At 45.7% G+C, this 135,806-nt stretch overlaps 8 protein-coding genes and 2 long non-coding RNA genes across 11 annotated transcripts; 6 read left to right on the plus strand and 4 right to left on the minus strand.

Moving 5' to 3' along the window:
* Nucleotides 1-2,360: 2,360 nt before the first annotated feature.
* LOC123873321 lies at nt 2,361-9,046 on the minus strand. The gene is made up of 3 exons (XR_006797661.1): nt 8,870-9,046; nt 6,027-6,144; nt 2,361-2,473 (listed from the first exon to the last, which is right to left on the minus strand). It is a non-coding gene; the product is annotated as an uncharacterized LOC123873321 (long non-coding RNA).
* Nucleotides 9,047-23,524: 14,478 nt separating this feature from the next.
* On the plus strand, nt 23,525-24,583 carry LOC123873320 (39S ribosomal protein L14, mitochondrial). The gene is made up of 2 exons (XM_045918125.1): nt 23,525-23,756; nt 24,253-24,583. The coding sequence occupies exons 1-2, from the start codon at nt 23,576-23,578 to the stop codon at nt 24,519-24,521; spliced, it is 450 nt and encodes a 149-aa protein (XP_045774081.1). The 5' UTR covers nt 23,525-23,575; the 3' UTR covers nt 24,522-24,583.
* A 3,556-nt stretch (nt 24,584-28,139) lies between these two features.
* Nucleotides 28,140-30,077, plus strand: LOC123873323. The gene is made up of 2 exons (XR_006797662.1): nt 28,140-29,180; nt 29,276-30,077. It is a non-coding gene; the product is annotated as an uncharacterized LOC123873323 (long non-coding RNA).
* Nucleotides 30,078-30,839: 762 nt separating this feature from the next.
* On the minus strand, nt 30,840-41,827 carry LOC123873319 (calcineurin subunit B type 2). 2 transcript variants are annotated; one of them, XM_045918123.1, is made up of 6 exons: nt 41,644-41,827; nt 41,059-41,098; nt 40,776-40,811; nt 33,490-33,653; nt 32,942-33,076; nt 30,840-32,247 (listed from the first exon to the last, which is right to left on the minus strand). In XM_045918123.1, the coding sequence occupies exons 1-6, from the start codon at nt 41,644-41,646 to the stop codon at nt 32,077-32,079; spliced, it is 549 nt and encodes a 182-aa protein (XP_045774079.1). In that variant the 5' UTR covers nt 41,647-41,827; the 3' UTR covers nt 30,840-32,076. The 2 variants fall into 2 exon arrangements, with proteins under 2 accessions (XP_045774079.1, XP_045774080.1); XM_045918124.1 differs by lacking the exon at nt 40,776-40,811 and having other exon boundaries at nt 41,644-41,825.
* A 1,319-nt stretch (nt 41,828-43,146) lies between these two features.
* LOC123873318 (elongation factor 1-gamma) lies at nt 43,147-49,948 on the plus strand. Its single transcript, XM_045918122.1, has 10 exons — nt 43,147-43,296; nt 43,412-43,561; nt 43,656-43,722; nt 44,432-44,574; nt 45,233-45,373; nt 46,349-46,516; nt 46,988-47,130; nt 47,514-47,683; nt 48,271-48,413; nt 48,671-49,948. Exons 1-10 carry the CDS (start codon nt 43,285-43,287, stop codon nt 48,806-48,808), a joined length of 1,275 nt encoding a protein of 424 aa, XP_045774078.1. The 5' UTR covers nt 43,147-43,284; the 3' UTR covers nt 48,809-49,948.
* An 889-nt stretch (nt 49,949-50,837) lies between these two features.
* LOC123873467 (zinc finger CCCH domain-containing protein 18) lies at nt 50,838-60,382 on the minus strand. Its single transcript, XM_045918312.1, has 5 exons — nt 60,268-60,382; nt 57,419-57,567; nt 54,238-56,296; nt 53,531-54,171; nt 50,838-53,119 (listed from the first exon to the last, which is right to left on the minus strand). Exons 2-5 carry the CDS (start codon nt 57,494-57,496, stop codon nt 53,096-53,098), a joined length of 2,802 nt encoding a protein of 933 aa, XP_045774268.1. The 5' UTR covers nt 57,497-57,567; nt 60,268-60,382; the 3' UTR covers nt 50,838-53,095.
* Nucleotides 60,383-64,339: 3,957 nt separating this feature from the next.
* LOC123872935 (protein stoned-B-like) lies at nt 64,340-83,144 on the minus strand. Its single transcript, XM_045917538.1, has 18 exons — nt 83,081-83,144; nt 80,115-82,433; nt 78,580-80,042; nt 78,325-78,493; nt 77,931-78,064; nt 76,918-77,107; nt 76,309-76,524; nt 75,963-76,107; nt 75,151-75,279; nt 74,073-74,178; nt 73,689-73,857; nt 72,552-72,666; nt 71,975-72,138; nt 71,290-71,444; nt 70,801-70,913; nt 70,202-70,296; nt 68,581-68,643; nt 64,340-67,965 (listed from the first exon to the last, which is right to left on the minus strand). The coding sequence occupies exons 2-18, from the start codon at nt 82,400-82,402 to the stop codon at nt 67,890-67,892; spliced, it is 5,790 nt and encodes a 1,929-aa protein (XP_045773494.1). The 5' UTR covers nt 82,403-82,433; nt 83,081-83,144; the 3' UTR covers nt 64,340-67,889.
* Nucleotides 83,145-86,896: 3,752 nt separating this feature from the next.
* On the plus strand, nt 86,897-92,341 carry LOC123872999 (RAC serine/threonine-protein kinase). The gene is made up of 3 exons (XM_045917641.1): nt 86,897-87,517; nt 88,559-88,721; nt 91,197-92,341. The coding sequence occupies exons 1-3, from the start codon at nt 87,213-87,215 to the stop codon at nt 92,211-92,213; spliced, it is 1,485 nt and encodes a 494-aa protein (XP_045773597.1). The 5' UTR covers nt 86,897-87,212; the 3' UTR covers nt 92,214-92,341.
* Nucleotides 92,342-105,197: 12,856 nt separating this feature from the next.
* On the plus strand, nt 105,198-117,893 carry LOC123873468. Its single transcript, XM_045918314.1, has 17 exons — nt 105,198-105,403; nt 105,936-106,010; nt 106,827-107,048; nt 107,279-107,482; nt 107,731-107,934; nt 108,183-108,418; nt 108,559-108,833; nt 109,716-110,108; nt 110,181-110,394; nt 110,734-110,878; nt 110,949-111,191; nt 111,264-111,378; nt 111,859-111,895; nt 111,976-112,001; nt 116,760-116,953; nt 117,206-117,360; nt 117,673-117,893. The coding sequence occupies exons 1-16, from the start codon at nt 105,353-105,355 to the stop codon at nt 117,314-117,316; spliced, it is 2,745 nt and encodes a 914-aa protein (XP_045774270.1). The 5' UTR covers nt 105,198-105,352; the 3' UTR covers nt 117,317-117,360; nt 117,673-117,893.
* Nucleotides 117,894-119,834: 1,941 nt separating this feature from the next.
* Nucleotides 119,835-135,781, plus strand: LOC123873028 (potassium voltage-gated channel protein eag). The gene is made up of 11 exons (XM_045917682.1): nt 119,835-120,073; nt 120,228-120,344; nt 120,654-120,754; nt 122,055-122,175; nt 128,801-128,913; nt 131,742-131,873; nt 131,951-132,060; nt 132,139-132,958; nt 134,205-134,404; nt 134,478-135,317; nt 135,400-135,781. Exons 3-11 carry the CDS (start codon nt 120,676-120,678, stop codon nt 135,745-135,747), a joined length of 2,763 nt encoding a protein of 920 aa, XP_045773638.1. The 5' UTR covers nt 119,835-120,073; nt 120,228-120,344; nt 120,654-120,675; the 3' UTR covers nt 135,748-135,781.
* Nucleotides 135,782-135,806: the final 25 nt, after the last annotated feature.

Consider the following 135,806-nt stretch of genomic DNA (forward strand, 5'->3'; position numbering starts at 1 on the left):
TGAAAGCCTCTGAAAAAGAAGTAGATACGTGTACAAGTGAGTTCGCTAATAATAATAATTATTATAAAGATGTTAGTCTGCTTATCGTTTACCTACTATCTTTTGTCCGCGGCTCCGCCTGCGTTATACCTATTTATGATGTTCAACAATAGTTCGTCCCCTAACAACTTCACGCCCTGCGACGGGCAGCCATACTTATTTTTGGGGTACCTACCTACCAACCTAACTACTGTGCGTATTTTGATATCAATTTATTGTAGGTACAACACTAAAGTTTTTGACTGACTTTAAAAAAAAAGAGAAGGTTCTCAATTCGACGGTATGTTTTTGATTACTCCGCCAAATATGAACCGATTTTGTTACTTTGGTAGGTGATACTTCCGAGGTCGTATAATTTGTCGAAATCTTTTTTTTTATGTATGTTCCCCGATTACTCAAAGACGCCTAGAGTCTAGACCGATTTGGATTTTTATCGTTTGAAAGGGTATACCTACTTCCCAGGGTCCCATGGTGAAGATCTGATGAATATCTTCGGAGATAGAGAGCAGTATTGCTCGCGATTGGTGTAATGGCTAAGTAAACAGTAGGTATAGCATATTTTAATGTGAATGGCCACTAAACATTGTAAAATAAAACAATAAAATAAAAACCGACTTGAATAACCACAAACACTAAAAAGTAAAAAATACTTTAATGTACCTATTACCGAATATATTATGAATGCAAGAGTTATGTACCTACTCGTAGTTCTTTTTTTTTTTTGACAAACAATAAGATCCTTAATTCTGAACATCTAAAATCTAAATTATTAAAACAATGAACCTAAAAATTTAAACTCGTAGTTTTCTATATAAACATTCTTCAACACTTCTCATTCTGAGAGAAGACGCGTGCTTAGTAGTGAGCCGACCTTCACATAGATAAGTACACATTTTGAGAATATTATATAGAGAACTTTTAGTGCATACAGATTCCCTCGCGATGTTTTCGTTATCTGTTAGAGTAGGTAGATAAGTGAACTTTAATTTGTTAAATGCAAACAACTCCAAAAAATTAATAGAGGTGCGTGCCCTGCAGGGTCAGGGAAAAATTAAGTTTGTGTTAATATAAAAAAAAAAACTATGATAGAGCTATGGCTCTATGACTATGATACTCGAAAGAACATTGATTTTATTTTTCTGTAAAATATAGTTTCCTACAGGTTTCTTGACAGACAGACACACAACGAAGTGATCCTATAAGGGTCCTTTTTCCTTTTGAGGTATGGAGCTCTAAGAATGTCTTAACATTGATAGAGCCTCAGAGCTTTACCGTAGAGCCCACACTACTACAAACACCTATAAAACGGGTCACCCTGTCAAACTATTTATAGGCTAATTTTGGAAAGTAAGTGGTGATAACCATGTGTTGAAGACGTTTGGCTTTCAGTCGATACTTAGGTCGAGGATTCGATTCCGGCGCATCTCTAACTTTTCAGAGTTATGTGCGTTTATTAAATAAGGCATCACTTGCTTTAACGATGAAACAAAGCGTCGTGAGCAAACCTGCACGCCGGAGAGTTCTTCATAATGTTCTCAAAGGTGTGTGCTTCATCAAAATGGGTTAAACTGTTGGGCCGTGAAAAGCTAGCAGACAGACAGACACACTTTGGCATTTATACCTAGTATTAAGTATGAATGGATATATTTTGTTATATAAGTATACCTACATATATATCTACCTATATACCTACCTATATATTTAAGATCCCGATATTTTTAACGGGCTTTTACCTTAGGTATCAATTTGAGAGAATCACTAACAAAATACACTACCTAAATTACAATTTCATTGCAAAAATGCTCAAAGTTTTGCTAAATATAGAGCTATAAAATAAAGCCATTTCTTTAAAATGCTTTGGTAGGTACCAACCATTTTACACTTTTTGACTGTTAATTATTTGAATATGTGGGATGATTATTATTTTAAAACTAAAGCTTTACATCGAGACACGTTTACGAAAGAGGAAGAAAGAAGAAGGACCATGAGGGTTCTAAACGCGTTTTGGCCTGAGAAGTAGTTTATATGTGTGTTGCAACAACAAGTTTATATGTTTGTATTGCTCTTAAATTATGGTTGCTAACAATATGTCAATGGCAAGACTTGTTATAGGTAGCGTTTAACTTTCGGGGTTAAATCACAAAGCTTTGTCAGTTTCAGGATTTTATTACTTCATCTGCAGCAAAAAAAGCGAAATAAAAAGAGAAAGATATTATGGATTCGAAGAAAATGAATATTCTTTTTTCAATCAATCGCAGGTGAAGTGAAGGCTTGGAGAGCTCGTCAATTAACGGTTTCCTGCGGCCGCCCGCCCCCGCCCCCGCCCGCCCCCGCCGCCCGCCGCCCTCGTCTCATCATCATATCAAGCTGCTCTGTGCTCCGCAGTGTAGGAGCGCCGCGTGTATTGCACTCTTCAGAAGCTCCAATTACTTTGCTGGAAAATAAACAAGTGCCGTTAATTATCATGAAAAATATTTTCATATAATTTCAGTTTCGAAATATTCGTATGAAAAATTAGGAAAATGAATGATTTTTATTTAGTTTCGAGCTAGGTAAGTATGAGTCTTTCAGTCGAATACTAAAACGTACCTATTAGCACTAAAGTCACTCAGTCCTTGTCCCTAGGTACCTACATGAAATAAATTTTTGATTTTATTTAATCCCACATTGGGAAAAATCATTTTTACTTAGTTTCGAACTACCTATAAGGCTGAGATCTATAGAGCGTACTTTGACTTTCCTCAGACATTGTTAAGAGGGCTCTCTCCGTCACTCGTTTCATACAATCGTAGTTCCAATTTCATTTGAATATTGAGCAACCAAAGTCCATGAAATTTTGCAGACATATTCTAGAAACTAATATCTATGTCTGTGGTTTTCTAGATTTCTGTTAAAATATTCGGTTTCAAAGTTACGCGGTCTTAAAAATTTTCATACAAATCTTTGAGCCCCTGTAATTTCAAAACTACATATTTTTAGAAAAATCTAAAACACCACAGACACAGATATTAGTTTCTAGAATATGTCTGCAAAATTTCATGGACTTTGGTTGCTTAATATTCAAATGAAATTGGAACTACGATTGTATGAAACGAATGACGGAGAGAGCCCTGTTAAAACTGCATATATGGCTGACATAGGTAAATCTGTCTCGTTTTAATTTAAACTTAAGTGTAAGCAAATTCAAAGTGCGCTCTATAGATTTCAACCTGAATGTTTCGGTCAAATATATACTACACTAGCCGATGCCCGCGACTTCGCCCGCGTGGATTTAGGTTTTTCGAAATCCCGTAGGAACTCTTTGATTTTCCGGGATAAAAAGTAGCCTATGTGCTAATCCAGGATATTATCTATCTCCATTCCAAATTTCAGCCAAATCCGCCCAGTAGTTTTTGCGTGAAGGAGTAACAAACATACACACACACACACACACACACATATACACACATACAAACTTTCGCCTTTATAATATTAGTGTGACTACTGAGCACGTGTCACTCATCACAATGAGAAGGCTGACAGCGTAGTGGTTAACACGTTGGCTTCCTGTATGGGGATCCGGACTTCGATCCCGGGCACGCACCTCTTACTTCCCGGATTCATATTGTGCGTTTTAAAAGCAGTAAACACTTGCTCTATCGGTGAAGGAAACATCTTGAGAAAACCTACATGCCTAAAAGTTCTCCATTATGTTCCAAAGGTATGTGAAGTCCGTCAATCCCCACTGGGCCGGGACGTGGTCTAAATCCTTCTCATTCTCAGAGGAGACTTGTCCTCAAGGGTCGAGATGAAGATGACTTAAAATTTTGATAGCAATCGTAAAATGCTTTATTCTTATTCTCCTACCTAGTTACTGTATTAGGCGAACCCTGAGGCTCAAGTTTTCACAACTAACACTTAGTTTTACCCACAATACCTAGCGATTTTTTACCCTTTAGTTATTCCAAGCCCCTCCCACTCGTTACTATTATATTCCTACACGCATTGTACTATGAGACAATGCATCTGGGAGCAAAACCCGCAGTTCACCCGGTCTCCGCAAATACACGCATCCTGAGTGACTTTTAATAGAAGATATTTCTAACAGTGGAAAAAACGCTTCTTTAGAGTCAGTTCAAGCGGTCTGGATGAAGAATGCTTGACTCTATCATGCGGGTGAGGTGTACTCCAGCCGCATAGGCACTGAGATTAGGCAGTAGATATTCCCGGCGGCTTTGAGCCTAGCAGTCGCAGATACACCGAGTTAAACCGGGCGCAGATACTCGTAAGTATCAAGTAGCTTACAACAATGGGATTTTCATCGACAAGACTGCTCCTGTATTCAAGCAGGCGTTTCTTTGCGATACACAAGGAAGAACATAATTATTATTAAGCTTATTTTTGCAATATGTAATAATAATATATATGTACATAATACATAAGTATCTACCCGATTTCTGAAACCATACCTATAAAATGTATTTTTGTGTTTGGTTGAGTCGAAATCGTAACTCTTAATCGTGTGTATGAGGAATGATCTGGGAGTGCTCCTCATTATTGTCTCCAGAAATCCATCATCATCATCATCATCACCGACTCACTACTAAGCACAAGTCTGCTCTCAGAATGAGAAGGGTTTGGTCATATTATGGTCCACCATGTCAGCCAAGCGCGGATTGACAGATCTCACACGTCTTTGAGAACATTATGCAGAACTCTCAGACGTTTTTCACAACGTTTTCCTTCACCGTTAAAACAAATGATATCCGATTTTACAATCGTCAAAAGAGGTTTTGATAGCTTTATATACTTAGGTAGGAAATTCAAGGTATCACTTAAAAGTTATTCGACGTTTGAAGAATCGGATTGGAAAAATAGAGGTGTGTGCTCGGGATCAGACTTCAGACCCCCGAGCCCTGGACTAGGAGGCCAACGTAACCACTAAGCTATCGCGTAATTAATGGAAGCGGCCACGACCCACAGCACAGAGGGCTACAACGAACGCAAAGAGAAGGATAGGACATAGATACCTATTATTGTGATTTAAAGTTATTTGGAAAAAAAATTGATTTGTCAAAAATAATATACCTAAACTTATTAATTTATCTAATGAAGCTAAGTAGTTTAAATTGGCGAAGTGCATTGTGCTGGGCTGGCACTACAAAAAGCCACCAATCAAGAGAAGAAGAAGGTACCTAAGTACTTAGTTTAACAAGTGTAAATTAAAAATTTATAACACCCCCGCCAAGTGAAGGTTACAGTAACTAGAAAAGACCGAAAATACCTGATAACTTTCAAACGGCTGAACTGATTTTCTTGGACTATTCCGCGCCTACGATCTAAAGTATCTGAGTTTTCCAAAACATCATTTTCAAATAAATAATTATGTATTTAGGCAACGTCCATCTCGACAGCTTGACATTTGTCAATTGACATAATATTATGAACCTAACGGTTATCTAACCTTCTTTTCTACAAGAAAACTAGAAAAGAGCTGATAACTCTTAAACGGCTGAACCAATTTTTTTGGATTATAGCTAAGAACACTCTCGATCAAGCCACCTTTCAAACAAAAAAAACTAAATTAAAATCGGTTCATTCGTTTAGGCGCTACGATGCCACAGACAGATACACAGATACACAGATACACAGATACACAGATACACACGTCAAACTTATAACACCCCTCTTTTTGGGTCGGGGGTTAATAAAATCGATATATTTGGCTCATTCGATGTCATACGATCTGTAGCTAGGAGGCCAACAAGAGTGAATTAATTGCATAAATACAGGTGTTTCGAAGGGTTTTATTTTCAGTGTTAAAACATGAATGTTGTAATAGTAATCAGCTCTAATTAAATAATAGATTTTGCCATTAGTTTTTTTAGATTAAAACTCTCGGATAAGCTCTACGCGTTGGATCTGTGTTTTCGCGTAGATTTTGGGAGGACATTCTAATAATTATTTATAATAATTTAAATAATTCGTTAAAATTATTTAAATAATACCTGCTTTTTCTGAGCGACGCTTATAATATGATGATGATTAAAACATAGACTTGTGTTGTTTGTAGGCGGAGTAGCGCGACCGCGGCGCGCAGCGCTGCCTCGGGAAATAGTTGTCCAACTGAAACAAACAGTTATCATTATCACTATCTATCACTCATCATCAGATGAACCCACCCCCGCACATTACTGAGCACGGGTTTCCTCCTTTCCTCAAACGCCTTTGAGAACATTATGGTGAAAGACATGCAGGTTTCCTAGGAGGCTGCTGTCTGTCTGTCTGTCTGTTTATCTGTCTTTCTGTCTGTCGGTCCGTCCGTCCGTCCGTCCGTCCGTCCGTTCGAAAGTAGGTTCCAGAACGTAGATGCCAGCTAAGAAATGGTTTATGGTGGTCATTTTGATTTTTTTATTAGGTACCTGTTTGTTTTTATAGCGGCATTAGAAACATATTCTGTAACTGTCTACCTATTGACGGTTCACGAGATATAGCCCGCTGACAGACAAACGGACGATGTACGGACGGACGGACGTACAGCGGAGTCTTAGTAATAGGGTCCCGTTGGCACCTTTCGGGTACGGAACCCTAATAAGTACCTACTTGTAAATTAGAGGAGATGAATTTATTATGTTTTGAATGTTTTCTTAAAATTAATTTGTATTAATTTATTTTAATTAATAATTTATAATTAATTTGTAGGTATATTACATGCAAAACGCATGCAATGTCACCTAGTACTTACCTAATGGCAGTTTACATACCTACCTACTCGTTTCTACATTGTTGCATAATTGGCGCATGACGCCATAGCCTGTAATAGGTTGAGTATTTACCTATTATATTTTATTGAGATTTAACTGCATTGTAGATTGTAGCTAATTAATGCATCAACTGTTGGTTTTTCTGAACGGTAAATAAAGCAAATATAAAAGGGTGTAATTAGAAATCTAGCAAAAACGAAGGCAGGTGATAATACCGATGATTAGGTACTGATAAGATACAACAAAAAAACCGGCCAAGTGCGAGTCAGACTCGCGCACTGAGGGTTCCGGCCTCGGGTATTTTTTACAATATTTTGCACGGTAAATCAAAAACTGTTATGCATAAAAATAAATAAAAATCTGTTTTAGAATGTAAGGTAAAGCCCTTTCATATGATACCCCACTTGGCATAGTTATCTTAAGTACTTTGAAAATTGAAACACATTTTAATTTTTTTTAAATGATGTAACCACAAATTCGCGGTTTTCAGATTTATTCCTGCACTTGTGCTATAAGAACTACTTACCTGCCAAATTTCATGATTCTAGGTCAACGGGAAGTAGCCTATAGGTTTTCTTGACAGACACGACGGACGGACGGACGGACATATAGACAGACAGACAGACTACAATGTGATCCCATAAGGGTTCCGTTTTTCCTTTTGTGGTACCTACGGAACCCTAAAAATCCGAAAAAAATATATTAATCCTGTATTTTTTTAAGGTTCGCGATGTATTGCGAAGAAAATATCGGACTAGAGGGCAACGAACGTTGCGTAGATAGATGCTGCGAGATCGATGTCACGTCTTGGGCGGAGCATTGACCTTGAGTATTGCACACTATACCTACATTGCGGATACGAAAAATACTAAATGGCTAAAAGTACAAGTAAGTATTCCTAAGGCAAATATTGGTATTGGATTGTCTTTTGATATAGGTAAGTAATAGCGCGAGCGCTAAGTTTTTGCGTTCTAATTACACCCTCTATTAATTTACCTAACTATGATGATAGCATGAAATGAAAGCCTCGATAGTTCAACGGTTGAAGGAGCGGACTGAACTCTGAAAGGTATGAGATTCAAACCCCACCCGTTGCACTATTGTCATACCTGCTCCCAGCACAAGCTTTGCGCTTAGTTGGAGGGGAAAGGGGAATATTAGTAAGTAATGATGAACAATGTTCTTTAGAAAAATATACAGCGGAGTTTTCCTCATAAAATTATCTTCTAACATGTTTAGGGTTATCTAAAGGCTACCAGACCAGAGTGTTGTCTTGCTCTAATCCAGACATACGGACAGTGTGTCCAAGCCAAGTTCAATTTTAAGTTCCCGTTTAACAAACAAAATATAATAAAAAAAAAACAAAATGGCCGCCATGTTAATTTAAAATTTAAAAAGTAAGTAAGTACATAATCTTGTACGATGGTACGGAACGCTTCGTGTTGGAGTCCAACTCGTAGATAGCTACTTGGCCGATTTATTCAAAAAAAATCTTGTAAATTAAACAAGTGATAAAATATTCGTTGACGTATTCCGTCCCCTATCTCCGAAACCAATTCCAAATGGGACCAATAACAATGGTTCCAACTTAGTGGAAAATAAATAAGAAAATATATTTATTTAAGTATATTGTTTAGTTATTACTAACTAGCTGACGCCTGCGACTTCGTCCGCATGGATGAGTCAAATCCGTTCAGTAGTTTTACGTGAAAGAGTAACAAACATTCCTACACACATAGGTACATGTACTTACATAAACTTTTACCTTTATAAATTAAGTGTTATTATTATTTAAGATGTTTTACTGAAGTTGGTGGAAAAACAAGAATTTATGTAAATTAAATTAGATGATGATGATGATAATTTTAAAAATCCCCTACTTTTTGAATTTCCGGGATAAATAAACCAGATGTCCTGGGTTTTTATTCTGAGCAGATGTCACTCTCGAGGTCCTTGAATATTATATCCATGCCAAAACTCACGTCGACCGTTGCTCCGTTACAACGTGACAAACCAATAAATAAACCAACTAAGTATTACGCATTAAAATAGGTATGGTAGGTCCTGCTATCATTAACCGTTCTTACCTTGTTATTAAAGGCTAGAACCCAAGCCAGCCCAATCCGTAGTAACGTATAAACCACAACAGAGAATATTAAGACGTCGAACAAACAGTTTTTATCATAAAGCATAAACCCCGACGCCAGGATGTAAGCTAACACACAACTTTGCAGTCTGTCCATTGTGATCCGACTAACCGCTATCGTTATCAGTGTTGCCAGTGGCAGATAGTCAATTGTAACACGAGACATCTCAAAATGTAACATTTTCACGAGAAAAGTAACATTTCCTTATTTTTCGTGGAAAATAAAAGTAATAAGGTACACAGGTTAATATGGCACTTTATTATACAAAAATTTAAACAGTTTTCTTGTCCCATTAGTTAGTTAAGCTTAAAAAGAATCGTAATAATAATTGTTGATTGAATAAATTGACTGCTAATCCTGAAAAAGAAAAACAAATCAATATGTAAAATAATAATATACCAACGGATTTAGAAATGTCTTTGAATAGCTATAACTTATTTTGTTAATCAATTTATAATAGTTACAAGTGTAAATTAAAAATTTATATCACCCCAACAAGTGAAGGTTACATTAACTAGAAAAGAGCTGATAACTTTCAAACGGCTGAACCGATTTTCTTTGATTATAGCTAAGAACACTCTCCATCAAGCCACCTTTCAAACAAAAAAACTAAATTAATTCATTAGTTCATTAGTTCATTAGTTTGAGAGCTACGATGCCATACACAGATACACAGATACACACGTCAAACTTATAACACCCCTCTTTTTGGATCGGGGGTTAAAAAGATTAAAATCGTCTTATATCGGGCGATCTGGCAACACAGGACTGTTTGAGTTTGAGAGGCTACGCACTAGGTGGACTTTGTCTGTGTAGCGTTTGATGGCGCGCGTGTGGTGCCTTTTTGGAACGTTTTTTTTTTTGTTAAAAGTGGCTGGTTTTTGTGTTTCACTGGCGTTTTTGGTGCTAGAACCATGATGGAACTGACTGGGAAGCGCTCTAAAGGGGCGCCGTGTGTATGTCGGCGAGCGCCGGCACAGACGAAGTCCTTACTTATATAGTTTCCCTAACTTGAAAATATCTACAAACTTGACATAAGCTAATCTTTGTAAAGCCAGACGAGAGAATAAAAAAAAACGCACTAGGTAGGTACGCAGTGAAGAAAATTACGCGGGAATTTCAAATTCGTTTTGTTAACTGAACAATACTAGGCCGGTAGCTACCTAACTACTTACCTTGGTCTCAGCAAAGAGATCGATAGATTCGATAGCAAAACTCAAATTTTAGGTTACGCCGGCCGGTATCTACTCAGCTCGCTCTCATTCCTGTAAAGAAAACCGAAGTTACCTACAACAATAACTAAGTACTAAATAGCTACATGAACTTCTGGAAACTAATGTGACTTAATAATAAGATGACAGTCAATACAAAAACGAACTGCTTTCAGTTGCAAATACTATGACTTTGTTTTTGCATTACTGATTCCCTAATTAGTTAACTACTTACTTATTTACTTAAAACTACATTGTATACAACATTTACTTACCAAGCAAGTAGTGTTAGCAACACATATACACAGTCGATAAGGATAACGAACAAACCAATCACTTTCGAATTTTGACGAAATAAAGATACAATTTTTTTTGTACTTATATACCTACAATATCACTACCCCGCAAGGAATAACTTTCTTTTTTTTTTCTTTAAATCTGGCTTTACTCTGATTAGCCAATGTCAAGTTTGGGATATTTTCAAGTTATTGAATTTATACAAGTATGGACTCCGTCTGCGCCGGCGCCCGCCGACATACGCGCGGCGCCCCTTTGGAGCGCTTCCCAGTCAGTTCCACCACCAAAAAACACCAACTAACACAAAAACCAGCCACTCTTAACAAAAAAAAAAAAAAACACTCCAAACAAGCACAGCACGCGCGCCAGCAAACGCCATCACAGACAAAGTCCACGAATAACTTTATTATCCAAAACAAAGTTGAGTCACAGAGAAAAACAAACAAAACACTTTTTTAATCACAGAGCAATTACAAAACAAAGTGAACTTAGACCAATAACTTAGAGAAAGTGAAATAAACTAACTATGAAACTAACACATGGGCCAATTACGACAAACGAAAACTGTTTTGGATGCGTTCCGTTTCACGATTATTTTTGGTTTGCTGGGAAAAATTTGAATATTTTTATGAAGTCCTAAAAGTAACGTAAAGTAACATTTTGAGTCGTGTAACATGGAGGAAACATGAGGGGGTCAAAAGTAACGTAAAATGTTACAAAAGTAACATTCTGGCAACGCTGATCGTTATGTTTGTGATCCTAATGCTATATTTATACCTAAAGTTTTAAACTATGCTCGATCGGTGCATTCGAATCGAATGCAGTTGTAGAGAACAAACCTTTTGCTTTGTTTTCTGTGAGCGAGCGACGTGTTGTTTCATATACCTACTTGTACCTACTTTTATGAAGTTATGCATTTCACGTGAACAACTGACAAGTTCTTATTACCGATTCGTGGTCATACAGACGTACCTACCTACTCGTAGTAAGAGCTGTTATATCACGTTCATTTTTTGACTATGTTGGTATCGGTTTTGAATAGATAGGTAGGTAGGTACGTTATTATTTCGACCCAAGGTAGTTGATAGTTTAGTATCTAGGGCTTTATTTGTAAATATCTTTATTAAAAGTGCTTCGAAAGTAAATGTAGTGCCATTCGCCGCCCACAATTCATAAAAATGTCGGAAAACATAAAAGATTTCATAAAAAAGCGAGGCTCTATCAAGGGCCTATTGACACTACGAGTATATTATATCATCAACATTACCTATACAACGTAAATACGTTAGATCTTAGAAGTGTATCTTCGGTACAAGTTACCGCGCTCGAACTTCGCATAAATAAGGCCGAACAACTTTGAACTCCGAATGCGATAGGTCTGTATAGTTCAGCAGGTCGATTCCGGAAAACCTGCATTAATCATTATTACACACGCAATTGTTGTGATTGGCTTTTATGGTAGGTAATCTTGTTGCGACAATATACATTGTGAACGAGTGTGGACGAATCAGAGGTGATTGTGATCGTGATACTGTAGCGTAACCGAGCAGCCGAGCAACATCGAATACTTAGCTGACAAGTGACATTGATGATGAGTTCAATACTGAAAACCTGAGAATGATTTCAGTGAATAACAGGAATTTGAAGGTCAGACCTACTTACATACCTAGCTAAAGCGAAGCTTTACAAAACTAATTTGCATTAAACTGATAATAAATAATTAATCAGGATGATGATGATGACGAAGTTCCCTCGCGCACTTCAGGCAGTTCGCGATCACCCGATGTGCTGAAGCTGTGTTGTCAGCTTCAGCACACCAGCGTTCACAACGGAACCCTAAAAACTAGTGGTTTCGACCACTCTCTTTGTAGAAAAATATTGCGCTTAGGGGATAGTGATTATATTTTGTGGAAAATATAATTAAAAATCTGGCAGCCCCTATTAGATACAAGATCGTGCATAGACTAGAAAAAATTAATAATAAATGAAATAAATTGGGGAATCCCCTTGTAGTGTACAAAGTGCCTAGAACTCAGTAGGATTTGATAAGTTTTGCGTCTCAGATATCCAACTCTGGTGAGTAATCTATTTAGGTACCTACCTATTTTAGGTTAGGGCCATTAGGGCTTGGACTTTGATACAATTTTTTTGATAAGGCAGTTTACCTACTACGAAGTCGGCCAGACGCCAATATTATTTATTTGCACAGCTAGATATAATTCTATCTAAGTACCTACTTATACTAATTCTCTATTAAAAGTATGTCCGCGTAGTTTGACATACCTACTTATTATAATACTAGCTGACGCCCGCCACTTCGTCTGTCACGCTCTGCGTCTCGTTGTAGTGCCGGCACAGAATTCTGCGCGACGCGTGCACGTCGAGACGTATTTATTAACAATATTTTATAATTTTGTTGCAATGACAGAACATTTAATTGAATTAGTTCGTTGTGAACCTTGTTTGTATGATACAAATCATCCAGACAGTGGCGGCAGCATGCGGAGGGGGCATAATATGTCTGCCTCAACTGCCCTGCCCTGCGCGTGCTGTGTTGTGATGTGCTGCGTCGCCTGCTTCTCAGCATACGCCTAGTCTAACAGTGTACTAACAGGTATAATACTTAGATTCTACCTAACTGATTTTTAAGGTTCAATTTTTCTAAAGAAAAAAACCGGCCCAATGCGAGTCAGACTCACGCACCGAGAGTTCCGTACTTACTCGGGTATTTTTTCCGACAATTTGCACGAGAAATCAAAAATTAAAACACCTACATATAAATAAATATAATTCTGTTTTAGAATGAACAAGTAAAGCCCTTTCATATACCCCAAAGTAAGATACCCCATATGGTATCTTAATTTGAAAATTGAAAATACTGATTATTTGTTCATAAACACATTTTAATTCGACAAATTCACGATTTCCGGATTTATTCCTTTTTTTTTTGCCTCTCGGAATTCCTTGATTTCCAGGATAAAAATTAGCCTATATGTTTCTGTTTCCGGGATGCAAACTATACCTACCTATCACTGTTCTAAGTACTTACCTATAGATGATGCCCGCAACTTTCATTTAGGTTTTTATAAATCTCTGATTTTCCGGAACAAAACGTAGCCTATGTCCTCGGGCGGAATGCAAGATATCTCTCTACCTTTCGTCAAAATCGGTTAAACGGATGGGCGGTGAAAAGCTAGCACACAGACGGAGAAACAAACTCTCGCAGTAGCACGAATGTTTGGAAGAGCCTGTAATGATGGGCAATTGGCTCTCATAATATACTCGTACCTACCCACTTACTCTGTAATTGAACCTGGTAGGACACTCGTATTTGGACCAATTGTTTTTATTTTCCAAATTAATATTTTACTTACTTATAGGTAGGTAAGTACACATTAAAAATTACAATAACAGTAATGTAGGTATGAATCACGCAAAATCCACGGTTCCAGTTTAGAAGATCATAGTCTAGGTAGGTAGTGGGTACTAGGTAGGTACCTACCTACTTACCTGCTTATGCTAAGTTTGATGACAATTAGATAGGTAGAGGCTCAAAAGGGCTAGAACCTAGAGACGTAAAACCAGTAAAAATAAGATAGGTAAGTACTTAAACTTTTTATTTATTTATTCATGAAACATTTATACAAAATACATGCTTACATAGAAAATAAATCTGTAAAACAAGAATCTGAAATGTCGCTGAGGACTCTCCGTCATTCGCTCCATACAAACGTAGTTTTGGTTGCCATTTGAGTATTTGACCGATCAAACTCGATGTAATTTGGTAGACACGTACCAGAAACTACTATCCATGTCTGTGGTTTGCCAGATTTCCAGAAAAATACCAATTTTAAAGTTACACGCGTTCAAAGATTTGTATGTAAGTACATTGTCTTCAACCAGTGTGTCCTTCCCGTCCTCACCTATGGTGCTGAAACGTGGACACTGACACGTCGCATTCCTTGGGTGCACACACAACTTTACCATTTCAAAGCGATAGACTGGCCCATGCCCAAAAAATTTATGGGTCATAATATGAACCACCAGGTGACGTATATAGGACGATAGCATAAAATAATAAGATTCAGCACTATGCCGTCACTTGTAAGCTGTCCAACTGAGTGCTGGTGAGAATTCAAAAGTGCAGGTAGAGTGATTACATTTTGGTCATATATTTTTATACGGCATTTTTACCCTCGATAGATCCATGAAAAATAATAACAAAAACGCGCAGTGCCGTAAAAAAATGGTGCGCCACAAAGTCGATAAATTTTTTGATTTTCTGACAATTCCCAGGGTAAAGGTCATTTCATTATGTACGGCATTAGTTTCATACTGTTTCAATACAGCCTCTAATTAATCCATTATTCTGCAACGCCGTACAAAAATCATGCGACAAGGGGAAAAAAATCGAGGGTTGCAACACCCTCTTTCTTTTCGTGGTCTGGGGGGTGATTTGAAACAACATAAAATTAATTTATTTTGAAAGTGTTTTATGCATAGATAATATTTTTTTACATGCCGTACATTTTCGTTGGTCCAAAGGTTTGTAGGGGATGTGGATATTATATAAGTACACACCCGTTCAGTTCAGTTAGACGGCATAGTGATTTTATCATATTATCAATTATTTTCTTCAAAAATATGTTAATGCCGTACAGTATCAGATGGCCATAAAGTACTATAAACCCTTAAAATGGTAGCGTCATTTTCATCAGCCTAAAAGATATGGTCTGCATTAAAATGTACGGCATAATTTTTTGCTAATTTATTTATCTCAATACTATTTAAAACAAGGGAAAAGTGTAGAAAATTGCTATATTTTATTAATCTATGAATATTTAAACTTTTGCAATAATTTGAAAAATTTCAGTTTTTGTATTTCTCTATCTCTATAATTTTTTTTAGAACAGTTTCTTTTAAACGGCAATATTATATGACAATAGTATTTTACAACTACATTTTAGTGTACCATGAAATTAAGATAATTATTGGCAGGGATTAGTCGGGATGATGGCAAGAGACCTGATGGATTGACGCTGGTTCCCTGGGAACGGGGACGGGCGCTAATGTGGGACGCAACGTGCGTTGACACATTGGCCCCGTGTCATATCAGGGAGACAGTATCAAGACCGGGAGCCGCAGCAGAAATGGCTGAAAACGGCAAGCGGCGCAAGTATGCCTCTCTTATTGAGAGTTACATTTTTGTTCCGTTTGCCGTGGAGACCCTGGGGCCATGGAGTCTTAGTGCAAAGAAATTTTTACGAGACATTTCACCGCGTTTAATAGCCTCATCGGGTGACAGAAGGGCTGGCTCATTTTTTGCGCAACGGATCAGCCTGGCTGTCCAACGCGGAAATGCAGCCAGTATTCTTGGCACCATTCCACGCGGGCATGATTTGTACAGTAATTAGATAAGCCTAGCTTTAAGTTTTATTGTAATATTTTCATTATTGATATACATTCAAATGAACAATAATTTTTTGACAGTATTATTTTCAATAGTACTTTTGATAATACTTTTGGTAATTTAATAATGTTTTGGAACCAAAGCCGTACTTTTTCAAATCACCCCCCGGACCACGGAAAGAGAGGGGGTTGCAACCCTCGATTTTTTCCCCTTGTCGCATGATTTTTGTACGGCGTTGCGAAATTATGGATTAGAGGCTGTATTACTGTAACAGTATGAAACTAATGCCGTACAGAATGAAATGACCAAATTTACCCTGGAAATTGTTAGAAAATCAAAAAATTTGCCGACTTTGTGGCGCACCATTTTTTTACGGCACTGCGCGCTTTCTTATTATTTTTCATGGATCTATCGATGGTAAAAATGCCGTACAAAAATATATGACTAAAATGTACTCACTCTACCTGCACTTTTGAATTCTCACCAGCACTCTGTTGGACAGCTTACAAGTGACGGCATAGTGCTGAATCTTATTATTTTATGCTCTTATATCGTCCTACATACGTCACCTGGTTCATATGACCCATAATTTTTTTGGGCATGGGTCAGTAGTCTACGACTTATGATTCGCTTCACGCCGCGACGGCGCGGCCTCAGCGACGCGACGTTTAAATGAATTATGAATGATTGTTATTTGCGGCACAATGACCACGGTTATTTTCACATTTTGAGTTTGACCCGTTTGCTCCTTCAAACGGGTGAAGCAAGGGATTCGCAGTGTAAATAATTATACCATGAAGATACAATTTCCACGTCCGCCTGCTCTTCGGGAGGTCAGGGGTTCGATACTGAGCACGCACCTAACATCGATGCCTATAAAGCGGAATTTGCATTACGAAATTACTTTGACTTTCCATGAAATTAGACGTTTACACGTGAAATTGCTTATGAAATTAATATCATGAAACTAATTTCATGCCACTAAATTCGTAATGTAAACTCGGCTTGACTTTTCGCAGCTACCTATGTGCGTTGGTGTATCAATAAGGATGGTCTCCTGTTCCAAGAATGATGGCGTTGGCTTAGCCTTAAAAAGCAGTTCCCGCTTTGAGAGCAGCATCCATCCAAAATTATTAGATTCCCGGTAAGTAGGTAAGTAATCATTTTGAGTTTATCTCGATTTGATCGCATTTCGGCCGTCGATCGTGGCGCCTAATCTCAATTGAGACTCACCAAGTATGCAGGTACTGCATGCTCTAGGAATGGCAATCCGACACGACAAGAGAGAGATGAGGCACAGGAGCGAAGGCTCGCTCTGCTCTCCGAGACATATAGAGATACCAGCTCCGACTGCTGCTGCGGTTGCTTCGGAGAATTTCATGACAGAAAATCCGTAGCGAGTCCGTCGAAATTCGACCTTTCACTACCTAATTATTAATATTATCACGACCTGTTACATCGCAATTAATTACAGTTTAGTGTGAATAAAAATATGTTTGAATGCGCTTTAACCTCCAGTCATGACTTGTACAGAACCAAGCCTTAGCAAGGTCCTTTTTTTAACAGGAGAAAATCTTCTTAAAGCACATCTGCTATCCTGGAAAAGACATCGGATTGTATGATTGAGGATTTAGGATTTTTTCCTACTAAAACCCTCTTGTCACCCTCAGTGCATATATAAAGATGTTCCGCGATTTCTTAGTGAACAACATTGGTGCCGACTAATAAACAGGTAAGAGACCTAGGAAGTAAGACGAAACTAGGTGTAGTGTAAACACGCTCTTATACCAGTCTAACGACGTTAAGTAAGATGCTGCGGAAGTTAGAAATGAATTTGGAAATTTTCCACCTATCCTCTCAGAAGAGCGCACTTTCATCTTAAACTACAGGCTGTTTGTCCAGCGCTAGCTTGTCATCATATACAAACTAGTACAGCACGGTCCTGCTACGTCCCTGCCACTGCACGGTCCTTCATCAAGCCTGCCGAGCCTGCCGCTCCGTGCGTAGACTTGGGAACTAAATGGAGTTCATTACGCGCAAAAACAAAACGCCGCGCTCGGAGCGAGGCGCGCCGTCGCTGCGTACGAATTATGCAATTTCATTTCAATTTGCGGTCGCAAGGAGCCCCGGGACGCCGGGCCGGGGCCGCGGGGGGACGGGGGGAGGTGCCACCTATTAAGGCGGCTGCACACACGACGCAACCACACACTTTTTTCCCACCCTTCGATCCCAACACACGCGATTTTCGCCCCTAAAACGAGCCTTTACGAGTGACGGTGGCGAGAGAGCTGCCTGATTAAATTATTTCTCCATTATTTGATTCGCCACCTCTTTCAAAATGGCGACAAAAATTTAGCGTTCTTCGAATGCGCTAGTGTGGATGCTGCGGATGCTGCGTGCCGGAATGCAAATATCTCTGTTGTGGCTCGCTGATTGTAATGAATGCGATACTGTACCTACCTACCTGCCTACTGCCTGCTCTATCCATTCATTTTATTATTGGATGCATACAATTCCTTCTTGCAGTTTATTTCTTGAATTCAAATAATATTTTTTTCAGACAGACGTATCATTATTTAAGATATTTGTACCTAATTACCTACCTACCTACTTTAATACTGCCAATCCTTACTTAGTTTTAAATTTTATCTTCTTATGTACCTAAGCTTTACCTAGCTTTATAAATTTACAAAAATCAGGTTTTTCTTGGTTTCTAAAAAAAATGTATTTATTAAGTTTTGAATTTAATATATAAGTATAAGTAATTATAGGGAATAGGCATGCCCTACTCGCTATAATATCAAAATTCAAAACTACTTATTCATAAAATATATAACTAGGTATAACTATTAACTACCTAGTCGCCACCACGTGGCGGCGCGGCGGGGAAGTGGTGGTTTTTAACCGACTTGGAAAAAAAGGAGGAGGTTCTCAATTCGATTGTATGTTTGTATGATTGTTACATGATTAGGTACTCCGCCAAATATGAACGTAATAATGAGTAGCTCATAGTTCAGAGGTGGTCCCATATTAGTTTGGCGAAGATCTGATGAATGTCTTCGGAAATGGAGAACAGAACTCCTCAATGGATAAGAGTAAATTGGTCGCGAACAGTGTAATGGCTTTGTAAGCAGTAAGTTTTTGACCAGCCATAACATATTTTAATAGAAGCAATGGGGCCACTAAAAATTGTGAAATAAAAATAAAACTGACTTCAATAACCACAAACACTAAAAAGGAAAAATATCGATTAGGTATAATGTTACGTAGCTTAGCTATACACAAGTAGGTACCTATATTATTATTTTTTGGAGTTTTTTTATTCGCGAGGTCGGAAATTCGATCCCGGGGCACGCACCCACGGGCGCCGACTCCGTGGGTGCTCGGGTGCTCCAGCACCCACGAGAGGTAAATAGTGGGTGCCGAGCACCCACGACTATGAATATCTAACATAATTCTCATTCTCATCGATCCAAAATATCGACCGCAACTCTAATGTTTGAATTTTAAATCTGTATTATGGCGAAGGCAAGCTAGCTTTAAACCTGAAGTTGTCTTTGCGAAGCGCAGAACTGCCGAATTTCACTTTTTTTTTGTTTTGTTACACAGGTCTGTGATTCATAGATTTTAATCGTTACCGTTAATTGGAATTTATCAAAGTTAAAACCTTTTAATGAGATAAATGACGTGCAATTTTATTTATTTTGAATCGAATGTTGTAAAACAAAAGTGTGTGTGCACGGTGCAGCCAGCATTTAGTGCAACGCACTATGGGGCGGGCTGGTCAATTTCACCACGAAATTCAATTTTCCCAATAGTCTTACAGAAATAAGCTGGAGCACCCACGGGAATTTGAACAACCCGGCGCCTCTGCACGCACCTCTATCTTTTCGGGGTTATGTGCATTTTATATACTTAATAATATATCACTTGCTTTAATGGTAAAGGATACGTGATACGTGAGGAGACCTGCACGCCTGGGGGTTCTCCATAATGTCCTCAAAGGTTTGTAAAGTCTGCCAATTCGCACTGGGCTAATATGGCGGACTTCAGCCTAAATCCTACTCATCCTGATGAGTGCCTAGGTACCTACCTGCCTAATACTTAATACTTAGGTGAGCAGATAATAATAGTATGGCTATTAGGAGTTCGTATTTGTGGTCTTGGTGTTCTATTATTTTACTGTCAGACCCTTGGGGCTACAAGAACATTATTTTTTTGTTATAATCTAAGGTACCTACCTACTTACTTACCGTAGCTAAAAACCGTTTACCGTACCTAACCAGGTGGTAGAGTCTCGATACCTATAATTTATTTATGGCACATGCTGTCCCTAGGTAGGTATATGACATAAATAAATTCATTTCATTTCATTTCGATATTAATTCAGTTTGACCTGGAAAAAAATTGTCCTGTTAGAAAGAAAGATACGTAGGTTAAAAGCAGTTTTAACTAAGTATAAGAATAGAATAAAGTAATAGTCCAGAGGCAGAGCAAAATGTGATCATCCCGATTCAATGAAGTCTTGCTAAGCTTCCTGTTGTAAAACATAAACAATCTTGCGAAGGAGATGAATATATACTTAGGTACAAGTATGAGGGCAGTAAAATAATTGGTCATTCTCGTTATTTCTGCAAAAGTGCCTACCTACCTAGGTACGTGTATAAATAAGTAAGTAAATTGAACTTAACTTCTAATAAGGAGAAGAGTAACATTAAATTAATATAGGAACCTAAAAAATCTTGTCCAACTTCCAGTAATTTAATGTTCGCCGACGGCGGCGTGTGAGGAGTAGGGTTAGGTACCTACCAGTTACTGTTTTCTAATAATTTAGCGAACTTCGCAACTAAAATCTATGTAGGTAGGTACATAGAAGATAAATTCGTTTGGTCATTTAACTTTTAAACATTCGATTTTGTAGAGATCATGTTACATTTTTAGTTAAGTATTCGTTGAAGGCTCCGCTTAAAACTCTCAGGTTATACTTAAATTAAAATCTAGTGAAAAAACGTTTTCTCCCGCGCTGTCAATAATCAAGTAGGTAGCAGTAGGTATACCATCACAACAGTTCAGGCAATGACAAAACAGATTGTGACGCCGCGAACATTGCCGACACTCGATCCGCGCCGCACAATGGAACGCGCGAGATACCCAAAACAGCTCTATTCTGTTCCCGACCGCTAAAAGGAGCTATTGTCGGACTGACAGACAGACACGTCCTCGGTTCCATGCGAAGATAGCGTGAAATGGATCCGGAAGAGGCCGGCCTGTTTGCTCACAATGCCCACAATGCCCACAAAGCGGCGGAAACGGCGCATTAAAGCACCTTCAAGGTGTCTCGCGGCCCCTAATGACGTAAATCGAGCCGCACTCTTTTGTTTTGTTTCCGATAAGCGCTCGCAATCCGCTCCTTATTGGGTTACCGCCTTTAATCATTGCGCTGAAATCGAGAGCGCCCCAACCATGCCGTAACGAGCAACGACGCTCAATCAATGCCCGACACCGCCGACACCTCTCACTCGGTAATCAATATGCCTTTGATTGTGGAGCAAAAATGTCAAGTGAAAACTTTACGCCGGAAAGGCGCCAGTCACTACAGCCTCAGCGGAGCTCATATCTGTTGCTCCACCCTTCACTTTGTCTTTTGCCTGACTTTTACTTGACTACGAGTAAATAGGTAGGTAGCCAGTTACGTAAGCCGCAGCTTCCAGGGTGGATGGAAACAAACGAACACTCTTTGCTTACTAAATACCTACTTACCTATTATACTTAAGTATTTAATTTTACATAAAGAAACAGGTGAACAAAGTGTATCTCTATTCAAGAAAGACAAAAAAGCGTCGATGGACACTTTCTTAGTATATAAGATATTTTATAAGCTTAGGTTAAAATTAAACTACTTATTAGTCATACCTAATATTAGGCTAGATCGTAGTACAATTGAGTTAAATAACTTGTTGGCACTCCTATTGGAAAAAAAAATATTTTTTTTCTAAACTACTTTACTACTGTGACAATGTTTGTTCACAGAGCTTATAACAAAATCTAGCCAATCTTACTAGCAAAAAACTGGCCAAGTGCAAGTCAGACTCACGCACCGAGGGTTCCGTACTACAGAAGAAGTAAAACGGTAACAATCACTTTTGTTAACGAACCGCAAAACTAACTTTGTAAGTTTGTTAGTATCAAAAAAACTATGCTACATGCTAGTTAGAAGGTTGATTGTTGATTTCATATCTCCTGTAAAATATGCATAAACATCTATTGATCACAGTTCATTCAGATTTTCCGATTAAGTAAGTTTGGAGATAAGTAAAGAGGAACAGTAATTTTTCGACATTTTGCCCGATAAATCAAAAAACATGAAACATAAACAACAAACATTATGCGTAAAAATAAATAAAATCCTGTTTTTAGAATGTACAAGTAAATCCCTTTCATGTGAAACCCCACTCGACACAGAACTATTCTACTTTGGAATTTCCCCCTTTTAAACTAAAAATAATTTTTGTTTTTTTTTTGTTTTCAATGGCATTGTCCACTATAATTATATACAACTATTCCAAATTACATGTCAATAGCTTTAGTAGTTATTGAAATATTCGACTGTGACAGACGGATGAACAGATGGGCGGAGAAAGTCGGACCATAAGGGTTCCTTTTTTACCATTTTGGTACGGAACCCTCAAAACTAAGTCGGTACAATTAGGTACCTATTTAAAAGTATTTTTCAGTTTTATTTTTTTAATAACAGATATTTTGGTTAGATTAGGATAGTAAAAAGAGAATTAAATTTGGAGCTTTTAAATTATTTAGGTAAGTAGTAGTACTACCTAGATCTATTGGAGAGGAATATTCAAATCAAAGAAGGGACCCGTGCTCGGTAGCTAGTGGTAATGCCTGTAAGCTTCAGTACCTACTTATGTGGCAGAAGGATTCTTAGCTAAGTTCGAAACTAAATCAAAATGATTCATTGTCCCAATGCGTGATCAAATCAAATGAAATCAAAACTTATTTCATTTCATGTAGGACAGCAACTACAGTGTCTTATATTATGCTACGTCTATGACTCTACCGGTTCTACCACACCACTGCGCCGGGTCGGAAAAGATTCTACTGAACAGAGCCGGCAAGAAACTCACCAGTTGCTCTTCTCAAATTCTAAAAAGTTCCAATAATGTGACAATACTTGACATTACAGCTATACACCATCTTGTGAGAACTAATAGTTGCGTCTAAGCATTCATTAATAAAAAATTTTTACACGCTTTCAAAATGAAAAAGCGTAAAATACTGAACTTAATTATGACGTAACTATCTATGTACTTAGCTAGAATAATTTTGTAAGTTTTAAAACGTGGTGCAACCGATGTAGCCTGTAGGTAGGTATATCTACCTAATTGATGTAAGCATTATTGCACTACCGAACAGACGAACAAACAAAAAGAGAGACAACAGAGCGAGTTAATATTGTATTCATCCAGTTCCAATTTCAAGCCTCTAGAGTTTAGCTCATCGTAGTTGAAATTTCAAAATCGATTGTTTAGACTGACGAGACTGTTTTGTACCAATTTCTACTGTCTACCAATGTTACCCGTATCCACAGTCGCCACACACTGCATACACCTAAGCAGCAAGCTGGGCAAAACGGAACGTTCTCTAAATTGTCAAAGTCACTCAAACGTCATTTTTAAAATAACCTCTGCAAGATTTGTAAATATTACAAAAATGTTTAGATCCATAATAAATAGGCTCAACAGTGTTCCATCATGTGGCTTTCACACGACCTCTTGTTTAAGCGAAGTGAGGCTGCTCACCCGGCTCAGAGTTGTGGACAATTCGGAGATCGGCAAACGCGCGATGGCCGAGGGAAAACCTCCCAGAGTGATCTGTGTTTACAACAAAAAACGTATGTAGCGAGCGAATCTTAAGCTTTAATGACTAACTCTACGGAAAACTACACATTCATCAAATAGACTTTTCAGAGAAAACTTAAAATTTAGAAAAGCTACTTGTTAACCTACTCTGTGCATTGGCAATATTTTCATTATAAAAACTTTGAACAGACTTTTGATCTTATACCCATACCTACCTAATTAAGTATAACTTTAGCAGCAACTTTCTATAATAATTGTCTACTTTGGTTGTTTGTTGACACAAAAATAGCCTACAAACTTTTTTCCAGGTTAGGACTTTGCTTAGGCTATTTGCTTCTATTATGATATTTTTATGTGTTTTTTGCCCTCGCATTCTATTCTAACTTTCACCGCTACAACACAATAAATAACCTCAATATTAGGTTATTTATCTCGCAATGCTCTATATTCTGTATGCCAACCAAGTGTCAAACATTTGCACTGAGCCAATTTTGTAGTTCTTTTCCAATCTTGATACTTTATTTACAGGTGTGGGCTTTATTGGAGACAGAGTTATGGTGGCTATCAAGGGACAAAAGAAGAAAGGAATCCTAGTAGGACTAAAGCAGAACCAAAAAGTTAAAGTACCAAAGTTTGACAGCAACAACATAGTGCTGATAGATGACAACGGCACACCCCTCGGCACCAGGATACATGTGCCCATCCCCACCATCCTGAGGACTATATTAAAAGAAAGGACCCATGCAAAAGGAGCTGACTATACTAAACTGTTGGGTATAGCCACAAGATTTGTATAGTTGTTAATTAGGATTTAGTTTTACCTAAGTAGTGCTAATGTTTGTGAATAAAGTTATTTAATGAATTGGTTTTGTTTTTTGTACACTTAGTCCAAACTGCGTAAACCACTCCCTTCTGTTAGATGGCTTATGGGCAGGGGGTTAGTGTGGGTTACAGTAAAATTTAATTCCTCAATTTTAGATCAACTATCAACTGCAGAAGGGTCTGCAGTTTCAGTGAAAAAATACCTAATACATAGACATATTTTTCTTTTGATTGTTCACAGTAGAATCTGCTTTCTGACCCGGTGATCTAGGTACATGAAATTAGTATTTCTAATTTATTTTTAAATCCTTTAGCCTCCAACAAATGAGTTATTTTATACTGATACAAGTTAACTTTTGACTGCAAACCATTGCGCTAGGAAGGTTTTCAAAAAAAAGTAGTAAAAAACTAACTAGATAGGTAGTAAAAAGAAAAGTAAGATTGAACCAATGCACAAGAGTTACACTCGATCCTTCAAATTCCCCTAAACTATTGACTTTTGAAGCACTTACCTGATGCTTTTTATTATTTCTAAATATAATAAAAAGAAGGGTTTAAATAAAATTCAAATTGAAATTTGGAAACTTTATTAAAACTTATAATCAGTTCCAGTGGAGAACAGACTTAAAATGGAAACATACTGGTGACATGCGACCTGGCAACTTATTTCGTGGTTTAACGACGAATAATTTGCTGACTTTTAACCATCTTTTAACTAATAAGTCGGCAAATTAATCGTGGTATGTACCCATTATTTACAATATCATATTTTTATTAAGATAATTACCCGGCTGAGTATGTAGTGGGCTTTTTAAAAAAACAGGGCGCGTTGGGAACCCTTTTAGCGTTTTAAGTTTACGTGACTAGGTAATTACATATCACCATTACATTATTATCTAACAAATTCAAAAAGTGAAGATACTACGGTGCCCGTTTTGCATAAACACTTTGAGTTAGAGTTTATCGCCACAGTAGTCGGTCTGCTTCGGGCCGCGTCGCGTGTTACGAGTATGTTCCCACCGCGATAGGACACTCTACCTACGATGGAGAGGAGCGGACGACACGACATCAACTACGACAGTACGGCGCGACGCTACGAGCTTGGCGCACCCACACACACGTACAGTTCACACTTCTCCATTGGGAACAACGACAACTATAACATGTACCTATCTACAAGATTAATGTCCAATCAACATTGGTGCAAGTTAATAATATCTAAGCATTCTCAAATGTCCTAATTGTTATTAATATGTAACTAGTTTACACGTAATCTGTGAAGTTACTTAAAGCCTATGTCGTTAAGGTGGATACGACGGGCCTGCCCGCGGAATTCAAATTTAATTTGGTTTTTCGCAATTTGTTAACTAATACGACAAAGTAGGCTTATAGCACTTTAATTGCACCAATGGCAGTATTATCCTCACAGGTTAATATAAAAATCTTTACTTGAACGGTCTAAGACATTAGCTCTAGTATCAACTATAACTCACAAATTATTAGACACTAGAGCTAATTTCTTAATATGGACCCTTTCAAGTAAAGATATCAGTAGGTTGCTTACGGAAAAAATTAAAATCAATCTATCTGTAATCTGTCGATAAGTTACTTAGCAATATTGTTATTCGTCAAGTCTTTTTGACAAACTTATCGCCAAGATAGATTGAGTTAGCTACATACATGATATTTTTTTATAAGTCATCCAATTTTGACCTTCGATCTTTAGATTTGTAAAGTAATTCTGAAGTGGCAACATGGCGGTCTGCGCAGGTACAGCCTTTATCTCTGCTTCAATCAATCTATGTGGGTACACTGCGCAGTCATTCGCCTCGTGTTCAGGTTGGACCAATCACTTGTTTTGCGAGCACTGTATCGTGTAAAGCTCTCCTCATTGGACGGGTAAAACTTCAATGTTGTGTCAGCCATGAGCCACATAGGTACTCATTTTATTAGCTTTTAAAATTAATGCAACCTATTAAGATTCCATTTTAAATGGAAGTATCAAGTATGTTTAAGTTTTCACTGGTTTTTTTAAATCACTAACTTTCATTTTTGTGCGTTTGATTGTCGTCCGTACAACACGTATCACAAGTAGCTGTCGCTGTTCCCACAGTAAGGTGTTACTTACACTCTTACATCGTAACAGCACAATAATATTGTTAATCTTGATTTACAAATACTAAACGAACTGGGGATTACATCCAGCTAGGTAATTGTCTTTTCTGTTAATGTCACATCACGCACACCAAATATATATTAGTAGGTACCTAACTATAAAAGTTATTTTTAAAACGCCAACAAACTCAACATACAACTTAAATAGGTACTTATGCCCAAAATTAATAATAATCTGTAATATCTGTAATTTGTCAACAAGTTACTTGGCAACATTGTTATATTTTGTAGCGACAATGTTTGACAGATAACACCGTTCCTAGCGGAGAGGACCGAGGCCTAATGTAGGTACAACATTAAAGTTAGTTAGGGCAATGTATCTCGACCTTTTATTTTGGGATAAAAATGATGCCCCAAGAAAATTGTAAAGAAAATACGTAGGTATTGTATTGTGTTGAAGTTTTAGAAATAACACTAGGGCTGTTAGTATTTCTAAACTTAAGACCTTTTTCGCTATGACTTAAATCGTAACACGGCTAGGTCGTATGTGCCTTTGGCTGCCTGCAAGTATGCAGCGCTAGGCCGATTCTTCTTGTAACTTACATGATTATCACTAGCTTCTATATTTCTGTGATGTTAGATGAACGATACAAGGTACGGCTTTCAACCTTTATTAATTCGTATACAGAACACACGTGTTCTCCGCACGGCTACAATATTCACAGCGAACAAGGCCTCTTCAAAGCAAAGTGAGAGTTCCTTAGTGCGTATGAACACAGTGCATACGAACGCTAAACGCAGCGTTCTTATCGGCCAAAATTAATACAATCAATCTATCTATAATCTAAACACATGTTACATACATAGCAACGTTGTTTTTTGACAAATTACAGCGTCGCCCGCGTGAATTGGTGCGATCCCCTGCAGCGTCAGGATTGACGAGTTGGAATCCAAATTTTTTTATGGAACAATGTTGCAAAGTTCATCTATCGATTAAAACAAAGTACTCAAATCGGTTCAGAAATCTCGGAGATATCAGTGTACACAGGTAGAAAAACACAACTCCTTTTTTGAAAGTCGGTTAAAGAGTTACCTATGTTACTCCTTGGTTACTGTACTTGTCTGTGAAAGTCCCATCTAAATAGGTTCAGCCGTTCCAAAGATTAACCTGTTCTAACAGAAAGATAGATAGACAAAAATTTTAAAAACTTGTGATTCAGTTAAATTACAGTTCAAATAACCATATGAGCTTAATATGAGATAGTTATTTCGAAATTACAGATAGACAATTCGATTTTATTTATTAAGGTAAAAGCGACCGGCCTGCCCGCGAAATTCAAATTTTATTTGGTTTTTCGCAATTTGTAAACTAATACGACAACGTAGGCTTATGGCATTGTAATTGCGACAATGGGAGTGTCATCCTCACAGGTTTATATAAAAATTTTTACTTGAAAGGGTCCAGTTTAAAATGCCGTAAGTCTACGTTGTCGTATTAGTTTACAAATTGCGAAAAACCAAATAAAATTTGAATTTCGCGGGCAGACCCGTCGCTTGTCCCTTCATAAAAAGTGAGTATTTAGATAGATTGAGCATTAATTTGGCCTGGACGTTACGCAGTAAGCTAGCTGGTACGCGCGAAGGAGCCAAGGAGCCGTAAGCATAAAATATTGAATTCACAACAAATGTGACTAGATATAAGGTTCTCGTGCATTCGCTGCAGTGTCGCCCTCGTGCGGCGCATCGCGACAAATAAACGCAATAAACAATCCGATCAATATTGCACGACATTGGCAAACCATTCATATACAAAACCCGAGATATACGAGTACAAGCCTCAACTCTAATAAAAAAGTATCTGCTGAAATTCCAGCACTTATTTTATAATTTCTAAATAAAATAAAATCACTGCTTATGGCTACGTAATTATTAATTACGTACTTAAAAATTTCGCAGTTACTTTTTTATAATTCTTTAGCACACTGAGATGTAGGACATTCTTATGGAACTGTGTATATTTGAGGTTTTGTATGTAAAGCAGCAGTTTCTAAAATACATTATTCGTAAAAGCAGATAAATAAAACTCGTGTGTAACTTGCAGTGAGCGCGGGAAAGTGCAGTTGTGTGATCCGGTCACGTGAGGGCTGTGAGGACCTGCGGAGAGGAGGGGAGAGGTTTAGGAGTTAGGAGGGAACAGAAGTGGATACAAATCCACAATGTGACCACCCCAGCATCAAACTTTGACAGTAATAGATCGTTGTTTCTAAGTCACCCACTGCGAAAGTTCAACATACACAGTTTTAGCCAACAAAAACAACCGCGAAAGTAAACTTTGGTGCTGAGGGTGGTAGGTAGTAGGAATGTGAGGCAAGATGATACAACAGTGATGTGTTGAAAAGCTACACGTAAATAGTTTGCGTGAACAAAACGCTTTCGATACAGTCAGCGTTAACGATTCAATGATTACATATTTTGGGAACTTCAGTCCGCAATAACGTAGACTAAACTGTAGCAAACGCGTTTTGACGCTGTTTTACACCAGAGCAACACAGAGCGACACTGAGGCACGTCGGCACTGCCGTACGCCGCGCCGCAACATTCTTGTGTCAGATAGATAGTGTAAGATAAATAGAATGCTGCGTGCTGCTTAAGGCCGCAAAATCAATGTTTCAATTCGTAGGATGCATCATCGCATGTTGTTGTTCCGGCGTAAAATACTTCAAAACATATTATATTGGTGGCACAGTTACACCCAATTTTAGCCTAGAGTAAGGCAAGTTTCACATCTACTCCGATAGTTGTACACCGATCCACGGTCGACCTGCATTGTAACCGACACCTAATGTTCCAACGTAACGTAAAACACTAAATAACAATACAAATTAAAATTACAGCAACAAAATAATTTTATATAAAAAAAATTACACTCGTTTGACTACAATAAGTTTTTCTATAACTTTGTATATCTATGTTTAGTATAATATAAAGTAAATAATTATGTATGTCTTAAATTTAAGTATAATATTATTATGTAAGTTAATGTTTGATGAAAGATGACGAGTCGTGGGCTGCCCTCTAAATGTAAGTTTGTACTTCACAAATGCCAGCATTTGTTTTAACGCGGGATATACGAGGTCTGGTGGAAAAGCGGGTGTTGTCCGAAAGATGCATCATTATAAAAACAGTTTTTACAATGGGCCCAAACCTTGAATTGTGAAAAAAAATCTGGTCCATACACTCACGGATGAAATCAGTGACTAGGTAATATAATTAATCAATGTATGTCTCATCTGCCTATGAGTTACTTAGAAACGTTGTTATTTGTCTAAAAACCACACAATTTTTGACAAATAACAACATTGCAAAGTAATTCATCGACAGGTTATAGATAGATGAATTATTATGAATTTCGGTTATTAAGCATCAAAAAATTAACAGATATTTTTGTTTACAAATTTCGCCTTTAGCACAGCGATGCATTCGCAAGTCGGACGATTAACGCCTTTATTGCAGAAAGGCATATCGCGTATGTGTCGGTGTCATAGTAACGGTGTTTGGGGTCGACCCACAGTCAAACTTGTTCCTAATGATGAATAAGTGACTCTTTTACGTAAGAACCCCCATTCTAAAAGAGCTTATAGAAAAGACGGTATAGTTACGTTTAGAAGCCAGCCATGTGGGTACAAGGTAGGGTTTTCCTGTCTCACTATAGTTTTTTCCTGGCCTTAATAGGAATATTGCTATTGGAAGAAACAAGAGCATATTTTTACAATTTTGTTCCCAAATAGTATATTCTCAGCATTTCGTATTCGTACATTTCGTAAGCTTTGCAGATAATGGTCACGCAAGGAATTTTAGGCAGAACTCTAAAGAGGGTAGTTTGATTTTGCTTAATAAAGGTACTTATTTAAGGTGGAAGCGACGGGCCTGCCGGCGAAATTCAAATTTTACTTGGTTTTTCGCAATTTGTAAACTAATACGACAACGTAGGCTTATGGCAATTTAATTGCGGCAATGGCAGTATCATCCTCACAGGTTTATATAAAAATCTTTACTTAAAAGGGTCCAGTTTAAGAAGTTAGTTCTAGTACCGACTAGTTTGTGAGTTATAGTCGATACTAGAACTAACTTCTTAAACTGGATCCTTTCAAGTAAAGATTTTTATATAAACCTGTGAGGATGACACTGCCATTGCCGCAATTAAAATGCCATAAGCCTACGTTGTCGTATTAGTTTACAAATTGCGATAAACCAAGTAAAATTTGAATTTCGCGGGCAGGCCCGTCGCTTGCCCCTTAAGAAGATACGAGACAGCTCTGTCTGTCAAGAGTCTCCTTTTATATAACTCTGTTTTAGATTTATGTCAGAGACCTAAACGTCTCGTTTAAAATCTCAGGTACAATCCGAACTGCCAGAGTACGCTACGGACATCGGCCGCAGTCAGTTGTAGCGATCGATGGGGCAGCATTTTTATAATTATGTTCTCTGACTTTCACTGTACCTTGTGGAAAATCAGGTTTTAATATACTAATTCCAAGACAAACGTTTCTATAGCGTTTTCCTTTCGACGTAAAGAGGACACTTGGAAGGCAGCCCGCGCGCAATTCGAATAGTGTTCTAGCTAGAGCGAGAGGACAAGACTAACTTTCATCTAGTTCTCGAGAAACGGACCACGATGATATCGCTACTACTACTTTTAACACTGAAACTATTTGAGAAGTGTCACTACTGACTCAGGCGGTTATCATTATACTCCCCGCAAACAAACGATCGCCCGCGGAATACGAATATTGCAGGTATTTACTCGTATAGCGATTTGTGCTGATAGCATTTCAAACTGCAAATGCACTGACAGCGTCAACAAACATCAGTGTAAGGGGAATTGAAAGGTATGTACAGTCTAATGACCGAAATTACTAATATATAATTTTAATAAATCAATCTGTCGATAAGTTATGAATTGCCAAAATTATTATTAATCAGTCTCATCCGTTCGATAAGATACTTAGCAACATTGTTATTTGTCAAAAATTGTATTGTCTTTCTTGACAAATAACAATATTTCTAAGTTATTGGCAGATTTTACAGATAGATAGATTTATTAATTTCGACCATTAGCAACGTTGTTATTTGTCACTAATTGTATGTTTTTTGTGACAAATAACAATATTGATAACTTATCGACAGATTACACATAAGTAAATTGATTATATTTATTTTTGTTATGTGTATCGTTCAATAAAGCCTATATTTATTTTATTTCGGTTATTTTATTTAAACCATCGAGCGATCATATGGTTTGCGGGGAGGGGGGTAATGCAGAATGGCATGAGCGACGTGAGAACCCTGAAATTTCGCTGGAAGTAGTAAAACACGACAGAATTCTCGAGAAGTAGCGAGCACGTGTAGGGTTGCCTACACGTCGACCACCATCTTCTTGTGTATGTCGGTGTTGCCCACCACGTTGCAGAACTCTTCGAAGGAGATTTTCCCGTCCTCGTCCTTGTCCGCGAACAGGATGGTTTTGTCCACGATCTGTTGCAGCTGCGTGTCCTTCAGGTTGTTGCCTACCATCATTTTAAGTACCTGCAATTGATAACAGACCAACTGGTATCATTGGAATTCGTCGGGTGACGTCTTTAAGCTTCTGGGCTGGAACAGACTTGGCATTAACGTCAACGGCGCCTGGCGAGTACATCACTCACCTTCGATTTGCCGATGACATAGTCGCTATGGCAGAGACTCCGGAATACTCAATACAATGCTCAATGACTTTAGCAGTTCGTCAACAGGTTGCCTTAAAAATGAATTTGAGTAAAACGAAATCATGTCCAATGCTCAGGTCCCACCCCATAAAGAAATCGTTGATAGCTCTGCACTTGAAATTGTTGACAAGAATCAAGTGTGTCACCTACATCCTACATGGGGGCTGCGACACGATCCAGCTAGGTAGGTCTAATTTCGAGGAGGAGGTTAACCGCCGAATCCAACTCGGCTGGGCAACGTTCGGGAAGTGTCGAGATATCTTCTTGTACATTCCTCAGCGCTTGAACATTTAAGTCTTCGAACAGTGCGTTCGCCAGTGATGATATATGGATACGTCACATGGTCGCGAATGCTGCTCGCGTTTCTTCTTGTATGTTACATATTATGAGAGAACTTAAGTGGTCAGAACCTACATCGCCCGTTACCTTGTCGACCTTCACGCTGATCTGGAACACACCCTGGGATTTGTCGAAGTGCACCTGACGAAGACTGTCACCAACACAGAGCTCGTTACCTGGAACAGCTCGCCGTTGGAGATGAAGCCGTCGTTGTCCATATCGTAGATGCGGAAGGCGAAGCGCAGCTTGGACAGCTTGTCGCCCTTCACGCTGAACTGCGACACGCCCTGGATGAACTCCTTGAAGTCCACCTGCCGACAGACATGTCTTGTGTAATACTCCAGATAACTACCGCAAATATCAAATATTTCGATAAGGCAAACTGCCAAAGAAAGATCAAAGTTTTGATGTGTTTCAAAGTCTTTAAATCCAGTGTCATATCCCTGAAAAGGAAACTCTTCCATGCACTTAACCTAAGAAACTTAAAAAGATGTAGGCTAAGATCACCCTTATTGGGTGACATGAGACATTATACTACTCGTGCGAAACGTTTTAGTTCAATCCTTCTGATAGGAACTGCTAAGTTGTGGAACGTCCTTCTGGCATTCATGTTTTCTGCTACGTAGTACCTATAGCTTCAAGGCAAGAGAGAATAGCCTGCTGCCCCGTTGTCCAGCTTACTAAGCCAGCCAGCGGTGCTCAGGAACGGGAGTAGGACACTCACCTCGCCGTTGCCGTCCGCGTCGAAGATGTCGATGACGCGCTGCACGAGCGGGTTCTGCTGCAGCTCGGGCAGCGACATGAACTCGTCGATGGACAGCGCGCCCGAGTTGTCCAGGTCCAGCTTGCGGAAGCGCTTGCCGAGCCGCCGGATCTCGTCCGCGTCGACTACCCAACCAAACAACGCCGCTCGAATCTTTCACTCAAGCCCCTCGAGGCACAGCTGTGCACCAGCACATGGATTGCCAAGCATTATGGCATTTCCGTGTTTTCAAATATTTAATTTGTGTTGTGGTCTTGATACTTCCATTAAAGACCATCGAATATTCGATTAATCGAATATTACTAGTCTGAATAAGTCTAAGGATAAATCAAACAGTCTGGCGAGCGCCAGAGCGCGCGATATTTTGTTCAACTTTAGGATGAGAAATCATATCTACAAGAAGAACACGCCAAACAGAATATCCTCGCGATTTTTTACTGAGTTGTCAGTGTCCTATGAATTCTATGTTTTATCAAATAATCGAGGGGGTTTTAATGAAAATATCATTAAGTATAATCGTAGTTTTTTTAAGTGCGTCGACACAAATTCTATACGGAAAGATGCATTGCTTGCCAATTCATATTCTAACGCATACCTAAGTATATTCATCACGTCAATTGTGCCAAGAGGGACTCATTATCTAAGAAACACAGTCGCATCCGCCAACATCCGCACTACGCACGTGCCGTGCGGATGGACAGCCGCACGACCGGCGACGCAGACCGAGCAGATATAGTCTTCTCATACCACAACTTCTAACAACCATTGCATCGTTTGCTAGTCGCGTCCTATCATCTGCATACAAATTCATGATTTATTTCCCTGTCCAAATGATAACATGCGCGTAGCTGAAGTTAGCTATAGTGCCTATAGCTAACTTCAGCTACAACTTCGTTGTCACCGAAGTTAGCGGCAAGTGTCCACTGTTAAAGTGTATCTGTTGCCTTAAATGAGGTAATAACAGATGATTGTAAAATCATTAATTAACTTATAATACAGTAAAAAAATCGCGCAATAGTCGCTAAAACATGGGATATGCTCTTCTCGCATCGAGGTCTCGTGCAGATGCTCGAGGGAATTCTATCTGGCTAGTATTAACAATTTATTTACGAATCGGATGCATCTACAGTAATCGGCAAATAACTTGAGCGAAAGGCGGCGTGCTCGAAGTCGGCGCACTGCAGGAAACGGCGGCGATCAACCAATCACGTGCTCGCGCGGCAGAAGTCCTCCTTCGGTCTGCCGATAGAGACCTAAATTCCATACTGCTCAAGTCATTTGCCGGTCGCTGTCGATGAAGTTCGATCGTTACCCGGGCGCGGTGCGACAAGAGCTCGACCATACGAGAGGATGTGGTCGCTCAGTCTGCGCCGCTTCAGATAATGAATGTACACAAGCGCTATCGGTGACGGTGGCACTTTACTACTATTCCATTAGTAACTATGTACATGTGGCTATTTTGTATTTACACTAGTCGGTGTTCTCACAGTCCGAGGGAAATATGGTCACGTCGTCGGTGTGATTCACGTTGACGCAATACCAATAACTGATTTATTTATTTGTGATTGTGATAAAAAAATGTTATATTATGTACAAAAAGCTTCAATTTGAATTATGACAGCGTTGTAACTTGTATTAAGTGCATAAGTTACTCAATTTTTTTTTCAATTATAACCTTTTGTCATTGACTCAATTTTATACCTACTTTTAAATTCGATTCAAAGGACGCGTAACAATTTGTATTGTTTCCGAAGTCCGGACGTTATGTCGCGGTCGGTAGTACTTCGTAGGTACACTCAAATAGCATACTTAGGGTGGATTTCACCATTCGCTACAGAAACCTAGTTTAATAAAACTAAGTTTAGCTTAACTGAGTTTAAACAAACAATTTGAACTCAGTTTAAGTCAAACCGATTTCACCAGCTCTATACTAATCGCGTTTAGTAAAACTAAGTTTTAGTTGCAAGAACAAAGCGCATTGTCATTGTGCTATACCTGCTCTTTGTCCTTTTTCTTTTCTGGTGGGTGTTTGTATGGTGTTTGTCATTGTGTTTCTTTTTAAAGTTTTTATTACCTATTTAAGTATTCGAAATTGATATCAATATAAGTTTTTTCGTTACAGTATTTTGTTTTATTAATTTTGTCGTATTGACTTTTTTTTAATTCTATTTTGTATTGTTAGTTGTTGTTTTTACTTTGCTACTAGTTATGTCAAAAAGAAAAAGAGACGCTACTTTTGCCGCCAGCGAAAAAATTGGCTCTTGCTGAAGTCCTCGAAAGACACTTCAACATTGTCGAAAATAAAAAAACCGACGCGGCTTCGTTGGCTGAAAAGCGTGAAGAGTCGAAGTGCTTCTTCTCTTTCTAGTATCCATCTTGGACGACGAACAACATATTACATCAGCATCGCTATCACCAAAAGCTAATGCCAATGCTCTTTTCATATTGAATAATCAGCAAAGATTAGTTTACATTAGTATGAAAATATACCTATGAAACATTCACTTATGACATGGACACTGTTGACACTTGACAGCTCTTATAAACTCGGTTTAACTGAGCTAAACGTCGAAAATTGGGGGTTTAGAATTTAAACCGCGTTTAGCTTTAACTGCGTTTAATTGACGTCGGTGAAATGCAAACTATGGCCCTAAACTCAGTTATGTGCGTAAACTGAGTTTAGCGTGAACTAATCGCGTTTAGTTTTGTCGGTGAAATTGGCCCTAACTAACTTATTTTCACCAACACATATATTGACTACATTCCTAGTAAGAAATTATGCAAAAGCATTAATAGACTACGAAAAGTCAATTAAGTTACACCTACTTGCATTACTACTAGTAATGTCGATATCCTGAGCAGTGCCAAATCTATGAACATGACGCTTGTGTATTTTTATAATGTTAACTGGAGTCCAACGCCGGCGTTGGTGTTCCAAGCGTTGGTGCTCCACCTTCCAACAGTTGGGTCGGTGTCTGATATCTGTCGATAACTTACTTAGCAACGTTGTTATTTGTCAAAAATTGTATGGTCTTTTATGACAAATAACAATGTTGCTAAGTGACTTATCGACACATCACAGATAGATTGATTTTTATTTATTTCGGCCGTTATTCGATTATTAACATATAAAGCGTCTAATGCTGATCGCACACCAACCCATAAGCGCCCCAGGCGAGCGTTTTTCAGTGTTAAAAAATAAAACTATATAAGCTATCCCGAAAATTGCATGCACTGTAGGTTAATTTGGCATCTCAGTGGCTCTATTTCGTTGGAGATAGCTATGGAAAATGTCTAAATAAATTACTGTCAAACTCATAATTTTTTTTCTAGGTAACTTTGGTCACCTATCAAAATGATGTCATATAGTGTCATGCACTGTATATATTCATGACTAGAGGATGCCCGCGACTTTGTCCGCGTGGATTTAGGTTTTGGGAACTGTTTGATTTTCCGGGATAAAAAGTTGCCTATGTCAATAACAGGGACGTAAACGCTACCTCGGTACGAAATTTCATACAAATCGGTTAAGCGGATAGGTCTTTAGGAATCCCGTGGGAACTCTTTGATTATCCGTGATAAAAAGTAGGCTATGTCCGTCTCCGGGATATTACCTGACCGTACCTTTCATCAGAATCGGTTAAACTGTTGGGCCGGCCGTGAAAAGACAGCAAGCAGACAGACAGACAGACAAATTTTCGCATTTATAATATTAGTATGGATGGATAAACAACGATACAGGGGCATCGGCCCGTTATTTGTTGGATAGATTCCAAGGTGTGCAACTAAATTACATAGCCACTGAGATACCGTGCTGCTTGCTGTCGCGATCGAACTTTCAGCACCTCCTGAAGAACGTATCGCGTGCGGCGCGCAGGCTGGTGTGCGATCACCTTAACATTCCCGTGCACGAAGCCTGTGCGTTAGTCTCCGCCTACCATAGTACACGACTAGACGTAGAACAGCCAACAGAACAAAACTAAGCAATGAGAGAGGTCAGACAGAGGGAGCGAAAACTCAACTAGTGCTCTCTAGAACCTACGCCTACCCTCGATAGTTGCGACGCACGCACTTGCAGCACCACCCCACCCGGACCAGTTCAGTCAAATCAAATTGTGCTTTTAACATCAGTATGCTTAGTACGCCTTTGCACATGCCGACAATCTTGATTTTCGAATATCGAAACTATAACGACCGAGTAAAATGTATCCAAATTACCCTCATTTGAAGTCGTACATTCAGTATTCAGTACAACCTACAGTTTCATTTCGGAAAGTCTCCGCTTGGGCACTGGCTCTACACAAATGTTTGAACGAACTGAAGCCTTAAAAACAGCACAGTTTAGTACCATTTTACTTCGACTGTAAGTATTACGATACTCGAAATTTATTAACGTTATCGAGACGAACAAACACGCGCTAAGCGTAGGTACAGCATGATACAACAAACACCTCGCGCGGCGATGTCAAGTATTGCAGGTGTTGTTTTTGTGATAGAATAACATACGATTTGATGTGACCGCACTCGGCTCTATCAGATCGGGAAGCACATCTCAAGCACATGTCACCATAAAATTACGGAAATAAATGCACCAACGTAAAAACTCAAAAGAAACAATAATCACTCGGGCAATATAATTGCAAGCGGTCTGTCAAAACATCGAAGCAATCATTTAGTACTTCCGAATTGATTTTGAGTGCAGATTGATTTCATATGTTAAAGGCGAGGTCGACAAAGACGGTCTGCATTTGAACCTGCACTGCATCCAAACTAATTTTGCAAAATTGCAGCTTGGATACAGTTTTCGTGCAGTCGACACGACTGTAGCGCAGCTAGCCGAGATAAAAGCGCACGCCGACTGCACGCTAGCTGCGCAGTAGATGCAATGATGTCAACTGCAATAAAGTGCAATTTAGCAGCAGTCCAAGTCCAAGTGTAGCCCGTGGGCGTCGACCCCGAGGGACCCGAGTACGGAATATAAAAGTGAAAGTCGACCCTAGCTGACATCTCCCATCACACGCATTCCTCACATCTGTACAGTAACGTGGAGCGCGCACCGAAGCGCGCGCCGCTGCCGATGCACTTTTCAGCACTGAAAATGGGAATATCAAATCAAATCGCCATCAGCACGTTTCATCTTTCTCGAGAGCTCGGCTCTACTACCGGGATTCGACAAATGATTCGACATCGCGTCGTGTCATATTGTGTGACCGAAGGCAATCACGTCGTTCCGCACACACAAGGTTGACGTTCTTTGTTTTTCCGAGATATATCTAATCTAATACACCACATAGAGGTCTGTTCGCTGTCGAACAATGTCGCATTTGCCAGCCGGCTGTATGCCAAAACTTATTTAATAAAAATTCACCTCACTAAACATTCACTGTATCGTAAAATTTTCCGAACTAGAATCATTTGCCGAATTCAAATATAGGAGTTGTAGCACGACTGTGATTCACATTTTCACCTGGCGTGCCCCGCGTGCGGCGCGCGCTGCGATGTGCGTTCAGCTTAAAGAACAATCATCTCAAACATTCACAAGTCTAACCACTTGTCTAAAGGCACGGGTGATGCGCTAGCCCAAATGTCATTTCTATGTACATCCAGAACAATTTTTATAAATCATCGTGTACAGTGGAAGAGAAGTGAACACAACACGTCACAAGGAAATTACACAATAACATTAAGTGCCTGCATTATCCTTTTTCACATGAGAAGTCGCATGTCAACTAGGTATGTATATCCTACTGTAGCTTCTTAGCCTGAAAGACGATTCTATTAACTTAATCATAATATATGTATAATACATATTATATGAATGTAGTATAAATCTAATTAATTTATTAACATTGTTATATATGAGGTTGTATTTACATAACATTATTTTAATTAATAATTATAATATTAATTCAATAAAATAAATATAATCAGATGAATATACCAAAGTGTGTAAATAAAAATATGAATATGATGACCAAGTTCATATGATACCCCTATACAATTATACCCCTATACAATTATACCCCTGTAACACTAACTGATGAATGACAATTTATTATGCCCAAAGAGACTTCTTATGTGAAAAAGATCTGAACACAAGCAGCTCAAAGAGTCATACCTATGTACATAAGCAAGAGCAACATCATAGCTTCAGCTAGATCTAAGCATGATGTTATAAATTGAAATAAAACAATAAATTAACCAATTAAACTCAACTCAAAAAATCTACATGAATCTAATTTTTTTTTTTTTGATAAAAATATTTGCACAGAAAGTAAAAAGCAATTCAAACAACAAAAATTATTTTAACTACTTTCTGTTCAACAAAATATTTTTGAATGGGTTGGGCACAGTTAGTATATTTGGGAGAGCATTTCAAACCATTTGGATATAAAACATTATGAATTATGAATTTCAGTTTATTCAGTTTATAGTTTATGCATCCATTTGAGTACTTTATTTGTAAACTCTGTTTCAATGAACTAATGTAATTATTTCAAAAGCAGCTAATAAAGCATTATAATGAAATACATTGAATACACACACCAATGATGATTATAGCAAGCATAACAGTTTCATGTTTATTATTATTAAATAACTTATCAGTAATTTAAATCAATTTAATAACGTAATTAAACAAAATTCAATAGTTTTGTTTTTTGAAATAATCAACTTGTTATAAACATTTATAAAATTTGCATATTTAAAATTGATGATAATATTAAGCTACTCTATAAGTAATTAGTAATTTAGTTAATATTGTTGCTATGGGCTAGTTATATTAAGCTTCACTCCTGAACAAATTATAATTTCTTTGAGTGACTATAATCAATTATTTAAACCTCAGGATAAATTAATATACTAGTAAATTTAGCAGATATAAATTTTAGAATATTGATTATTGCTTAAATAAATACATAGTTAAAAAGTTATTGGGGCACTTTTACAATCTAACATCCTTCTTAAAAGTTTTATCTCAATATTGGTTAATCAATTTTTGGTTTTTGATTGATAGTAGGTAAGTAGTGAGACGATGTCCGGAGAGATCAAACTAGCCTATAGCAGCCGTCTAACATTGAACAGGAGGAGTATCTGTGTCTATTAAACCATAGCTGTGTTGATTTCTCCTTTGATTGGCTGAATGCATATCATGGTTGGTATGGGAAATTGTTCTGGATGTAGCTGTGGGGTGTACGTGCGGTGTGTGGACATGGAGATGACGCCAGCGAGTGACACTACACACTCACAGTTCTCCACCTTAAAATCAATGCAGTTTACACGTGCTGAAACAAACCTCACGTTATGCTTGTTACGCACCCTACTCCGCACTCAAAACACTTCCCACTACGCCTCCGCCCGCCGCGAGCGAGCCCGCGCAGGCACGCTTCACATGTCAAACTTAATGGCACATTAGAGGGTCACTTACAAATTACTTGTTAGATTATTGTACAAGAAAATATGCAATCAAACATTGGTTAAGGCGAGTAAAGAAAGGTGAAGAAGGAAACTGCATGGCAGGCGGGTACTCACAGTTGGAACACAGCTCCATAGGAATAGAGTTTTCATTGCCCTGCAAAGTTTATGGGTTTGAATTGCAATATAAATCACTATATATTATTTTATACATGATGTGGTTAACTGTACACACACCTGTCACTTACATGATATAGCTAATTGCACACAATGTCTAACTAATAGCACTTATGAAGGGATAACAATACATTAGGAGCTGTTATTTTAGTTTAAAGATTGTGTACCTATAAGTTACAACAGAATTAGCCACCTTATTTTATAGTCCGGAATCCATTTTAAATAATTATTTGTTGTAGAAGAAATGGTTTACAGCCACCAGCAATGATCTTCCTCTCTCCAGAGTGATGTCGATGTGCACAAATCCATGCTAGTATTCATTTGGAGCGAAACTGTGTAACCTTATCAAGGCCCATCCGCCTAACCCATTTCAACGAAATTTAATACAGAGATAGCTTTCATGCTGAAGATGCACATAGGCTACTTTTAATTTCGAAAAATCAAGCATTTCCCGCAGGATTTAAAAACCTAAAACCACACGGACGAACCCGCGGGTATTATATATAGTACACAATAAACTCTTACCATGATGCTGGTTTAATGTAACACTTGGTTTAAATGATTCAAGAATTAGTCAATTATGGCACTAATTCTAAAGCAAAGATAGAATTAGAGAATTATAGGTATTAAAAATTATTTTGCTGCAATGCAAATCACACCATTGAAATGAAATCGAATCCAATGTTGCCAAGTATTAATTTCACTTTACCCTATCCTATCCAATGTTAGATGGACCATTGCAGAAAAAAAAAAACCATAATAATCTTAGATAATAATACATAGTTAACTATGAAAAATAGCGTAAAAAACCTTTTCATAATTTTACTTAACACTAATTGCTATCTTACTGAAAGTTAAATATAATGTAAAAATCACGAAGCAAAATTCTTACATAATATTTTTTTTTAATCCAGCCTTATTGATTAAATTTCGCGTACACACGGTCATCAATCTGAGCTAAAGAGGGCGCGAGTGAGAATACTTGCATTACTGCGTGTTGGGAAACCATTTAGAATTGAAGAGGATACTAATTATTATTTATTAGTATCCTCTTCAATTAGTAACTTTAAGTTGAGTTTTCGGTACCTTCATAATATTAATTATTTTTGTAAGTAGGTACCTAGTTAACTATGAAATAAGAGCTTTTTTGGAATTAGATCTATTTAATTAAATACGTTTATTACTAGATACCCACAAAACATATACAACCTAACTAAAAGGTTTATTGGTAAAATTTAAAAATATAATTTTATATTGTTGTCAATAAACCACGAAAATATTCGATACTTATATTTTGAATCCTGGTTATGGGTAATATTTCATTTTTAAATTTAATACATTTTTCTTTTTAGCCGTGAGCCGTGTAATTTTAAATTAAATAATACCCAAAAATCACCTAAGAATTTATAATATTCCTAGTTCAGTTTTACCCGAAATCTAGGGAAAAATATTAAAAGACGGCATCACAGATCGAATCGATTTGACAGATAAAATTAAATTAAAATGCTGCCACGAGCGAAAAAAATTATAGTAAAATGTCGGTAAAGAAACGTAAAAATAGTTATTTGTTTAACTGGATAGCAAAGTTCATTTTGATTACGACTGTCTGCTTTGAACCCCGAGCGAGCGAAGGATCCTGAATTCTGAGTTAGAATCCTGAGTGTAGCGAGAGGTGAGCGAGAGATTCAAAAGCTCAAGACAAAAACTTTGCTAGTGTGACACGTATACAACTTTTCACCTCAATAGCAAGCTCAATAGTAAAAAATACAAGATGTAAAAAAACTGATTGTCAATAGTTAGATTGTCAATATTGAAAGTCAATAGTTTAAATAATAAAATAGAGAAATAGAAAAGTTTTTATGAAATAAAATGTTGGTGTATGAAAATAGGCGTAGAAGATTTCGAACTTTTCTTGAGACAACACGTCCGTCATTGTTACGATATGGTTACGATCGTTGGTAACATAAGAGAATATTCAATGAGTTTCTAAAGTTACCCCAATCACTTTACGAGCAAACGCAACAAACCCAAAAAAATGACGTATATTGAAATGGGCTTCAATGCGAATGTCAATGTCAGTGTCAGTGTCGAAGAGGTGTCACATATTTCCCGTCGCTCCCCTCCCACCCCTCCCTCTCACCCTTTCTCTCTGAAAAACCCTCAACCATGGCGGCCGGGGTAGGTATTTTTAATTCAAAGTTATCTCCGCAATCATAACCCAAAACGATATAAATTAAATAGTAATTAAGTATATAATTTCGGGCTTTAATATTTTTATACATATTTTTTTCAGGTCCTATACACTTATCCGGAAAACTTCCGTGCCTACAAGGCGCTAATCGCCGCAAAGTACTCCGGGGCCGACGTGAAAGTAGCGGCCAACTTCGTCTTCGGCGAAACCAATAAGAGCGAGGAGTTCCTGAAGAAGTTCCCGGCCGGAAAAGTGAGTGCGAAGCGAATACAACAGTGCAGTGAATGTGAAATGTGGCCAGATGTTCGGACGTGATGTGACGTGTAATGTGTGCGAATTATTTTAGGTGCCGGCTTACGAAAGTGCTGACGGCAAGATCCATCTGACGGAGAGCAACGCTATAGCTTACTATGGTATGTCTTTGCTCAAGGGTGTTTCATTTATTAGCGCTAAATTAGTTGTCGAATGTTACGGGAAGTACTGAAACTCTTAAATTTGAAACCACTACCTACTTTAGTTACTATATTTTTAGTTTATTTTGGGTTGCTTTCTAAACCAATTTGACTGGCTAATAACCTCCACAACTAGTTAGGTAGAAAAAGTGGCACTGGTGCAGATTACAATATTTACATTATCCAATTATAATGATGATGATGATTTAGTATTAAAATTTGAATACTAGATAATGCTTGTGACTTTGTTTATGTGGATAAAGGTTGCTTAAAAATCCTGTGGGAACTCTTTCTGGGGCAACAGGTATGTTCAGTTTCAGCTTATGTTCAACCTCAGTATATAAGCGATCTCTGCCAAAATTGGTTATATAGAGAAAATGTAACAGACCGATAAGGATCATCAATTTAATTATAATTGTTGCTTTATAACTTATCTAAACTAATGACAACACAAGTCATACTAGCATGGCACAGTTCCAAGAATACATATATATATAGTAATATAATGGAGTAAGCCATTTTTGCTGTTGCACCTACGTATGCTAGATGCATAACTAATAATTACTGTACCTAGCATCTAAGGTACATAATATTATCAAAACAATTTTTTGTGTAATGCTGTTAATGGTTCCAAGAAAATAAAATAATTGTATACATGGTCTACGCGCAGTGGCCAACGCAGCCCTCCGTGGATTGGACGTGGCGACCCAGGCAGCCATCTACCAGTGGGCGTCGTGGGCGGACAGCGAGCTGCTGCCCGCCTCGTGCGCCTGGGTGTTCCCCTACCTCGGCATCATGCAGTTCAACAAAGTGGTACGCCAACTTGGAATGATGTTGCTATTCTAAGAGCAATCATCTTCAGGCCTCCGTCAGAACGCACACTTGAGCAATTGGTGTCAGGCAAAATGCTTGGCATAACAGTGGAAACAATAGGTACTGTGCATCCCACTGCACGCAAAGCATAAGGTTGTCATGTCTCACTTCATACTACTAGAGGAATGCATATAAAATGAAAAGTGCAAAGATTCACTCACGGCCGTATTCACAAACGTTACTATGAGGTCTCACAGTGCGCTCGAACGCATAGTGTAGGTTCCACCAATCAGATCATTGTAAATTGACGTGATACAGTCATCTGATTGGTGGAACGGACACGTTCGAGCGTACTATAAGACCTCAAAACGTTTGTGAATACAGGTGTCACTGTCTCAATGCTCAGCTCAACCACTTGATCCTAGAAACCTGAAATTTTGCACAAAAGTTCACTTTGCTATATAGATTAAGAATAAGGACGAATTTTGCAAATTCGCTTGAGTCCATTGTCGTGAGTCAAAAGTCGTAAATCAATAAATCAAGCTATGCAGATTCAGTATTTACACTTTACATGATAAATGAAAGGGTATCACCAGTCAGATCAAGATCAAGATGCTTTTCTAGTTTTATTTTAATTAAATATTGTGTATGGTGGCAGAATGTGGAGCGCGCCAAGACTGACCTGCTGGCGGCGCTGAAGGTGCTGGACGGACACCTGCTGACGCGCACCTTCCTCGTCACGGAGCGCATCACGCTGGCAGACATCATCGTCTTCACCACTCTGCTGCATGCCTTCCAGGTAAACAACACCACTAAATTGTGTGCAATGCCAGTATAATGGTGAGCAGGCAGGGCATGTACATGTGTGTGTCTTGACAATTGGTAGAGCTGTACTCTGCAGTTACAGCCTTCTACTTTGTAACTTTGTTTATATCAAGCATGACTATCACAGCATACAAAACTGGGTATAGTGTAGTCTAAGCTGTTTGATCTACTTGCAATACCGTTAATATAGCTGTGATTAAGCTGTTTATCACATTTTATATGTTTAGACAAACATTTTGCTTTTCCATGCCATTTTCAGAATGGCTGACAGTAATTTTTAACCCCCTACCCAAACAGAGAGGTGTTATAAGTTTGACGTGTGTATCTGTGTATCTGTCTGTGGCATCGTAGCTCCTAAACTAATGAACTGATTTTAATTTATTTTTTTTTTGTTTGAAAGGTGGCTTGATCGAGAGTGTTCTTAGCTAAAATCCAAGAAAATCGGTTCAGCCGTTTGAAAGTTATCAGCTCTTTTCTAGTTACTGTAACCTTCACTTGTCAGGGGTGGTATACATTTTTAATTATTATGAAGAAATGTAGTGTCTGACATACTACAGGTGACAATGTTTAGTGTGGAAAGAAACCCAAGACAAGAAGAATTTAACTGTAGTTGCTCAATAAAGCACCACACCAAAATGTGTTGATTGTCATATCACGTGTCACCCTTGCACACCATTTAGTTTAGGCCATTTTATAATGTATATTAGTTTGTAGTGTTTATGCAACTAAAGCAGAATTTACATTATGAAACTAGTGGATGAAATTAGTTTCACAACATTAATTTCATCATCAATTGCACATGCAATTGAAAATCTGCGTAACGGTTGCTTGCAATGTACATTTTAAACTAACTTCAAAAATGGAAGAGGTTCTCAGTGCGATGCGTATTTTTTGTCGCTGTTTCTCCATATTATTATGGTCCACTAACCGATTTCCATATTTTTTCCAGAATGTGCTGGAGCCAGAAGTACGCTCAACACTGGTGAACGTGCAGCGCTGGTTCCTCACGCTGGCCAACCAGCCGCAGGTGTCGGCTGTCGTGGGAGCCGTGACCCTGTGCCAGGCGCCTCCCGTCTTCGACCCCAAGAAGTACCAGGAGCTCACACAGCACAAGAAGGTCAGTCACCGTAGTGCCACAGAACACTTGCTAGTACCCCATAGCTACAGAAAGCTTTTATTCTGTATGCGACATCCTGACAAACAATGTGAAGAGTGGTTACGTTGACAAGTACATATTTTAATGAAATAATTGATTTGTGCTGAAATTGAACACAATTTTCTTTTTGATGGTATTGTGGAACAGCTCAATTGAACGTAAAGTAGAAGAAATTACATTTCACAAGCACCTCTCCGAGCGAGAGGGGCTATGCAGCCACGCGAGTTGCTTACCTAATATCTGTTCGTCGAAAGAATACTCAGCAGAATATTTCGCAGGTCACGTGACCGAGTGAACTCGCACTAGCGTCGGTTACAATTTAAAAAAATAGTTTTGCAATTTCTCCACCAAAAAAGCTTTCCAGAAAATGTAAAATATCCCTAGTCAGTACTTTATACAGTCCTGTAAGAGCATCGTGATCCACACTTGCAGGAGGGCGGCAAGAAAGACAAGAAGCCAGAAAAGAAAGAACAGCCTAAGAGAGAGAAGAAAGAGAAGGAGGAGCCCGAGCTAGAAGATGATTTTGAGGAAAAACCTAAAGAATCCAAGGACCCTTTCGATAGCATGCCTAAAGGGTAAGCCCAAAGAGTACTTTTCTCTACACTTGCTCATACAGTAACTATTACACACTGGCAATACTGTACAATGAAATGTATAAATCATACAATGAAATGATCCCTACACGAATTTGAGTCAATCACCTTAGAAAAAATTAGTTGTTTTGATTGATTTGTATGGACAACTCACGCTTAACCAAAAAATTGACTATGCCAAAATTGATTCACTAAAAAATCGCTGAAGTTTCCTCTAAACAGTTTTCCTGTATGGTTTTGGATTTCCCCATACTGCCCCACTAGAAAAAATTCAATATATAGAAAAATGTTATAAACATTCTACTACTTTGTTCCCTTGCTCCATAAGTAACTATTGTCAAGTAAACAAAGCAAGTCTGTTGCAGTACATTCAACATGGATGACTTCAAGAGATGCTACTCCAACGAGGACGAGGCGGTGTCTGTGCCCTACTTCTGGGAGAAGTTCGACCCCGAGAACTACTCCATCTGGTTTGCGGAGTACAAGTACCCTCAGGAGCTGTCCAAGGTGTTCATGAGCTGCAACCTCATCACTGGTGAGCTGCAGACACTTCATACAAAAATCGGTCAAGTGCGAGTAGGACTGGCACACGAAAGGTTCCCTTCCATTGTACAAGAAATAACGCTTTTTAATTTTTATGGCGTTCATTTTGAAATAATTTTTTTGTTGCTATAGCAGCAACAGAAGTACACATTGGGAGTTCAACTCTACCTATTACAGTTCACAAGAGCAACCCACTGACACACAGACGGACAGCGGAGTCTTAGTAACAGGGCTCCGTTGGCACCCTTCTTGCCCAAAGCCCTAAACATTAATAATCACTTAATAAAAAAGAAAAGTGCAAAAGTCGCCAAAACTTATCAAAGATGCTAATACCCGTATTCACAAACGTTACTATGAGGTCTCATAGTGCCCTCGGACGCACAGTGTCCGTTCCGCCAATCAGATCACGTCAATTTACAATGATCTGATTGGTGGAACCTACACTATGCGTTGGAGCGCACTGTGAGAGCTCATAGTAACGTTTGTGAATACGGCCGTAAATGAATTGGAGGAATGTAAATGGAGTAAGTAATTATTAGCTTGGTTGTGGTTGAACGCAAGTGACGTTGCTTGGCGCAGGCATGTTCCAGCGGCTCGACAAGATGCGCAAGCAGGCGTTCGCGTCCGTCTGCCTGTTCGGCGCCGACGACGACTCCACCATCTCCGGCGTGTGGGTGTGGCGCGGCCAGGACCTCGCCTTCCCTCTGTCGCCCGACTGGCAGGTACGCCCACCCGCGCCCAACACACCACACCCACTATCACTAGTCACACATGCTTCACACCCATCACAGAATCATAATACACACAGCAGCACACCATACCCATCATATTATATTCATTACAAACCCACGACAAAGACTCCTTCACAGTCAAATCCTACAAGTTCTTACTCACTAGGGTCACTGAACTAAGGTTATCTACACTGTTCTACGTCAATGACCTTTGCGCATAATAATAAACCCATAATGTTTTTTTTCAGATCGACTACGAGTCATACACGTGGAAGAAGCTCGACCCCAAGAGTGAAGCGACCAAGCAACTAGTCAAAGACTACTTCTCGTGGAGCGGCGCCGACGCGCAGGGCCGCCCCTTCAACCAGGGCAAGATCTTCAAGTAGACCCTACATCTGCGCGCGAGCGGGACCTTCACATGGGAAAAACCACCAAGCGAAATAGCATACAATCAATAGTTTAATTTAATCGCGCTTTATCTTTCAAATCAAGCTCTGTTAACCAGTTCAAGAATAGATTGAACAAATATTTGGAAAACTCGAAGCACTTCTGCTGATATAGACGCATCAGCGAACGCTGCTTACTCTATAATCGATCTCATACGCGCATGGGCATCGATTCGAGCTAAAGAGCGTGCGAGCGGAATACACTCGCATCGTGTGTTATAAGTAGTAGTCGTTCAAAAATAATTAATTAATCTAGCAAGCGTAGTGCGAAAATTAAAATCGCCTGTGAAATTGCTGTGAAGAAAAATTCATTTCACTCAATGAAAATGATTTTAAACTAGCAATCATGTCCGTCGCTAATCACAATTTTATCGGTCGATAGAGTTCAAGCATCGAAACGCTTCAACGTTTGAGTGAAATGAATCGTAACCGCCTTGTTTTAAAGCTCAAGTTCGTCCTGCGCCTGCCTCGTCGGCGCCACTGACGCCAGTGTGTAGCAATGTTAGCCAACCGGTATATCAGTACATCGATTTGAAACAACACTACACTACCACTTGTATAAGCTACGCCGATGTACCTGCGCAGAAATGTTATGTTTGAATGGTGCGAAAACATCTCGGCCGATGTTAGCGCCCGTCCGTCCGCTATTGGTCGTGTACGCGCCATGCAGTAAGTTACCGTACACGAAACTGAATTTTTGACTTTAAGTCGAGGAGCTTTAGGTAAATTTTACTGTGACGATATTATTGTCTTTTTGGAATTTTATAAAAAGTAAAATTCAGTATAACATAGTTTACTGAATTTTGGGCTTTAAATGGTTATAAGACGCAATTTGAATGGTACGCAATGGGGATGGTGGTCTCGCTGGTGTAGCAAGTCAATGTACGAAACGCATGATATGAGCGAATTTGTAATTTATTTGAGTGAAAACAACGCGTCCGTCGAGTCTCAGTCAATCGTGTTACTCATTCAATGTTATATTGTAATAAAATGTATGTAATATAAACTCGCATTTATTATCTGGTACCAGCTGTTTGTACGAAAACTGTATAACAAATAAAATTGATTTTTATTTATAAATGTGTTATTTTTTAAATTGAAATACAAGCTAGCCCCTGACTGCATCTCACCTGGTGGTAAGTGATGATGCTGTCTAAGGTTGAAATCTATAGAGACCACTTTGATTTTGCTTAGACTTAAGTTTCAGTTGAAACGAGACAGATTTTTCCAGCAGTATAGCACTGTCTCGTTTTAAGTGTCTTAAGTCCGAGCAAAGTCAAAGTACTCTATAAAGATCTCAGCCTAAGTTAGTAGCGGGTTAACCTGGAAGGGTTATGGCTGTTTTTATTAAACCCGTATCCCTTTGGATTGTACACGGCATCGCTAAATGTTGCGGGTAGGGTGGTAGTAGTAACTAACCACGGCTGTTATAGCCTTCCAATGATCTTAATTCAACGTACACCGAAGTCCTGCATCTGAGCGAGGAGACCGCCCCTGGCAGCGCCGGCAGGGCAAAGCACGTTTGGGAGTATATCATTTGTACCTAGTATAATATTGTAGTCTTTGCTTAGTGGCTTTCATTCAGTGACAATCATTGAGTTGGCGAATAACGCCGCTGCGCTGGTCCGGTCGGAGGCATCGGAACTATCAGTTTCATTAGATTGCCACAGTTTGCTAGTGCCGTAGTTCGTACGCTGCCAGACAATTATCTAGCGTGGAACAAAAATTTGAATAAAATCGTTTGGGCTTCGCCTCAGTCGGGTAAAAAAGGCATCACCTGCACTAGCGGGGGTATACAATCACTAAGTATTTATTATTATTCAAGGAAACAGTTTCTTTATCCTGTGAAGTTAGGTATTAAAATTGAGATACCTAGTACCGAAACCTAATCGCCCGCGCCATTCGACAGATATAGTTATGAAACTTTCATCTTTACTATCTAAAGGTTTAAAAAATAAAAGGCATTAGATGGAAAGCAAAAATTTATATTCTTTATATTTCAGACTTTCACCTAAACTGTAGAAGTACTTTAACATTGGTACATACATTCTTATTTGTTATTGCATCATGAAATGAACTAACAATACAAGATACAGCGAGCGAGCAGCCGGGCGAGCGCTCGGCCGTCGGCGGCGCGCCCCAAACAATATTATACGTACACTCATTGATATTGGCCCAAATATTTGGGGCCACACTAATAAATAAAAGTAGGTACTTATCTACCTTTATATTCTTAGTTCAAAAATGAAAAACAAAATTCAGTTAAGCGTTAGAGGCTTTCAGCATCTCATTCACAATCACAAATTGTTGTGTCAACAAACACATCTGTAGTGATGAAAGACCAGCCAAGTGCGAGTAAGATTCGTTCACAGAGGGTTCCGTGTCTTGGGGAAAAACATACCTATAGTTAAATAGTTTCTCTAAAATACATTTTTTTTGGACAGCAAAATTAAAGTTGTTAGTAGTTGCACTCAAAGGTTTAGGTACTGCTGATTTCTATTGACCTAGTAATTATTTCATGATCTAGTAGTAGGAGCCCCGCTTCGAGCGGTAAGATCGAAGTTCAGTTTCTTTTACAAAATAATAATATTTTTTGAATTATTTTATTTGCAATATGGCAGCAAACATTGTTTACAACTATCCCACGAGTCGACAGTATTAGTAGGCAGTTATGACAAATAAGCGGGTGTGACAGAAGGGACAGGCTTAGTCGCACCATAAGGGTTCCCTTTTTATCATTTTGGTACGGCTTACGGAATCCTAAAAAGCTAATAAATAAGATCTTCCTGCCCCAAAGTTTTATAACATTTCATAAGTAATGAAGTGAACAGGTATAAAGTTAACTGCTATGCAATTTAAGTTTGAAGTACTACCTACCTATACCTTCTTGTCTTCGAACGTGCCGACTAGAAGGACTAGCTTCCGTGACCTATTTCTTCTCAAGTTCTCAACTGACTTAAAAGGCGAACTGATAGGTAGCAGGACCTTCTTAAGGTGGACTTAGACCGAATGGGCGAATAGTTATAGTACCTACCTAGTTAATGTATTGGCCTGCACAAACAGGGTTACGGCCATTACATCCACATTACATACATTGACCGTGCGAAAAGAAAGAAAGCGAGCATTCGCTCGTTTGGTCTCAATCCACTATAGAGAGTGGAGAAACTCACCATCGAAATGCTTTGCACCCTATTTGTCGAGGGTAAAGTAGGTAATTCGATACGTCTGATTTTTATAGTTACCTATATGAATCTAGTTTTATATTTCAATAAAGTCTGGGTTTTCACTTGTAGGTATCACGGTTTTACAGTTGGTCTGCAGTGGGAACGTTCGGCTGCGTGGACTGGAGCTCATGGAGCGCAGGTAAGTGCTTCGTGTATGACGAGACCTAACTTTCAGTTACAACGAGACAGATTATTGTTCCTGACTTTGCTCTCTCTTTTTATTTACATAAACTTAAATTGCATAATATACTTTTTTCAAGAGCATCTTGATAATGTATCTATCTAAATAGATTTCAGCGTAGACGAGATTTCAAGACAAAGTGCGATCGGCGCGCCTCGAGTCTCGCGCCTCGCGCCTCGCACCTCGCGCCTCGCGCCTCGCCCGGCTGCCGCTAGAGCTCCTATGGTACAGCACATACATCGCTTAACGAAACTTTACAATGGAACGATTCAATAAACATCCAAAACATCAGCTAAAGTAGGATCAACGATGGATAGTCGGATACAAACGACGCTATAAATTCATACAAGTATACCTAACGGGTAAATTTACATCTCAAAAATGATAACATCTCGTTCAAGACAAGTCAAGTCAATAGAGAATATAATAATATGTTATAAAAGTTTAAACTCGTAGAGAGGAGCAAGGTACGTCAATGCGGCCGTGTCCGGAGAGGCCCGGCGTCAGTGCGGCCGTGTCTGCAGGCCCGGCGTCAGTGCGGCCGTGTCTGCAGGCCCGGCGTCAGTGCGGCCGTGTCTGCAGGCCCGGCGTCAGTGCGGCCGTGTCTGCAGGCCCGGCGTCAGTGCAGCCGTGTCTGCAGGCCCGGCGTCAGTGCGGCCGTGTCTGCAGGCCCGGCGTCAGTGCGGCCGTGTCCGGAGGCCCGGCGTCAGTGCGGCCGTGTCTGCAGGCCCGGCGTCAGTGCGGCCGTGTCTGCAGGCCCGGCGTCAGTGCGGCCGTGTCTGCAGGCCCGGCGTCAGTGCGGCCGTGTCCGGAGGCCCGGCGTCAGTGCGGCCGTGTCTGGAGGCTCTGCAACAAGCGACACCAGTTTCCTTTGTTATGATGACAGATAACACCAGATTTCGATTTTGAAAGAAATCGGTTTACAGTGCCGGCTAAAGGGATCTATGAGAGTTAGAGAATAGTTTCTCGTCGGTAGTGTGATGCTGACGGTGATGAGTTTTATCATCTTACTCTCCGGAAATCGGGATTCCCGCAGCTCCCCACTACTCAAATTAATGTCTGAAAGGAAGTCTCGCGTCAATCAACACCGCGTTGTCGCGCGACTGCAGCGGACAGTATGTGAGCTGCCCACGCATTAGGTGTAATGGTGGTTAGCAGTTAGCACAGCGGTATATTGATTATGTTGCTGACTCTGCGCCGTCGTAGATGGAAAAAAAGCAATATTCTGTGCATAAGATGTAAAGCAACCCAACGTACCGTTTCAGTGTGGTTGTGTCGTAAGTCGAGGTCGGCGGTGAAGGGCGCGGGCTCGGCGTCGCGCTCGTCGTCGCGCTCGCTGTCGGGCGCGGCGTGCGCGTGGCACTCGCAGCGGCAGCGCTCGGGCGGCACGTAGTTGAATAGCACGGCGTCACGCGCCGCCGGCAGCGTCTGGATGCGCTTCGCCTGCTTGCGCCGCTCTGGCACCTCCGCGAAGTCGATCCAGTCGCCCTTGCCGCGCGCCTCCGCGCCCGCCGCGTCACCGCCGCTGCGCGAGCGCGCCCGCTCCGCGCGCGGCGGCGCGGCGCCCGTGCTGGCCGTGGACGCGGTGCGCGCGCGGCGCGGCAGGCGAATGTGCAGGCGCGCGCCCTCGGGCGCAGCGGGCGGCGGGCCGGGCGACGGCAGCGCGGGCAGCGGCGCGGAGGGACGACGTGCGCGCGGGCGCTGCAGCGGCGCCACGCGTACTCCGCCGCGCTCGCGCACCGGCACCATGGGCAGCGCCAGCGAGCGCTCCAGTGGCAGCGTGGTGGGCACGTAGGGCAGCTCTTCGAACGACTCCTGCACCACCAGCCCGCGCCGCTCCGCGTCGCTGCCGCGCGCCGCCTCCGAGCTCGCCTCCGAGCCCGACGACGAGCGGCCGGCGTCGGGCGCGGGGCTCGGCTCGCGCGCGTCCCGCTCCGCCTCGCCGTCGTCGCGACTGGAGGCGCCGGAGGCGGGGCGCGGCGGGTCGGCGGGGCGCACCTCCTCGCTCTCCGGGAAGCTCGGGATCGACTCTGATATCTCGCTGGTAACGCTGGGGGTTTTGGTGATGCTGAACTGCGTGCTGAACACTTGCTCCTTGCTCCCCACGTGCGTCGTGAAAACGATTCGCTCCTTTCTCCTCGGGCGCTCCGCCGCGGTGTCTGCGGGCGGGGAGCTCTGCGGGGCGGCGTCGGGGCTCGGCTGCGGCACGTCGGCGCCGCGCTGCGTCTCCGGGTCCTCGCTCTCCGCCGCGGACGTCGAGGCGAGATTGCAGGTGGACGGTGTACTAGCGCCGGCAGTTTTTTCTGTGGGCGAGTGCAGCGGTATAATGATGCTTCCGTCGGGCAGCACGGTGCGGCGCGTGGGCTCGGGCGGCGCGCGCGGCTGCGGCGCCGAGGCGGGGCGCGGCGCCGCAGCCCGCGGTCGCTCGTCGTCGTCCTTGGAGCTGGGCTCGTCGGGCGGCGTGCGCAGCGGTATGTGTATGATCCCGTTCTGCGCCTCTTCGTAGTACTTCAGTTTCTCCCCGCGCTGGCGGTCCGGCGGCGGCTGCGGGAAGTGGCGCGGCTGCACGCCCGGCGACGCGTCTCGCGAGCTCGGCGAGGGCGAGGCGCCGCTGCGGCGCGGCGTTTTGAACAAGGACAGCACGGAGCCCTTGATCTTGCCCGCCGACGTGGGCGTGGCGGAGCGGTCGCGACTCTTGCTGCGCGAGCGACCCTCATTGACACTCTTCTTGCGCCGCAGCGCGTCAGACGGGGAGTCCGGGGAGGCGATGGTCTCCCGGGACTTGAAGAGCGAGCAGAAGGACGACTTCCGGGACACCGGCGCGCCGGAGGGCGAGGGCGTGCGGCAGTCGCGCGCGGGCCGCGGCGGCGCCGGCGGGTCCGGCTCGGCCAGCGCCAGCGACGCGGGCTTGCGCGCCGGCTCGCCGCTGGCCGGCATGCGCTCGCTCTCGTCCTCGTCGTTGTTGTCGTATTCGTCGTCCGGTTTGAGCTTTATCCTAATGATATCTTTGGTTCGGTTCCCGCGACTGTACACCTCGGGCTGCGAGGGCTCCCTCTCGCGCTTCGCCCTCGCGCGGCGCTCCTCCACGCGGGCGCGGTTCCTCGTCTCCTTGGAGCGCTTGTCGTCGTCGAGCGAGGAGCAAGAGGGCGCGGGTGCGGGCGCGGGCGTGGGTGGCGGCGCGCCCGGCGAGGCGAGGCGCGGCGCGCTGGCCGGCCTCGCGCTCTCCACCGTGGCCTCGGTGCGCACCTCGCGCCGGTCGCGCGCGTCCACGGGCGCGCCCGCCGCCAGCTGCGCGATCTCCAGGAGCCGCTCTTCCACGGCGGCGGCGCAGATCTCGGGGTCCGTCTCTATGGGCTTGGGGCCGCAGAACGACGTCTCCAGCAGCATCTTGTGCGGCGACGGCGAGCGCGACGCGCCCGACGCGGCCGACAGGTGCGACGCGCGGCTGAAGGCCGACAGCGCCGAGTGCGCCGAGCACTGCGAGCCCACGCTGGACAAGCGGCTCGTGCGCCCAGACACGCCCAGCAGTGCCGCCTCGGAGCCCTGGCTGTCCTTGCGGCTGTGGCGGCGCGACGGCGGCGCGGGCGGCAGCGCGCGCGGCGCGGGCCCGCCCGGCGCGCCCTCGAGGAACGCCAGCTCCTCGGTGGAGGAGCGCAGGTCCAGCGCGCCGTCCTCGCGGAAGCCGAGCTCTAGCTGCGCGCGCGCGTCCGCGCCGCCGCTCGCGCCGCCGCCCGCGAACAGCGCCAGCTCGGGCGAGCTGTCGCGCGAGTCGTGGTGGCTGGAGCTGGAGGCGCGCGAGATGTCGATGCGTGGCGCGGCCGGCGCCTGCAGCGCGGCAGGCGGCGCGGCGGGCGGCGCGGCGGGCGGGGCGGTCGCGTGCACGGCGGGCGAGGAGTGCGAGCGCGCGCGTTGCTCGGGCGGCGCGAGCGAGTCGCCTGCGCACGCGGCGACGTCGGTGCTCGAACACGAAGGATCCTCGCGGATCTCCGGCAAGCGAGCGGCTTGCTTGTTTTCAGGACTTGACTGAAATATACAAAAGAAAACTTCTCTAAGATATGCTAAGTACTTATTTGTAACAAGAACTTGTCTAAGGAGGAGAATAATCGCATACGTAATATGAGCTTAAAATAAAATAATTAAAGCTATTTATTTATTTTTATAAATGACTAGCTGATGCCCGCAGCTTCGCCCGCGTGGATTGGTCAGATCCCCTGCAGCATCAGGATTGAGGAGTTGGACTCCAAATTTTTTATGAAACAATGTCGCAAAGTTCCTCTATCGATTAAAAAAGAAATGACGCAAATCGGTTCAGAAATCTCGGAGATTTCGGTGTACATAGGTAGAAAAACACAACTCCCTTTTTGAAAGTCGGTTAAAAAAGTAGCCTATTTTACGCCCTGGTCAATCTTCTACTTGCCTGTGAAAGTCCCGTCAAAATCGGTTCAGCCGTTCCAAAGATTAGCCTTTTCAAACAGACAGACAGACAGACAGACAAAAAATTTAAAAACGTGTGATTCAGTTATGGTATCGTTCAAATAACCATATGAGCTTAATATGAGGTAGTTATTTCGAAATTACAGACAGACACTCCAATTTTATTTATTAGTATAGATATGAAGCCAGTCAAATTAAAAAAAGTTTAATAAGTTATATCGTTGAACAACTCGATGGTCTGATGTGGTAAAAGTGATATTCCCGGGGCACTTTTGGCTAACTGACAACTGCCTCGCGCCCGCCGCCGCCGCGCGCTCAACCCGCGCTGCCTCGCTGCGTCGCGCCCGCGCTCACGTCGGTGACTCCTGCTGCGGCGCTCACCTTGTCGGAGACGTCGTGGTCGAAGGAGGCGATGGGCGCGGGGCCGCGGCGCGGCTGTCGCTCGGCGGTGGCCGCCATGCGCCCGCCGCCGCCGCGCGCCCAACCCGCGCTGCCTTGCTGCCTCGCGCCCGCGCTCACATCGGTGACTCCTACCGTGGCGCTCACCTCGTCGGAGACGACGTGGTCGAAGGAGGCGATGGGCGCAGGTCCGCGGCGCGGCCGACGCTCGGCGCTGGCCGCCATGCGCCCGCCGCCGCCGCGCGCTCAACCCGCGCTGCCTCGCTGCCTCGCGCCCGCGCTCACATCGGTGACTCCTGCCGCGGCGCTCACCTCGTCGGAGACGTCGTGGTCGAAGGAGGCGATGGGCGCGGGCCCGCGGCGCGGCCGGCGCTCGGCGCTGGCCGCCATGCGCCCGCCGCCGCCGCGCGCTCAACCCGCGCTGCCTCGCTGCCTCGCGCCCGCGCTCACATCGGTGTCTCCTGAGGACAACCTATGTTAATGTTATCTGATAACGGCAATATCAGCGAAAAAACCATGATGGTCCTATTTAGGTGGTTACAGTGGCTCCCGAACTTCATACTCTATATCAGGAGTCTCCAAACTTAGGCCTTAGGGCCATAATGATTTTGTCAGTATGTTGCCATTTTTTTTTTTTTGAAATATTATTATATAAACACTGTTGCACAAAAAAATAATTTATTTTTTTATTCTTTTGTTTGTAAAAAATGGAAATATAGGCTTAACTCTTTTTTTTTTTTTTTTTAAATCGTAAAATCATAAAATAAATTAATCTTTTTTTCTTTTTTGTCAGCCCTAGCACAGACTACGGTCTATTTGGGCTGCAAAATTCCAAACACCAGTCTGTTTTTTATCTAGTGCTTTGGTCTATAAAAAATGGTGAAAAATGTTTCTCTTTAAATTAAGTCTATTACTAAATAAATAAAATAAATAAATGTGCATGCAGAGCCCACATCGAGGAGACACAATTGCGTACATGTATCTTTGTCCATGTATCATCTTGTATTTTTTTTCAATTGTAGTCAGTTTTGTGGAGTGAATAAAAAAAAAATGTTCCAAGGGTCAAAACAGTTTAAATTTTTCTGCCCTAAGCACCTATATATCTAGCTAGACTAGTCGCAAAGTGCGCGACCTAAGCAAATATACGCTTTTTTTTTAATTTCAATTACTTCAATTACATAATAACGTTAATTGTTAGTTATTAATATGCTTAAGCTTAGATACTTCAGTTAAGTTTTCTTCGTCATCATTTCTGTTGTTAAGTTTTACCTTGCAAGGAAATAAAACCGAGTAGGTAATTATCATTCAACTTATCACAGCAATAGTAACAACAATAAGAAATTGGTTGTCGCGGGCCGGATTGATGGCACTGGCGGGCCGGATTGATGGCACTGGCGGGCCGGATTTGGCCCGCGGGCCGTAGTTTGGAGATCCCTGCTCTATTATTATCATAATAAATCGCCGTGATACAAAGGAAGGCGAAACAAAATTCCAGAAAAATTAGATCATAGGCACAGATCATTCCGACAACGGCAATTACCAAACTTGGTAGATAACAAAGAAATTATTTAGAAGGATCAGTGGTGTTCCCACTATCTAGTAAGTACAACGTGGGGTTTCAATTCAATTTAAAAATAGTCAAGGGGAGGAGCAACAAATTCCTGAAAGCCGGCAACGCATCCACGCGGGCGGTACCGCTAGTGCTGCATTGTTCATGGGCGCGGCGGTAAAAACTTAACATCAGGTGCTCGCTATGTTGCTCGCTATTTCATTTAAAAAAAAAAAAAAGTAGTTAAGGGTTTACGGTATGATGGATGCTAATCACCGACTTAATTAAATCACATATACTTAACTAAACATCCATACTAATACTTATTATAAATGCGAAAGTGTGTCTGTCTGTCTGTCTGCTACGTTTTCACGGCCCAACCGCTGAACCGATTTTGATGAAATTTGGTACAGACATGGGCTACATCCCGGGGAAGGACATAGGCTACTTTTTATCCCGGAAAATCAAAGAGTTCCTGCGGGAGAGCTACGGATTGACGGAATTTTTTGCATAAACATAGTTGAAGACCTTGCAAGTGATATAGGCTACTTTTTTCCGGAAAGAATACTTTAGGCATTGCACCAAAAAATATTGTAACAAACCTCAATTGTTATTAAAACCTTGAGTCACGCGAGCGAAGCCGCGGGTAATAGCTAGTGATAATATAAAGAGTAGTTAGTGGGCTGGATTTAGAGGCCTTGCGGCAACCTTGAGCATGATATAAAATTGAATAATTTATCATAAACAGCGGAAAGCAAATAATAGATTCGACCGGTTAGTACCAAAATTGTGCAAACTGCGTGTTCGTTGCAAACTGCAGATTTGCTGCACACAAGTGCACTCATTGCCGTTAGGTACTGTATCAAATGCCTTGTTAGGGGCAATAGGGGCTTTTATTTATCAAATTGCATGACTTGAACAAATAGTACAGGGCTGAGGCTGAGGGCGCTGAGGGCAACCTGAACCGAACGAATGCGTAAAGCCGTTATTATCACTGTTTACAATCTAGGGGCACGCATTTGTAAACGTATCGAAAATCGAAACAAGGCCAACCAGCGCACCGCCGCCGTGCCGCTAGTAATCATACAATCGCCTCGTAACTCTACACGAGGAATTGAATCATATACTTACTTAGTGCCGTTTCCAATTTAATAATGTGCTTAGTACCTATCGTTTCTAATTTACTTAACAACACGACTGACGATGATTTAAGTTGTTAAGAGAGAAGACACTAATCGTCACTTTGCTTGTATACGAGTATATCTGTAGTCAGTAGTCACGGAACCAGATTTCAGACGAACAGATCTACCGGACCAATAACTTAAATTGACAGTTCCGAGCACTGCATATAAGGAACATCATTTTTCATTGATTTCCATGAAAATGCGCAACGTCATGGCTCATCTCAGTTTAGTTATCATGTTTACAAAATTCTAAACAAACCTCTATAGAGTATCTATTCGCGCGTAGACTAAGTAATGATATAATTAACAAAAGCGCCTCGTCGAGCGCATAACTCGCGCGATGTCGCAGGCAGCGGGGCAATAGGTCGGAGGGTTTTACGATCGTGCACGGAGCGCGGAGTTGGATGCCTCACAGGCGGCATACGTACTGCTGGCCACGAGGAGCTATCCGCTGGTCATCAAAGCCGAGTGTATCGCTGCAGGCGGAGAGGGCTGCGGGCTGCGTAGCGCGCGGAGCGGCGCCGGTGCGGAGCGCGGCGCGTCACGCGTGCCGCCGGCGGAGGACGGCGCCGACTGCCGCCCCGCCCGCGCCGCGCACGCGCCCGCGGGTGAGCCTCCGCCTGGCATCGATTGACGACACGAGCCTACGCGAGCACGGAGCCCTCTGACGTTGCCGGTGACTGATGTACGGTGTCCCCGTCTTTATAGCAGTTGAATGGCAATTGCTTAATTGTGCTGTTTCTTCTGATAATAGTAGGTACATAGAACTAACTTTTTTAATATATAGGTTTTACATTTCCATATTTTCCCTATTCCATATTTTACATTTGCTACCTAATACCTTTACGATTGCGATAGATTAAATTATAACGCAGACGAGGTGTAACTCATTTGATTTGCATGAAAAAACACAAACACACTGAAAACATCAATATAGACCTAATAACAGTACATTGCTAGATAGTAGATACCTACTTGCTTAAATCATTTCCTTCCTTCTTTCTATGTGGCGGTCCCAGAATGAATTCGCCTGATATAGTTCTAAGCAACATATCGATACATGTTATGTTATATCGGACAGTACGTTTATCGTGTTACTTTATATACTAACATGCATCGACATGTAAAGCGTAGTCTCAGCTCAGCAGTGGTTTGAACATCAAGAGTCGCGTGTTTTTCGAAAAGGTCGCAAACCGAACACCGAAGCGTCACAAAGTTTCTGTTTAAAGAAGGCTTATCTCCCGCCCAAATAAAAGATCGATTAGGTGGTGTATACAAGGAGTCTTTCCCCTCGTACAGCACAGTAAGAAACTGGGTGAAAGAGTTTAGCCTCGGGAGAGAAACCGTCGAAGACATCGGCCATGACGGTCGACTGGTGGAAGTGCTTTCTCCTGAAACTATTGCTCTAATGGGAGAGGAGGTTTTAAGTGGCCGCCGTTTGAAGATCAGAGTAAATGCAGCTAGATTTAGGCTCTCTAAAAGTGCCACCCATCGTGCAATCCATGACCATCTTCATATGAAAAAAGTTAGTGCAAGATGAGTTCCGAAACTTCTTTCAGCTGTGCAAAGACAGGAGCGAATGCGCTGTGCACCGAATTTTTAGATTTTTGTGGAGAAAACGTTCACGAAGCTGGAATATTCACCGTATAGTCCAGGCCTGGCCCCGTTGGACTATTATTTGTTCCCAAATTTAAAGCGGGGCTTACGGGGAAAGAAATTTTCAAACGACGAAGAGTTGCAGGCGGCCGTTTTTAGTCATTTTGAAGACAAAGATTGCAGTCACTTTTATGAAGGTTTAGAGATGTTAGTTCACAGGTTTTAAAAGTTTGTTTATATATGTGGAGATTATATAGGAAAATAAAATTGGTTTCATCTCATTTTCTTAACTATTTCATAGCTAGGCCAATTCATTCTGGGACCGGCTAGGTAAATGACCGCGCCGATGCAATGTGACAAATTGCAATAAGATTCATTAGTGGCACCGGTAACCCGGCGACCGGCGGCGCCAGTTCCACAGGGACCCCCAAGACAACACCAAAACTGATATCAACATGTAAATGAGTATCGTGTATCAGTAGTGCAGCTGCGACGCGCTGAACGTTTTCTTCGGTACTTGGATATACCTATCTATAGAGCGGTGATAATTTTTCCAAATCTAGCAAAGTACAGAAAAGTTATACTTAAAAAAATATAACTGTTTCAATTTGGGCGCCAAAGTACCTTTTTGGCACCCAACGTGGGAGCAAAGTTTAATTATTACAATATGTACTAGTAGATGAGATTGCGACTTCACCCGCGTGGATTTCAGTTTTTTGTAAATCTCGTAGGAACTCTTTGATTTTCATCTCCTCAGATTTGTCTATGTCAGTTTTCGGGATGCAGACTAAGTTTATGTATAAATCGGTTAAACGGATCTCGTGGGACCTTTAAGAATCTCGTGGGAACTCTTTGATTTCCGGGATAAAAAGTGCCGAGCCTATGTCCTTCCCCGGGATGTAAGCTAACCCTGTACCAAGTTTCATTAAAATCGGTTAAGCTGTTGGGCTGTGAAAAGCTAGCAGACCAGCTAACAGCTAACAATCGATTAAACGAACTAACCTGTGATTGAAGTTCTATCATAATTATTATACGAAAACTTTGTCAGAAGAAATGGAAAAAATGTAGGTATGTACTATGTACTATGTAGGCACAGATGAAGTACAAGGATAACCTACTGGCTACTACTGACTGGTGCGGTGCTCACTGGGTACGAACCTTGGGGTAAAGTTGCCTTCAAACTACGGAATCTATACTAATAAATAAAATTGGAGTGTCTCTCTGTAATTTCGAAATAACTACCTCATATTAAGCTCATATGGTTATTTGAACGATACCATAACTGAATCACACGTTTTAAAATTTTTGTCTGTCTGTCTGTCTGTCTGTCTGTCTGTCTGTTTGAAAAGGCTAATCTTTGGAACGGCTGAACCGATTTTGATGGGACTTTCACAGGCAAGTAGAGGATTGACCAGGGCGTAAAATAGGCTACTTTTTTAACCGACTTTCAAAAAGGGAGTTGTGTTTTTCTACCTATGTACACCGAAATCTCCGAGATTTCTGAACCGATTTGCGTCATTTCTTTTTTAATCGATAGAGGAACTTTGCGACATTGTTTCATAAAAAATTTGGAGTCCAACTCCTCAATCCTGATGCTGCAGGGGATCTGACCAATCCACGCGGGCGAAGCTGCGGGCATCAGCTAGTATAATATAAATATCGCTCACCCTACTTTGAAATGTCACTTTATGCCATAATATTATATTTCCGTAGTATGAAGGCAACTTAAAGCGACACCTACGAGCATGCTTCGAAATATACTGACCAGTCTATGGTTTTTTTTTTATTTTTCCTAAGGTCCTCCGATATTGCGGTCGGAGTCTTTGTATAACATAGTCCAGTTACCAAAATCGGACCAAGATTACCGAGAAAAGATCTCAATATAAATAAAAAGTGGTCAACCTCCTTTGTGTTTTTTCCTAACAACGCGTCTTTGGCGAAGTGAATCGTGCTGTGTGGCAATGGTGTAGCACAACAAAAAGCCACTAAAACAAACAACAACAACTATGGTATGGGGTCCCTACATGGTTTCTAGCACAGAATTAGGTGCCTTAATCTTATTAGGGTTTCTGTGGTTCTTATTATCTTAGACAAAATGCTCGAAGCATAGATTGACCATTTATTGAATTATGTTATTATATTTTTACAAATCCAGTCTATTACTATAAATCAACAAGATAAAGTTGAAAACTAAAACCTGACTGCGATCGTCTTAATAAACGCTGAAATATTAGAGTAAAATTGTTTTTCTGACGCTTGATATTTTTAAGGTTGTTGTTATAACTATTCGTGAGCTCAGGATTTTGTCCTCTTTCATCACACTAATATTATAAAGGCGAAAGTTTGTATGTGTGTGTGTGTGTGTGTGTGTGTATGTTTGTTACTCCTTCACGCAAAAACTACTGGACGGATTGGGCTGAAATTTAGAAAGGAGATAGATTATACCCTGGATTAGCACATAGGCTACTTTTTATCCCGGAAAACCAAAGAGTTCCTACGGGAATTTTAAAAAACCTACATCCACGCGAACGAAGTCGCGGGTATCAGCTAGTTTGACATAGTTAGGTACCACTCGTTACAATAGCAAAAAAAATTTTTGGAGACCTCCACTTTTTTGATGTAGGTAACATCTGTTAAGTAATTTTTTTCATATAAAATATTGCCTATGTCACCCGGACCTTTACGATGAATCAATTGACACTTCATTCATCAAAATCGGCCCAGTAGTTTAGGCACTACGGTGGAACACACAGAATTTGGATAGCTACAAACATACATACATAGACTGCAAAAATCATAATCCTTCCTTTTGACTTTACTGCAGCCGGAAAAAAACGATGTTTTTAACTAGGTAAGTATAAGTAGGTATTACGAAATGGGTGTTCAAATAAAAAAGCCATAGGCTCATCACAATAGTAGTAAATTTATTGACAACAAAACATGTCCACCATTCCGTGGAACGAGAGGAGCCTCACAGCTCACTGCGCTCAGCACTTCGCGTGACATATATGTACGGATACAACACTCGATATATCATTATGTTTCAACTTTCTCAACTATATAATTTTGTTATAGGTACGACATTGCTCTTGTCGGGAAACTATTATTACACAAGTTTGAATATGAGAATAATATATTATGTCGCCAACAATACATGAACGATAAAATTTTATATTATTTGGTTCAATTTGTAAATTTTTCTACACGAGTGACTAGAAAGTAGATATTATAATTTATGATGATAATAATATAATAGTAACACTGGAAAATAGAGTTTTATAAAATGAGTACCTAGCTTTCAATAAATAATTAAAATACAAGATGCCATTCACAGATATAAGATTAATACTTTATTAATACACTTAAGTTGGAAAGTTTTTCAACTAAAATGTTTGTTTGTATTTGTGCTCGATCTTCATACAACCAGACACACGCGCCCAGCGCCCGAGGCTGTCCAAATACCGCGACACCAAAACATTATAACATTTTAGACTCTTTACAATAAATATGACTAGATGTAACACATTTAATGTTATAGTTAAGTTCAGTTTATATTTGTTGAGTAGCTAGGTACATGAGAGCATTGTTGTTTTACAAACAGGTGTAGAAACAGTAACAAATCATGTAGCAAGTAAGAAAGCTAAATAACTAATAGTTTAAGCTTAAAGCTAGGCATATCACGCTACAGATTTTACAGAAAAAGTAATTAAACCATTTCAATGGCAATAGTGTATTTAAGCAATTTGTACAAATATTTAATCAAGTATTCAAAAATAAAAGACTATTTTATAAAATAAAAAGACCATTTTGCTTCGCTTCGCGGTTGTAACTTAATAATTTAATATTGGACCTATATTTCTAGGATCTTGTCCTATCGACTTTATTTTCAACTTCATATCTTCATAACTTTATATCAAGTTTATTGATCTAAATATAAGGGAAGAATTTCCGGTCGGCCACCAGCACGATTACAGTCGAGTACAATTACTACATAATTTTGTCACGATATGCTCTTACGTAGTATTTTTTATTGTAAGCGACGCGACTACGATATATTTTTGTTACTAAAATATATGTATATTATGCTTCCACAAAACCTCTCACAATAATTATAGTTACAACTTACGAGTAGGTATACCTACCTAATGCAGCCACCAGCTCTAATACTGTTATGAGGGCGGTGGGATCGTCCGACAGTTTGCTATTTCTATACAACTATATGATTATGATCATAGAATACTTACCGCACTTATTATTTATATACAGATGCTTGTGCCTGCGATCTCAATGAGAGTGCGCAGGGCTAGGAGTCGACGCTTTCATTTTTAGGTAAATCAAAGTTAATTTAACTTTACACACATACCTATACCTATGACGATTATTAAATGTGTAACCATCTACGTTACATACCTATTGCGATGGAGCACTGACACGATCTTACATTAATATACAAAAAATATACTTACGAGTATATAGGTATAAGCTTTTGAACAGGTAACTTGCGAGCGACTCCACCCGCGGGTGACGCCTATACTGCCCATAGCCTAAGAGGTGGTTATCAGTTGTCGTCACTACACCTATCTATATAACATCTCGTTTTAGATACAATAAATATTTATTAAATTAAAATTTAATTTATCTAATGAACTTTGCATTGTCGTTTTCTTATTATAGTACCTAGGTATTACAAAACAAATTAATTTTCTAGTAGATAAGTATTAAGTATGTACTAAATATACAACAATAACCAATCAATTCTATAAAATAAACTTAAATCTAAATTAATGCTAAAAAACTAAACTAATATAAATTAAATTAGTTCTAAAACCTCATCGAGCCACCGCACCGAAGGCATTGTGCCCAACACGCCGCGCGCCGGCAGCATTGCCCTTCGGACGACAAACTAATGGTTTGTCCAAGGAAGTTGCCAGCTCCCGGCGACTCGCCTCGAGCCGAGCCGGAGCCCTCGAAGCGATGCGGCCCCTACACTGACCGCACCAAAAGGCAATTTTAATATTGTTGTAACTACCTATTCTCTGTTCCACTCATTTCACAAATGCGTTCATTTCATGCAGCATATTTAGATCAGTATGAAAGCATAGATACCTATGTGGGTATTTATTCAGTATATCTCTAGTGAATCCATGTTGGTAGTGTAACTGTACAGATAGCTTACTATCGTGTTTACACAGAACAGCTGTTATTGTATGTGTATACAGTAATACGGACATAGGTAGCTATTATTTATGTATAATGTATACCTACTTGCAAGCTCACGACATGCAGCAGTGTTGGGTCCTGCAGCCTGCTGGTGCATAGTTTTGTTTCTCATTAATTTTTTAAATTGGAAAAAAGCAGAAAATAATCCAAAATGATTTTTACTCAATCTTACATATTTATGTACCTAACCTAAAATATGTTTACATAGGTACTTTGTTATTGATAGTAGAAGTTTGTTTTGGCATTTTGTTTCTCAACCATTTATTATTATCTTCTTATATTACGGAGTAAGTAGGGTAGGTAGTTCAATTTACACGCGTATTTATGGTTTATAACTGATTTTACAATACGAATAACTAGGTATCATGTGACAACTATTTAAAGCCGGGTTTTCACTAAGCGAGCTGCAACCAGACAGATACCTAATACAGATCTATACGATGTTAGCTATAATAGTATGTACACGCGATGTCCACATCAGTGTGATGGTATCTACGAGCCGCCGCAGTGTTCAGTGCGCGGTACCTACACACACACTCATAGGCATCGCCGGCTCATCGCAGAGTACGGCTCATATTGTACCGCGCTGCCGCTGGCCGAGTGCGGATTGGTACTGCTTTCTTTATTGGCTTCTATAAGCAGAAGGCATTTGTCAATTTGCCGATCACTCATGATGAATTAAATCGATTATAGATTCGCTCGTCAATGAAATAAATGACACGGCTTTAATTAGACACTCGAACATGCTTGGATTCGCTCAAAAACCAATAGTCGTCGGCTCGGTGCTCGCTGCTCGCTGCTCGCTGCTCGCCGCTCGCATTGCGCTCGTGGCAGGCTCGCGATCCACGAACTCACTATGATTTTGGTTACAGGTACCGCTCGCGATAGGTTACACACTATGGTTTTTGGTAACAATGACATGCAACGGTTACGACTACAACTCGCTAATGAGTACCCGGCTTAATATTTGACAGGAGTTTTTGCAAACAATTAGGTAAGTATGATTACTCGGGACTTATACCACTGCATCACTTCGCGCACATGTGAAACACTCTCCGAAGCTTAGTGTTGCTGCTTTGCTGGTCCGCGACCGCGACGATAGCTCTCCCTGTAATGTTCCTAGTGCGTACATCACACGAGACACAAAGCAAAACAAAACGAAAGCAAAACACCTTCGGATAGTGTGAGAGAGGTTATCCGAGGTTACCGCTCGCGGCAGCTGCGGCGGCGGGCTCTACTCGGAGTCGGAGTCGGAGGAAGGCGCGGGCGGCGCGGGCGGCGCGGGCTCAGCCGGCCGCTCGGGCTCCTTGCTGGCGGTTGCGGCGGCGGGCTCTAGTCGGAGTCGGTGTCGGAGGAGGGCGCGCGCGGCGCGGGCTCTGCCGGCCGCTCGGGCTCCTTGCTGGCGGTTGCGGCGGCGGGCTCTAGTCGGAGTCGGTGTCGGAGGAGGGCGCGCGCGGCGCGGGCTCTGCCGGCCGCTCGGGCTCCTTGCTGGCGGTTGCGGCGGCGGGCTCTAGTCGGAGTCGGTGTCGGAGGAGGGCGCGCGCGGCGCGGGCGGCGCGGGCTCTGCCGGCCGCTCGGGCTCCTTGCTGGCGGTTGCGGCGGCGGGCTCTAGTCGGAGTCGGTGTCGGAGGAGGGCGCGCGCGGCGCGGGCGGCGCGGGCTCTGCCGGCCGCTCGGGCTCCTTGCTGGCGGTTGCGGCGGCGGGCTCTAGTCGGAGTCGGTGTCGGAGGAGGGCGCGCGCGGCGCGGGCGGCGCGGGCTCTGCCGGCCGCTCGGGCTCCTTGCTGGCGGTTGCGGCGGCGGGCTCTAGTCGGAGTCGGTGTCGGAGGAGGGCGCGCGCGGCGCGGGCGGCGGGTTCTAGTCGGAGTCGGAGTCGGAGGAGAGCGCGCGCGGCGCGGGCGGCGCGGGCTCAGCCGGCCGCTCGGGCTCCTTGCTGGCCGCCAGCGCGTAGGCCGCCACCGCCTGCCCGCTCGTGCGCTCGATGCCCACGCTGCACACGACACCACTTTGAAACTCTTTCTCTTTCTTACAACCAGTTGCACCACAGACAGTCATCGTTAGCGTTAACGTTCAATTTGACAACTTGGTATCGTAGTTATTTATAGTCTTAATTATTATTATGAAGGTAAGAATGCTGACCTGTGTCATTTATTTTGCTTTTTATTAACCCCCGACCCAAAAAGAGGGGTGTTATAAGTTTGACGTGTGTATCTGTGTGTCTGTGTATCTGTGTATCTGTCTGTGACATCGTAGTGCCTAAACGAATGAACCGATTTTAATTTGCTTTTTTTTGTTTGAAAGGTGGCTTGATCGAGAGTGTTCTTAGCTATAATCCAAAAAAATTAGTTCAGCCGTTTAAAAGTTATCAGCTCTTTTCTAGTTTTCTTGTAGAAAATAAGGTTAGATAACCCTTCACACTTCACACTAATATTATAAATAAGAAAGTTTGTGTGTGTGTGTGTGTGTGTGTGTGTGTGTGTGTGTGTGTGTGTGTGTGTGTGTGTGTGTGTGTGTGTGTGTGTTTGTTACTCCTTCACGCAAAAACTACTGGACGGATTGGGCTGAAATTTAGAATGGCAATAGATTAAATACCCTGGATTAGCACATAGGCTACTTTTTATCCCGGAAAATCAAAGAGTTCCCACGGGAATTTTAAAAAACCTACATCCACGCGAACGAAGTTGCGGGTATCAGCTAGTATGTTCATAATATTCAAGTGTCAATTGACATTTGACAAATGTCAAGCTGTCAAGATGGACGTTGCCTAAATATATAATTATTTATTTGAAAATTATGTTTTGGAAAACTCAGATACTTTAGATCGTAGGCGCGGAATAGTCCAAGAAAATCGGTTCAGCCGTTTGAAAGTTATCAGCTGTTTTCTGGTTACTGTAACCTTCACTTCACTTCACTTGTCGGGGGTGTTAAAAATTTTTAATTTACACTTGTAGCTATCTGTGGTGCACTAGCCCTAGACAATATTACTACTATCACACTATATTAATATTATAAAGGCGAAGTTTGTGTGTGTGTGTGTGTATGTTTGTTACTCTTTCACGCAAAAACGACTAAACGGATTTGGCTGAAATTTGGAATGGAGATAGATAATAGGTATCCAGGATTAGCACACAGCCTACTTTTTATCCCGGAAAATCAAAGAGTTCCCACGGGATTTCGAAAAACCTAAATCCACGCAGACGAAGTCGCGGGCATCTTCTAGTATTAAATACAGTGTAAAATAGAACTAAGAATGTACGTAGAGACTGATGTTTACGAAAAGCTCTTTGAACGAAAACGAAGCAGGGATAATAGTTTTCGATGAAGTCCCACATTGGGCGCCAAAAAGTAATACTACCAAAATATCAGCAAATAAATAAATGTTTTATAATCTAAAACTTCCCACTTAGGGATCCCTCATAGAACCCGAATGAAGTAAGTCATGGACTTTATAGGGCGCTTATGAAGCTCGTGGCAGGGCTGCGCTGCGGGCCCCGAGCGGGCTCCGAGGGTCAGTCGGGTGAGCGCAAGCAAGGCAAGTGAGGACGTACATGTACTCGTGGCGCGCCAGGTAGCGCACGTACTTCTCGGGCGGGTCGCCGTCGTGCTGCTGCAGCGACACCGAGCGCACCGTCGTGTGCGACACCTGCGCACAAGCCGCCAATGCCAAACCATTCCGACCGATAGCCGTCCACTGCGCACTGCACCGAACACATCCGCGGCGGCTTGTGCCACCGGTTCTAGTTCTTGGGACTCCGACGGCTATCGGTTCTTCGGGTGTGGTTAATTTTACAGGTAGGCCTTGTAGACATCGAATTAAATCTGCCTGACCTTAGTGCCTTAGGAACTAAGGTCGGGCAGAACGAAGTTACTTACGAAGAAGCTAGCGAAAAATTCGAATGTTAAACTTACATTGCAGTGAACAAAAAATCACGGGAAACTGTCTAGGATGAAACCTAGACCTCTTTGAATCTAGATCAGACGTACCATGAATATTATGTGAGTAAATACAATAACGTACTTCACGTTTAAGGAAAAACATCTTGAAGAATTTCGCATGAGAAATTTTGGAATAGGTATATGTAAGTATATATATCAGGTTATCTGGACAAGGCCTCTGACGAGGAGGGCGGTGTGCTAGAGCGCCGACCTGCGTGGCCGGCATCGTGAACTCGACGTGCGCCCACTTGGCGAGCTCCTCGGGGATCTGGTCGTACGACGTCAGCGCCATGCGGCACACCAGGTTGTGAGTCGTGTACGCACCTGCACATTCAATATTATAATTCATTTCATACCCTAACAAGTAAAAGAAATAGCTAGTGTCTAACGCTTATTATCCTATGTATCACACGATAGCAAAGTTTTTGTTTTTGTGCCTTTGATTCCTTCACTACATTCAGGTTTCTAGCTCAGAACATCTCGCAACACTCGCTCTATTGTATATAGAACACAGCACTCTATTATGGAATCCTTCTCTCGCTCGGGATTTAAAATGAAGTACGCACTCGTCACAAAAACGAACTTTGCTATGTTGAACACGATTATTGTTCAACAAGTAGTGGTATTGTTTCATGGCCGTGCAGTGTGCGGATATTGCCGTGCGGCCAGCGCGAGCGTGGAGCGCGCGGGCAGTTACAACCTTGTCCCTCCTTGGGCAGGCGCGGCATGCGCCACACGATGGCGCGGTGCTGGTGCTCGTACTTGGCCTGGCCGGACGTCACCTCGATGAGCGACTCCTGCAGCGTGTCCACGGCGCCCAGGAACCGCTCGATGCCTTTGATCTTGCCGGTGCGCCTGCGCATGGACACCGTTACGTGTCAGTTAAGGCTCTACACTATATATTTTTAGTGAGCCTCGTTTTTATGGAAATATTCAAGTTTTACGGTTCGTTCATAATATTGAGCATGGAAAAGAAATTTCAGTACGAGTACAAATCCTGAATGATACGGTCGCTGAGGTCGGAGCGTCGTGAACAACGTCGCTAGTTGTCTCAAGCTCGGGGATGATCATGCTGAGAGAAAAAGTGAAGGCATGTCGCATCTCTCTGCTGTGAGCATCGGCCCGTGTGAGGTGGTGAGGTGTAGAGGCTGTTTAGGTCAAAGTCAGAGTTAATTTAGTTACAAAAAGTCATACTAGATGGCGCTGTTTGGTTTTCTGTCGCGCTCTTACACCAGCCCTGTAGGCTGTGTAACCATGCTGTCGAATTAATAAAGTTGCTACGAGATCTCTGCCTTGTGTTTTATTCTACCTGTGTCTACAACGTGTGAGGAGTGTACAGAGGCAATTATAAACGTCCGATGAGGGCTCGGAGGAGCGGGGCTGACCTGTGCGCGGACTTGACGGAGCCGTAGCGGAAGTGCTTCTCGACGCGGAAGAGGTAGATCCAGCACTCGGGGATGGGGAAGCGGATGGCCACGTCCTCGCACGGCACCTGTCCCAGCGCGCGCGACGCGAAGCCCGGCACCAGCACGTCCGCGCGCAGCTCCACCTGCGCCCACGCACACCTCAGCACGTGCCTCCGGCGTGCCCACACACACCCCACGTGACCCACAGCCGGCACTGTCACCCCGCACTATACTAGCTACCAAATACATATTTTCAATTTTCATACAAATAATGCGAAAGTGTGTCTTTCTGTCTGCTAGCATTTCACGGTCCAACAGTTTAACCGATTTCGATGAAATTTTGTACATAGCTTACTTCCCGGGCACGGATATAGGCTACTTTTTATCCCGGAAAATGGAAGAGTTCCCACGACATTTTTTAAAAACTTAAATCCACACGGACAAAGTCACGAGCATCATCTAGTAAGCCAATAAATGCGCAAGTGTTAGATGTACTCGCTACAAGTAGAAGGAGCTTTGCTGCTCTGAGGATGTGCATTGTGCAAGTGGCATGCACCTTGTTGCCGGTGACGCACCACACCGCCTTGAGCTGCAGCGGCAGCTCGCGGTTCTTGGGCGGCCGCACGCGGAAGCGCAGCAGCTCGATGTAGCACGCGTCGGGCGGCTTGAACCTGCACAGTGCACACACGCAGCTGCTGACGCTCTTCCGTCTCATACATGTCATCATATGTGTTCAGCATTTCATTAGTTTTTATCTATACCTACTAATAAATAAAATTGGAGTGTCTGTCTGTAATTTCGAAATAACTACCTCATATTAAGCTCATATGGTTATTTGAACGATACCATAACCGAATCACACGTTTTCAAAATTTTTGTCTGTCTGTCTGTTTGAACGGGCTAATCTTCGGAACGGCTGAACTGATTTAGATGGGATTTTCACAGACAAGTAGAGGATTGGCCGGGAGTAACATAGGCTACTTTTTTAACCGATTTTCAAAAATGAAGGAGTTGTGTTTTCTACCTATGTACACTGATATCTCCGGAATTTCTGAACCGATTTGCGTATTTTTTTAATCGATAAAGGAACTTTGCTACATTGTTCCATAAAAAATTTGGATTCCAATTCCTCAATTCTGTTGCTGCAGGGGACGTGACCAAAAAGCTGATGGGATTTAGAAACTGTCGGTTATAAATTGATATTGAAGGTTACATATCAATACCAAGTAAACGCTTTGTCGTTGACATCGAGGACCCTTAACTCCTCAACCCTGATGCTGTAAGGAATTGCATCCTTAAATCCTGGTGATCCCTCGGAATTTTTAAAGGGTCATCCGTTTAAATATTTCTGTACCACAGTACAGAAACACGTTGCATCCCGGGGAGGGGCTATTACGGACAGTCTACTTTTGTCCAAGGAAATCAAAAATTCCTACAGGATTTTTAAAAACCTAAATCCACGCGGGCGAAGCTGCGGGCATCAGCTAGTCGATAATAATCATATTTCGATAACAATAAAGACATTTTTCAAACAAACAAACCTATGAGCACAGGGGTTATATGTATATTCCAGAGGCCACCTTCAGCGGAGATTTGTAGCCCCGGTTTGTAGTTGGGTTGTTGGTCTGTTTGGCGACACAAATGTGGAACAGTAAAGGTTTAGGAGCGTAGCTGTGGCGGTAACGGGGCGTACTTGATGATCTTGTCGTCCTCGAAGGCCTGCGGCGTGACGCAGGCGTGGAACTCGGGCTCCTCGACGCGGATCCACTCCTCCGTGGCGACGGGGATGATGTCGTGGCGCCCCACCACCTCGCGCCCCTGCCTCCGCAGGTCGTTCACGCCCAGCTCGACGTCCGGCATGCCTGGCCAAGCAACACCCGTGACAACACCCCACAACTAGCGAAACACACTCGATACATAGATCTAGTCAAAACCTGAGATCGTAACATGCAACTCGGTCCCGGTGTGTTCAGCTATGTCTTAGAACAACGCTGCATGAGACGCTCAAATCATGATTTAGTCGTTAGCCGATTTCAAAGTAATTATTCGGTCAGGAAAATAAGTCGCGTCGCGTTACCGCTGAGGAAGCCGAGGAAGAAGACGCGCACGCGCGCGATCTGCTTCAGCACCGCGCCCTCCGCGTCCTGCTCCACGTACAGCTCGTCCACCGCCGTAATCTGCACCTGCGCACCGCCACCACTCAACATTCCGCTCCTTACATACAACAGTGACATACGTACTACTGTCTGCTACGCTGTCACGGCTCAACCGCTCAACCGATTTTAATTAAATTTTGTACAGACTTAGGATACATTCCGGGGAAGGACATAGGCTACTTTTTACCCCGGAAAAACGAACAGTTCCCGTGGAATTCCTAAATACTCATCCGCTTGATCGATTTGTATGAAATTTGGTACCGAGGTAGCTTGCGTCCCTGTTATTGAGATAGGCAACTTTTTATCCCGGAAAATCAAACAGTTCCCACGGGATCTTTTCTAAAACCTAAATCCACGCGGACGAAGTCGCGGGCATCCTCTAGTTTTATACAATACATAACGGGATGTATTTCGACTGGCGATGTTTTGAGTCAGTTGCAAGAGTCGTGGGCACGACGGGACTGCAATGCTGCGAGAGAAGTTCCAGCTGTCACGGGCAGTAGCGATCTACTCACTTTCGCGATATTTATCGTGGTATGTTACACCCAAATCCACAATATTAAATGATGGTATATAGTACACCACGAAACAAGCTTAAAATGAATAAAATGCAGTGAGTTTTACATTCTTAGAGAGTATTTGGTTGATAGATCCAGTCTATTCAACTCAAATCATTTATTCAAAGTTGGTACTCTTGTGCGGTCTACTCGTTTTGATGGTCAGAATTGTTAGATTTGTAAGATGATTTCATATAGTGGTTATAATTAATTAGGTAAACGGAACCCTCGTTTAGGTTTGGCACCCCATCCCACCATCCGTGCTTCCCGCCAAGTACTCGGTGAGTAGCTTCAAGGCGGGAGTGAAGGTATCCTCCAGGCGAGCACGCTCCAACCTTGACTTCGTGCAACAGACTATGTTCTGGAGCGAGTCAAACTTGGAGAATAGCTTCGCCAGGCTGCGTCAGCGGGCGGGCCGCGTCAGCCCGGGTCAGACACATACCTCCTCCATCTTGTAGGTGAGCGCGCGGTCGCGATGCGCGGCCAGGCGGAACAGCGCCTCCTCCACGCAGCAGGAGAACTGCTTCACGTCCTCGTAGTTCAGCGACCCTATCTTGAACAGCTGCGACACCTGCCGCGATCAGAACTATCACAATGTTTTCATTCTTAGTTAATTCATGGTGTACCCAAGGCCAGGTGAAACGGCTTGTATCATGGCCAATAAATCCAATAACTCAGTTTTGAACCATTCCTTACCAATTTGATAACCCTGAAAGAAGTGCTTTTCACGAAAAACGCTTCAGGACTATATGTAGGACTTTGTCCATCCGGTCGCGGTCGCCCCGCTCCTTCTGTTACTTATAAGGAATAACGGAACCCTTATAGGATCATTTTGTCTGTCTGTCTGTCTGTCCGTCCGTCCGTCCGTCCGTCGTGTCTGGCAAGAAACATATAGGGTACTTCCCGTTGACCTAAAATCATGAAATTTGGCAGGTAGGTAGGTTTTATAGCACAAACTTACACAAATAAATCTTAATACCGCGAATTTGTGGTTATATCATTCAAAAAAAAAAAAATTAAAATGTCTTCAAATAGTCAAAATAAGATGCTATACCAAGTGGGGTACCATATGAAATTGCTTTGCCTGTACATTCTAAAACAGATTTTCATTTATTTTTATGCATAATAGTTTTTGATGTATAGAGCAAAATGCCGAAAAAATAGCGACGACGAGACTTGGCCGTTTTTTAAATACGTTGTTAGTTAGCAGGTTAGGTCCCATTCTGTGAGCGGGACAGCTCCCTCGACGCGTACCTGCGGCGCGTGCTCCACGGGCAGGCCCAGCTTGCGCAGGTCGCTGCCGAACTCCTTGACGCCCTGGTAGTCGCCCTGGATGGCGTACGCCGCGAACTGCGACAGCTTGTTGGTGATGCGCTCCGCCTTCGTCACTTGCCCCGGCCTGCCGACAGAGCGACTGCTTCACTCGCAGAACTACCTAAGCTTGTGGAGCATCGCAGGAATATCCATGCAGTTAAACAACAAATATTATTATCAGTAAATTTTTAAAACTGAAATTTAACATTCCTATCCATTGTTTGCTTGCAAGAGTTTTCCATTTGCCACAATAGCGACACGGGAGGTGTCAGTTCGGGTCACGCACCTGACGCCGGGGCGCTCCTTGTAGAAGACGTACTGCAGCTTGACGGTGAAGATCTTGCCGAACTGGTCGAACTGCTGCGCGCCCACCTCGGACACGGAGTAGCACGCCTGCAGCGGCAGCTCCTGCAGCGGCTCCTTGTCGCCCGCGCTGTTCAGCAGCTGCACCACGGGGCTGTCGCCCTGCAGCGCCAGCCGCACGAAGATCTTCTTCCAGAACCTGTCGCGTCGACGCCCACGCTCAGTTCACGCTTCAGCACGAATCGCGAGCTCGGAGCTGACAAGCTCTACAGCGAGACACACTTTCGCATTTACAGTATTAAGTATGGATATGGATAAGTATAAGAAAAGTAACATGTCCAGTCTAGAACTGCCTATGCGTCTCCAGCGGCCATGTACGGTACCCAGTGTACCGTATAACCGGTATAACCTCGGTTCTCTTTCGGGTCTCCCTTTCGAATCATAATTCTTCACAGAAACCCCGACATGGCACTCTCCTCTCCTCTCGCCGAGCGATCGTCGTTCCCCGGGCGAGATGTATTGGCGACGCGTAGAAGCTAGGGGGACGAATGTTCCAGAATGCGCTAGAGCGGTAGGTCGGAAGGCGACGCACCTCTGGCCGGTGATCTTCTTCTTGTTGGGCTGGCGCAGCTGCATCTCCCAGCCGGGCCCGTCGTACTTGACGCGCGGGAAGTCCTCCAGCGGCTGCGACACGTCGTCGTCGAACAGCGGCGTGGGCGGCGTCTCGCGCCCGCCGCCGCCGCTCTCGCCGCTCCCGCCGCTGCCCGCGCGCGGCCGCCCCTCTATCGATACATATCCATCGGTTGAACGAGTTTGTGAAAAACACACTTCTTACGTTAAAAAGAAAAATAAAACCGATTTCAAAAACCACAAGCACTAAAGTCGGGCGAGTTTCACACTTGGATTTCTAGTTCCTTTTATTATGCTCGCTCGACTTCTTACATAGGTACATTACAAGTGTAGGAACAAAAATTATTTTTTACTTTTTAGTGCTTGTGATTTTTGAAGTCAGTTTTATTTTTCTTTTGAAAAGTTTTTATTTCACAATTTTTAGTGGCCCCACTGTACTATAATATGCTTCTTCCTGCATCGTTTCCTCAATTTTGAGGATCGTGGCTCCCCTTTGACGCAATCTGTCCTACGACGTTCTTCCATTGCTCTCTGTTTGTTGCCGCGTGGATTGCATCACAGATGGGTGTGTTGACCGCTTCTTTTGTTTGGTCTGACCAACGTCTCGCTATCGCTATACCAACTATAATATGCTATGCCCAGTTACAACCCTACTGGCTACTGTTGACTAAGCTCTTATCCATTGAGGAGTTCTGTTCTCCATCTGCGAAGATATTCATCAGATCTTCATCAGATTGCGACCCTTTCAAACAAAAAAAATTTTCCAAATCGCTCCAGGCGTCTTTGAGTAATCGGGGAACATACATAAAAAAAAAAAAGATTCCGACGAATTGAGAACCTCCTCCTTTTTTGGAATCGGTTAAAAATGGTGGTAATGGTGATAAAGAAATCTCGCAAACGGAATGACGTAAACAGTGACATAGGAAGTAAGAAAGGCCACTTCTGATGAAACAAGCTAACACACACGGCACCCACCTCGCTCGAAGGCGCCGCACGGCTCGCTCGCGTCGAAGGGGTTCTGGCGCGCCGCGTCCGGCAGCGCGTGCGGGCGCGGCGGCGGCGCCAGCACGGGCACGGGCTCCGCCCCGGTCGCCTCGCTTTCTTTGGGCCTGCAATGCCCTTCAATTGTGAGTTTAGCGTATCAGCGCTTTTCATGAACGCATCCCATCTACTGTGTAAAGGGAAGTAATAATTACTGGCCGACACAACAAACGCAGAGCGCCACGCCGCGCCACGGCTCTAGAGATTTTGCATTTAGTTTCTGCCTATGACGTACTTAGTAGACTAAGCGAAGCCGGGGTAAGTCGGGTACGTGCTATTTATTTCCGGTACAGTACCTACCATGCAAAAAATACTTTAAATTACATACCGAATAAATACGGAAAATGTATCATCAGTGGAATCTCTCGAGTCTTGATGGTCGAGGCGGGGCGTGGCGGCGGGCGGCGGCGGCGCGCCCATGCTCAGGAAGGGGTCGAAGGCGTCGGCCTCGAAGCCCGCGGGGCCCGCGTCCGCGCCGCCGTCGTCGCCCCACGCATCTGCAGTTGACAAACCAAGCTGCGAAACTACTCATCGAGACAATTCATTATTTCTGTTAGATGTATTATAAATCGGGGTTATCTACCTGTGTTCATGTGCTGTCCGCCGGTGGAATCAAATTTTTCGGAGAAAGCATCGAATGCATCCTGAGACTGCGGAAAAGCATCGAAAGCATCCTGAACCTTAGTGAAAGCGTCTCGGCCGGTCTCGGTCGGATTCCAGCCGATGTCGGCGGACGATGTGGTCTGCATGTCTGTCGCAGCCGCGTCGTCCGCAGCGCCGAACACATTCGCCTGGTTGTCGTCGTGCACGCCGAACACGTCCATCGGAGAGCCGCCCGCGTTAGAGTGAGGCGCGGAAGTGAAAGTGTCGTTTGCAGTAAACGGGGTATCGTCGATATTCGTCGTCATGTTAACATCCTCCGATCGAGGTATCTCCGCATCGGATGCGTCGAACGGGGAATGGGCTTTTACGTCATCCGTTTCAAAGGGATTTTTGTCGCTCTCGTTAGCGCGTTGGACTTGACAGCTGTCGTCGGCGACATCCGCGAACGGCGACGCGCTCGACGACGCCGCCCTGGCCTCGAGCGACGGCTCGGAGCAGTCCATCGGCGCACCCGCTTCTTCGATAGGGTTCGACGTGGGCGTAGCGAGCATAGTATTCTGCGTTTTGGGTTCCGTGGCGTTCTCCGCGACCGATGTCTCCGGCTCTGCAAATAGCAAGTCAGCGGAGTCGGCGGCTGCGGGCTTCAGCATTATATCCGTCGGCCGAGATTGGATCTCTACATCGGAAGACAACTCTGGAATATCATCACTCAAAAAGTCGATTTGTTTCTCTTCTTTCTTAGGAGCCGAGTATAAACTCATGATAGCTTCCTTGGTAGGCTTGACGAGGGTCGGAACGGGAGCGTCGAAGAGGTTGATGTCGTCGGGCGGCGCGCGGGGCGGCAGCGGGCGCGGCGGCGGCGCGGGGCGCGGCGGGCGCGCGGGCGCGGCGCGCGCGGGCCGCTCGGGCGCGTCGTCAGGCGCGTCGGGCTCGGGCGTGGGGCTCGGCGAGGCGATGTCGCGCACGGAGACGGGGCTCGGCGTCCGCGTCGGGGGAATGCGGTCGAGCAGATCGGAGCTCGTGAATTCCATTTGGCCCGTTACGGTCAAAATTAAATTTTGTGTTTCCGGGGGTAAGGGTCGCGTCGATGAATGTAAATCGCCGGTTTCCTCTTCACTCGCGTAGCTGCAGTCGACCATGGTGGTGACTAGCTCCAGTTCAGTCGGCTTCGTGGGTCTCTCGGTCTCCATCGGCTGGCTGTCGAAGATGTCCATCGCGTCGGTTGCGAACTGCTTGGCGCACACGCGCTCGGGCTCGGCGCCGCCGAATATGTCCGCGGGGACCGTGTCGCCTATTTGCGGTTCGTAATTTCCCGCGAAATCCGAGAAAGGGTTACTGGTGGCGAACGGATTATCCCCAGTTCCGAAATCGGACGGTTCCGAATCGGACATCATGAAAGGATTGAGGACCTCGGTCGAAATCGGTGCTGTCATTTCGTTCGTACTCAAGAAAGGATTGTACGCCATTTTGATTTATATAAGAACGATTCAGTTCATAAATTCCGACTCGAGTAACTTAATTTCAGTTCTTCCCGGATTGAGATCACTCGCAAACGAAGTATCGAATGGGTCGAAATCTTCTTGAGAATTTTGTGTATCGGGAGGTTCCGGCGTGAGAGCTTTTATTTGAAAAATGTCGTCGGAAGTTTCTAGCAGAACGGCTTCCACGTCGGTCACGAAGCTCGCGGTGTCGTCGTCGCAAGAAAATTCTTTAGCTAATAACTTTAATTCGGTTTTACTCGGTTCAGTGTTCGCGGCGAAGGAAGTGTCGAAGGGGTCCGACTCGAGATTCGAAGTGGTTCGCAGTTTCGGCGGGCCGGTCGGTGTCAACACTTTTACCTCTATGTCATTAGGGTTGCCGTGAAGAAGATCACTCGCTTTCAAAATATTTTGGTTGTGACTCGATCGGGGCAGCTCCGAATGTCTCCGCTTACTGACGGGATAAGTCGTGTGCGTCGTCAAGTCCTCCTCGGAGTGGGCTCGCGTCAGCTCCGGCAAGCTATCGGCAGCTTCGGCTTCCTCGTCCTTGTCCTCAGTGATGGAAAGTTCTCGGGTATAGTATGGCGTTAAAGGCTTGCCCGGTTTAGACTTGCCGTCCACCTGTGACGATTCTCTACCGTCGACGCTAAACACCACGCTTTTGTTCACGATGAGGTTTTCGGGGCGCGAAGCTCTTCTTTCCGCTCGTATGGGTTCGTCGGCTCTCGGATCGAAGTCGGGATCGCTGGGCACCCTGTAGATAGATGCTGTGGGTTCGCTTCCGATTAGCTCTCGTTCTAATAACTTTAGTTCGACTTTACCCGGGGCTACTATTCTGTCTACTATGGTAGTGTCGAAAGGATCTACCTCCCCATTACTTATATCGAGGGGATCCAAAGGCGAGTCACCTAATTGAGTTAAATCGGTCGAACTTCCACCTAAAAGATCCCTCGTAGTTTGATTTTCTGTTTCTATGATTTCATCGGAAGTAATGGACTCCCTGATACCGGAGGGATTTATCAAATTGATACGCACGGAAGATTTGCGCCTATTATTTAATCTGACTTGTACTTCCTCCGCTCGCGGATCGAAGTCGTCGTCTTCCTCTAGTATAACCGCCTCTTGTGTTATTTGCTCTAGGTCACTCGTCGGGATCACAGCGTCCGCAAAACTCGTGTCGAACGGATCGTCTTGGTCGAGGTATGGATCTATTACGTCCAACTGATCCTCGACAATCCCTTCTGCAAAAACAGATTCGTTCTTGTCAGCTTCAAATGCCGACCAAGATTCTTGTAAGACTGGCTCGACAGTTATCTCTTTTTCTTCTAGTTTAGTAACAGTCGACTTAACTTCTAGCGATTCTGTCGCTAAGAGTGTAAATTCATCGATCTCAACTTCTTCATCACCTTTCACATCAGTGAATTCAGTCGATATATCTTCTTGACTTTCGTGTTTCTGTTGTTGAAGTAGAGAAGTATGTAATGAAATGGTCAGATCTATAGGAGCAGTTATCGGCACGTCGGTGTCGAGGTCCAATATGCTCTTCTGCACCGGCTCACTCGCCGCGGCCGGGAGCGGTGCCGGGAGCGGTGCCGGCTCTCTGTCAGTAGTGTCTAGAAGCAGGTCGCCGGGCACAACTCTCTTCGGTCGCTTGGTGGTGATTGTAACATTATCGATGCGCCCAGTGAGCACTTCGACGGCGACGCCGATGTCTAAGGCTTTTTTACCCTTAGTGCTTTTAGATTGTTGCCCCTTTATGAGAGCATCTACATGGGAGGTGTCGAAAATATCATCGTCTTGAAAGTCTTCAGGAGAGTCCGAAACGTATGCGAGTTTGACCTCGCCGCGCTCGACGGCGTCGACGTAGGAAGTGTCGAAGATGTCGTCCTGATCGTCTTCGTACTCGGACTCGTCGTCGGTGACTCCGCAGTCGCTCTTGTCCGCGCCGTCGGCGTCCGCCTTGGCCGCGAGCAGCTGCGGGAAGTCCGCTTCGGTGACTTCGACGACCGGCCTGTGGGGCTTTTCCTTTTCGGCCGGCTTCACTTCCTTGGGAACGGACTTGACGCGTTGAAAGAAAGAAGTGGACTTGATTCGGTCGAGATCACCTTGGGTTCTCTTGAGGACGGTGTCTACGCCGCTCGTCAGATCCTTAAACTTGGACCATTCTTCATTTTCTTTAGCCGATGCTTCTCCGCTTTCTGCTTGTTGTTGATGCTCTCTTCTGTATTTCTCGAGCTCTTCTTCAGTGAATAGCTCGTCCTCACCTTTTCGTTTAGATTTTTTCCCTTTTTTCTTCTTTTTAAGGCCTTTGGGTAACTTTAGCATTATATGACCTTCGGAGTTGATCTTCGTGTTGCTGAAAAAACGAAAAAGCTTTACAGTTTATGTTTCGATTGAGCTACGGGAGCTTCCTAGTTTGCCGTGATTAGCTGGTGATTAGTGACTAGTGCCTACGCCGTATCGTGCAGTCATTTACTCGTGTTTCAATTCCAAAAATAAATAATAATAATTACTGTAAAAAACAGAGAGCAGTGGAGAGTATAATAGATTTACAAACAATAGACAGGCTTAGAAAAATCGTTCACTGGATTCTGGACTTCTTTCTTTGTGAAATTCGGACGGGAACACTTTATGCCAAAGAATACGTATAGAAAGGACGACCGACGCTCTTAAGTCTCATCATATCGATCGAGCCGAGCCGAGTGCCTAGAGGTAATCTGTGCCGCGTTACAGTTCTACACAGTGACACACATATATAATGCAACATTCGGATGGAACACGAAGATACAGACAGTGGAACTCCCGGAGAGATGCTGCGAGAGAGGAAGAAGGTCCGATCGATAAGTGAGCATGATTCGGAGCTGACGATGTTCTCGGATTAAACAGACATGCTAGAGAGTGGTTCGTTCCATGGACGGATGGATGGAGAGGCGAGGCGGGGCACGTACCGAGGGCGCCGGCACTACGGCTAAGCTAGCGCGCTAGGGGCAAGGGCGGCCGTACCTTCATCGCAACACGCGGGCGGGCTGGCGGGCGGGCTGGCGGGCGGCGCTGCGGGCGCCGGGCGACTCACTGAGGCGGCCGCGGCGCCAGGCTCCTTACGTAACCGCTCCATTCACCCGCATCGACCCGCCGCCGGCACATGCGCACATCGCACACTGACACCCACTACATCCTACTTCCTTACGCCGCGCGTCGGCGTATTACCGACGAACGGTTCAACGTTTTTAGGAGCCCTTCATCTGTCTGACAGAGCGAACATGGCGAATGCTTTCTCAAATACACATTATACCTACCTATACAAATTTGATACTCGTGAATTAAAATTATTCAAAACGAACCTATAAGGCACTTAAAATCAAAACATTGGGCAAAAAGCAAGATCTCATAGGAAAATAAATTTTAAAAACCGGTCAAGTGCGAGTCCGACTTGCATGTGAAGGGTTCCGTACCTGCATCGTACAAGATATTATGTAGAGCTTTGCAAGTTAATAACGGTCTGCGCCATCTATATGTGATTTAGTGAAATATTGTTTGTATTACACATTTTAATTTTTTTGTATGATATAAGTAACAACAAATTAACGGTTTTCGGATTTTTTCCCTTACTTGTGCTATAAGACCTACCTACCGGCCTTTAATGATTCCAAGTCAACTGGAAGCACCCTATAGGTTTTCTTGACAGCCACGACAGACAGACAACAAGGTGAGTGATGAAGTGATGACTGAGGTACAGAACCCTAATAATCGTTAATTTGTATTTGCTTATATACAAAATATTTTCTTCCAAGTTACAAAACCCTCGGAGTCCGACTTGCACTTGGCCAGTTTGCTAGATGCGATGGTTGCTACGAGCTCGTAGTGGCTAGTCTAGTGTGCGCCCAGCCTTACGTATACACAGTCACGTTAAATTTTCTTTAATTTACTACAGAAACGAGCCTACGAGTAGTAGGTAGGTACTCAGGACGGCGGATTTAATAATATCAAAAAATTCAAATTATTTTTATTCAAATAGACTTTTACAATTACAAGTACTTTTGAATCGTCAAGAGCACCTACCATAACATTGGCGTTGATAATAAATAAATAAAAATATTTTTTATTCAATTAAACTTTTACAAAGTAGGTATAAAATACAAAAGTAACTTTTGTATCGTCAAATGCATCTACCACTAGTTCGGAATGCCTTTTTTACAGAGAAAAACCAGCAAGAAACTCGGCGGTTGCTCTTTTTAAAGATTTGATATGCAATACCTATATAGATAGGTGGTACTAGTAACTAGATACATACCTAACTTTAACTATTATATTTTTATAATTTTGTTTCGGTACTAAGCTGTTACCATTAAGAGGATTCATACCTTCTGAGTCATTTTTGAGCAATTATAACTCCTTATATTTTGTTAATGCTTGCATTTAATTTACCTACTTAAAAACTTATTTATAAAGAAAAAAACGATAAGTATATCCGTTCACGGCGAGGCCTCGGTTAGTAATAATTTCCCAGTTAAAGGTACCTACTCCATGTTCGCGCTGTTTTTTGTAGTTCAAGCTTATTTTATTGAAACAAATAGTAATAAATTTTAGATTTTTTTTTCTCTTTATGTTGCTAATAATGTTCTTTTTTTATGAATACTTAATTTTATTTATAAATAATAAAAAATAATCCACCAAAATGACAGTTTTATAAATAAAATAAAATAAATGTTTTTTTTTTTATTTCAGACAATAATAAATAGTGTGCATAATTTTATACAAATTAAATTACGTAAATTAAAAGTAATATTAAAATGTAATAATTAAAATTTAAAATTAAAATAATGAAAAATTAAAGTAATTATTATAGCAAAAGTTTTGTATATAATTGTACCAAAAAATAAAATAAAACAAAATAAAATAAAATAGAATTATCAGATGTGAAAAAATTTTGGGTTATTATGATGATAACATTTTAGAGTTTGTAATATTATGTTTTGACTGTAATTCAGTCGGGACAAGAACCTCGCCCTGGCCTTACGCATTATAACGTAGAAATCGTCAACCCTGTGCATCGCAAACATACCTGACGCACTACACCTCCATGGCAGCCCCAGCAGAACTCGGAATGCATTATTGTATTGCACTCAAAGTGCGTCAAAAGTTGCTTTGGAGTAAGTGTACCAGAGCTGGGAGGTGTAGAGCTCCTGGCAGTAGGCTTTGAACAGGGTGACTTTTACCTGTCGGGAACAGCGGGTGAAACGTCTAGCCAGCATATTGCTTTTTGCCGCCAGAGACCGTCTTTGTCTCTCTAGGTCCTCATTGTCTTTCATCGTGTCTTAGATATTTAAATTTGGTAACATATCGCAGTTCGGAGCCGCATAGTTTTATTGGCAGTACATTTTCTGGGCTTTTCTTGTATTTAAATATCATCACTTCAGTTTTTGCCACATTATACAATAAACCGTGTTTTTCTGCATATTTTTTACAGATGTTAATTAGGCTACGCAGGCCGCAGACCGAGGGACTGAGCAGGGCCATGTCGTCGGCGTAGCTAAGATTGTTTACGCTGACGCCTCCAATCTGGCAGCCTGCCCTAGCACTGCTCAGTTCCTCGATCAGTTCATTTACATAGAGGTTAAACAGAATTGGTGACGTCAGACCACCCTGCCTAACACCGCAATTCAGCCGGTAGGTATCGGAAAAGTCTTTTTGCCATTTTACTTGGTTAATTTGGTTTGTATACCAAAACTGTAGCAAATCCACTATCTTACTAGGTACTTTAGTAGCTCGTAGCTTATTCCACAAAATATTGCAATTAATGGTGTCGAATGCTTTGCTCAGATCCAGGAAACATCCATATACGGATGTTTCTCGGGCGAGATAATAGTTAACAGTACTTTTTAAGGCAAAAATAGCTAAGTCTGTTGATAAACCGCTACGAAAGCCAAATTGACCGCAGTGTAACTCGATATTGCAATTTAAGTGAGATATTAACAATCTCTCAAATTTTTTTGAGAATGTTGTTCAAGAGAAATAGGGCGGTAGTTTTTAGGGTCGGAGACGTCATCAGCTCTGTTTTTAACGATCGGTATTACATTTGTTTTCGTCATATTTACAGGAAGATTTTATAATGTCAGTAATTTTGTGAAATTATAACTTTTTTGTTTGGATTTTTATAATGTAAAAATACCAAATCAAAGACTTTTGTCTTCCATCTTAGTAATTCAGGACTTTTACTTTAGTAAATATATATCTGTTTTTGTAAATTGAACAAGTAACTTTTGATGTAGTGAGCGTCAAAGATTACGCGAAACCCAAAATTCAATAATCGTCGTTGGTATTTTAGGCAATAAAAAACAAACTATCAATAAATTGCAAAATGTTTTCTTCTAATTTAGTAAAACAGATAAATTTCTACAGTGTACCTAGCTTAAATAAGTTTTTAAGTAAATGCAGGGTTTAACAAAATATAAGGGGGCAAAATTGCTCAAAAATGGCTCAGGGGGTATGAATTCTCTTAATGTCGAAACTATTATGGTTCACGAGATACAGCCCACTGACAGACAGATGAATGGACAGCGGAGGCAGTAATATAACAGGGTCCCGTTGCCGTCGGTACGGAACTCCAACAAAATGATAGAAGGCAAACTTAGAATATTAAAATATAATATTATTGAACAGTTGATCACACTTCAGAGACGGGTGTGGAAAGAAATTAGGTACTTCATTGCCCCTCACGTGGGAGGACCGGATTAACAAAATTAATCCTGGGAGTGCAGCGTGTATTGAAACGTAATGAAAGAAACGAACAGCAGCGCCATTCGATCACCTAGCGGCAGACATACGGAACTAATTTGTCAAAATAGGATATAATACGACCAAATACGGTGATCCTTCGTAACATTTGCGCACTCGGATGCCTCTTTCTTCCTTATGTGCCGTGGCAATTAGCCGAACGAAACGGCGCTATAAATGTTTTGCTCTCTCGTGACACTTTTATATTTCATCATTCGACTACCGCGAGGCTACGTCGCTAATTTCGTGTCGTTTTGTGAAGAGAAGAAAATCGTGGAAATCTTGTGATTGAACGCTCGTGGCTCGAGGCGTGCGAAACATGCGTTGCGCGCCTGGCCCCCGGTGAGCGCGGCGCGGCGCCATGGCGGAGGCGGAGGCGGCGGCGGCGCCCGGCGCCATCGTGAAGGAGGGCTGGCTGCTGAAGCGCGGCGAGCACATCCGCAACTGGCGCGACCGCTACTTCATCCTGTTCGACAACGGCGACCTGGTGGGCTTCAAGGCGCAGCCCGAGCGCCGCAACTACCGCGACCCGCTCAACAAGTTCACGGTGCGCGACTGCCAGATCATGGCCGTGGACAAGCCGCGGCCCTACGTGTTCACCATCCGCGGCCTGCAGTGGACCACCGTCATCGAGCGCAACTTCGCCGTCGACACCGAGAAGGAGCGGTGAGTGTCGGTCGAGTCGGCGTGCTCCTAGTTGCCACAAGTGCAGCTCGATCCAGCCGCATGCCTCGCATACTGACCAGTGAACACCCCCTTTGAAACACGATGAACCAAATAACTGTCTGAGAGGCGGGAAGTCCTCCCTAGGCTTAGAGAAGAAGCTTCTTAAAATCATTACCAAACATTAGCGCGCACAGCATTCAGCTCCGGGGGTTAGCGAGCCAATCAACCCAGTCATTCATTAGTTTTATTTGTTTACTAGATAACGTCCGTGCATCCATATGGATTTAGGTTTTTAAATTCCCATGGAAACTCTTTGATTTTCCAGGATAAAAATTAGCCTATATCCTTCCCTATGATGCGAGCTATTTCTTAATTTCTTAATTAATTATACTTACTGTTTTGATGGAAATCACAGGCTTTGGACTTGTATAAAAATAAATAAAAAATCTGTTGTAGAATGTACAGGTAAAGCCCTTTCATGTGATACCCTACTTGATATTGTTATCCTAGAAAATTTAAAATACTAATTCTTTAGTTCATGAACACATTTTAATATTTGATGTAACCACAAATTCACAGTTTTGGGATTTTTCCTTTACCTGTGCCATGAGATCTACCTACTGCTGAAGTTCATGATTCCAGGTCAACGGGAATGGGAACTAGCCCTTAGGTTGCAAACTTGTAAACAAAAGGTTTTCTTGACAGACATAACAGACAGAACAAAGTGATCATGTAAGGGGTTCCTTTTTTCCTTTTGAGGTATGGAACCCTAAAAAGGATTTGATGTTTTTAAAAAGGATGCTAGATCCTTTTTTAAGGAGCTATCCTGGTCTCACAAAGTCCACGGTGCCTGTTCTACCCCACATACCCAGTTTTAACTATTCAATGAGGTAACAGCATTAGGTTTCTAGGCGCCTTGTCTCTTTACAGTGGTTTAGATGATATTTTTATATTTAGGTGCTTAATTCAATTTTTTTAAAGTCAGTCTGGAAAGCTGCGTAGTAGTGGACATACGTGTGTTGAAGTGAGGCGGGTGTGCAGGGAGGAGTGGGTGGCCGCCATCCGCTACGTGGCGGCGCAGTTGAGCGCGGCGGGCGCGGCGGGCGGCGCGGGCGAGGCGCCGGCGCCCTTCGCCAGCATCGCGGACGGCGACGACGGCGACATCGCGCAGCTCGGCACCAGCTTCCGCGACCCGCGCCGCATCGTGAGTGGCGTTGTCTTATCCTGCCTCTGATAGCCTGTTGTCCAATAGATACTTGACTGGCTTCATGTACTCGTAGCTTGACTTGGCAGGCACTGTCTGTGTGTTTGTAGTTGAGGAAGGAAAACTTTCCTACATTCTCTTCTGGAATTCCTTTCTGTAATTCCCACAGTGATATCATAAATAAGCTATCATTTTCCTCGTTGTGGCTTATTTTATACTAGCTGATGCTCGCAGCTTCGCCCGCGTGGATTTAGGCTCTGAAATCCCGTGGGAACTTTTGATTTCCCAGGACAAAAGTAGACTATCCGTAATAGCCCGTCCCGGGGATGCAACGTGTTTCTGTACCACGTAAAAACATTAAAACGGATGATCCTTTAAAAATCCTGAGGGATCACCAGGATTTAGGAATTTAGGAATGCAATTCCTTACATCATCAGGGTTGAGGAGTTGGGTCCTCGAAGTCAACAACAAAGTCTTTACTTGTACAGATACCTTCAATATCAATCAATTTAAAACCGACAGTATCTAAACCCCATCAGTATTGATGGTGAGGTCCCCTGCAGCATCAGGATTGAGGAGTTGGAATCCAATTTTTTTATGAAACAATGTCACGAATTTCCTCTATCGATTAAAAAAATAATAAACAAATTGGTTCAGAAATCTCGGAGATTTCGGTGTACATAGGTAGAAAAACACAACTCCCTTTTTGAAAGTCCGTTAAAAAAGTAGCCTATGTTACACCCTGGTCAATTCTCTACTTGTTTGTGAAAATCCCATCAAAATCGGTTTTATTTTATTTATTAGTATAGATTTTCAGAGAGCAAAACTACACTCACACAGTTTCACGGGTTGCTTATTGGAATTACCCGCCTTGTATTATATCCTCAAACCTTGTTACATAGGACTCCTGTATCAATCATTACATATATATATAGTATATATATGTGTAATTATAGGAAATATTAATCCATTTAATGGTAGGAATGTTTCATGGAGTTTGCTGAACTTTCTTGGTATGTTAATGTGAGATGACTTAAGAAATAAGCATTAGTGAGTCCTTTGGTGGATAAGTATTTGATTTGAGAGAAAACTCACCCTTGCATATAAATTTTGCAAAAAAATAATCAGATTTCTAGCGAAATATGAATGCTTTTACGGCGAACGCGAGGATCGCTTAAAAAGGCGTTGATGTCAGAATTAGGACCTTTTACACTAAGCAGCTATACAAAAAGAGACATGTTGATTTGTTCAAGCTCCTATACCAAAAAGAGGGGTGTTATAAATTTGACATATGTATCTCTGTGTTTGTGTATCTGTCTGTGGCATTGTAGCTCCTAAATGAATGAACCGATTTTGATTTAGTTTTTTTAATCGTCTTCGAAAAAAGGAGGACGTTCACAATTTGTCGGAATCTTTTTTTTTAATGTATGTCCCCGAATACTCAAAGATGCCTGCACTGATTTTGAATTTTTTTTTTTTTTGTTTGAAAGGGTATACTGTGCAGGTGGTCCCATATAAATTTGGTGAAGATCTGATGAATATCTTCGGAGATGGAGAACAGAACTCCTCAATGGATAAGAGCAAATTGCTCGCGATCAGTGTAATAGCTTAGTAAACAGTATGGGTTTTTGAAGTCGGTTTTATTTTTCTTTTGAAATTTTTTTGCTTGAAAGGTGGCTTGGTTGAGTGTTCTTAGCTATAATCTTAAATCTGGTCAGCCAGTGTTTTTTAACCCCCCACCCAAAAAGAGGGGTGTTATAAGTTTGTGGCATCGTAGCTTCTAAACTAATGAACCAATTTTAATATAGTTTTTTTTGTTTGAAAGGTGGCTTGATCGAGAGTGTTCTTAGCTATAATCCAAGAAAATCGGTTCAGCCGTTTGAAAGTTATCAGCTCTTTTCTAGTTACTGTAACCTTCACTTGTCGGGGGTGTTATAAATTTTTATTAATTTACACTTGTTAGACCAGTCAATACTATCCCACCAAAACATATTATTATTGTCCAGCCAAATTTTAATAAGGATAAATTGTTATAAAGCCACTGGCATGGTAGTGTGTAATGTGCATATATTACACAAACCATTTCAAGATAGAAAGTTAAAAAGAGTAATAAAATAAAAATTTAACTAAAAATTTAAAAAATCTTGGGCACAAAAACTTCTAAAAAGTAAAAATATAATAAGCAAATAAGCATGTATTAGCCCTTTTAAGTTGAATATAAATAGTAAAGCTCATATCCAAGCGCTTGTTGCGTCGGGGGACTGCTTCAGATAACAGAAACTATTCTTTGTACAACTGATGACTTTTATAGCTTTAGCAGTCACCTGACGCGACGAGCGCTTGGACCTTTACTATTTTATATTAAACTGAAAGGCCCAAAACATAGTTAGTTATTATTTTTGTAGCAGAAGTTTTGTGTAGGGGGTTACGGGCCATGTGTGAGTGGGAGCGACATTGACGTGGGATGTGTTGCAGACGCTGGAGAAGTTCGAGTTCGTGAAGGTGCTGGGCAAGGGCACGTTCGGCAAGGTGGTGCTGTCGCGCGAGAAGGGCACGGGCAAGCTGTACGCCATGAAGATCCTCAAGAAGAACCTCATCATCCAGAAGGACGAGGTGGCGCACACCATCACCGAGAACCACGTGCTGAAGAAGGCCAAGCACCCGTTCCTGACGGCGCTGCGCTACTCGTTCCAGACGGCGGACCGCGTGTGCTTCGTGATGGAGTACGCCAACGGCGGCGAGCTGTTCTTCCACCTGTCGCGCGTGCGCAGCTTCAGCGAGGAGCGCACGCGCTTCTACGGCGCCGAGATCGTGTCGGCGCTGGGCTACCTGCACGCCGAGGGCATCATCTACCGCGACGTCAAGCTGGAGAACCTGCTGCTGGACAAGGACGGCCACATCAAGATCGCGGACTTCGGCCTGTGCAAGGTCAACATCACCTACGGCCGCACCACCAAGACGTTCTGCGGCACGCCCGAGTACCTGGCGCCCGAGGTGCTGGAGGACACGGACTACGGGCCCGCCGTGGACTGGTGGGGCACGGGCGTCGTGCTGTACGAGATGGTGTGCGGCCGCCTGCCCTTCTACAACCGCGACCACGACGTGCTGTTCGCGCTCATCGTGGAGGAGGAGGTGCGCTTCCCGCGCGCGCTGTCGGCGCCGTGCCGCGCGCTGCTGGCCGCGCTGCTGTGCAAGGAGCCCGCGCGCCGCCTGGGCGCGGGGCCCGACGACGCGCAGGAAATCATGCAGCACCCCTTCTTCGCGGCCATCAACTGGGCCGACCTGCTGGCCAAGAAGATCCCGCCGCCCTTCAAGCCGCAGGTGGACTCGGACACCGACACGCGCTACTTCGACTCCGAGTTCACGGGCGAGTCGGTGGAGCTCACGCCGCCCGACAGCGACGCCGGCCTGGCGCGCATCCAGGAGGAGCACTTCCCGCAGTTCAGCTACCAGGTACCGCCCTTCCCCCTCCTCCCCTCGCGCCGCAGGTGACGGGACTCGCAGTTCACGGGCGAGTCGGTGGAGCTCACGCCGCCCGACAGCGACGCCGGCCTGGCGCGCATCCAGGAGGAGCACTTCCCGCAGTTCAGCTACCAGGTACCGCCCTTCCCCCTCCTCCCCTCGCGCCGCAGGTGACGAGACTCGCAGTTCACGGGCGAGTCGGTGGAGCTCACGCCGCCCGACAGCGACGCCGGCCTGGCGCGCATCCAGGAGGAGCACTTCCCGCAGTTCAGCTACCAGGTACCGCCCTTCCCCCTCCTCCCCTCGCGCCGCAGGTGACGGGACTCGCAGTTCACGGGCGAGTCGGTGGAGCTCACGCCGCCCGACAGCGACGCCGGCCTGGCGCGCATCCAGGAGGAGCACTTCCCGCAGTTCAGCTACCAGGTACCGCCCTTCCCCCTCCTCCCCTCGCGCCGCAGGTGACGGGACTCGCAGTTCACGGGCGAGTCGGTGGAGCTCACGCCGCCCGACAGCGACGCCGGCCTGGCGCGCATCCAGGAGGAGCACTTCCCGCAGTTCAGCTACCAGGTACCGCCCTTCCCCCTCCTCCCCTCGCGCCGCAGGTGACGGGACTCGCAGTTCACGGGCGAGTCGGTGGAGCTCACGCCGCCCGACAGCGACGCCGGCCTGGCGCGCATCCAGGAGGAGCACTTCCCGCAGTTCAGCTACCAGGTACCGCCCTTCCCCCTCCTCCCCTCGCGCCGCAGGTGACGGGACTCGCAGTTCACGGGCGAGTCGGTGGAGCTCACGCCGCCCGACAGCGACGCCGGCCTGGCGCGCATCCAGGAGGAGCACTTCCCGCAGTTCAGCTACCAGGTACCGCCCTTCCCCCTCCTCCCCTCGCGCCGCAGGTGACGGGACTCGCAGTTCACGGGCGAGTCGGTGGAGCTCACGCCGCCCGACAGCGACGCCGGCCTGGCGCGCATCCAGGAGGAGCACTTCCCGCAGTTCAGCTACCAGGTACCGCCCTTCCCCCTCCTCCCCTCGCGCTGCAGGTGACGGGACTCGCAGTTCACGGGCGAGTCGGTGGAGCTCACGCCGCCCGACAGCGACGCCGGCCTGGCGCGCATCCAGGAGGAGCACTTCCCGCAGTTCAGCTACCAGGTACCGCCCTTCCCCCTCCTCCCCTCGCGCCGCAGGTGACGGGACTCGCAGTTCACGGGCGAGTCGGTGGAGCTCACGCCGCCCGACAGCGACGCCGGCCTGGCGCGCATCCAGGAGGAGCACTTCCCGCAGTTCAGCTACCAGGTACCGCCCTTCCCCCTCCTCCCCTCGCGCTGCAGGTGACGGGACTCGCAGTTCACGGGCGAGTCGGTGGAGCTCACGCCGCCCGACAGCGACGCCGGCCTGGCGCGCATCCAGGAGGAGCACTTCCCGCAGTTCAGCTACCAGGTACCGCCCTTCCCCCTCCTCCCCTCGCGCCGCAGGTGACGGGACTCGCAGTTCACGGGCGAGTCGGTGGAGCTCACGCCGCCCGACAGCGACGCCGGCCTGGCGCGCATCCAGGAGGAGCACTTCCCGCAGTTCAGCTACCAGGTACCGCCCTTCCCCCTCCTCCCCTCGCGCTGCAGGTGACGGGACTCGCAGTTCACGGGCGAGTCGGTGGAGCTCACGCCGCCCGACAGCGACGCCGGCCTGGCGCGCATCCAGGAGGAGCACTTCCCGCAGTTCAGCTACCAGGTACCGCCCTTCCCCCTCCTCCCCTCGCGCCGCAGGTGACGGGACTCGCAGTTCACGGGCGAGTCGGTGGAGCTCACGCCGCCCGACAGCGACGCCGGCCTGGCGCGCATCCAGGAGGAGCACTTCCCGCAGTTCAGCTACCAGGTACCGCCCTTCCCCCTCCTCCCCTCGCGCCGCAGGTGACGGGACTCGCAGTTCACGGGCGAGTCGGTGGAGCTCACGCCGCCCGACAGCGACGCCGGCCTGGCGCGCATCCAGGAGGAGCACTTCCCGCAGTTCAGCTACCAGGTACCGCCCTTCCCCCTCCTCCCCTCGCGCTGCAGGTGACGGGACTCGCAGTTCACGGGCGAGTCGGTGGAGCTCACGCCGCCCGACAGCGACGCCGGCCTGGCGCGCATCCAGGAGGAGCACTTCCCGCAGTTCAGCTACCAGGTACCGCCCTTCCCCCTCCTCCCCTCGCGCCGCAGGTGACGGGACTCGCAGTTCACGGGCGAGTCGGTGGAGCTCACGCCGCCCGACAGCGACGCCGGCCTGGCGCGCATCCAGGAGGAGCACTTCCCGCAGTTCAGCTACCAGGTACCGCCCTTCCCCCTCCTCCCCTCGCGCCGCAGGTGACGGGACTCGCAGTTCACGGGCGAGTCGGTGGAGCTCACGCCGCCCGACAGCGACGCCGGCCTGGCGCGCATCCAGGAGGAGCACTTCCCGCAGTTCAGCTACCAGGTACCGCCCTTCCCCCTCCTCCCCTCGCGCCGCAGGTGACGGGACTCGCAGTTCACGGGCGAGTCGGTGGAGCTCACGCCGCCCGCCAGCGCCGCCGGCCTGGCGCGCATCCAGGAGGAGCACTTCCCGCAGTTCAGCTACCAGGTACCGCCCTTCCCCCTCCTCCCCTCGCGCTGCAGGTGACGGGACTCGCAGTTCACGGGCGAGTCGGTGGAGCTCACGCCGCCCGACAGCGACGCCGGCCTGGCGCGCATCCAGGAGGAGCACTTCCCGCAGTTCAGCTACCAGGTACCGCCCTTCCCCCTCCTCCCCTCGCGCCGCAGGTGACGGGACTCGCAGTTCACGGGCGAGTCGGTGGAGCTCACGCCGCCCGACAGCGACGCCGGCCTGGCGCGCATCCAGGAGGAGCACTTCCCGCAGTTCAGCTACCAGGTACCGCCCTTTCCCCTCCTCCCCTCGCGCCGCAGGTGACGACCCCCCCCCCCCCCCCCCCCACCCCATCTCCCACCTTCCCTCGACCTCCCCCTTCGACTTCCGCCACCACCTTCCCCTCATCCTCACTTTCTCCTCTTTCCTAGCTTCCTCCGTCTTCCCCACCTCGCCTTCAGAGACCCGCCCCACTATTTGCATAATATGCTTACTTAATATATTTGCTGCCTATAGTATTCCGCCGTTTTTATAATATTGTGTAATATAAAATAACTAAATGATTGCCCGCGACTTCGTCCGCGTAAATTTAGGTTTTCTTTTAATGCAGTGGGAACTCTTTAATTTTCCGGGGTAAAAATTTGCCCATTTCAATTTCCGGAACGAACGCAAGCTACTCCTGTGCCGAATTTCATATAAATCGGTTAAACAGATCATAGGTAACAGCCTTTGAGAATCCCGTGGGAACTCCTTGATTTTCTGGGATTAAAACTCTTTATCCCTGCCTATGTCCGTCCTCGCGATGTAAGCTATCTCTCTACCAAATTTCATCAAAATCGATTAAACTGTTAGGCCGTGAAAAGCTAGCAGACAGACACACTTTCGCATTTATAACATTAGTATGAACTAGCTGATGCCCGCGACTTCGTTCGCGTGGATGTAGGTTTTTTAAAATTTCCGTGGGAACTCTTTGATTTTCCGAGATAAAAAGTAGCCTATGTGCTAATCCAGGGTATAATGTATCTCCATTCTAAATTTCAGCCAAATCCGTCCAGTAGTTTTTGCGTGAAGGAGTAACAAACATACACACACACACACACATACATACATACATACATACAAATTTTCTCCTTTATAATATTAGTGTGATGTGATTTTAAACTTGGTAGCAAAAATATTACATTTATTATCCTGCTGACACGTACGGGTCACTCTCGAGGTTTAGTTAGACTTGTGTGGGCTGCTGCCGCGTGAGAGCTGCACGCGTCATCTCACCTGTGCCTGTGTGTCGCAGGACATCTGCTCGTCGGCGCACTCGGCGCTCTCGCACCTGTCGCAGCACTCGGCCGCGCCCGACCGCCGCCACTAGCCGCGCCGCCGGCTCTGCTGAGCGCACCCACTTCCCTAACGGACTCGGGATCGAGACACACGAGATGGCGCTATATCCTCACACCTGTGCCTGTGTGTCGCAGGACATCTGCTCGTCGGCGCACTCGGCGCTCTCGCACCTGTCGCAGCACTCGGCCGCGCCCGACCGCCGCCACTAGCCGCGCCGCCGGCTCTGCTGAGCGCACCCACTTCCCTAACGGACACACGAGATGGCGCTATATCCTCACACCTGTGCCTGTGTGTCGCAGGACATCTGCTCGTCGGCGCACTCGGCGCTCTCGCACCTGTCGCAGCACTCGGCCGCGCCCGACCGCCGCCACTAGCCGCGCCGCCGGCTCTGCTGAGCGCACCCACTTCCCTAACGGACACACGAGATGGCGCTATATCCTCACACCTGTGCCTGTGTGTCGCAGGACATCTGCTCGTCGGCGCACTCGGCGCTCTCGCACCTGTCGCAGCACTCGGCCGCGCCCGACCGCCGCCACTAGCCGCGCCGCCGGCTCTGCTGAGCGCACCCACTTCCCTAACGGACACACGAGATGGCGCTATATCCTCACACCTGTGCCTGTGTGTCGCAGGACATCTGCTCGTCGGCGCACTCGGCGCTCTCGCACCTGTCGCAGCACTCGGCCGCGCCCGACCGCCGCCACTAGCCGCGCCTCCGGCTCTGCTGAGCGCACCCACTTCCCTAACGGACTCAGGATCGAGACACACGAGATGGCGCTATATACTCACATAAACGTGTCTCGTTTTAACTGAACCTTAAGTCTGATCGGAGTCTACGGATACGCTCCATAGGTCTCTGCCGCAGACTTTACCGGAACGAGACAGTTTATGTCGACGTTGTAACGCTGACTCGTTTAGCTATATGAGCAATCTCAAAGTGAGATGTTTCGATGTAAGTGTTAAGGTAGACTTCCGTAGGTCGCGGTCGAAGTCCCGAGTCGCACGCGTTCGGCCGACACTTCCACAGCAGCATTGCGCGTCGCTCGCTTCGCGGCCGCCCACGGAAACGTAGGCCTCTGACCTTGAACCGCGTTGTTTATCTGTTTAATGGCAACACGTGAGGAGCGCCGTCGGGGGTGTCCACTCGTGGCGCGTTGCGTACTACAACCACAGCTTTAGGATCTATACAGTTGCGCAACGCCTTTGCCGTCGAGCGAGCCGTCCGCGCCGCTCGTACAGGCACGGCTCGCCGCCGCTCGTACAGGCACGGCTCGCCGCCGCTCGTACAGGCACGGCTCGCCGCCGCTCGTACAGGCACGGCTCGCCGCCGCTCGTACAGGCACGGCTCGCCGCCGCTCGTACAGGCACGGCTCGCCGCCGCTCGTACAGGCACGGCTCGCCGCCGCTCGTACAGGCACGGCTCGCCGCCGCTCGTACAGGCACGGCTCGCCGCCGCTCGTACAGGCACGGCTCGCCGCCGCTCGTACAGGCACGGCTCGCCGCCGCTCGTACAGGCACGGCTCGCCGCCGCTCGTACAGGCACGGCTCGCCGCCGCTCGTACAGGCACGGCTCGCCGCCGCTCGTACAGGTACGGCTCGTACTCCCTGCGAGCCAAAATCGGCGATTCATACCAGTTTCCGAGATATTCAATTTTTAAATTTCTAGATTAGGAGCCGAAGTCTTAAGGCCGCGCTTACACAAAAATCACAAAATTTAAGATTTCAAGTGCTAAATTTACCACAATAGGAAAATCTTTCACATAATTAAATACATATTTAAAATAAACTAATTTTTCGTATTGACATTTAATGTGTCATATTTAAAAAGACTTTTGTTTATTGCGTGGCTGGTTATTGCAATTTGGAGTGATGTTTATTGTTATTTTTATGAAAGATCAAATAAATAGATTGTTACCAAAACTACCTGCTTTATTCGATACAAAAAATCGTTATAAACTAGCCATATAATTTGCAAAAATTGGCAACAGTTCTTTTTTTTACTCAGTAATGATTAAAAATCCATATTTTAGTTCATTATGCGTCAATAGGACTATATTTCTAATATTCAAATATTTTTTTCCAGTAAATCAGATGATTTCTAAAGACATTTAGGGCTTCAAAGTTGAGTCTGTTACTGTTTTCAATAAAACTAGGCGCGGGAGATTGATCACTCCAAAATAAACAAGTGTAAATTAAAAATTTATAACACCCCCGACAAGTGAAGGTTACAGTAACTAAAAAAGACCGAAAAGACCTGATAACTTTCAAACGGCTGAACTGATTTTCTTGGACTATTCCGCGCCTACGATCTAAAGTATCTGAGTTTTCCAAAACATCATTTTCAAATAAATAATTATGTATTTAGGCAACGTCCATCTTGACAGCTTGACATTTGTCAATTGACATAATATTATGAACCTAACGGTTATCTAATCTTCTTTTCTACAAGAAAACTAGAAAAGAGCTGATAACTCTTAAACGGCTGAACTAATTTTTTTGGATTATAGCTAAGAACACTCTCGATCAAGCCACCTTTCAAACAAAAAAAAGTAAATTAAAATCGGTTCATTCGTTTAGGCGCTACGATGCCACAGACAGATACACAGATACACACGTCAAACTTATAACACCCCTCTTTTTGGGTCGGGGGTTAATAAAATAGTTTTGGCAAAAATGTTACATTAACTGTCAATACGAAAGATTGATTTTTTTTAAACATATATTCAATTATGTGGAAGTCTTTCTTATGATGGTTAATTTGGAGCTCGAAAACTCGCATTTTTTGGTTTAAATGTAAGCGCGCCCTTAATAACGTGATAATGTAATAATATTTATTAGACTTGGTGCTGCACATCGCTTGAAAGAAAAAAATAACTTAAAACAGGCGTCCGGTTCAACCGATGTTTGGCTCCGACTGCAAAAATAATATTAATTCACGTAGGTACGTACCTACTTAATTTAATTACTCTTTATTCCTTTTTAGTTTTTATTGAAATCGGTTTCTATTTATCCACTATCTACTAATATTATGAAGAGGTAAAGTTTATGATTCGCATTACATCCGCAGACAAAACAGTTGTATACTATATTTTACGACAGAACTTACTAAGCGGCGCTTTAAATATTGAAAAACCCGTTCACGTCAACCCTCATCCATCATCGTTCCAAACTACGCGAGCCTGGGTGCCCCGCGGGCCGCGTCTCTCTGCACAAGTACATTCGTTGCGCAACTCATAGATCGATGCTGTCCAAACACTCCACGTGACGCGGACCGACCCGTGTGCTACTGACTCAAAACAAACCCGTTGCTACACGGCGCGACATGGCGATTGGGTGAAGTTAGGAGGCACGTTATACGTCAGTTTCTGGCCTAGACGAGCGAATGACGTCCGATGCTGATCGCACACCGCACTGCTCTTGGATTGTAATGAGTGGGCGCGGTGTGCGAGCCGCGTCGACTGTGACGCGAGTCGAAACGATGTCACGCCCGACGCGACGCGTGGAACTGCACCGGACATGAAGCATTTCACAGGAAGCATGTTAAACATTATGTGAAAAGCCATTTCATATGTAACACTTGTTACATATTTTGTAATGCATAAATAAGACGTTTACACGTACAATTGATACTGAAATTAATGTGGTGAAACTAATTTCGTTATGTGAATTCCGCTTTACTGTAGCAATGTACGCGATCACGACTTCGTGCTGCGGAGATTTCAGAGTTGTGACGTCATTGGACGAGTTTCAGCCGAACATGCATCGCGTAGGGCGTGTGTAGTGTGTACTATCTGGCGACACCCGACATGTATAGTACAAGGACACCCTCGGCCTACGCGAAGGTCGCGGACCGTTTCACTCGTTTACGCATTAAAATCTCCATATCGTGAAATGTTACTTCAAATGTGGATCTCTTTTCGTTAATGTTATTTCGCTAAATGAATTGGATTGATTGCCGTTCGCCCGAACATACAATATGTACACGACACGGTGGTCGTCGTTCAGTGTCGCATCGTCTGACGATCCGTATTATTGACTGAAATATGTTGCTTTTACTTAATTATCGTTACGTCGCGCTCGCGCCGAGCCGACGAGGACCGAGGACGGGAACAGACTCCTGACGCACTGCGGGTCCGGCGTGGGTTTCTGTCGTCACAGAACACGTCGTCGCGCCCGTCGGGCCGGCGGGTGCCGGCGGGCGTCGGACGCAGCGCCCCCGCGGCGCACGCTTGCGGACCCTAATCGTTAGTTATTGTAAAAATTACTCGCTCCCATATAATTATATTTTTTGTATGTTAAACGTAGGTTAACTGATATAGTGCGCGAGTGCTCGCCGTCCGCTCGAGGCGCGTCACGCTCGCGTGTACATAGATATATGATATACAATATGCAGTGCTATGGACTTGATGGTGGGCACCGGAGTGCGCCCCACACTATATTTCCTTTTTTGTATATATTAAAGATAGGTTTCAATTTATTTGTTTTATTTACTCCCCCGTTCCCAATGATGTTAGAATATCTATTGTAATATCACTGCCTGTCCCCCTTTAACTGTGTAAGAATCTAAGTGTTGTATGTTGTAACTTGCAAGTGCCTAATTTAGAAAAACACAAAAACTTGACTTGCTATATTTACGCAGTTGGTTTTGGGTTTTTAACAGACTTCAAAAAGGGTGGTTCTCAATACAACCTGTTTTTTTAAACGTATACGTAACGATTTACCAAACAGACTACATCATTGAAGTTCGGATTCCAACTCCTCAATCCTGATGCGGCGGTACCTACTGATGAATGATGATTTGATATTCAAGGTATCCAACAACAACTTCATGGTTACCTACCAAGTCCAAACACAAACCTGATGATGCAGGGTACAGCACTCTGAAACTGACTTATTTAACTAAGATGCCATATTATTGTTTTCTCATAATTTCCACATCTTTAGTGGCACTGAAGATTGAGACAATCCTACTGGGCAGGAATCATCAAAATCTGTCCACATAATCCACACGTTTGGTCTCTAGAGCGCACAAAGGAACTAATAAACATGACCGATGGGTGAACACTAACACTCCTTCGCATTGTGCAGTCACCCTATCAGTAGTCACCTACACAAAGTATGGAATGAAATTATAAAACTGGCTACAGTGCTGTGAGATTTTTTATGCAAATTGCAATCCAGTCAGGTAGGTACGTAAATACTAGGACAGAGTAAGTACATACAAAATAATAGATCTGATTTTAGACCAGGAATAAATTCCACAGTCCTTCAATTTGAAGCTTGCTTGAGGTAGAACAGTCTGTGAGTTAAGGTCCTGCCTTCTAAAAGCTGGCAGTGAGAAAGTTTCATAATACAGCCAAAAACAGGATTTTAAACTGGACTACATCAATAAAAGTTCCTAATACTAAAGTAAGTATATAATAATTGTGTTGTATGCCGGCTATTGTGTGTTTTAATTCTGTGATAACTTTTCGTTGGAGACTGTTGTGGTGTGTGTGCTTTGTATTTGTGTTACCTTTTGTTTATTGTTAATACTGTGTCCATAAAAAATAAAAAATAAATAAAATAAAATAATTCTGTTAATACCAGGCGATTCCTCTGCTTCGGGGTTCTAAAAAATAAATAAAAATATACCCAGCTTATACGTTAAATTAAATGAGAAAACGATATACTTACGAGTGAAATGTTATTCCATTTTTTTTTTTGATGGATTTCCGTACGGTTTTTGCAAGATTTGACCGCACATGACGGCATTTTCGACAGTCAAAAACACGTGCGATACGATAAAGCGTGTGCGGCCGACTGATATTGCGTGATGCATCATGCAGAGACTTTTTAACCGACTTCCAAAAAAGGAGGAGGTTCTCAATTCGTCGGGATCTTTTTTTTTTTATGTATGTTCCCCAAATACTCAAAGACCCCTGGACCGATTTGGAAATTATTTTTTTTTGTTTGAAAGGGTATACTGTGCAGGTGGTCCCATATAAATTTGGTGAAGATCTGATGAATATCTTCGGAGATGGAGAACAGAACTCCTCAATGGATAAGAGCAAATTGCTCGCGATCACTGTAATAGCTTAGTAAACAGTAGGGTTTTTACTGGGCATAGCATATTATAGTACAGTGGGGCCACTAAAAATTGTGAAATAAAAAATTTTCAAAAGAAAAATAAAACCGACTTCAAAAACCAAAAACACTAAAAAGTAGGATCTTTGTTTAGCTACACATGTAATGTACCTAGGTATGAAGTCGGGCGAGCTTCACTCTTGGATTTCTAATTTTGTTTTAATATGATCGCTCGACTTCATACCTAGGTACATTACATGTGTAGCTAAACAAAAATTATTTTCTACTTTTTAGTGTTTTTGGTTTTTGAAGTCGGTTTCATTTTTCTTTTGAAAATTTTTTGCCAATTCTCTTTAACTTGTGAGCGCATTTTTTTTCTTCGAACGGCCCATCCCTTTATTTATTTATATTTTTAATTTTGCTATGATTAAATATTTGCCGCAAAAATATCGTACAATTGGAATACAGAAAGAATGGAGTCGTGTTATTTTTTTTGAAGTAAAACTTTTTATTCCGATGTTTCCGATATTCGCATCCTCACCCGCAATTGTGAAGCTTACGCATTGATTTGGGCATCCACATCTGCATCTACAATAATAATAATCAATGCGGATAGTCACGCGGATGCGGATGTTGCAAGTCGCGAAAACTATATATGTATGTTTGAGTGTATACATGCTTATATGTATTTTTTATGTATTTAATTATGTATGTTTATGTATGTGTTTAACTATTTAACGATGTGTGTATTTTGTATGTATACGTCGCACGTATGACGTAGCTATATTTTAGCGATTTTGCGGGCATCCGCATCCGCAACGGCGAAGCTGCCGCATTGATAGAGGGTTCCGTACTACAGAAGTTTTTTTTGGTTATGGTTTATATTATTACATATTATTTGTGAAAATTCTTTGTTAGATTCATTACATGCTCATATCTGCACTAATAATATTTTTAACGCAAAAAAAAATTGACGAAATATTGCACAAAACAGCTCCATTCCATCCTTGTTCTTTTTAATAATAGAGAGTTGACGCTCGCGTCAAATTCACTGACGCGTTCAATGACGTAATATTTTATTTTTTATGGGCTCATTTTTGTAAACGGATTTATATGGGAATGACATATCCTTATACATCGATGGTTCATTAGCAGTCTTCTCTCCAATTGCGAGCTGTTTCTGCCGCGTTAGTTCCGCGTCGGAACTCTTATTCAAAAATCAGACGAATTTTCGAAGTATCCATCTTTATTGTCTAAGCTGAATAAAAAAACAACTGAAAGTTGATAATCGAATGTTGCACATTTTTTAAAAGAAGAACTACCTACATAGGTACCGTATGAAAAAAGTTTCACTCAAAAATCTCAAACCATGAAGGTTCTATGTCAATTCGAAGTACATAATACAATAATACGGCAATTTCATACTTTAATTTATTACTTTTAGTATCTGTGGTTATTGAAGTCGGTTTTTTTTTCTTTTGAAAATTTTGTATTTCACAATTTTTAGTGGCCCCACTGTACTATAATATGCTATGTTATATACAGTTAAAACCATACCTACTGTTTACTAAGCTATTGCACTGATCGCGAGCAATTTGCTCTTATCCATTGAGGAGTTCTGTTCTCCATCTCCGAAGATATTCATCAGATCTTCACTAAATTTATATGGGACCACCTGCACAGTATACCCTTTCAAACAAAAAAAAAAAAATCCAAATCGGTCCAGGGGTCTTTGAGTAATCAGGGAACATACATAATAAAAAAAAAGATTCCGGCGAATTGAGAACCTCCTTTTTTAGAAGTCGGTTAAAAATGACTTATTGTTTCCCGCCATTTTTCATTTCTTTTTGGCTACGTTCGGAATTGCGTCGTTTATACCATAAATATTGGTTGTTTTACAAAATGAATGTCTTAAAAAACACTTTAATTAAAAGTCAATAGTTTAGTTAAATTATTTTAAATAAAAAAGAGAGGTTAACAAATGTTTATTTATTTAATTAAAGACTTAATCAAAAAGAACAAAGCACTGGATAAAAACTTAGACTGGTGTTTGAAGTTTTGCAGCCCTACTCTATGTTGCAGCCCAAATGTAAAGGGTAATGTTCTGTGTGGGAACCATGGGAAACTCTACCGACCGTTATATATACTTTTATTTCTGGTGTGCAAGATATTTGAATGAAATGGAAATAGTGCGACTAGCCACAAAATATATTGCAGCATTGAACTCATATGACACCGTAATTTTAAATTCCATTCCATTCCATTCCATTCCATCAGCCTGTATGCGTCCACTGCTGGACATAGGCCTTTCCAAGAGCGCGCCACCAAACACGGTCCTCCGCCTTCCTCATCCACCCGCTCCCCGCCACCTTCTTCAGGTCATCGGTCCAGCGGGCAGGAGGTCGTCCCACACTGCGCTTACCGGTACGCGGTCTCCACTCCAGAACACGTCTGCCCCAACGGCCGTCGGTTCTGCGACAGACATGACCTGCCCATTGCCACTTCAGCTTGCTAATCCTTTGAGCTATGTCGGTCGCTTTTGTTCTTCTGCGAATTTCCTCGTTCCGGATTTTATCCCTGAGAGTAATACCCAACATAGCTCGCTCCATAGCGCGCTGAGCGACCTTTAGTTTGTGGACGAGGCCAACTGTCAGTGTCCACGTTTCTGCTCCATACGTCATCACAGGTAGGACGCACTGATTGAAGACCTTAGTCTTAAGGCTTTGCGGTATCGACGATTCGAAGACCTGACGTAGCTTTGAAAATGCTGCCCAGCCCAGCTGAATTCTTCTGTCAGCCTCCTTGTCGAAGTTGTTCCTGCCGAGTTGTATAATCTGGCCGAGGTAGTTATATTCTTGAACAACTTCGATGCTAACATTCCCATTTAACACAACATTTTATACATAACATTTTAAATTACCAAGCTTAAAAGTTTTAGAACCCAGAGCCGTAAAACCAGATAATAAAAAAAAAGTAATTTCGCGGATATGTATTTTTTAGTATAACGTAGTGATTAGTGATTACATACTCTTTGGCAATTAGCAAAAAAAAAAAAAACTGAAAACAGCTGAAAACATAGTACATTTCGAAAAATTGTGATTTGAAGATTGGAATTATCTTAATAATTTTTGTCACATAATATTTTCAAATTAAAATAGCGCAAGGTACAGTTCAAGGCGCAAATGGTGATGGCTACGGATGTCTTGGACGCTGGGCGAGCCACTGGACTCGAGGTCAGTAGCTATTTTGGAAATCAGATCAGTTTTGTATTTGTTACCCTATAATATAAAAGATGAGCCTATATCTTTGCCAAGTCTAATCATCAGCAACGAGAAAATGTATTCTTATGTATGTCTAGTAGAATCACAGTATAGAATAGTGTAGAATAATTACAGGAGTAATTTATCTTACACTATTTAAATGTTCTTAGCTACTTTGAAAGAAAGAAAGAAAGAAAGAAAATGTATTTATTTGTTGTTGGTGTCACAGATAAAAACAAAGTATACAAATATACATTTTCATCTGTGACACCACCCCAAATGGGTCTACAGCTCAGCATTATGTCCTGCATCATATGCAGGACGCTGATTTTCAGCTGTGACCCGGGACTGTGACTTTGCTATCCCTCCCGCTAACAGCTTCCGCAAATGTAATAATATTGGCAACGTAAAGACATAGTGAGAGAAGTGGGCATGCGCCTGGTGGTATTTTATATGATAGATAGATCATGGGACGATTTCCAAGGAGTTTAAATTGATTCCTCAGGGGCAGGCGGGGATGGACGCGATGACGCTGCACGAGCGGCTCGTGGCGCACGTGCGAGCCGTCAGCGGAGAGGAAGTGAGTACTATAATTGTGATGACATCATATTCAGTGAAAAGAAAAGTGCTGACTCACTAACTGATTGAGTTATCAACCCTTAGCCTGCACTTTTGGATTATTGTAATGTAGACAAGGAATAAAGCCAGAGCCTATGAAGTTGGCGAGGGGTTGAAGCTGAGGTCTTTGCATATCCAGTATTCTGTATCAAGATATAACACTGTTGTTTTAAATTTTTTGATTTGCATGGTGGCATTTTGAAATTCACAATCTTGGTGCAGTGAGCAATAAAAACAAAAAACAGAAAATTTAATTTTTACCTACACGTTCATGAGATGAGTTCAGTCCACTGATGGACAGACGGATGGACAGCAGAGGCTTATTAATAGGGTCCACTTGGCACTCCTCGGGTATAGAACCCTAAAACTAACTTAAGTAATTAATTCTAAATTAGTAATTACCTATGTATTCAAGAGTCGTTTACAAGAAACAAGATTTGATATTTATTCAAAAATATAGCAAAGTTCATTTTTGTTGTGAGTACTGCCTAGTTTGAACCCCGAGCGGGTGAAGGATTCTAAAATATATCCACGAGCATAGCAAGTGATTCTAAGTTAGAATCCTGAGTTTAGTGAGGTATTCAAAGGCACAAGAAACAAAAACTTTGCAAAAAGATGTATTTATCCCACAATAGTGATATATACATCTTTTTGCCAAAAATGAACTTTACTATCTTGTTGAACAAAGTAAATGACTAAATATGTATAAGTACATAAGCAACTGATGTTGACGCTAAAATACAAAATATTAATAATCCCCATGTGTGTGCGTGTGCAGGACCCGCGCTGTAGCGTGTGGGGTGAACACTCGTATGCACGGCCGCGCGGCCCGCCGCCCGCCGCGCATGTGCGCGTGCTGCTGCAGGCGCGCGCCCACTCGCCGCCCGCGCGCCTCGACGTGCTGACGCCGCCCGCGTGCGTGCCCGAGCCGCCCGCCGACCGCGCGGCGCCCGAGGGGGACCACAACGACGAGGAGGAGGAGGTGGGTGTGTGTGCGTGTGCAGGACCCGCGCTGTAGCGTGTGGGGCGAACACTCGTATGCGCGGCCGCGCGGCCCGCCGCCCGCCGCGCATGTGCGCGTGCTGCTGCAGGCGCGCGCCCACTCGCCGCCCGCGCGCCTCGACGTGCTGACGCCGCCCGCGTGCGTGCCCGAGCCGCCCGCCGACCGCGCGGCGCCCGAGGGGGACCACAACGACGAGGAGGAGGAGATGGGTGTGTGTGCGTGTGCAGGACCCGCGCTGTAGCGTGTGTGGCGAACACTCGTATGCGCGGCCGCGCGGCCCGCCGCCCGCCGCGCATGTGCGTGTGCTGCTGCAGGCGCGCGCCCACTCGCCGCCCGCGCGCCTCGACGTGCTGACGCCGCACGCGTGCGTGCCCGAGCCGCCCGCCGACCGCGCGGCGCCCGAGGGGGACCACAACGACGAGGAGGAGGAGGTGGGTGTGTGTGCGTGTGCAGGACCCGCGCTGTAGCGTGTGGGGCGAACACTCGTATGCGCGGCCGCGCGGCCCGCCGCCCGCCGCGCATGTGCGCGTGCTGCTGCAGGCGCGCGCCCACTCGCCGCCCGCGCGCCTCGACGTGCTGACGCCGCCCGCGTGCGTGCCCGAGCCGCCCGCCGACCGCGCGGCGCCCGAGGGGGACCACAACGACGAGGAGGAGGAGATGGGTGTGTGTGCGTGTGCAGGACCCGCGCTGTAGCGTGTGGGGCGAACACTCGTATGCGCGGCCGCGCGGCCCGCCGCCCGCCGCGCATGTGCGTGTGCTGCTGCAGGCGCGCGCCCACTCGCCGCCCGCGCGCCTCGACGTGCTGACGACGCACGCGTGCGTGCCCGAGCCGCCCGCCGACCGCGCGGCGCCCGAGGGGGACCACAACGACGAGGAGGAGGAGGTGGGTGTGTGTGCGTGTGCAGGACCCGCGCTGTAGCGTGTGGGGCGAACACTCGTATGCGCGGCCGCGCGGCCCGCCGCCCGCCGCGCATGTGCGCGTGCTGCTGCAGGCGCGCGCCCACTCGCCGCCCGCGCGCCTCGACGTGCTGACGCCGCCCGCGTGCGTGCCCGAGCCGTCCGCCGACCGCGCGGCGTCCCGGGGGGACCACAACGACGAGGAGGAGGAGGTGGGTGTGTGTGCGTGTGCAGGACCCGCGCTGTATCGTGTGGGGCGAACACTCGTATGCGCGGCCGCGCGGCCCGCCGCCCGCCGCGCATGTGCGCGTGCTGCTGCAGGCGCGCGCCCACTCGCCGCCCGCGCGCCTCGACGTGCTGACGCCGCCCGCGTGCGTGCCCGAGCCGCCCGCCGACCGCGCGGCGCCCGAGGGGGACCACAACGACGAGGAGGAGGAGGTGGGTGTGTGTGCGTGTGCAGGACCCGCGCTGTATCGTGTGGGGCGAACACTCGTATGCGCGGCCGCGCGGCCCGCCGCCCGCCGCGCATGTGCGCGTGCTGCTGCAGGCGCGCGCCCACTCGCCGCCCGCGCGCCTCGACGTGCTGACGCCGCCCGCGTGCGTGCCCGAGCCGCCCGCCGACCGCGCGGCGCCCGAGGGGGACCACAACGACGAGGAGGAGGTGGGTGTGTGTGCGTGTGCAGGACCCGCGCTGTATCGTGTGGGGCGAACACTCGTATGCGCGGCCGCGCGGCCCGCCGCCCGCCGCGCATGTGCGCGTGCTGCTGCAGGCGCGCGCCCACTCGCCGCCCGCGCGCCTCGACGTGCTGACGCCGCCCGCGTGCGTGCCCGAGCCGCCCGCCGACCGCGCGGCGCCCGAGGGGGACCACAACGACGAGGAGGAGGTGCTGGGTGTGTGTTCGTGTGCATGACTCGTGCTGTAGCGTGCGGGGCAAACACTCGTAAACGCGGCCGCGCGGTCCGCCGCTCGCCGCGCACTTGAGCGTGCTGCTGCAGGCGCGCGCGCACTCACCGCCCGCGCGCCTCGACGTGCTAACGCCGCCCGCGCGCGCGCCCCATCCGCCCGCAGACCGCGCGGCGCCCTGGGGGGACCACGACGACGAGGTGGAGGTGGTGGGTGTGTGTGCGTGTGCAGGATCCGCGCTGTAGCGTGTGTGGCGAACACTCCTATGTAGTGAAGTCCTCGCCTACGGCTCGGCCGTTTTTGAACTCGTACTCGATCTGCAATTGCCGAGCTAGAAGACTCATTGGTGACGAAGCACTGATGAATACTAAACTCCAAAGTTTAGAACATCGGCATAAAGTTGCCAGTCTATCGGTATTCTACAGGATATATTTCGGAGAATGTGCACAAGAACTCTTTGACCTGGTTCCTCCTTCACCTTTCTACCATCGTACTGCCAGGCATCGCCAAGGTCTGAATCCGTACGTAGTTGAAATTCCTCGAACACGTACGAAACGATTTGCTTCCTCTTTCCTAATTCGAACCGCTAGGATATGGAACGCCCTTCCGGCGTCAGTTTTCCCTTCCACCTATAATATGGGTACCTTCAAGTCAAGAGTGAATAGGCAACTTCTAGGCAAGCGCGCTCCATCTTAGGCTGCATCATCACTTGCTAGCAGGTCTGATTGCAGCCAAGCGCTAGTCTATATAATTTAAAAAAAAAAAAAATTGCCTTTTTCCCGGCCTTCGCAATAATGTACTATTGTATGTGGATTTGTATGTGTTTAGTTTCAATAAATACTGAAATATGATTATTGTCGGTTAGGGAAGCCAGGTGTCGGAAGATGACGACGAGGAGTGGGAGGAGCGGCTCTGCGCGCAGGCGCCCGGCGCCGCGCACGCGCGCCTGGCGCGCGACATAGTGGGCGCACTGCGCGACCTGCGCCTGGAGCGTGCGGCGCGCGCGGGCGCGGCGGGGCGCTGGGCGCGACGCGAGGGCGCACGCGCGGCGGCGCGGCGGCTGCGACGCGCGCTGGCGCCGCACTGGGGCGGAGCGGCCGCGTGGGCGCTCAACGCGCTGCCGGCGCGCCTGCCGCGCGAGCTGCGCGCGCTACTGCGCGAGTCCACCCGAGAGCTGCGCCGAGCTGCGCCACATCTGGCCGCGCGCCTGCCGCCGCTGCCCGCGGCCGAAGATGACCCGTTGGATGCCGTCGGACGTGAGCTCCCCTCTGTACTGTCGTGACGTGTTTGGTTGGTGGGGCGTGATGTGTAGCGGACGTGTGTTGCAGCGATGCGCGCGGCGGCGGCGCCGGGCGCGTGGCTGGCGTGGGTGCCGAGCGGCTGCGACGCGCTGGATGAGCGCTGGACGCGGCGGCTGGGCGCGCTGCTGCACGTGCGGCGCCTGGCGCGCGCCGCGCCCGCGCCCGCCGCGCCTGACCGCTGGTGCGCCGCGCTGGCGCACGAGGCGCGCGCTGCGCTCGCTGACGTGCTGGAGGAAGCGGGGTGAGTGGACGTCAGTAATAGGTCACCACCACCACGTAATCGATACGTGTCGTTTATTGGGAGAAACCTTATATTTTAGTTTTGAAGGAACACACCGGGTGAAATTCAACAGGTTTAACAATGTTGTGGTACAGGCCCTGTACCACAACACTACACTACCCTGTACTACAGGGCACCAAAGAGCCAGCTCGGTCGGAGCTGAGGCGTGGTGGGGGTGGGGGCGGCTACTTTACTCATTTTCAATGACATCGGGTAGAATGTTAATGAGGTGGCCGAAGATAGCGGAGGCCGAGAGGACTCCTCGTCCCCGGCGCAGTTCAGTGTGTGTGTCGGCAGCAGGTCGCGCGCGGTGGTGCTGTGCGGGCTGGGCGCGGGCGCGGCGCTCGCCACGTGGCTGGCGGCGGGCGCGGGCGGCGTGCGCGCGCTGCTGCTGCTGGCGCCGCCGCTGCTCACGGCGGAGGGCGCGCGGCACATATTGGAGGAGGTGAGTGATGTGTGTCGGCGGTGCTGTGCTCGGCGCGTGACGTCGCAAGTGTGACGCTGTGACTGTGCAGGTGGAGGTGCCGCTGCTGGCCGTGGTGGGCGGCGGCGGCGCGCAGTGCTGGCGCGGCGCGGCGGCCGACGTGGCGGCGCGCGACGCGGGCGATGCCGGCAGCGGCAGCAGCGACACGCTGAGCGCGGAGACGCGCGCGCGCCGCGTGCTGCTGCTGGCGGGCGCGGACGACGCGCTGCGCCTGCCGCGGCGCCACCGCGCGCGCCTGGGCCTGCCGCAGCAGGCGCTCGACGCCGCCATCGCGGTGAGTGACGTCAGTGGCGTGAGTGGAGGTGCCGAAGCGTGTGACGCGTGTGTGACGGTGCGTCGTGTGCAGGAGGAGTGCGCGCGCTGGGCCACCGACGTAGCGGACCCCGCGCGCGCTGACGTGCTGCTGGCCGCGCGCACGCCGTCGCCGCCGCGCGCTGAGCCCGCCCGCGACCCGCGCACCGGTGAGTGTTCTCTGCGTTGAAACGACCGCCCACCGATTCCATTGTTAAGCATCGGTTTTTAATATGTATATTTTTTTAATTTATTTAATTACAAACTTAATGAAAAGTGAACATTTTACACCAAACTTTGTAGACCAAAACACTAGATAGAAACTGAGACTGGTGTTTGCGATTGGCAGCCCAAACACCGCACGTAGCGACCGTAGTCTATGATGCCTAGGGCTGACAAAAATCATCGGCTTTGAAAGATTCATTTATTTTAAGACTTAAAAAAATCAAAGGTTGTTAACATTTCATACAGACCTATATTTACATTTGTTTATTTTCTTATTTTATCGGTAACACAAAAGACGCGACGCATCGAATCATGCTCTAAAAAGTGATATCAAAACAGCAATCATTCCAGTCGAACAAAATACCCCGTCACTTCTGTTACATTTGAAAACCTCACGTGAAAACTGACCGTCGTTTCGTGCGCAGGGGGCGACGTGGCGGCGGACGAGGCGCGGGCGTGCGGGTGAGTGCGCCACTGCCGGCCGATGCCAACATCGGTCACTCTGCGATCTATCTAACTAATCAATCCGTTTTCTGTTCCAGGGGCAACCGAGCCATAGAGATAGTAGGTGAGTCCCGTCCTCCTCTATCTGTTCAAATATGACGGCGTACGTCATTCTGCTTGTACTAACTTTTCACATCGATTTCAGTTTTTTTGGTTTGATAAAAAATTTGCTGTACTTAAGGGCTAGTTATTAAGAGGTAATATTTGTTCCTGACTCAAGGATCACTCGACAGAGACGTTCAAATGAGTGGCGACACTCGGCATTCATCTAAATCGTAACTTACGAAACAATATATAAATAAATATAAAATGTCGAAGTCTTGCTCTGCGTGTGAAAAACCGGTTAAATATAGCGGGCGAAAATCTTGTTCAGTGTGTGACAGTCATTATCACTTCCAATGCTTGCGAATATCATCGGAAAACTTTGCTAAGGAGTCAAAGACACATAAATCTTCCTGGAAATGTCCTCAATGCAGAGCGGCTGAAAAATTCACCCCTGTGAGACAGCCGACAGCGCCGGCGCAGACTTGTTCATCATCACCGCCAGCTAGCTCACCGGACTTGACGAAACTTCAAGAATCTATAACGAGTTCTTTCGATCGCTTTAAGAGCGAAATGTTAAAAGAAGTCAGCATCAAATTGGAGGCCCACTATAAAACTCTCACTGAGAAAACTACAAAAATTGAAGAGTCCATTAATTACTTAAGTGGTCAATATGATGCGGTACTTAGCAAGATGACGACCATGGAGAAAAATATTAAAACCCCGGAGCAGCAGCGTGACCAACTTCTACAGGAGAATAGTTCCATCAGGAATAGATTGATCTATCTGGACACCAAGGTGGAAGACCTCGAGACGAGAGGGAGATCCTGCAATATTGAAATTAGAGGCATCCTGGAAACGGACAGTGAGAACTTACCAACAATTATGGAAAAAATCTGTAATTTAATCGGAATTAACTTTGGCCTCTCTGGATATCAAACCTTTTTTAGAACTGGGAAATCTATGCCAGGGAAAGTGCGTCCGATATATTTAAAAGTAATTTGAGAAGGCATGATTTGTTGCGCCTAACGAAGGAATATAATAAAATATGTAAGGATCAAAGCACTAGACTAAAAACGGTCTACCTAAATCTTAACTTGAATTCACAGGCCTTCTATATTTCTGAGCATTTAACACTCGCAGCAAAGCGCCTGCTCGCTTTGACAAAAAAATAACTATAAGTACTGTTGGTTCTCTAACAATAAAATCTTTGTAAAAAAGCAAGAGAAGTCAACACCTATCATAATTAAGTCAGAAGATCAAATTAACAAAATCACATAGGACTAGCATTGCGAGTACGGGTAAGTAATACCTACATTAACTGTGTTTTAAGGTTTTTAAACATAAGTGCGTAGCTACGTTACTATCTGTGCAACAGTGTTTTATTGAAAATATTATATTACTATAATAATAATAATAATATTACCTATGCATTAAACAACGATCTTGTTACTTTTTATTTTATTTATTTTATTTATTTAGTAATAGACTTAATTTAAAGAGAAACATTTTTCACCATTTTTTATAGACCAAAGCACTAGATAAAAAACAGACTGGTGTTTGGAATTTTGCAGCCCAAATAGACCGTAGTCTGTGCTAGGGCTGACAAAAAAGAAAAAAAGATTAATTTATTTTATGATTTTACGATTAAAAAAAAAAAAAGAAAAAAGTTAAGCCTATATAAGTCTAGCAAACACAAAATGGTGGCATACTTTTAGTATTCAAATTCAATACCTTGCAACAATTCTCAACTGAACTGGATGAGTGCCAGAATTCAGACCTTTGCATTAGCACAGACAACTTTACTGAATGTAGTAAGTATATTAATGTGAAAAATTCACTTAAAATAATATCATTAAATATAAAAACTTTAATCAATTGTTAGTTTCCCTAGAACTTCTTAAAATAGCATTTGACATATTAATTCTCACCGAATGTAGGATTAAGCATCATACGTCCAATCACAACCTACCCGGTTATAAGTCGGTGTCCACCAAGATAAATCCAGTTCAAAATGATGGTGTCATTGTTTCTATTAGAGATACTATTGTCTATAACTGTTCAGAACTAGTGGTTTTTGGGTCCAATTGCTTACAAATTGATTGAAATGATGAGCTCACTCTCATTGCCCTGTACAGATCGCCTTCTTGCAGTAACATCGAAATTTTCCTCGACTCCCTGGATCATAAACTTAAGCAAAAAGGTCGGTCGAGAAATATAATATTAATGGGTGACACGAATATCAATATTATTGGCAATGTATTAAAATTGATATTAAAGTCAGTCAAACGATTATCTAGCACTCTTAGCCCTTCATAATATAGACGTTGGCATCGATGTACCTACCAGGGATAATAGTTGTCTTGATCACTGCATGGTTACACTAAAAAAAATAAAAATAAATAAATAAATATACTTTTATTCGGGACTATAAAGTTAGGCGCAAACACAGTACATAGAATGAAAACAGATAAAACATAAAAACTATAAAAAGAGATAAATCAGCTAAATTTGCTGTGTTGAAAACTGATATTACTGATCACTATCTTACTTTTTGTAGTGTGAACTCAGAACAAAAATATTCTAACCCTGAACAACGAAAGCTTCCTTTCCAGAAAAGATGTATCGACTATGAACAGCTCCTCAAAGATATAAGTAGTCAATTGTGGAGCGAAGTTTGTAAAGGAACAGATGTTGACAAAGCCATTCAACTATTTCATGATATTCTTAGTACACATATAAGCACTACATTCAAAACAATACCTCGCTCTAAAGTTAAATTGAAACCTTGGATTACAGATGGACTTCTTAAATGTATTCAAAAAAGGAACAGACTTCATAGAATGCACAAAAAATTTCCTAGTGAATCTATTGTTAAAGCCAATTATTTAAAATATAGAAACATTAGTAATAGAATAATAAAAGAAACAAGAGAAAAATACTTTAGGAAAAAAATTTACAAACACTCAGGGGACTCTAAAAAAATATGGGAAATTCTGAATGAAGCTTCTAATTGAAAAACTAAACAAAAGTTGCCAATTAAGGAAATGTTAATAAATAACAAAATAGTAAATTTTTCGTCTAACCCAAATAACATAACAAATGCTCTTAATAGTTTTTACTGTTCAGTAGGACATGACCTTGCTAAAATGCATCTACACAATATAGGGGTTGTTCAAGACCAATTATACTGTTTACCAAGCCAGATTCGACAGAAGGTCGATTATGTAAGGAATATATACTCATGTAAAATATTGATCAAGTGTGTTCGTCCTTGGGTTCAATAAACCAGCCTAACCTTTTTAGAACAAACCGTGGTTTTTTTGTTACGAGCTGCGGTCCCTCAGAGCACGGCGGGCTGGGGAGAGCAATACCTATGCAATAAAATTAATTTCTCCCATGCAGATAAAACTTTTTATTTAAGACCTACAAATCCATTTGAAGTAAGTAAATTTATTAACTCTCTAAAAAATACGGAATCCTGTGGACACGACAGCATTACCTCTAAAATATTAAAACTAATGAATCGTGAAATAGCTGCTCCACTCTCATCTATAATTAATTTAAGCTTTAAAACAGGAATATTTCCACAGACCTTAAAAACTGCTATAATTATGCCACTACATAAGAAAGGGCCAACAAACCTAATGTCGAACTATCGTCCTATCTCACTTTTGCCCACTACTTCAAAAATTGTTGAAAAAATAATGAAAACCAGGATTGTCAATTATACTTCCGATATTCTATATAATAATCAATACGGGTTTAGAGAGTAGAGGGAACAGGGACCAATGATGCAATAGCTCAATTAACTAAGCAGATTGTTGGAAATCATGAAAATAAAAATAAAACAATTGCTGTTTTTATAGATCTAGCCAAAGCTTTTGACACCATTTCACATCAATTATTACTAAAAAAATTAGAGAGATACGGTTTTACTCGAGATGCTCTTAACTGGTTCAGTAGCTATCTTAAGAACCGGAAACAATTTGTGCTTTGGTCCATAACAACTGGTGAAAAATGTTTCTCTTTAAATTAAGTCTTGTAACACCGATTTTAGTACTCGACCCGAGAACTAGATGGCGCTAGTTACCTGCTACTTCGCGTTACCATGAACTGCGGGTCAGTTGTATATATCGGCTAGCATATGTTTGTAAATTCATTCCTTCGCTCGGCACTCAAACGAGTTACGAACTCATCTGTTGGGACAGAGTTAAACGCTAGTTTCAGTAGCACCAACGACATAGGTGGCACGAACCCCTGCATCCACATCTGCTGGGACGGGGCGTTCCGGAAACCTACCAACCTTCATAGGTGGCACGAACTCCTGCATCCACAACTGCTGGAACAGGGCGTTCTGGAAGCCTACGAAGTGTCAAACTATAAGATTGTACCTAAACTAAGTGGTGAACCAATATATATAGTTTCCGTCTAGTTCGACCTCGTGTTTTCTTCATCGCCCTACAAATTGGCGATCCAACGTGCGGCTGGTCCAACGCCTCAATAAATTGGCGATCCAACGTGCGGCTGGTCCAACACTTCTACAGTCTATTATTTAAAAAAAATATATACACATCGCGGAAGACGCCGCACTAGTGTGTGTCCGGCGCAGTGTCACCTGGTTGTTTTGTGACCGGGCAGAACCGCCTCGTTGCTCGTTGCCTCGAGGTTAATATTACTTCTGTAAATAATAATATGATCTGTGCCGTAATTCGTAAATAACACTTCCTCGTTTAAAAGAAAGTGAGTAATAAGTTGTGAGTGGGTGGGACTTGCGCAGAGGGGCGCGTGGTGTCGCGCGGCACGGGCGCCACGCCGCTGCTGCTGCCGCCGCCGCGCCGCGCCGCGCCCGCGCTCGCCGCCGCCGACATCATGCAGCTGCCCATCGTGTTCGCGGACGACGAGTCGCCCGCCGCGCCCGCGCCGCCCGACGCCGCCAGCGGCGCGCTCACCGTCACCAGCGGCAACCCCCGGGTGAGTCGAACACAGACACGTCACACTTACATAATTCATTTCAAATTCTGGACCACCGTTTTTAATTACGTAAGTTCCCATTAGAAGCCGCGCGACGTCACGTCGCGTCGGCGCAAACGTACGAACGCCCTCGAGCTCTAAAGCGAGGGAATGTATTTTATTTCGGCGCTAGTGTTTCGATGCTCGGATATCGTGAACCGTCGGCGAGAGATTAATGTAAGACGGAGGCTTGCGGCCTCGTGCCTGTTGCAGCGCGCGCCCGGCGCCGTCAAGTACACGCGCGTCATCGTGGCCAAGCGCGCGCCGCCCGCGCACGCCGCCCCGCGTCGCGGGCCCGGCCGCCCGCGCCGCCGCCTCGACTAGCGCCCGCCGCCCGCCGCCGCCCGCCGCCGAACCCGTCTGTTGACGTACGTATGATATTGTATCGATCCCCGACTGACTCACACTGGCTTCGCTCGAAGCCGTCTGTTACGGAACCCTAAAACGCGCTCGATTAACAACCTCCTCCTTTTTCAAAGTAAGTTAGACGACTCACCACTCTTAATCGATTTACAACCTGTATCGATATATCAAATAAGGTCCTAGTAAAAATATATTTCAGGTTCCTACAGAAAATTTTATCAAAACCTGTTTTCCAGAACGAGGCAGCGAGCCGCAGGCGGGGGTCGACTCGCTAAGCGTTTGCGGTATTTTATTTTATTTTTTTATTTGGTTACCAGATAACTGAAGATCGACCTGCGCGCGGTCCGCGCGGCGCGCGGCGGCGGCGCGTGTGGTGGCGTGGCTGCTTCGCTGCCCGAAGTTTGACGCACTGTAGTGTCGACGACAGCGGCCACGTACGCCCGCGTGAGCTCTGCGAGCATGTGAGCGTGGCGGCTGTCGTCGAGCTGTGTCTGCGCGAGTTCCTACCTAGCATAACAATAAACGTCATACACGACAATGCTGTTGTTTCACTCCCCGAGCTTCCTGTGGACAGCGTCCAGTGCATGACACTCCCGTGACGAGCACTGCGCTATGCACCCTTATAGGATCACTTTGTTGTCTGTCTGTCAAGAAACCTAATGGGTACTCCCCGTTGACCTAGAACCATGAAATTTGGTAGGTAGGTAAGTCTTATAGCACAAGTACAGGAATAAATCTGAAAACCGCGAATTTGTGGTTACATCATTTAAAAAAAATTAAAATGTAGTTATTTCAATTTTCAAAATGAGATAACTATACCAAGTGGGGTATCACATGAAAGGGCTTTACATGTACATCCAAAAACATATTTTTATTTATTTTTATGTATAACAGTTTTTGATTTATCGTGCAAAATGATGAAAAAAATACCCGAGTACGGAACCCTCAGTGCGCGAATCTGACTCGCACTTGGCCGGTTTTTTTTTAATTTTTATTCCGATACAAGTTGACCCTTGACTGCAATCTCACCTCTCATCTCTCAATGGTGGTAAGTGTTGATACAGTCTAAGATGGAAGCAGCCTAGCCTGGATGAGGTATGGTAGATTTTACTAAACCCATACCCCACACGGCATGGTACCGGAACGCTTGGCGGCACAGCGTTGCCGGTAGGGGGCTACAGCCTCCCACCAGACCAGACCAGCAGTTTAGAGATTGTGAAATTCCAAATCCCTGCCGGGACCTCCCGCTAACAAGACGGGTTGCGTAGCTCCCTGCCATCGCACTCCAGAGTCCAGAGCGGTGTCGGTACTCACTACTTGCTAAGTATCCGCCTAACTCTGCACAGCTGGACATCACAACTATCGTTAACGCTCGCCCCAAAAGGAGGGGAATTGCAAGTTTGTGTGTATCTTGTGTCTGTTTTTGGCATCGTAGCTCCCGAACGGATGGATCGATTTCAATGTGATTTCTTTTATTCGAAAGGCTCGTTTAATCGAGATTAATCTTAGCCGTGTGTGATGAAAATCTATTCAACCGTTTAAAGGATTATCAGCTTTGTTGTCTGCCGGTGTAGGCTGACGTCCAGCTGACGGCTGTCGCACTGCGCGGTGGACGCGAGCTCGGCTGCAGTGCACAAGGTTGCGGTGACTGACTTGTCGGGGGTGTACGGGAGCTGCGGCTGTGTGCTCGACCGTACCAAATGGGAATTCCCACCGAGCTAGTGTTGTGCTCGGTAGCGCCAGCTGGGCCGACGGTTGTACGTCGAAACTTCTATATATAGTGCAATTTGGTAAACGCTCTGTCACTGCGATTGAAAGTTGCGTGTTCTACTTGAGTTTCCAATTAAGCTACCCGTGCTGCCATCTAGGCCGTAGGTCGTAAGTTATCAGGCTGGGGTTCGCATTTCGAGCGTTGTTGATTGATTGAGTTTAGAAGCGACATCTTGTGAAGGTGGCAACCGCTACAGGGGTGACATGGGGGTGACTAAATTTTAATTTTTCACCTTACAAGCTCAAGAAAGGCGCCTTTGCCAACCAAACCCCAAGCGACCCAAGACTTGGTTTACCTATTACGGGTAGGTGGAGGTATATATTATGTGACTTATTTGTTATTATGCTGGTACTTTTATGTTTTCTGATGATTAAAAACTTAGCCTTCTTAGTTACGACAATCGTTGAAATCAGTCGGTAGCTGCTAAGTACATCGTCTTATACATTAGTGACGCAATGCAATACTAACGGCCGCCTACGACTCGCCTCGAGCGATCTCAGCACGAGGGAGAATACAAACGTACACCGGGGCACGGGCGAGCGTCGCATCACTCCGTCCGATATCGAAGCGAGTGGTGCGTACCTGCTCCCTATGATCATATCGGATGTAAAGTAGGGCATTCGACGCTGCCCGCCGCGTGTGAGGAGCGTGACGTGGCGCGCGGCGCGCAGGCGCGAGGCGGCGCCGCGGCGGCAGTGCCAGCGCGACCTCTGCCGCGACGCGCCACCCTCGCGCCAACGCGGCGCTGCCGAGCCCGACCCACTCGCCCCGCGCCGCTCCCGCGGGAGCGCAAGTCGCTTACGTCACTGCGGAGTCGCACGGAGCGGCGGCGGCGGCCCGCGGTCTCGGCCGGCGGCCGCGGCTCGTCCGGTATCGATCCTCTCCCGCTGCAGGACGACCCTACCGACGCGATACGACCGACTTTATAACCGAGTAAATAAAACAAAGTAGGTACCTGCCTACGAGTAGATCCTTAGTCTTTATGAATAGGCACTTATAACTAACTTTCACTGGGATTGGTATTCTATCTATGGTAGTCTATTCCCAAACCAGTTCATCGAGTGAATGTTCCGCACTTACCTTCTGTCAATGTTAATAAAGCCGAAGTCGTGGCGGGTGCAGCCGGGCCGAGTCCCCCGTGAGGCGGCGCGGATGCGGGCGCGCGGCGAGGCGTGCCTCGCGGGCGCGCGCGCCTGACGCGAGCCCGCGCACACCCAGGTGAGTGGGACAGCGCGCCGGTTGCAGGCCAGCCTAACTATTTTGTCACAGAAGTCTATGGTATACCTATGTTATCATGATATTATATCTATGTAAGTTTCAAACTAAACAATTACCTACTTATGTAACAACAGTCAATAAGCTGCAATTTAGATGCGTCCCTAGACGATACCCCACACTTCGGCCGCGTAATGCCGTTGAAACTCAATATTTAGCTTGGTGCATAGGCGCCTCTGAGCAGCTCCCGACGACGACGCGGCCGGACGGTGGTGGTGGTGGTGGTGGCGGTGACGGTGACGTGTGTTGCAGGAGGCGGCGCTGAGCGCGCGCGATGCCGGGCGGGCGCCGGGGGCTGGTGGCCCCGCAGAACACCTTCCTCGAGAACATCATCCGCCGCTCCTCCAGCCAGCGTCGGTGTCCCGCTCACCCCGCTCACCCCGCACACACCCTCGCATGCACATCGCCATCCAGCTCATCATGCCCATTGACTGCACTGATCCCGGCTTGCACGAGGCTGTCGCCACTCTCCGCCGCATCCCGGCGTACTGTATGCTCCACGGTCATCTGCCGCTTGCCGATATGCGTGCACCGCGCGGGAGACAGACGCGACAACTACAGACAGACGCAATTCGCTGATCTCACAAACACGTTCAGTTGTGTAACTAAGCATACCTACAAATAATAATACAAGCGTGTATCGCTTTCTAGACAAAATGCTTGAATTTATAATTTTTCTAAATTTAGTAGATTAGAGTACACATACTCTCTCGCCTCGCGTCGCGCGTACCTCGGCGACGAAGCTTACGTAAACATATTACATATTATAACATTCGCCTTTACCGCAAAGCCATGCCATTGAAAGTCTTCTCGCAGTCGGTGCAACAGATTACAGGTCATTGGTTTGAAGCTAAGCGAATAAGGCTCGAGTTTGAGCTGAGGTACGAGCGTAGGTCACAGCGATCACTTACATCTACCATGCATCACTCGCGGCACGCGTGGACGCGCGGCCCTTCGCCGGCAGCAGGTGTTCCGTACCTCAGCGGCCGCCGAGCGCCCGACGACGCGACGGTCGGTCGCGACGCGCGCGACATCGAGACGACCTCACGATAGCGCAATATCGCACCGCGCACGACAACCACTGACATACGGAACAGCTCTGCAGAACGGACGATTAAGCTCCGACGGCCTCGTTTTAGATTATAATCCATACTTTTAATATTATAAATGCGAGTGTGTCTGTCTGTCTGCTACCTTTTTACGGCCCAACAGTTTAAGCGATTCTGCCGAAATTTGGAACAGGGTTAGCTTATATCCCGGGGACGGACATAGGCTACTTTTTATCCCGGAAAATCAAAGAGTTCCCACGGGATTCCTAAAAACCCATCCGCTTAATCGATTTGTATGAAATTTGATACCGAGGTAACTTGCGTCCCTGTAAATGACATAAGTATTTCATACCGGAAAATCAAACAGTTCCCACGGGATCTTTAATAATCTAAATCCACTCGGGCGAAGTCGCGGGGATCCTCTAGTTTCTATATAAATTGGATAAATCGGTTAGCAAGGTAGGAGTGCCGCTCAGCAGGCCAGCGATGCCGCGCCTCCGCCCTTCACCTCCACGCATGCATCCATCATGTAGCATCATGCATCGTCGTTCAGCCGCGACAGGCGGCGTGTCACGCTAACGTGAGGGCGGTCTTCTGCCCACAGCAGACAGCAGCTTCCTGCTGGCCAACGCGCAGATCGTGGACTACCCCATCGTGTACTGCAACGAGACGTTCTGCAAGATGAGCGGCTACAACCGCGCCGACGTCATGCAGAAGTCGTGCCGGTGCGTGTCTCCCGCCTCCCTCTGCCCACAGCAGACAGCAGCTTCCTGCCGGCGGACGCGCAGATCGTGGACTACCCCATCGTGTACTGCAACGAGACGTTCTGCAAGATGAGCGGCTACAACCGCGCCGACGTCATGCAGAAGTCGTGCCGGTGCGTGTCTCCCGCCTCCCTCTGCCCACAGCAGACAGCAGCTTCCTGCCGGCGGACGCGCAGATCGTGGACTACCCCATCGTGTACTGCAACGAGACGTTCTGCAAGATGAGCGGCTACAACCGCGCCGACGTCATGCAGAAGTCGTGCCGGTGCGTGTCTCCCGCCTCCCTCTGCCCACAGCAGACAGCAGCTTCCTGCCGGCGGACGCGCAGATCGTGGACTACCCCATCGTGTACTGCAACGAGACGTTCTGCAAGATGAGCGGCTACAACCGCGCCGACGTCATGCAGAAGTCGTGCCGGTGCGTGTCTCCCGCCTCCCTCTGCCCACAGCAGACAGCAGCTTCCTGCCGGCGGACGCGCAGATCGTGGACTACCCCATCGTGTACTGCAACGAGACGTTCTGCAAGATGAGCGGCTACAACCGCGCCGACGTCATGCAGAAGTCGTGCCGGTGCGTGTCTCCCGCCTCCCTCTGCCCACAGCAGACAGCAGCTTCCTGCCGGCGGACGCGCAGATCGTGGACTACCCCATCGTGTACTGCAACGAGACGTTCTGCAAGATGAGCGGCTACAACCGCGCCGACGTCATGCAGAAGTCGTGCCGGTGCGTGTCTCCCGCCTCCCTCTGCCCACAGCAGACAGCAGCTTCCTGCCGGCCAACGCGCAGATCGTGGACTACCCCATCGTGTACTGCAACGAGACGTTCTGCAAGATGAGCGGCTACAACCGCGCCGACGTCATGCAGAAGTCGTGCCGGTGCGTGTCTCCCGCCTCCCTCTGCCCACAGCAGACAGCAGCTTCCTGCCGGCGGACGCGCTGATCGTGGACTACCCCATCGTGTACTGCAACGAGACGTTCTGCAAGATGAGCGGCTACAACCGCGCCGACGTCATGCAGAAGTCGTGCCGGTGCGTGTCTCCCGCCTCCCTCTGCCCACAGCAGACAGCAGCTTCCTGCCGGCGGACGCGCTGATCGTGGACTACCCCATCGTGTACTGCAACGAGACGTTCTGCAAGATGAGCGGCTACAACCGCGCCGACGTCATGCAGAAGTCGTGCCGGTGCGTGTCTCCCGCCTCCCTCTGCCCACAGCAGACAGCAGCTTCCTGCCGGCGGACGCGCTGATCGTGGACTACCCCATCGTGTACTGCAACGAGACGTTCTGCAAGATGAGCGGCTACAACCGCGCCGACGTCATGCAGAAGTCGTGCCGGTGCGTGTCTCCCGCCTCCCTCTGCCCACAGCAGACAGCAGCTTCCTGCTGGCCAACGCGCAGATCGTGGACTACCCCATCGTGTACTGCAACGAGACGTTCTGCAAGATGAGCGGCTACAACCGCGCCGACGTCATGCAGAAGTCGTGCCGGTGCGTGTCTCCCGCCTCCCTCTGCCCACAGCAGACAGCAGCTTCCTGCCGGCGGACGCGCTGATCGTGGACTACCCCATCGTGTACTGCAACGAGACGTTCTGCAAGATGAGCGGCTACAACCGCGCCGACGTCATGCAGAAGTCGTGCCGGTGCGTGTCTCCCGCCTCCCTCTGCCCACAGCAGACAGCAGCTTCCTGCCGGCGGACGCGCAGATCGTGGACTACCCCATCGTGTACTGCAACGAGACGTTCTGCAAGATGAGCGGCTACAACCGCGCCGACGTCATGCAGAAGTCGTGCCGGTGCGTGTCTCCCGCCTCCCTCTGCCCACAGCAGACAGCAGCTTCCTGCCGGCGGACGCGCTGATCGTGGACTACCCCATCGTGTACTGCAACGAGACGTTCTGCAAGATGAGCGGCTACAACCGCGCCGACGTCATGCAGAAGTCGTGCCGGTGCGTGTCTCCCGCCTCCCTCTGCCCACAGCAGACAGCAGCTTCCTGCCGGCGGACGCGCTGATCGTGGACTACCCCATCGTGTACTGCAACGAGACGTTCTGCAAGATGAGCGGCTACAACCGCGCCGACGTCATGCAGAAGTCGTGCCGGTGCGTGTCTCCCGCCTCCCTCTGCCCACAGCAGACAGCAGCTTCCTGCCGGCGGACGCGCTGATCGTGGACTACCCCATCGTGTACTGCAACGAGACGTTCTGCAAGATGAGCGGCTACAACCGCGCCGACGTCATGCAGAAGTCGTGCCGGTGCGTGTCTCCCGCCTCCCTCTGCCCACAGCAGACAGCAGCTTCCTGCTGGCCAACGCGCAGATCGTGGACTACCCCATCGTGTACTGCAACGAGACGTTCTGCAAGATGAGCGGCTACAACCGCGCCGACGTCATGCAGAAGTCGTGCCGGTGCGTGTCTCCCGCCTCCCTCTGCCCACAGCAGACAGCAGCTTCCTGCCGGCGGACGCGCTGATCGTGGACTACCCCATCGTGTACTGCAACGAGACGTTCTGCAAGATGAGCGGCTACAACCGCGCCGACGTCATGCAGAAGTCGTGCCGGTGCGTGTCTCCCGCCTCCCTCTGCCCACAGCAGACAGCAGCTTCCTGCCGGCGGACGCGCTGATCGTGGACTACCCCATCGTGTACTGCAACGAGACGTTCTGCAAGATGAGCGGCTACAACCGCGCCGACGTCATGCAGAAGTCGTGCCGGTGCGTGTCTCCCGCCTCCCTCTGCCCACAGCAGACAGCAGCTTCCTGCCGGCGGACGCGCTGATCGTGGACTACCCCATCGTGTACTGCAACGAGACGTTCTGCAAGATGAGCGGCTACAACCGCGCCGACGTCATGCAGAAGTCGTGCCGGTGCGTGTCTCCCGCCTCCCTCTGCCCACAGCAGACAGCAGCTTCCTGCCGGCGGACGCGCTGATCGTGGACTACCCCATCGTGTACTGCAACGAGACGTTCTGCAAGATGAGCGGCTACAACCGCGCCGACGTCATGCAGAAGTCGTGCCGGTGCGTGTCTCCCGCCTCCCTCTGCCCACAGCAGACAGCAGCTTCCTGCCGGCGGACGCGCTGATCGTGGACTACCCCATCGTGTACTGCAACGAGACGTTCTGCAAGATGAGCGGCTACAACCGCGCCGACGTCATGCAGAAGTCGTGCCGGTGCGTGTCTCCCGCCTCCCTCTGCCCACAGCAGACAGCAGCTTCCTGCCGGCGGACGCGCTGATCGTGGACTACCCCATCGTGTACTGCAACGAGACGTTCTGCAAGATGAGCGGCTACAACCGCGCCGACGTCATGCAGAAGTCGTGCCGGTGCGTGTCTCCCGCCTCCCTCTGCCCACAGCAGACAGCAGCTTCCTGCCGGCGGACGCGCTGATCGTGGACTACCCCATCGTGTACTGCAACGAGACGTTCTGCAAGATGAGCGGCTACAACCGCGCCGACGTCATGCAGAAGTCGTGCCGGTGCGTGTCTCCCGCCTCCCTCTGCCCACAGCAGACAGCAGCTTCCTGCCGGCGGACGCGCTGATCGTGGACTACCCCATCGTGTACTGCAACGAGACGTTCTGCAAGATGAGCGGCTACAACCGCGCCGACGTCATGCAGAAGTCGTGCCGGTGCGTGTCTCCCGCCTCCCTCTGCCCACAGCAGACAGCAGCTTCCTGCCGGCGGACGCGCTGATCGTGGACTACCCCATCGTGTACTGCAACGAGACGTTCTGCAAGATGAGCGGCTACAACCGCGCCGACGTCATGCAGAAGTCGTGCCGGTGCGTGTCTCCCGCCTCCCTCTGCCCACAGCAGACAGCAGCTTCCTGCCGGCGGACGCGCTGATCGTGGACTACCCCATCGTGTACTGCAACGAGACGTTCTGCAAGATGAGCGGCTACAACCGCGCCGACGTCATGCAGAAGTCGTGCCGGTGCGTGTCTCCCGCCTCCCTCTGCCCACAGCAGACAGCAGCTTCCTGCCGGCGGACGCGCAGATCGTGGACTACCCCATCGTGTACTGCAACGAGACGTTCTGCAAGATGAGCGGCTACAACCGCGCCGACGTCATGCAGAAGTCGTGCCGGTGCGTGTCTCCCGCCTCCCTCTGCCCACAGCAGACAGCAGCTTCCTGCCGGCGGACGCGCTGATCGTGGACTACCCCATCGTGTACTGCAACGAGACGTTCTGCAAGATGAGCGGCTACAACCGCGCCGACGTCATGCAGAAGTCGTGCCGGTGCGTGTCTCCCGCCTCCCTCTGCCCACAGCAGACAGCAGCTTCCTGCCGGCGGACGCGCTGATCGTGGACTACCCCATCGTGTACTGCAACGAGACGTTCTGCAAGATGAGCGGCTACAACCGCGCCGACGTCATGCAGAAGTCGTGCCGGTGCGTGTCTCCCGCCTCCCTCTGCCCACAGCAGACAGCAGCTTCCTGCCGGCGGACGCGCTGATCGTGGACTACCCCATCGTGTACTGCAACGAGACGTTCTGCAAGATGAGCGGCTACAACCGCGCCGACGTCATGCAGAAGTCGTGCCGGTGCGTGTCTCCCGCCTCCCTCTGCCCACAGCAGACAGCAGCTTCCTGCCGGCGGACGCGCTGATCGTGGACTACCCCATCGTGTACTGCAACGAGACGTTCTGCAAGATGAGCGGCTACAACCGCGCCGACGTCATGCAGAAGTCGTGCCGGTGCGTGTCTCCCGCCTCCCTCTGCCCACAGCAGACAGCAGCTTCCTGCCGGCGGACGCGCTGATCGTGGACTACCCCATCGTGTACTGCAACGAGACGTTCTGCAAGATGAGCGGCTACAACCGCGCCGACGTCATGCAGAAGTCGTGCCGGTGCGTGTCTCCCGCCTCCCTCTGCCCACAGCAGACAGCAGCTTCCTGCCGGCGGACGCGCAGATCGTGGACTACCCCATCGTGTACTGCAACGAGACGTTCTGCAAGATGAGCGGCTACAACCGCGCCGACGTCATGCAGAAGTCGTGCCGGTGCGTGTCTCCCGCCTCCCTCTGCCCACAGCAGACAGCAGCTTCCTGCCGGCGGACGCGCTGATCGTGGACTACCCCATCGTGTACTGCAACGAGACGTTCTGCAAGATGAGCGGCTACAACCGCGCCGACGTCATGCAGAAGTCGTGCCGGTGCGTGTCTCCCGCCTCCCTCTGCCCACAGCAGACAGCAGCTTCCTGCCGGCGGACGCGCTGATCGTGGACTACCCCATCGTGTACTGCAACGAGACGTTCTGCAAGATGAGCGGCTACAACCGCGCCGACGTCATGCAGAAGTCGTGCCGGTGCGTGTCTCCCGCCTCCCTCTGCCCACAGCAGACAGCAGCTTCCTGCCGGCGGACGCGCTGATCGTGGACTACCCCATCGTGTACTGCAACGAGACGTTCTGCAAGATGAGCGGCTACAACCGCGCCGACGTCATGCAGAAGTCGTGCCGGTGCGTGTCTCCCGCCTCCCTCTGCCCACAGCAGACAGCAGCTTCCTGCCGGCGGACGCGCTGATCGTGGACTACCCCATCGTGTACTGCAACGAGACGTTCTGCAAGATGAGCGGCTACAACCGCGCCGACGTCATGCAGAAGTCGTGCCGGTGCGTGTCTCCCGCCTCCCTCTGCCCACAGCAGACAGCAGCTTCCTGCCGGCGGACGCGCTGATCGTGGACTACCCCATCGTGTACTGCAACGAGACGTTCTGCAAGATGAGCGGCTACAACCGCGCCGACGTCATGCAGAAGTCGTGCCGGTGCGTGTCTCCCGCCTCCCTCTGCCCACAGCAGACAGCAGCTTCCTGCCGGCGGACGCGCTGATCGTGGACTACCCCATCGTGTACTGCAACGAGACGTTCTGCAAGATGAGCGGCTACAACCGCGCCGACGTCATGCAGAAGTCGTGCCGGTGCGTGTCTCCCGCCTCCCTCTGCCCACAGCAGACAGCAGCTTCCTGCTGGCCAACGCGCAGATCGTGGACTACCCCATCGTGTACTGCAACGAGACGTTCTGCAAGATGAGCGGCTACAACCGCGCCGACGTCATGCAGAAGTCGTGCCGGTGCGTGTCTCCCGCCTCCCTCTGCCCACAGCAGACAGCAGCTTCCTGCCGGCGGACGCGCTGATCGTGGACTACCCCATCGTGTACTGCAACGAGACGTTCTGCAAGATGAGCGGCTACAACCGCGCCGACGTCATGCAGAAGTCGTGCCGGTGCGTGTCTCCCGCCTCCCTCTGCCCACAGCAGACAGCAGCTTCCTGCTGGCCAACGCGCAGATCGTGGACTACCCCATCGTGTACTGCAACGAGACGTTGCTTCCTCTCCTCACACGCGCACCACCTACTCCAGCGGATCTTTCTGTTGTCTCGCAGAATTTGAAGTATCTAATCTATCATTTTTTATGTCTATATCTAGAATGTAAGACTTTTAGTGGCTTTAAATGAGGCATTTACCAACTTAAACGGATGTTTCCAAATTTTTTGAATCGTCATAATTTTCATTCGACCATGGGTGGTGAACAAATGCGGGTGGTTGACCGCGTCGGTCCCACGCCACGACTAGCTAGCACATCACTGTGTCGGCTGACGGTGAGCGTGTCTGTGCAGGTGCACGTGGATGTACGGCGAGCTGACGGAGAAGGAGGCGGTGGAGCGCGTGGACCGCGCGCTCGACCACCACCTCGCCGACCAGTTCGAGATCCTGCTCTACAAGAAGAACCGTACGTCCATCACACACACACACACACACACACACACACATACATACACACACACACACACACAACCCGCCTTACTTAGCTCGGCTCGCAGAATGCCGCGCGAACGGGATTTACTATAATATTGTCCCACCAAAAACATTTCATGTAAAAAGGTTGCCAAGACTCACAAGTTCATAATGCTTTCACTGTTAAAAAGTTATGAGATCTCTAGTAGAGCCAAGCCCCTAGCTGAGCTTAGATTTGCGCTGCCCATGGGACCTATCCCAAGTCCAAAGTATATAGCTCTTAAATGCTCTTGACTCTATCACATTAATAACAATAAATAACAAATAACTCTACTTACAAGCTCTGATTTTACGAACCCTAAATCTTGGTTAAAAAAGGACGGCTTGGCCGTTTAATGTTCGTGGAATTTTAATCTGATATGACATTTAAGCCCGGAATAGCTTGTGCGACAATCATGAAGTATAATACAAATAAGTAATTGTCGAACAAACTATTCCTTATGGCCTTCATATATTATGTTATGTCATGTAATAGTTTCACGAACATTAAACGGCCAAGCCGTACTTTTTTAACCAAGATTTAGGGTTTGTAAAATCAGAGCTTGTAAGTAGAGTTATTTGTTATTTATTGTTATTAATGTGATAGAGTCAAGAGCATTTAAGAGCTATATTACTTTGGACTTGGGATAGGTCCCATGGGCAGCGCAAATCTAAGCTCAGCTAGGGGCTTGGCTCTACTAGAGATCTCATTACTTTTTAACAGTGAAAGCATTATGAACTTGTGAGTCTTGGCAACCTTTTTACATGAAATGTTTTTGGTGGGATTTCATTTCTTTTTGGCAGGTGCCCTAGATTTTTTTTTGGATCTATTTTTTGTAGGTACCTACATCATTTTCATGGCCCGCTCTCTATCGTTACCTCTTTTTTAAAAGCTTTTATTCCACTTGCAATGTATGTAACTATGTTTATTTGGGTGGAATCTTGCAACTCAATTTTAAAGCAGATATATCAAATTTCAGTCTTTTAGGACTTCAGGAAACACAATTTTTTAATGTACAGACTGGGAAAAGTTTATTTCCCTGTTATTTGAATGAAATCCCTAGCCTACGTACCAAATTTCAGTCTTCTAGGACTTAGGGAAGTACTTTAGAATTTTTGACTAGAAGGGTTTTGAATGGCAATAAATCTGAAACCATAACAGGTAGACAATTGATACTTGGTACGTTTGATAAGTCTGCCAAGGACATATTATCCTGAAAATATCAGCATTCTAGCGATAGACTTTACAAATAATTTGCTTCCCCCATACGTGGGAGTGGAGGGCGAAAATTTTGAATTTCTTAATTTTTCTGTAGTTTGTATGCAATTTCTAGTCTACATACCAAATTTCAGTCTTCTAGGACTTCGGGAAGTACCCTAGAATTACAGACTAGAAGTTTTGCCTGTCAATAAATCTGAAACTATAAAAGCTAGACAATTGATACTCAATGCGTTTAATAAATCTGCCAAGGACATCTTATCCTGAAAATATCAGCATTCTAGCGACAGAATTTACAGATTTGCTTCACCCATAAGAGGCGTAGAGGGGGGAAATTTCCAATTTCTTAATTTTCCTGTAGTTTGTATTCAATTTCTAGTCTACATACCAAATTTCAGTCTTCTAGGACTTCGGGAAGTACCTTAGAGGTTTTGAGTAGAGGTTTTGATGATCATCAGTGAGGGACGAAATCGGCGTATTTTAGGTATCAATAAATCTGTAACCATAAAAGCTAGATTTTTAATACTTGGTATATTTGGTAAATTTGCTGAGGACACCTTATACTGAAAATTTCAGCTTTCTAGCGTCATCCAGACCGAAGTTATGACGGTTCAAAAATACGGCGAAACACTTCGAGAAAAAGGTACGTAGCGCCCCGGCCGCCGTTTGGCTCGTCTTGGCGGGGGCACTGCCGTGCCCCCTGATACTAAGAAATTGTCCATTGACGCATCGTAGTCTCTCTTCGTTCACGTGTTCTTTCATCATTTACACTAGGTGGGTACACTTTCACTATGCACTAACTCAAAAGAATTAGTCCTTTTTAGTCTTCTCACTGTCTTCACGAGTGTGGTGAACTTAACTATGGCTTTCATTGAAAGATTTCAATAAAATCTCTCTCGTAATTAGGTCTGATCCTGAAAATTTCTTAGGACCCAATCTCCACCACTAAATAATAATCTTACCTAATAATATTATCACACTTAATATTATAAAGGCGAAAGTTTGTATGTGTGTGTGTGTGTGTATGTTTGTTACTCCTTCACGCAAAAACTACTTGACGGATTTGGCTGAAATTTGGAATGGAGATAGATAATATCCTGGATTAGCACATAGGCTACTTTTTATCCCGGAAAATCAAAGAGTTCCCACGGGATTTCAAACCTAAATCCACGCGGGCGAAGTCGCGGGCATCGGCTAGTGATAAATAATATCATGTACGTAGATGTTGGTTTTGTTTGTTGCGCAGCGATTAGTTGAGCTCTGCACTGACGCAGCTGCGAGGCACATTTCGTCATGTTCCGTCTCCGGCGACACGAAGCGCTAACATCCGACGCTCTGAAACAACTGGAAAATACTCAATTGACAAATCGCTCACAAAAGCGATATCATTACTTACCAATGAATTATTTTGACACACGGGTACCTACTTTATTGAAATGTACGTCGACCGTGTCTGTCTCGCTGTAAATAGGTACTCGGCCCGTGACGATCGAGGATTGAACTCGAATCGATAGCATCGGTGCTGCAGTGCTATGTGTGCCAGTATTGACGTTGTGTGTGCGCAGGCACGCCGCTGTGGCTGCTGGTGCACGTGGCGCCCATCCGCAACGAGCGCGAGCTGGTGGTGCTGTTCCTGCTCACGTTCCGCGACATCACGGCGCTCAAGCAGCCCATCGACGCCGACGACCCCAAGGGAGGCGAGTACCTACTCTATCGCGCGGGGGGGGGGGTCGGGGCTCGCTCGGGCGGGACGCTGATCGGTGTGTGTGCGCAGGTCTGTCCAAGTTCGCGAAGCTGGCGCGCAGCGTGACGCGCTCGCGCTCCGTGCTGGTGTCGGCGCTGCCGGCGCTCAAGGAGCCGGCGCGCACGAGCCAGCTGGCGCACGTCAGTACAGTAGAGTAGCGTAGCACTAGCGTAGTTCCGCGTAGTCCGTAGTGCAGTGAGCAGCGTGCGTGTTCGCAGGTGATGTCGCTGTCGGGCGACGTGCTGCCGCAGTACCGCCAGGAGGCGCCCAAGACGCCGCCGCACATCCTGCTGCACTACTGCGCCTTCAAGGCCATCTGGGACTGGATCATCCTGTGCCTCACGTTCTACACGGCCATCATGGTGCCGTACAACGTGGCCTTCAAGAACAAGACCAGCGAGGACGTGTCGCTGCTGGTCATCGACTCCATCGTGGACGTGGTGTTCTTCATCGACATCGTGCTCAACTTCCACACCACGTTCGTGGGCGCGGGCGGCGAGGTGGTGAGCGACCCCAAGGTCATCCGCCGCAACTACTTCAAGTCGTGGTTCCTCATCGACCTGCTGTCGTGCCTGCCCTACGACGTGTTCAACGCCTTCGACCACGACGAGGACGGCATCGGCAGCCTGTTCTCGGCGCTGAAGGTGGTGCGCCTGCTGCGCCTCGGGCGCGTGGTGCGCAAGCTGGACCGCTACCTGGAGTACGGCGCCGCCATGCTCATCCTGCTGCTGTGCTTCTACATGCTGGTGGCGCACTGGCTGGCGTGCGTGTGGTACAGCATCGGCCGCTCCGACGCCGACTCGGGCCTGCAGTACTCGTGGCTGTGGAAGCTGGCCAACGTCACGCAAAGCCCCTACGCCTACGTGTGGTCCAACGAGTCGGACGGGCCCGAGCTGGTCAACGGCCCGTCGCGCAAAACCATGTACGTCACGGCGCTGTACTTCACCATGACGTGCATGACCTCCGTGGGCTTCGGCAACGTGGCCGCCGAGACCGATAACGAGAAGATCTTCACCATCTGCATGATGATCGTGGCAGGTGGGGACCTCTTCTCTTATTAGCCGGAGCACGGCGCGACCCCCGCGCAGCGCGCTGCGGCGGGCGCCGCGCCCTCCTCTCCCGTCCTCTCCCGTCCTCTCGCCTCCCGCACGTTTGTTTGAGTTGCGCAACTACGACTGCGACGTTTCTTGATCCTATTCATTTCTGTTTCCGATACATTTATTTTTTGTTTTATTTTATTTTATTTAACTAAGACTTAATTAAATTAAAAAAGAACATTTACACCAATTGTTGTAGACCAAAGCACTAGACAAAAACTGAGACTGGTGCTTGAAACTTTGCAGCCCAAGTAGACCGTAGTCTGTGCTAGGGCTGACAAAAAAATAGATTAATTTATTATAAGCTTTAAAAAAAAAGATGAAAATCGAGAGTGAAAAAAGGTTTTAAGCCTTATATTAACATATTTTTTTTTAAATTTTAGTTAAACATGAGTGTTAAATATATAATTCAAAATTCAAAATGTTTTTATTTAATTAAACTTTTACAAGTGCTAATATATAATAATATTTCAAAATATATATAAAGATAGGAGAAAGTGTTTAAGTAATTTCAACATTAAGTAATTTCAACAGATCTTGTCATAAAGGCATTTAAAACTTTCAAAAACGGATTCTAGCAAAAATTTCTTTAGTTTCTTTTAGTTTTCTCTTTACGGATTTACGCTGGGCATATAAAAGCAGTTTGGATATCTCCAAAGGAAGATTATTGAACAGTTTTGGCGCCGTAGCTGTAAAATGTCTATTCGTAAATCCAGATCTTCGTCGGGGAACTGAACATCTTTGTTGTCTTTGCCTAAGATGACTGGGAGAGCTTGTTCGAACGTAAAGTCGTCTATATATTTTGCCATATACATTGTTAGTTGTAGTTGTTCTTCTGTAGGAAATCGACGATTTTTTTTAAATAATTTTGAGATTGAGTTTTTGAGCCTTATATTATTGTTATTATCTTTTTCGGTACGTTTTTAGCATCGAGTAGCTTTCCCGTGGCTTCCGTTCAGTGGTACGGTTTAGTTTATGGTTTGCTCGCCCGCCCCCCTCCCCCGTGCAGGCCCACGAAGCGTCGCGGTGAGCAGCCCCGCGGCGTGACGCGCGCCGCGTCCCGCCGTGAGTCGGCGGCGTGACGCGCGCCGCGCCCCGCCGTGAGTCGGCGGCGCGGCGCGGCGTCCGGTGACACCGAGTGTGCGCAGTGCGCAGGCTGTAACGGTTCAGCGTTGTGATGTTGGCAGCGCTGCTGTACGCGACCATCTTCGGCCACGTGACCACCATCATCCAGCAGATGACGTCGGCCACGGCCAAGTACCACGACATGCTCAACAACGTGCGCGAGTTCATGAAGCTGCACGAGGTGCCCAAGGCGCTGAGCGAGCGCGTCATGGACTACGTGGTGTCCACGTGGGCCATGACCAAGGGGCTGGACACGGACAAGGTGCGTACCTGCCTCCCCGCGCGCCCCGCACCGCCCCGCCCGCCCGCTCTCACGCGCGCTCTCCCGCCCGCAGGTGCTCAACTACTGCCCCAAGGACATGAAGGCCGACATCTGCGTGCACCTCAACCGCAAGGTGTTCAACGAGCACCCCGCCTTCCGCCTGGCGTCCGACGGCTGCCTGCGCGCGCTGGCCATGCACTTCCACATGTCGCACTCGGCGCCCGGCGACCTGCTGTACCACACGGGCGAGTCCATCGACTCGCTGTGCTTCATCGTCACCGGCAGCCTCGAGGTCATCCAGGACGACGAGGTGGTGGCCATCCTGGGCAAGGGCGACGTGTTCGGAGACTCGTTCTGGAAGGACAGCGCCGTGGGGCAGTCGGCCGCCAACGTGCGCGCGCTCACCTACTGCGACCTGCACACCATCAAGCGCGACCGCCTGCTCGAGGTGCTGGACTTCTACCAGGCCTTCGCCAACAGCTTCGCGCGCAACCTCACGCTCACCTACAACCTGCGCCACCGCCTCATCTTCCGCAAGGTGGCCGACGTGCGCCGCGAGCGCGAGCTCATGGAGCGCCGCAAGCGCGAGCCGCAGCTGGAGCAGGCGCAGGACCACCTCGTGCGCAAGATCTTCTCGCGCTTCCGCCGCGAGCGCAGCGTGGCCGCCGCGCCGCCGCGCGCCGCGCCGCCCGCCGCGCCGCCCGCCGCGCCGCCCGCCGCGCCCACGCCGCTCGACGCCGAGCGCGGCGACGAAGACGCGCGCGGCGGTGCGGGCGCGGCGCGCGGCAAGTGGGGCCGGCTGCTGGCGGGCGGCTCGCTGGACGCGGCCGACGCGCCGCGCGCCGCCTTCGCGCGCTCGCTCAGTGCGCGCGGTGCCGCGCCCGACACGCGCGTCGCCGCCTCGGCGCTCAAGGTGACCGACAACGATCCTCGCTTCTCTGCAGTCTGCTTTACGATTGAATACATAACGACCCTTGCCTTCGCGTGATTTACAGACTGCGTTCGGGCGCGGGCGCGCGGGCAGCGTCCTGGGCGCGGCCCCGCGGCGCGAGCCCATCGACGAGGAAGTAGACGACCGCAAGGCGAGCATCCCGCCCGCCCCCGCACAGCCCGCGCCCGCGCCGCCCGCCGCCGCGCCCGCCCCCGCGCCCGCGCCCGCCCCCGCGCCGCCCGCCGCGCCCGCGCCGTCGCCGCACGACGCCGCGCTGGCGGAGCTGCGGCGCGACGTGCGCAACGAGGTGCAACGACTGCAGCAAAAGGTTTCATCGCGATGTTCAAAAACTTCATTTTGTATCGATCGCGGTATTTGTGATCCTTATTTTATTCACCACTCCATTTCTTGAATTCACTGACTCAGAAAACGTTCGGAAATTTTGCATATATAATGTGTTTATTGTGTGAA

Source organism: Maniola jurtina, chromosome 16 (assembly GCF_905333055.1).
Source record: "Maniola jurtina chromosome 16, ilManJurt1.1, whole genome shotgun sequence".
NCBI classification, from domain to species: domain Eukaryota; kingdom Metazoa; phylum Arthropoda; class Insecta; order Lepidoptera; family Nymphalidae; genus Maniola; species Maniola jurtina.

Bases quoted from the DNA above. Each gene is read 5' to 3' on its own strand.
- LOC123873320 (XM_045918125.1), top strand. From the start codon at position 23,576: ATGTTTAGATCCATAATAAATAGGCTCAACAGTGTTCCATCATGTGGC. The intron at 23,757-24,252 runs GTATGTAGCGAG...CTTTATTTACAG, and splicing joins CTGTGTTTACAACAAAAAAC to GTGTGGGCTTTATTGGAGAC.
- LOC123873319 (XM_045918123.1), bottom strand. The intron at 40,812-41,058 runs GTGAGTACCCGC...GGTTTGTTTCAG, and splicing joins TATGGAGCTGTGTTCCAACT to CACGTGTAAACTGCATTGAT. The intron at 33,077-33,489 runs GTGAGTGTCCTA...GTCTGTCGGCAG, and splicing joins ACGCGGACGGCAACGGCGAG to GTGGACTTCAAGGAGTTCAT.
- LOC123873318 (XM_045918122.1), top strand. The intron at 43,562-43,655 runs GTGAGTGCGAAG...GAATTATTTTAG, and splicing joins AGAAGTTCCCGGCCGGAAAA to GTGCCGGCTTACGAAAGTGC. The intron at 47,684-48,270 runs GTGAGCTGCAGA...TGCTTGGCGCAG, and splicing joins GAGCTGCAACCTCATCACTG to GCATGTTCCAGCGGCTCGAC.
- LOC123873467 (XM_045918312.1), bottom strand. From the start codon at position 57,496: ATGGCGGCCAGCGCCGAGCGCCGGCCGCGCCGCGGGCCCGCGCCCATC. The intron at 56,297-57,418 runs GTGAGCGCCGCG...TGTATATTTCAG, and splicing joins ACCACGACGTCTCCGACGAG to TCAAGTCCTGAAAACAAGCA. The intron at 54,172-54,237 runs GCGCCTCCAGTC...CCGCGCCCGACG, and splicing joins CCCGCCGCGCCCCGCCTCCG to CCGGCCGCTCGTCGTCGGGC.
- LOC123872935 (XM_045917538.1), bottom strand. From the start codon at position 82,402: ATGCTAAAGTTACCCAAAGGCCTTAAAAAGAAGAAAAAAGGGAAAAAA. The intron at 73,858-74,072 runs GTAACGCGACGC...TTGCTTGGCCAG, and splicing joins CTTCCTCGGCTTCCTCAGCG to GCATGCCGGACGTCGAGCTG. The intron at 71,445-71,974 runs GTCAGCCCCGCT...GTCCATGCGCAG, and splicing joins TCCGTCAAGTCCGCGCACAG to GCGCACCGGCAAGATCAAAG.
- LOC123872999 (XM_045917641.1), top strand. From the start codon at position 87,213: ATGGCGGAGGCGGAGGCGGCGGCGGCGCCCGGCGCCATCGTGAAGGAG. The intron at 87,518-88,558 runs GTGAGTGTCGGT...GCGGGTGTGCAG, and splicing joins GTCGACACCGAGAAGGAGCG to GGAGGAGTGGGTGGCCGCCA. The intron at 88,722-91,196 runs GTGAGTGGCGTT...GATGTGTTGCAG, and splicing joins TCCGCGACCCGCGCCGCATC to ACGCTGGAGAAGTTCGAGTT.
- LOC123873468 (XM_045918314.1), top strand. From the start codon at position 105,353: ATGGTGATGGCTACGGATGTCTTGGACGCTGGGCGAGCCACTGGACTC. The intron at 107,049-107,278 runs GCAGGACCCGCG...GTGCGTGTGCAG, and splicing joins AGGTGGGTGTGTGTGCGTGT to GACCCGCGCTGTAGCGTGTG. The intron at 110,395-110,733 runs GTGAGTGGACGT...TGTCGGCAGCAG, and splicing joins GACGTGCTGGAGGAAGCGGG to GTCGCGCGCGGTGGTGCTGT.
- LOC123873028 (XM_045917682.1), top strand. From the start codon at position 120,676: ATGCCGGGCGGGCGCCGGGGGCTGGTGGCCCCGCAGAACACCTTCCTC. The intron at 120,755-122,054 runs GTCGGTGTCCCG...TTCTGCCCACAG, and splicing joins CCGCCGCTCCTCCAGCCAGC to CAGACAGCAGCTTCCTGCTG. The intron at 131,874-131,950 runs GCGAGTACCTAC...GTGTGTGCGCAG, and splicing joins CGCCGACGACCCCAAGGGAG to GTCTGTCCAAGTTCGCGAAG.